The sequence below is a fragment of the Pseudorca crassidens genome, unplaced genomic scaffold, assembly GCF_039906515.1.
Source record: "Pseudorca crassidens isolate mPseCra1 unplaced genomic scaffold, mPseCra1.hap1 Scaffold_46, whole genome shotgun sequence".
NCBI lineage: Eukaryota > Metazoa > Chordata > Mammalia > Artiodactyla > Delphinidae > Pseudorca > Pseudorca crassidens.
This window is the reverse complement of record NW_027136299.1, coordinates 600392-744570: the sequence shown is the minus strand read 5'-3', so window position 1 is coordinate 744570 and position 144179 is coordinate 600392.

The window sequence follows — 144179 nt, the reverse complement described above, 5'->3', positions numbered from 1 at the left end:
GGTTTCCTGCAATTCTGCCCCGCTTTCAAGTCCTCTTGGCAGCCTTACTTCAGTATATTTTTGGACGATAGCTGTCATTTATAACTCTGCAGGATTGTGAATTACAGTGCCCCTGAGCTCCTTTCTTCAACTCGCTTTCTTTTGAGCTGGCCGCAACACCGCAGGATGGCTTCAGGCCCTAATCTGGTTCCAGCACGGCACGCTGAGCCTTTGGTTATTTCCTCCTCCTGGTGGGAAATGAGAGTTAAATTTGCCCGTCCAGACACCTCCAGCTAGTCTCTCATTGGTTCTCCCTATTCCTGTTCATCTTCCGCAGAAATTGCAAACTGGGCCAAACAGGAGGTTAAAGGCGCTGACTCTCCAAGTGGGGAGAGTGTTAGTAAAGCGTCTGGAATGTTGCACCCGAGTACCAGGGTACGAAAACTGATACATATTTGAACACGTTTCCCGATCACATGTTTGATCATACTCTAGTTTCCACATGCATGTTTTAGCTGAAGGTAGAATACCTTAAACCTGGGTAGTTGAAACCCGTGGAATGGGTACCATGCAATATGACTTCAAAGGGTCTTCATTTGCTCACCGAACCTCTCCAATCCTATCACTGCTGCGTTTATGCCCCTGTACACATGCTTGATTCTCTGTCGGAGACATAGCAATCCATAGGTTTTAAGATACTTACTAGTCAGGTACATTCTTAGGCGTTTAATATGCGGTGTTGAGTCCATTTCGTTGAGCAAGGAGTAGCTCTTGTCTATTCCATATTTGGCTTAAGGAACTTTATCTGTGCTCATTTCAATCTCTGGTTTTATGCAGCACCCCAACTCACTTTACCCTTAAGCAAGCATAAGTAGGTTTTCTAAATTTGAGACCCTGTTCTGTTCTGTAATTCAGTTCCTGTGTAGCCAAGTTTACATTCCGTGTTTTACTGATATCTTATGATGTTTCTTTTTCTGTGTGACTTATTTCAGTTAGAATCATCGTACCTGAATCCACTCATTGTGCTGCTACGGGCCTGATGACATAGATTTCATTGTTGAGTGATACTGCATTGTACAAAAGTACCACAACTTCTTTATCCATTTTTCACTTTCTGTGATATTGAACTTGTACGGTAAACGAGGTTCTTGTAAACAGAGGCGTCCCAAACTTTGGGGTGGCTGTGTCTTTTTGATTTTAATTTCCCTAAGCTATAGGACCATAAGTGGAAGTGCCCTAGGCTCTGTTGCTTTGTTTTTTAGATGTTTCAGGAAACACCATACACTTCTCCCGAGTGTCTGTTGGCAATTTACATCCCGCCCATCAGCATAACAAGGCTCCCAGGTCTCCATGGCCTGTCCTGCCTTTCTGGATTTTACACTTTTTTCAGATGGCCCTTTTGACCGGGGGGAAGTGAGACTTCATTGTAGTGCAGATTTCCTTTGCAAGCTTGCTTCGTTGGCCAAAAAGGGCGTATGCGTTTTTTCCTGAATATATTCAGTAAAAAACGCATACACCCTTTTTGGCCAAGTGCATCATTGTGGACGTTCTGCCTCTTTTCCTATGCTTTCAATGCAATTCCAGTCTACCTCCTGAAATCGGTTTCCTGCAATTCTGCCCCGCTTTCAAGTCCTCTTGGCAGCCTTACTTCAGTATATTTTTGGACGATAGCTGTCATTTATAACTCTGCAGGTTTGTGAATTACAGTGCCCCTGAGCTCCTTTCTTCAACTCGCTTTCTTGTGAGCTGGCTGCAACACCGCAGGATGGCTTCAGGCCCTAATCTGGTTCCGGCACGGCAAGCTGAACCTTTGGTTAATTCCTCTTCCTGGTGGGAAATGAGAGTTAAATTTGCCCGTCCAGACACCTCCAGCTAGTCTCTCATTGGTTCTCGCTATTCCTGTTCATCTTCCACAGAAATTTCAAACTGGGCCAAACAGGAGGTTAAAGGGACTGACTCTCCAAGTCGGGAGGGTGTTAGTAAAGCGTCTGGAATGTTGCACCCGAGTACCAGGGTACGAAAACTGAGACATATTTGAACACGTTTCCCGATCACATGGTTGATCATACTCTGGGTTCCACATGTATGTTTTAGCTGAAGGAAGAATACCTTAAACCTGGGTAGTTGAAACCCGTGGAATGGGTACTATGCAATATGACTTCAAAGGGTCTTCATTTGCTCACCGAACCTCTCCAATCCTATCACTGCTGCGTTTATGCCCCTGTACACATGCTTGATTCTCTGTCGGAGACATAGCAATCCATAGGTTTTAAGATACTTACTAGTCAGGTACATTCTTAGGCGTTTAATATGCGGTGTTGAGTCCATTTCGTTGAGCAAGGAGTAGCTCTTGTCTATTCCATATTTGGCTTAAGGAACTTTATCTGTGCTCATTTCAATCTCTGGTTTTATGCAGCACCCCAACTCACCTTTCCCCTTAAGCAAGCATAAGTTGGTTTTCTAAATTTGAGACCCTGTTCTGTTCTGTAATTCAGTTCCTGTGTAGCCAAGTTTACATTCCGTGTATTAGTGATATCTTATGATGTTTCTTTTTCTGTGTGACTTATTTCAGTTAGAATCATCATACCTGAATCCACTCATTGTGCTGCTAAGGGCCTGATGACATAGATTTCATTGCTGAGTGATATTGCTTTGTAAGTAAATACCACAACTTCTTTATCCATTTTTCACTTTCTGCGATGTTGAACTTGTACTGTAAACGAGGTTCTTGTAAACAGAGGCGTCCCAAACTTTGGGGTGGCTGTGTCTTTTAGATTTAAATTTCCCTAAGCTATAGGACCATAAGTGGAAGTGCCCTAGGCTCTGTTGCTTTGTTTTTTAGATGTTTCAGGAAACACCATACACTTCTCCCGAGTGTCTGTTGGCAATTTACATCCCGCCCATCAGCATAACAAGGCTCCCAGTTCTCCATGGCCTGTCCTGCCTTTCTGGATTTTACACTTTTTTCAGATGGCCCTTTTGACCGGGGTGAAGTGAGACTTCATTGTAGTGCACATTTCCTTTGCAAGCTTGCTTGGTTGGCCAAAATGGGCGTATGCGTTTCTTCCTGAATATATTCAGGAAAAAACGCATACGCGCTGTATGGCCAAGTGTATCATTGTGGACGTTCTGCCTCTTTTCCTATGCTTTCAATGCAATTCCAATCTACCTCCTGAAATCGGTTTCCTGCAATTCTGCCCCGCTTTCAAGTCCTCTTGGCAGCCTTACTTCAGTATATTTTTGGACGATAGCTGTCATTGATAACTCTGCAGGTTTGTGAATTACAGTGCCCCTGAACTCCTTTCTTCAACTCGCTTTCTTGTGACCTGGCCGCAATACCGCAGGATGGCTTCAGGCCCTAATCTGGTTCCGGCACGGCACACTGAGCCTTTGGTTAATTCCTCTTCCTGGTGGGAAATGAGAGTTAAATTTGCCCGTCCAGACACCTCCAGCTAGTCTCTCATTGCTTCTCCCTATTCCTGTTCATCTTCCGCAGAAATTGCAAACTGGGCCAAACAGGAGGTTAAAGTGACTGACTCTCCAAGTGGGGAGAGTGTTAGTAAAGAGTCTGGAATGTTGCACCCGAGTACCAGGGGAGGAAAACTGAGACATATTTGAACATGTCTCCCGTTCACACGGTTGATCATACTCTGGGTTCCACATGCATGTTTTACCTGCAGGAAGAATACCTTAAACCTGGGTAGTTGAAACCCGTGGAATGGGTACCATGCAATATGACTTCAAAGGGTCTTCATTTGTTCACCGAACCTCTCCAATCCTATCACTGCTGCGTTTATGCCCCTGTACACATGCTTGATTCTCTGTCGGAGACATAGCAATCCATAGGTTTTAAGATACTTACTAGTCAGGTACATTCTTAGGCGTTTAATATGGGGTGTTGAGTCCATTTCGTTGAGCAAGGAGTAGCTCTTGTCTATTCCATATTTGGCTTAAGGAACTTTATCTGTGCTCATTTCAATCTCTGGTTTTGTGCAGCACCCCAACTCACCTTTACCCTTAAGCAAGCATAAGTTGGTTTTCTAAATTTGAGACCCTGTTCTGTTCTGTAATTCAGTTCCTGTGTAGCCAAGTTTACATTCCGTGTATTACTGATATCTTATGATGTTTCTTTTTCTGTGTGACTTATTTCAGTTAGAATCATCATACCTGAATCCACTCATTGTGCTGCTAAGGGCCTGATGACATAGATTTCATTGCTGAGTGATATTGCTTTGTAAGTAAATACCACAACTCCTTTATCCATTTTTCACTTTCTGTGATATTGAACTTGTACGGAAAACGAGGTTCTTGTAAACAGAGGCGTCCCAAACTTTGGGGTGGCTGTGTCTTTTTGATTTTAATTTCCCTAAGCTATAGGAGCATAAGTGGAAGTGCCCTAGGCTCTGTTGCTTTGTTTTTTAGATGTTTCAGGAAACACCATACACTTCTCCCGAGTGTCTATTGGCTATTTACATCCCACCCATCAGCATAACAAGGCTCCCAGTTCTCCATGGCCTGTCCTGCCTTTCTGGATTTTACACTTTTTTCAGATGGCCCTTTTGACCGGGGGGAAGTGAGACTTCATTGTAGTGCAGATTTCCTTTGCAAACTTGCTTGGTTGGCCAAAAAGTGCGTATGCGTTTTTTCCTGAATATATTCAGGAAAAAACGCATACGCCCTTTTTGGCCAAGTGCATCATTGTGGACGTTCTGCCTCTTTTCCTATGCTTTCAATGCAATTCCAGTCTACCTCCTGAAATCGGTTTCCTGCAATTCTGCCCCGCTTTCAAGTCCTCTTGGCAGCCTTACTTCAGTATATTTTTGGACGATAGCTGTCATTTATAACTCTGCAGGTTTGTGAATTACAGTGACCCTGAGATCCATTCTTTAACTCGCTTTCTTGTGAGCTGGCCGCAACACCGCAGGATGGCTTCAGGCCCTAATCTGGTTCCGGCACGGCATGCTGAGCCTTTGGTTAATTCCTCTTCCTGGTGGGAAATGAGAGTTAAATTTGCCCGTCCAGACACCTCCAGCTAGTCTCTCATTGGTTCTCCCTATTCCTGTTCATCTTCCGCAGAAATTGAAAACTGGGCAAAACAGGAGGTTAAAGGCGCTGACTCTCCAAGTCGGGAGAGTGTTAGTAAAGCATCTGGAATGTTGCACCCGAGTACCAGGGGAGGAAAACTGAGACATATTTGAACACATCTCCCGTTCACACGGTTGATCATACTCTGGGTTCCACATGAATGTTTTAGCTGAAGGAAGAATACCTTAAACCTGGAGAGTTGAGACCCGTGGAATGGGTACCATGCAATATGACTTCACAGGGTCTTCATTTGCTCACCGAACCTCTCCAATCCTATCACTGCTGCGTTTATGCCCCTGTACACATGCTTGATTCTCTTTCAGAGACATAGCAATCCATAGGTTTTAAGATACTTACTAGTCAGGTACATTCTTAGGCTTTTAATATGGGGAGTTGAGTCCATTTCGTTGAGCAAGGAGTAGCTCTTGTCTATTCCATATTTGGCTTAAGGAACTTTATCTGTGCTCATTTCAATCTCTGGTTTTATGCAGCACCCCAACTCACCTTTACCCTTAAGCAAGCATAAGTTGGTTTTCTAAATTTGAGACCCTGTTCTGTTTTGGAATTCAGTTCCTGTGTAGCCAAGTTTACATTCCGTGTATTACTGATATCTTATGATGTTTCTTTTTCTGTGTGACTTATTTCAGTTAGAATCATCGTACCTGAATCCACTCATTATGCTTCTACGGGCCTGATGACATAGATTTCATTGCTGAGTGATACTGCATTGTACGTAAGTACCACAAGTTCTTTATCCATTTTTCACTTTCTGTGATATTGAACTTGTACGGTAAACGAGGTTCTTGTAAACAGAGGCGTCCCAAACTTTGGGGTGGCTGTGTCTTTTTGATTTTAATTTCCCTAAACTATAGGACCATAAGTGGAAGTGCCCTAGGCTCTGTTGCTTTGTTTTTTAGATGTTTCAGGAAATACCATATACTTCTCCCCAGTGTCTGTTGGCAATTTACATCCCGCCTATCAGCATAACAAGGCTCCCAGTTCTCCATGGCCTGTCCTGCCTTTCTGGGTTTTACACTTTTTTCAGATGGCCCTTTTGACCGGGGGGAAGTGAGACTTCATTGTAGTGCAGATTTCTTTGCAAGCTTGCTTGGTTGGCCAAAAAGTGCGTATGCGTATTTTCCTGAATATATTCAGGAAAAAACGCATACGCCCTTTTTGGCCAAGTGCATCAATTTGGATGTTCTGCCTCTTTTCCTATGCTTTCAATGCAATTCCAGTCTACCTCCTGAAATCGGTTTCCTGCAATTCTGCCCCGCTTTCAAGTCCTCTTGGCAGCCTTACTTCAGTATATTTTTGGACGATAGCTGTCATTTATAACTCTGCAGGTTTGTGAATTACAGTGTCCCTGAGCTCCTTTCTTCAACTCGCTTTCTTTTGAGCTGGCTGCAACACCGCAGGATGGCTTCAGGCCCTAATCTGGTTCCGGCACGGCACGCTGAGCCTTTGGTTAATTCCTCTTCCTGGTGGGAAATGAGAGTTAAATTTGCCCGTCCAGACACCTCCAGCTAGTCTCTCATTGGTTCTCGCTATTCCTGTTCATCTTCCGCAGAAATTGCAAACTGGGCCAAACAGGGGGTTAAAGGGACTGACTCTCCAAGTCGGGAGAGTGTTGGTAAAGCGTCTGGAATGTTGCACCCGAGTACCAGGGTACGAAAAGTGAGACATATTTGAACACGTTTCCCGATCACATGGTTGATCATACTCTAGGTTCCACATGCATGTTTTAGCTGAAGGAAGAATACCTTAAACCTGGGTAGTTGAAACCCGTGGAATGGGTACCATGCAATATGATTTCAAAGGGTCTTCATTTGCTCACCGAACCTCTCCAATCCTATCACTGCTGCGTTTATGCCCCTGTACACATGCTTGATTCTCTTTCGGAGACATAGCAATCCATAGGTTTTAAGATACTTACTAGTCAGGTACATTCTTAGGCGTTAAATATGCGGTGTTGAGTCCATTTCGTTGAGCAAGGAGTAGCTCTTGTCTATTCCATATTTGGCTTAAGGAACTTTATCTGTGCTCATTTCAATCTCTGGTTTTATGCAGCACCCCAACTCACCTTTACCCTTAAGCAAGCATAAGTTGGTTTTCTAAATTTGAGACCCTGTTCTGTTCTGTAATTCAGTTCCTGTGTAGCCAAGTTTACATTCCGTGTATTACTGATATCTTATGATGTTTCTTTTTCTGTGTGACTTATTTCAGTTAGAATCATCATACCTGTATCAACTCATTGTGCTGCTAAGGGCCTGATGACATAGATTTCATTGCTGAGTGATATTGCTTTGTAGGTAAATACCACAACTTCTTTATCCATTTTTCACTTTCTGCGATGTTGAACTTGTACTGTAAACGAGGTTCTTGTAAACAGAGGCGTCCCAAACTTTGGGGTGGCTGTGTCTTTTTGATTTTAATTTCCCTAAGCTATAGGACCATAAGTGGAAGTGCCCTAGGCTCTGTTGCTTTGTTTTTTAGATGTTTCAGGAAACACCATACACTTCTCCCGAGTGTCTGTTGGCAATTTACATCCCGCCCATCAGCATAACAAGGCTCCCAGTTCTCCATGGCCTGTCCTGCCTTTCTGGATTTTACACTTTTTTCAGATGGCCCTTTTGACCGGGGGGAAGTGAGACTTCATTGTAGTGCAGATTTCTTTGCAAGCTTGCTTGGTTGGCCAAAAAGGGCGTATGCGTTTTTTCCTGAATATATTCAGGAAAAAACGCATACGCCCTTTTTGGCCAAGTGCATCATTGTGGATGTTCTGCCTCTTTTCCTATGCTTTCAATGCAATTCCAGTCTACCTCCTGAAATCGGTTTCCTGCAATTCTGCCCCGCTTTCAAGTCCTCTTGGCAGCCTTACTTCAGTATATTTTTGGACGATAGCTGTCATTTATAACTCTGCAGGTTTGTGAATTACAGTGCCCCTGAGCTCCTTTCTTCAACTCGCTTTCTTTTGAGCTGGCCGCAACACCGCAGGATGGCTTCAGGCCCTAATCTGGTTCCGGCACAGCACGCTGAGCCTTTGGTTATTTCCTCCTCCTGGTGGGAAATGAGAGTTAAATTTGCCCGTCCAGACACCTCCAGCTAGTCTCTCATTGGTTCTCCCTATTCCTGTTCATCTTCCGCAGAAATTGCAAACTGGGCCAAACAGGAGGTTAAAGGCGCTGACTCTCCAAGTGGGGAGAGTGTTAGTAAAGCGTCTGGAATGTTGCACCCGAGTACCAGGGTACGAAAACTGATACATATTTGAACACGTTTCCCGATCACATGTTTGATCATACTCTAGTTTCCACATGCATGTTTTAGCTGAAGGTAGAATACCTTAAACCTGGGTAGTTGAAACCCGTGGAATGGGTACCATGCAATATGACTTCAAAGGGTCTTCATTTGCTCACCGAACCTCTCCAATCCTATCACTGCTGCGTTTATGCCCCTGTACACATGCTTGATTCTCTTTCGGAGACATAGCAATCCATAGGTTTTAAGATACTTACTAGTCAGGTACATTCTTAGGCTTTTAATATGCGGTGTTGAGTCCATTTCGTTGAGCAAGGAGTAGCTCTTGTCTATTCCATATTTGGCTTAAGGAAGTTTATCTGTGCTCATTTCAATCTCTGGTTTTATGCAGCACCCCAACTCACCTTTACCCTTAAGCAAGCATAAGTTGGTTTTCTAAATTTGAGACCCTGTTCTGTTCTGTAATTCAGTTCCTGTGTAGCCAAGTTTACATTCCGTGTATTACTGATATCTTATGATGTTTCTTTTTCTGTGTGACTTATTTCAGTTAGAATCATCATACCTGAATCCACTCATTGTGCTGCTAAGGGCCTGATGACATAGATTTCATTGCTGAGTGATATTGCTTTGTAAGTAAATACCAGAACTCCTTTATCCATTTTTCACTTTCTGCGATATTGAACTTGTACCATAAACGAGGTTCTTGTAAACAGAGGCGTCCCAAACTTTGGGGTGGCTGTGTCTTTTTGATTTTAATTTCCCTAATCTATAGGACCATAAGTGGAAGTGCCCTAGGCTCTGTTGCTTTGTTTTTTAGATGTTTCAGGAAACACCATACACTTCTCCCGAGTGTCTGTTGGCAATTTACATCCCGCCCATCAGCATAACAAGGTTCCCAGTTCTCCATGGCCTGTCCTGCCTTTCTGGATTTTACACTTTTTTCAGATGGCCCTTTTGACCGGGGGGAAGTGAGACTTCATTGTAGTGCAGATTTCCTTTGCAAGCTTGCTTGGTTGGCCAAAAAGGGCGTATGCGTTTTTTCCTGAATATATTCAGGAAAAAACGCATACGCCCTTTTTGGCCAAGTGCATCATTGTGGACGTTCTGCCTCTTTTCCTATGCTTTCAATGCAATTCCAGTCTACCTCCTGAAATCGGTTTCCTGCAATTCTGCCCCGCTTTCAAGTCCTCTTGGCAGCCTTACTTCAGTATATTTTTGGACGATAGCTGTCATTTATAACTCTGCAGGTTTGTGAATTACAGTGCCCCTGAGCTCCTTTCTTCAACTCGCTTTCTTTTGAGCTGGCCGCAACACCGCAGGATGGCTTCAGGCCCTAATCTGGTTCCGGCACGGCACGCTGAGCCTTTGGTTATTTCCTCCTCCTGGTGGGAAATGAGAGTTAAATTTGCCCGTCCAGACACCTCCAGCTAGTCTCTCATTGGTTCTCCCTATTCCTGTTCATCTTCCGCAGAAATTGCAAACTGGGCCAAACAGGAGTTTTAAGGCGCTGACTCTCCAAGTGGGTAGAGTGTTAGTAAAGCGTCTGGAATGTTGCACCCGAGTACCAGGCTACGAAAACTGAGACATATTTGAACATGTTTCCCGATCACATGGTTGATCATACTCTAGTTTCCACATGCATGTTTTAGCTGAAGGTAGAATACCTTAAACCTGGGTAGTTGAAACCCGTGGAATGGGTACCATGCAATATGACTTCAAAGGGTCTTCATTTGCTCACCGAACCTCTCCAATCCTATCACTGCTGCGTTTATGCCCCTGTACACATGCTTGATTCTCTTTCGGAGACATAGCAATCCATAGGTTTTAAGATACTTACTAGTCAGGTACATTCTTAGGCGTTTAATATGCGGTGTTGAGTCCATTTCGTTGAGCAAGGAGTAGCTCTTGTCTATTCCATATTTGGCTTAAGGAACTTTATCTGTGCTCATTTCAATCTCTGGTTTTATGCAGCACCCCAACTCACCTTTCCCCTTAAGCAAGCATAAGTTGGTTTTCTAAATTTGAGACCCTGTTCTGTTCTGTAATTCAGTTCCTGTGTAGCCAAGTTTACATTCTGTGTTTTACTGATATCTTATGATGTTCCTTTTTCTGTGTGACTTATTTCAGTTAGAATCATCATACCTGAATCCACTCATTGTGCTGCTAAGGGCCTGATGACATAGATTTCATTGCTGAGTGATATTGCTTTGTAAGTAAATACCACAACTTCTTTATCCATTTTTCACTTTCTGCGATGTTGAACTTGTACTGTAAACGAGGTTCTTGTAAACAGAGGCGTCCCAAACTTTGGGGTGGCTGTGTCTTTTTGATTTTAATTTCCCTAATCTATAGGACCATAAGTGGAAGTGCCCTAGGCTCTGTTGCTTTGTTTTTTAGATGTTTCAGGAAACACCATACACTTCTCCCGAGTGTCTGTTGGCAATTTACATCCCTCCCATCAGCATAAAAAGGCTCCCAGTTCTCCATGGCCTGTCCTGCCTTTCTGGATTTTACACTTTTTTCAGATGGCCCTTTTGACCGGGGGGAAGTGAGACTTCATTGTAGTGCAGATTTCCTTTGCAAGCTTGCTTGGTTGGCCAAAAAGTGCGTATGCGTTTTTTCCTGAATATATTCAGGAAAAAACGCATACGCCCTTTTTGGCCAAGTTCATCATTGTGGACGTTCTGCCTCTTTTCCTATGCTTTCAATGCAATTCCAGTCTACCTCCTGAAATCGGTTTCCTGCAATTCTGCCCCGCTTTCAAGTCCTCTTGGCAGCCTTACTTCAGTATATTTTTGGACGATAGCTGTCATTTATAACTCTGCAGGTTTGTGAATTACAGTGCCCCTGAGCTCCTTTCTTCAACTCGCTTTCTTGTGACCTGGCCGCAACACCGCAGGATGGCTTCAGGCCCTAATCTGGTTCCGGCACGGCACGCTGAGCCTTTGGTTAATTCCTCTTCCTGGTGGGAAATGAGAGTTAAATTTGCCCGTCCAGACACCTCCAGCTAGTCTCTCATTGGTTCTCGCTATTCCTGTTCATCTTCCACAGAAATTGCAAACTGGGCCAAACAGGAGGTTAAAGGGACTGACTCTCCAAGTCGGGAGGGTGTTAGTAAAGCGTCTGGAATGTTGCACCCGAGTACCAGGGTACGAAAACTGAGACATATTTGAACACGTTTCCCGATCACATGGTTGATCGTACTCTAGGTTCCACATGCATGTTTTAGCTGAAGGAAGAATACCTTAAACCTGGGTAGTTGAAACCCGTGGAATGGGTACTATGCAATATGACTTCAAAGGGTCTTCATTTGCTCACCGAACCTCTCCAATCCTATCACTGCTGCGTTTATGCCCCTGTACACATGCTTGATTCTCTTTCGGAGACATAGCAATCCATAGGTTTTAAGATACTTACTAGTCAGGTACATTCTTAGGCGTTTAATATGCGGTGTTGAGTCCATTTCGTTGAGCAAGGAGTAGCTCTTGTCTATTCCATATTTGGCTTAAGGAACTTTATCTGTGCTCATTTCAATCTCTGGTTTTATGCAGCACCCCAACTCACCTTTACCCTTAAGCAAGCATAAGTTGGTTTTCTAAATTTGAGACCCTGTTCTGTTCTGTAATTCAGTTCCTGTGTAGCCAAGTTTACATTCCGTGTATTACTGATATCTTATGATGTTTCTTTTTCTGTGTGACTTATTTCAGTTAGAATCATCATACCTGAATCCACTCATTGTGCTGCTAAGGGCCTGATGACATAGATTTCATTGCTGAGTGATATTGCTTTGTAAGTAAATACCACAACTTCTTTATCCATTTTTCACTTTCTGCGATGTTGAACTTGTACTGTAAACGAGGTTCTTGTAAACAGAGGCGTCCCAAACTTTGGGGTGGCTGTGTCTTTTTGATTTTAATTTCCCTAAGCTATAGGACCATAAGTGGAAGTGCCCTAGGCTCTGTTGCTTTGTTTTTTAGATGTTTCAGGAAACACCATACACTTCTCCCGAGTGTCTGTTGGCAATTTACATCCCGCCCATCAGCATAACAAGGCTCCCAGTTCTCCATGGCCTGTCCTGCCTTTCTGGATTTTACACTTTTTTCAGATGGCCCTTTTGACCGGGGGGAAGTGAGACTTCATTGTAGTGCAGATTTCCTTTGCAAGCTTGCTTGGTTGGCCAAAAAGTGCGTATGCGTTTTTTCCTGAATATATTCAGGAAAAAACGCATACGCCCTTTTTGGCCAAGTGCATCATTGTGGACGTTCTGCCTCTTTTCCTATGCTTTCAATGCAATTCCAGTCTACCTCCTGAAATCGGTTTCCTGCAATTCTGCCCTGCTTTCAAGTCCTCTTGGCAGCCTTACTTCAGTATATTTTTGGACGATAGCTGTCATTTATAACTCTGCAGGTTTGTGAATTACAGTGCCCCTGAGCTCCTTTCTTCAACTCGCTTTCTTGTGACCTGGCCACAACACCGCAGGATGGCTTCAGGCCCTAATCTGGTTCCGGCACGGCAAGCTGAGCCTTTGGTTAATTCCTCTTCCTGGTGGGAAATGAGAGTTAAATTTGCCCGTCCAGACACCTCCAGCTAGTCTCTCATTGGTTCTCGCTATTCCTGTTCATCTTCCACAGAAATTGCAAACTGGGCCAAACAGGAGGTTAAAGGGACTGACTCTCCAAGTCGGGAGGATGTTAGTAAAGCGTCTGGAATGTTGCACCCGAGTGCCAAGGTACGAAAACTGAGACATATTTGAACACGTTTCCCGATCACATGGTTGATCATACTGTAGTTTCCACATGCATGTTTTAGCTGAAGGAAGAATACCTTAAACCTGGAGAGTTGAGACCCGTGTAATGGGTACCATGCAATATGACTTCAAAGGGTCTTCATTTGCTCACCGAACCTCTCCAATCCTATCACTGCTGCGTTTATCCCCCTGTACAGACGCTTGATTCTCTTTTGGAGACATAGCAATCCATAGGTTTTAAGATACTTACTAGTCAGGTACATTCTTAGGCATTTAATATGGGGTGTTGAGTCCATTTCGTTGAGCAACGAGTAGCTCTTGTCTATTCCATATTTGGCTTAAGGAACTTTATCTGTGCTCATTTCAATCTCTGGTTTTATGCAGCACCCCAACTCACCTTTCCGCTTAAGCAAGCATAAGTTGGTTTTCTAAATTTGAGACCCTGTTCTGTTTTGGAATTCAGTTCCTGTGTAGCCAAGTTTACATTCTGTGTATTAGTGATATCTTATGATGTTTCTTTTTCTGTGTGACTTATTTCAGTTAGAATCATCGTACCTGAATCCACTCATTATGCTGCTACGGGCCTGATGACATAGATTTCATTGTTGAGTGATACTGCATTGTACGTAAGTACCACAACTTCTTTATCCATTTTTCACTTTCTGTGATATTGAACTTGTACGGTAAATGAGGTTCTTGTAAACAGAGGCGTCCCAAACTTTGGGGTGGCTGTGTCTTTTTGATTTTAATTTCCCTAAGCTATAGGACCATAAGTGGAAGTGCCCTAGGCTCTGTTGCTTTGTTTTTTAGATGTTTCAGGAAACACCATACACTTCTCCCGAGTGTCTGTTGGCAATTTACATCCCGCCCATCAGCATAACAAGGTTCCCAGTTCTCCATGGCCTGTCCTGCCTTTCTGGATTTTACACTTTTTTCAGATGGCCCTTTTGACCGGGGGGAAGTGAGACTTCATTGTAGTGCAGATTTCCTTTGCAAGCTTGCTTGGTTGGCCAAAAAGGGCGTATGCGTTTTTTCCTGAATATATTCAGGAAAAAACGCATACGCCCTTTTTGGCCAAGTGCATCATTGTGGACGTTCTGCCTCTTTTCCTATGCTTTCAATGCAATTCCAGTCTACCTCCTGAAATCGGTTTCCTGCAATTCTGCCCCGCTTTCAAGTCCTCTTGGCAGCCTTACTTCAGTATATTTTTGGACGATAGCTGTCATTTATAACTCTGCAGGTCTGTGAATTACAGTGTCCCTGAGCTCCTTTCTTCAACTCGCTTTCTTTTGAGCTGGCCGCAACACCGCAGGATGGCTTCAGGCCCTAATCTGGTTCCGGCACGGCAAGCTGAGCCTTTGGTTAATTCCTCTTCCTGGTGGGAAATGAGAGTTAAATTTGCCCGTCCAGACACCTCCAGCTAGTCTCTCATTGGTTCTCGCTATTCCTGTTCATCTTCCACAGAAATTGCAAACTGGGCCAAACAGGAGGTTAAAGGGACTGACTCTCCAAGTCGGGAGGATGTTAGTAAAGCGTCTGGAATGTTGCACCCGAGTACCAGGGTACGAAAACTGAGAATTATTTGAACACGTTTCCCGATCACATGGTTGATCATACTCTAGTTTCCACATGCATGTTTTAGCTGAAGGAAGAATACCTTAAACCTGGAGAGTTGAGACCCGTGTAATGGGTACCATGCAATATGACTTCAAAGGGTATTCATTTGCTCACCGAACCTCTCCAATCCTATCACTGCTGCATTTATCCCCCTGTACAGACGCTTGATTCTCTTTTGGAGACATAGCAATCCATAGGTTTTAAGATACTTACTAGTCAGGTACATTCTTAGGCATTTAATATAGGGTGTTGAGTCCATTTCTTTGAGCAAGGAGTAGCTCTTGTCTATTCCATATTTGGCTTAAGGAACTTTATCTGTGCTCATTTCAATCTCTGGTTTTATGCAGCACCCCAACTCACCTTTCCGCTTAAGCAAGCATAAGTTGGTTTTCTAAATTTGAGACCCTGTTCTGTTTTGGAATTCAGTTCCTGTGTAGCCAAGTGTACATTCTGTGTATTAGTGATATCTTATGATGTTTCTTTTTCTGTGTGACTTATTTCAGTTAGAATCATCGTACCTGAATCCACTCATTATGCTGCTACGGGCCTGATGACATAGATTTCATTGTTGAGTGATACTGCATTGTACGTAAGTACCACAACTTCTTTATCCATTTTTCACTTTCTGTGATATTGAACTTGTACGGTAAATGAGGTTCTTGTAAACAGAGGCGTCCCAAACTTTGGGGTGGCTGTGTCTTTTTGATTTTAATTTCCCTAAGCTATAGGACCATAAGTGGAAGTGCCCTAGGCTCTGTTGCTTTGTTTTTTAGATGTTTCAGGAAACACCATACACTTCTCCCGAGTGGCTGTTGGCAATTTACATCCCGCCCATCAGCATAACAAGGCTCCCAGTTCTCCATGGCCTGTCCTGCCTTTCTGGATTTTACACTTTTTTCAGATGGCCCTTTTGACCGGGGGGAAGTGAGACTTCATTGTAGTGCAGATTTCCTTTGCAAGCTTGCTTGGTTGGCCAAAAAGGGCGTATGCGTTTTTTCCTGAATATATTCAGGAAAAAACGCATACGCCCTTTTTGGCCAAGTGCATCATTGTGGACGTTCTGCCTCTTTTCCTATGCTTTCAATGCAATTCCAGTCTACCTCCTGAAATCGGTTTCCTGCAATTCTGCCCCGCTTTCAAGTCCTCTTGGCAGCCTTACTTCAGTATATTTTTGGACGATAGCTGTCATTTATAACTCTGCAGGTCTGTGAATTACAGTGTCCCTGAGCTCCTTTCTTCAACTCGCTTTCTTTTGAGCTGGCCGCAACACCGCAGGATGGCTTCAGGCCCTAATCTGGTTCCGGCACGGCAAGCTGAGCCTTTGGTTAATTCCTCTTCCTGGTGGGAAATGAGAGTTAAATTTGCCCGTCCAGACACCTCCAGCTAGTCTCTCATTGGTTCTCGCTATTCCTGTTCATCTTCCACAGAAATTGCAAACTGGGCCAAACAGGAGGTTAAAGGGACTGACTCTCCAAGTCGGGAGGATGTTAGTAAAGCGTCTGGAATGTTGCACCCGAGTACCAGGGTACGAAAACTGAGACATATTTGAACACGTTTCCCGATCACATGGTTGATCATACTCTAGTTTCCACATGCATGTTTTAGCTGAAGGAAGAATACCTTAAACCTGGAGAGTTGAGACCCGTGTAATGGGTACCATGCAATATGACTTCAAAGGGTATTCATTTGCTCACCGAACCTCTCCAATCCTATCACTGCTGCATTTATCCCCCTGTACAGACGCTTGATTCTCTTTTGGAGACATAGCAATCCATAGGTTTTAAGATACTTACTAGTCAGGTACATTCTTAGGCATTTAATATAGGGTGTTGAGTCCATTTCTTTGAGCAAGGAGTAGCTCTTGTCTATTCCATATTTGGCTTAAGGAACTTTATCTGTGCTCATTTCAATCTCTGGTTTTATGCAGCACCCCAACTCACCTTTCCGCTTAAGCAAGCATAAGTTGGTTTTCTAAATTTGAGACCCTGTTCTGTTTTGGAATTCAGTTCCTGTGTAGCCAAGTTTACATTCTGTGTATTAGTGATATCTTATGATGTTTCTTTTTCTGTGTGACTTATTTCAGTTAGAATCATCGTACCTGAATCCACTCATTATGCTGCTACGGGCCTGATGACATAGATTTCATTGTTGAGTGATACTGCATTGTACGTAAGTACCACAACTTCTTTATCCATTTTTCACTTTCTGTGATATTGAACTTGTACGGTAAATGAGGTTCTTGTAAACAGAGGCGTCCCAAACTTTGGGGTGGCTGTGTCTTTTTGATTTTAATTTCCCTAAGCTATAGGACCATAAGTGGAAGTGCCCTAGGCTCTGTTGCTTTGTTTTTTAGATGTTTCAGGAAACACCATACACTTCTCCCGAGTGGCTGTTGGCAATTTACATCCCGCCCATCAGCATAACAAGGCTCCCAGTTCTCCATGGCCTGTCCTGCCTTTCTGGATTTTACACTTTTTTCAGATGGCCCTTTTGACCGGGGGGAAGTGAGACTTCATTGTAGTGCAGATTTCCTTTGCAAGCTTGCTTGGTTGGCCAAAAAGGGCGTATGTGTTTTTTCCTGAATATATTCAGGAAAAAACGCATACGCCCTTTTTGGCCAAGTGCATCATTGTGGACGTTCTGCCTCTTTTCCTATGCTTTCAATGCAATTCCAGTCTACCTCCTGAAATCGGTTTCCTGCAATTCTGCCCCGCTTTCAAGTCCTCTTGGCAGCCTTACTTCAGTATATTTTTGGACGATAGCTGTCATTTATAACTCTGCAGGTCTGTGAATTACAGTGTCCCTGAGCTCCTTTCTTCAACTCGCTTTCTTTTGAGCTGGCCGCAACACCGCAGGATGGCTTCAGGCCCTAATCTGGTTCCGGCACGGCAAGCTGAGCCTTTGGTTAATTCCTCTTCCTGGTGGGAAATGAGAGTTAAATTTGCCCGTCCAGACACCTCCAGCTAGTCTCTCATTGGTTCTCGCTATTCCTGTTCATCTTCCACAGAAATTGCAAACTGGGCCAAACAGGAGGTTAAAGGGACTGACTCTCCAAGTCGGGAGGATGTTAGTAAAGCGTCTGGAATGTTGCACCCGAGTACCAGGGTACGAAAACTGAGACATATTTGAACACGTTTCCCGATCACATGGTTGATCATACTCTAGTTTCCACATGCATGTTTTAGCTGAAGGAAGAATACCTTAAACCTGGAGAGTTGAGACCCGTGTAATGGGTACCATGCAATATGACTTCAAAGGGTATTCATTTGCTCACCGAACCTCTCCAATCCTATCACTGCCGCATTTATCCCCCTGTACAGACGCTTGATTCTCTTTTGGAGACATAGCAATCCATAGGTTTTAAGATACTTACTAGTCAGGTACATTCTTAGGCATTTAATATAGGGTGTTGAGTCCATTTCTTTGAGCAAGGAGTAGCTCTTGTCTATTCCATATTTGGCTTAAGGAACTTTATCTGTGCTCATTTCAATCTCTGGTTTTATGCAGCACCCCAACTCACCTTTCCGCTTAAGCAAGCATAAGTTGGTTTTCTAAATTTGAGACCCTGTTCTGTTTTGGAATTCAGTTCCTGTGTAGCCAAGTTTACATTCTGTGTATTAGTGATATCTTATGATGTTTCTTTTTCTGTGTGACTTATTTCAGTTAGAATCATCGTACCTGAATCCACTCATTATGCTGCTACGGGCCTGATGACATAGATTTCATTGTTGAGTGATACTGCATTGTACGTAAGTACCACAACTTCTTTATCCATTTTTCACTTTCTGTGATATTGAACTTGTACGGTAAATGAGGTTCTTGTAAACAGAGGCGTCCCAAACTTTGGGGTGGCTGTGTCTTTTTGATTTTAATTTCCCTAAGCTATAGGACCATAAGTGGAAGTGCCCTAGGCTCTGTTGCTTTGTTTTTTAGATGTTTCAGGAAACACCATACACTTCTCCCGAGTGGCTGTTGGCAATTTACATCCCGAACATCAGCATAACAAGGCTCCCAGTTCTCCATGGCCTGTCCTGCCTTTCTGGATTTTACACTTTTTTCAGATGGCCCTTTTGACCGGGGGGAAGTGAGACTTCATTGTAGTGCAGATTTCCTTTGCAAGCTTGCTTGGTTGGCCAAAAAGGGCGTATGTGTTTTTTCCTGAATATATTCAGGAAAAAACGCATACGCCCTTTTTGGCCAAGTGCATCATTGTGGACGTTCTGCCTCTTTTCCTATGCTTTCAATGCAATTCCAGTCTACCTCCTGAAATCGGTTTCCTGCAATTCTGCCCCGCTTTCAAGTCCTCTTGGCAGCCTTACTTCAGTATATTTTTGGACGATAGCTGTCATTTATAACTCTGCAGGTCTGTGAATTACAGTGTCCCTGAGCTCCTTTCTTCAACTCGCTTTCTTTTGAGCTGGCCGCAACACCGCAGGATGGCTTCAGGCCCTAATCTGGTTCCGGCACGGCAAGCTGAGCCTTTGGTTAATTCCTCTTCCTGGTGGGAAATGAGAGTTAAATTTGCCCGTCCAGACACCTCCAGCTAGTCTCTCATTGGTTCTCGCTATTCCTGTTCATCTTCCACAGAAATTGCAAACTGGGCCAAACAGGAGGTTAAAGGGACTGACTCTCCAAGTCGGGAGGATGTTAGTAAAGCGTCTGGAATGTTGCACCCGAGTACCAGGGTACGAAAACTGAGACATATTTGAACACGTTTCCCGATCACATGGTTGATCATACTCTAGTTTCCACATGCATGTTTTAGCTGAAGGAAGAATACCTTAAACCTGGAGAGTTGAGACCCGTGTAATGGGTACCATGCAATATGACTTCAAAGGGTATTCATTTGCTCACCGAACCTCTCCAATCCTATCACTGCTGCATTTATCCCCCTGTACAGACGCTTGATTCTCTTTTGGAGACATAGCAATCCATAGGTTTTAAGATACTTACTAGTCAGGTACATTCTTAGGCATTTAATATAGGGTGTTGAGTCCATTTCTTTGAGCAAGGAGTAGCTCTTGTCTATTCCATATTTGGCTTAAGGAACTTTATCTGTGCTCATTTCAATCTCTGGTTTTATGCAGCACCCCAACTCACCTTTCCGCTTAAGCAAGCATAAGTTGGTTTTCTAAATTTGAGACCCTGTTCTGTTTTGGAATTCAGTTCCTGTGTAGCCAAGTTTACATTCTGTGTATTAGTGATATCTTATGATGTTTCTTTTTCTGTGTGACTTATTTCAGTTAGAATCATCGTACCTGAATCCACTCATTATGCTGCTACGGGCCTGATGACATAGATTTCATTGTTGAGTGATACTGCATTGTACGTAAGTACCACAACTTCTTTATCCATTTTTCACTTTCTGTGATATTGAACTTGTACGGTAAATGAGGTTCTTGTAAACAGAGGCGTCCCAAACTTTGGGGTGGCTGTGTCTTTTTGATTTTAATTTCCCTAAGCTATAGGACCATAAGTGGAAGTGCCCTAGGCTCTGTTGCTTTGTTTTTTAGATGTTTCAGGAAACACCATACACTTCTCCCGAGTGGCTGTTGGCAATTTACATCCCGAACATCAGCATAACAAGGCTCCCAGTTCTCCATGGCCTGTCCTGCCTTTCTGGATTTTACACTTTTTTCAGATGGCCCTTTTGACCGGGGGGAAGTGAGACTTCATTGTAGTGCAGATTTCCTTTGCAAGCTTGCTTGGTTGGCCAAAAAGGGCGTATGTGTTTTTTCCTGAATATATTCAGGAAAAAACGCATACGCCCTTTTTGGCCAAGTGCATCATTGTGGACGTTCTGCCTCTTTTCCTATGCTTTCAATGCAATTCCAGTCTACCTCCTGAAATCGGTTTCCTGCAATTCTGCCCCGCTTTCAAGTCCTCTTGGCAGCCTTACTTCAGTATATTTTTGGACGATAGCTGTCATTTATAACTCTGCAGGTTTGTGAATTACAGTGCCCCTGAGCTCCTTTCTTCAACTCGCTTTCTTTTGAGCTGGCCGCAACACCGCAGGATGGCTTCAGGCCCTAATCTGGTTCCGGCACGGCAAGCTGAGCCTTTGGTTAATTCCTCTTCCTGGTGGGAAATGAGAGTTAAATTTGCCCGTCCAGACACCTCCAGCTAGTCTCTCATTGGTTCTCGCTATTCCTGTTCATCTTCCACAGAAATTGCAAACTGGGCCAAACAGGAGGTTAAAGGGACTGACTCTCCAAGTCGGGAGGATGTTAGTAAAGCGTCTAGAATGTTATACCCGAGTACCAGGGTTCGAAAACTGAGACATATTTGAACACGTTTCCCGATCACATGGTTGATCATACTCTAGTTTCCACATGCATGTTTTAGCTGAAGGTAGAATACCTTAAACCTGGGTAGTTGAAACCCGTGGAATGGGTACCATGCAATATGACTTCAAAGGGTCTTCATTTGCTCACCGAACCTCTCCAATCCTATCACTGCTGCGTTTATGCCCCTGTACACATGCTTGATTCTCTTTCGGAGACATAGCAATCCATAGGTTTTAAGATACTTACTAGTCAGGTACATTCTTAGGCGTTTAATATGCGGTGTTGAGTCCATTTCGTTGAGCAAGGAGTAGCTCTTGTCTATTCCATATTTGGCTTAAGGAACTTTATCTGTGCTCATTTCAATCTCTGGTTTTATGCAGCACCCCAACTCACCTTTACCCTTAAGCAAGCATAAGTTGGTTTTCTAAATTTGAGACCCTGTTCTGTTCTGTAATTCAGTTCCTGTGTAGCCAAGTTTACATTCCGTGTATTACTGATATCTTATGATGTTTCTTTTTCTGTGTGACTTATTTCAGTTAGAATCATCATACCTGAATCCACTCATTGTGCTGCTAAGGGCCTGATGACATAGATTTCATTGCTGAGTGATATTGCTTTGTAAGTAAATACCACAACTTCTTTATCCATTTTTCACTTTCTGCGATGTTGAACTTGTACTGTAAACGAGGTTCTTGTAAACAGAGGCGTCCCAAACTTTGGGGTGGCTGTGTCTTTTTGATTTTAATTTCCCTAAGCTATAGGACCATAAGTGGAAGTGCCCTAGGCTCTGTTGCTTTGTTTTTTAGATGTTTCAGGAAACACCATACACTTCTCCCGAGTGTCTGTTGGCAATTTACATCCCGCCCATCAGCATAACAAGGTTCCCAGTTCTCCATGGCCTGTCCTGCCTTTCTGGATTTTACACTTTTTTCAGATGGCCCTTTTGACCGGGGGGAAGTGAGACTTCATTGTAGTGCAGATTTCCTTTGCAAGCTTGCTTGGTTGGCCAAAAAGGGCGTATGCGTTTTTTCCTGAATATATTCAGGAAAAAACGCATACGCCCTTTTTGGCCAAGTGCATCATTGTGGACGTTCTGCCTCTTTTCCTATGCTTTCAATGCAATTCCAGTCTACCTCCTGAAATCGGTTTCCTGCAATTCTGCCCCGCTTTCAAGTCCTCTTGGCAGCCTTACTTCAGTATATTTTTGGACGATAGCTGTCATTTATAACTCTGCAGGTTTGTGAATTACAGTGCCCCTGAGCTCCTTTCTTCAACTCGCTTTCTTTTGAGCTGGCTGCAACACCGCAGGATGGCTTCAGGCCCTAATCTGGTTCCGGCACGGCAAGCTGAGCCTTTGGTTAATTCCTCTTCCTGGTGGGAAATGAGAGTTAAATTTGCCCGTCCAGACACCTCCAGCTAGTCTCTCATTGGTTCTCGCTATTCCTGTTCATCTTCCGCAGAAATTGCAAACTGGGCCAAACAGGAGGTTAAAGGGACTGACTCTCCAAGTCGGGAGGGTGTTAGTAAAGCGTCTGGAATGTTGCACCCGAGTACCAGGGTATGAAAACTGAGACATATTTGAACACGTTTCCCGATCACATGGTTGATCGTACTCTAGGTTCCACATGCATGTTTTAGCTGAAGGAAGAATACCTTAAACCTGGGTAGTTGAAACCCGTGGAATGGGTACCATGCAATATGACTTCAAAGGGTCTTCATTTGCTCACCGAACCTCTCCAATCCTATCACTGCTGCGTTTATGCCCCTGTACACATGCTTGATTCTCTTTCGGAGACATAGCAATCCATAGGTTTTAAGATACTTACTAGTCAGGTACATTCTTAGGCGTTTAATATGCGGTGTTGAGTCCATTTCGTTGAGCAAGGAGTAGCTCTTGTCTATTCCATATTTGGCTTAAGGAACTTTATCTGTGCTCATTTCAATCTCTGGTTTTATGCAGCACCCCAACTCACCTTTACCCTTAAGCAAGCATAAGTTGGTTTTCTAAATTTGAGACCCTGTTCTGTTCTGTAATTCAGTTCCTGTGTAGCCAAGTTTACATTCCGTGTATTACTGATATCTTATGATGTTTCTTTTTCTGTGTGACTTATTTCAGTTAGAATCATCATACCTGAATCCACTCATTGTGCTGCTAAGGGCCTGATGACATAGATTTCATTGCTGAGTGATATTGCTTTGTAAGTAAATACCACAACTTCTTTATCCATTTTTCACTTTCTGCGATGTTGAACTTGTACTGTAAACGAGGTTCTTGTAAACAGAGGCGTCCCAAACTTTGGGGTGGCTGTGTCTTTTTGATTTTAATTTCCCTAAGCTATAGGACCATAAGTGGAAGTGCCCTAGGCTCTGTTGCTTTGTTTTTTAGATGTTTCAGGAAACACCATACACTTCTCCCGAGTGTCTGTTGGCAATTTACATCCCGCCCATCAGCATAACAAGGTTCCCAGTTCTCCATGGCCTGTCCTGCCTTTCTGGATTTTACACTTTTTTCAGATGGCCCTTTTGACCGGGGGGAAGTGAGACTTCATTGTAGTGCAGATTTCCTTTGCAAGCTTGCTTGGTTGGCCAAAAAGGGCGTATGCGTTTTTTCCTGAATATATTCAGGAAAAAACGCATACGCCCTTTTTGGCCAAGTGCATCATTGTGGACGTTCTGCCTCTTTTCCTATGCTTTCAATGCAATTCCAGTCTACCTCCTGAAATCGGTTTCCTGCAATTCTGCCCCGCTTTCAAGTCCTCTTGGCAGCCTTACTTCAGTATATTTTTGGACGATAGCTGTCATTTATAACTCTGCAGGTTTGTGAATTACAGTGCCCCTGAGCTCCTTTCTTCAACTCGCTTTCTTTTGAGCTGGCCGCAACACCGCAGGATGGCTTCAGGCCCTAATCTGGTTCCGGCACGGCACGCTGAGCCTTTGGTTAATTCCTCTTCCTGGTGGGAAATGAGAGTTAAATTTGCCCGTCCAGACACCTCCAGCTAGTCTCTCATTGGTTCTCGCTATTCCTGTTCATCTTCCGCAGAAATTGCAAACTGGGCCAAACAGGAGGTTAAAGGGACTGACTCTCCAAGTCGGGAGGGTGTTAGTAAAGCATCTGGAATGTTGCACCCGAGTACCAGGGGAGGAAAACTGAGACATATTTGAACACGTCTCCCGTTCACACGGTTGATCATACTCTGGGTTCCACATGCATGTTTTAGCTGAAGGAAGAATACCTTAAACCTGGAGAGTTGAGACCCGTGTAATGGGTACCATGCAATATGACTTCAAAGGGTCTTCATTTGCTCACCGAACTTCTCCAATCCTATCACTGCTGCGTTTATCACCCTGTACAGACGCTTGATTCTCTTTTGGAGACATAGCAATCCATAGGTTTTAAGATACTTACTAGTCAGGTACATTCTTAGGCATTTAATATGGGGTGTTGAGTCCATTTCGTTGAGCAAGGAGTAGCTCTTGTCTATTCCATATTTGGCTTAAGGAACTTTATCTGTGCTCATTTCAATCTCTGGTTTTATGCAGCACCCCAACTCACCTTTCCGCTTAAGCAAGCATAAGTTGATTTTCTAAATTTGAGACCCTGTTCTGTTTTGGAATTCAGTTCCTGTGTAGCCAAGTTTACATTCTGTGTATTAGTGATATCTTATGATGTTTCTTTTTCTGTGTGACTTATTTCAGTTAGAATCATCGTACCTGAATCCACTCATTATGCTGCTACGGGCCTGATGACATAGATTTCATTGTTGAGTGATACTGCATTGTACGTAAGTACCACAACTTCTTTATCCATTTTTCACCTTCTGTGATATTGAACTTGTACGGTAAATGAGGTTCTTGTAAACAGAGGCGTCCCAAACTTTGGGGTGGCTGTGTCTTTTTGATTTTAATTTCCCTAAGCTATAGGACCATAAGTGGAAGTGCCCTAGGCTCTGTTGCTTTGTTTTTTAGATGTTTCAGGAAACACCATACACTTCTCCCGAGTGGCTGTTGGCAATTTACATCCCGCCCATCAGCATAACAAGGCTCCCAGTTCTCCATGGCCTGTCCTGCCTTTCTGGATTTTACACTTTTTTCAGATGGCCCTTTTGACCGGGGGGAAGTGAGACTTCATTGTAGTGCAGATTTCCTTTGCAAGCTTGCTTGGTTGGCCAAAAAGGGCGTATGCGTTTTTTCCTGAATATATTCAGGAAAAAACGCATACGCCCTTTTTGGCCAAGTGCATCATTGTGGACGTTCTGCCTCTTTTCCTATGCTTTCAATGCAATTCCAGTCTACCTCCTGAAATCGGTTTCCTGCAATTCTGCCCCGCTTTCAAGTCCTCTTGGCAGCCTTACTTCAGTATATTTTTGGACGATAGCTGTCATTTATAACTCTGCAGGTTTGTGAATTACAGTGCCCCTGAGCTCCTTTCTTCAACTCGCTTTCTTTTGAGCTGGCCGCAACACCGCAGGATGGCTTCAGGCCCTAATCTGGTTCCGGCACGGCAAGCTGAGCCTTTGGTTAATTCCTCTTCCTCGTGGGAAATGAGAGTTAAATTTGCCCGTCCAGACACCTCCAGCTAGTCTCTCATTGGTTCTCGCTATTCCTGTTCATCTTCCGCAGAAATTGCAAACTGGGCCAAACAGGAGGTTAAAGGCGCTGACTCTCCAAGTGGGGAGAGTGTTAGTAAAGTGTCAGGAATGTTGCACCCGAGTACCAGGGGACCAAAACTGAGACATATTTGAACACGTGTCCGTTCACACGGTTGATCATACTCTGGGTTCCACATGCATGTTTTAGCTGAAGGAAGAATACCTTAAACCTGGAGAGTTGAGACCCGTGGAATGGGTACCATGCAATATGACTTCAAAGGGTCTTCATTTGCTCACCGAACCTCTCCAATCCTATCACTGCTGCGTTTATGCCCCTGTACACATGCTTGATTCTCTTTCGGAGACATAGCAATCCATAGGTTTTAAGATACTTACTAGTCAGGTACATTCTTAGGCGTTTAATATGCGGTGTTGAGTCCATTTCGTTGAGCAAGGAGTAGCTCTTGTCTATTCCATATTTGGCTTAAGGAACTTTATCTGTGCTCATTTCAATCTCTGGTTTTATGCAGCACCCCAACTCACCTTTACCCTTAAGCAAGCATAAGTTGGTTTTCTAAATTTGAGACCCTGTTCTGTTCTGTAATTCAGTTCCTGTGTAGCCAAGTTTACATTCCGTGTATTACTGATATCTTATGATGTTTCTTTTTCTGTGTGACTTATTTCAGTTAGAATCATCATACCTGAATCCACTCATTGTGCTGCTAAGGGCCTGATGACATAGATTTCATTGCTGAGTGATATTGCTTTGTAAGTAAATACCACAACTTCTTTATCCATTTTTCACTTTCTGCGATGTTGAACTTGTACTGTAAACGAGGTTCTTGTAAACAGAGGCGTCCCAAACTTTGGGGTGGCTGTGTCTTTTTGATTTTAATTTCCCTAAGCTATAGGACCATAAGTGGAAGTGCCCTAGGCTCTGTTGCTTTGTTTTTTAGATGTATCAGGAAACACCATACACTTCTCCCGAGTGGCTGTTGGCAATTTACATCCCGCCCATCAGCATAACAAGGCTCCCAGTTCTCCATGGCCTGTCCTGCCTTTCTGGATTTTACACTTTTTTCAGATGGCCCTTTTGACCGGGGGGAAGTGAGACTTCATTGTAGTGCAGATTTCCTTTGCAAGCTTGCTTGGTTGGCCAAAAAGGGCGTATGCGTTTTTTCCTGAATATATTCAGGAAAAAACGCATACGCCCTTTTTGGCCAAGTGCATCATTGTGGACGTTCTGCCTCTTTTCCTATGCTTTCAATGCAATTCCAGTCTACCTCCTGAAATCGGTTTCCTGCAATTCTGCCCCGCTTTCAAGTCCTCTTGGCAGCCTTACTTCAGTATATTTTTGGACGATAGCTGTCATTTATAACTCTGCAGGTTTGTGAATTACAGTGCCCCTGAGCTCCTTTCTTCAACTCTCTTTCTTTTGAGCTGGCAGCAACACCGCAGGATGGCTTCAGGCCCTAAACTTGTTCCGGCACGGCTCGCTGAGCCTTTGGTTATTTCCTCTTCCTGGTGGGAAATGAGAGTTAAATTTGCCCGTCGAGACACCTCCAGCTAGTCTCTCATTGGTTCTCCCTATTCCTGTTCATCTTCCGCAGAAATTGCAAACTGGGCCAAACAGGAGGTTAAAGGCCCTGACTCTCCAAGTGGGGAGAGTTAGTAAAGCGTCAGGAATGTTGCACCCGAGTACCAGGGGACCAAAACTGAGACATATTTGAACACGTCTCCCGTTCACACGGTTGATCATACTCTGGGTTCCACATGCATGTTTTAGCTGAAGGAAGAATACCTTAAACCTGGAGAGTTGAGACCCGTGGAATGGGTACCATGCAATACGACTTCAAAGGGTCTTCATTTGCTCACCGAACCTCTCCAATCCTATCACTGCTGTGTTTATGCCCCTGTACACATGCTTGATTCTCTTTCGGAGACATAGCAATCCATAGGTTTTAAGATACTTACTAGTCAGGTACATTCTTAGGCGTTTAATATGCGGTGTTGAGTCCATTTCGTTGAGCAAGGAGTAGCTCTTGTCTATTCCATATTTGGCTTAAGGAACTTTATCTGTGCTCATTTCAATCTCTGGTTTTATGCAGCACCCCAACTCACCTTTACCCTTAAGCAAGCATAAGTTGGTTTTCTAAATTTGAGACCCTGTTCTGTTCTGTAATTCAGTTCCTGTGTAGCCAAGTTTACATTCCGTGTATTACTGATATCTTATGATGTTTCTTTTTCTGTGTGACTTATATCAGTTAGAATCATCATACCTGAATCCACTCATTGTGCTGCTAAGGGCCTGATGACATAGATTTCATTGCTGAGTGATATTGCTTTGTAAGTAAATACCACAACTTCTTTATCCATTTTTCACTTTCTGCGATGTTGAACTTGTACTGTAAACGAGGTTCTTGTAAACAGAGGCGTCCCAAACTTTGGGGTGGCTGTGTCTTTTTGATTTTAATTTCCCTAAGCTATAGGACCATAAGTGGAAGTGCCCTAGGCTCTGTTGCTTTGTTTTTTAGATGTTTCAGGAAACACCATACACTTCTCCCGAGTGGCTGTTGGCAATTTACATCCCGCCCATCAGCATAACAAGGCTCCCAGTTCTCCATGGCCTGTCCTGCCTTTCTGGATTTTACACTTTTTTCAGATGGCCCTTTTGACCGGGGGGAAGTGAGACTTCATTGTAGTGCAGATTTCCTTTGCAAGCTTGCTTGGTTGGCCAAAAAGGGCGTATGCGTTTTTTCCTGAATATATTCAGGAAAAAACGCATACGCCCTTTTTGGCCAAGTGCATCATTGTGGACGTTCTGCCTCTTTTCCTATGCTTTCAATGCAATTCCAGTCTACCTCCTGAAATCGGTTTCCTGCAATTCTGCCCCGCTTTCAAGTCCTCTTGGCAGCCTTACTTCAGTATATTTTTGGACGATAGCTGTCATTTATAACTCTGCAGGTTTGTGAATTACAGTGCCCCTGAGCTCCTTTCTTCAACTCGCTTTCTTTTGAGCTGGCCGCAACACCGCAGGATGGCTTCAGGCCTTAATCTGGTTCCGGCACTGCACGCTGAGCCTTTGGTTAATTCCTCTTCCTGGTGGGAAATGAGAGTTAAATTTGCCCGTCCAGACACCTCCAGCTAGTCTCTCATTGGTTCTCGCTATTCCTGTTCATCTTCCGCAGAAATTGCAAACTGGGCCAAACAGGAGGTTAAAGGGACTGACTCTCCAAGTCGGGAGGGTGTTAGTAAAGCGTCTGGAATGTTGCACCCGAGTACCAGGGGAGGAAAACTGAGACATATTTGAACACGTCTCCCGTTCACACGGTTGATCATACTCTGGGTTCCACATGCATGTTTTAGCTGAAGGAAGAATACCTTAAACCTGGAGAGTTGAGACCCGTGTAATGGGTACCATGCAATATGACTTCAAAGGGTCTTCATTTGCTCACCGAACTTCTCCAATCCTATCACTGCTGCGTTTATCCCCCTGTACAGACGCTTGATTCTCTTTTGGAGACATAGCAATCCATAGGTTTTAAGATACTTACTAGTCAGGTACATTCTTAGGCATTTAATATGGGGTGTTGAGTCCATTTCGTTGAGCAAGGAGTAGCTCTTGTCTATTCCATATTTGGCTTAAGGAACTTTATCTGTGCTCATTTCAATCTCTGGTTTTATGCAGCACCCCAACTCACCTTTCCCCTTAAGCAAGCATAAGTTGGTTTTCTAAATTTGAGACCCTGTTCTGTTTTGGAATTCAGTTCCTGTGTAGCCAAGTTTACATTCTGTGTATTAGTGATATCTTATGATGTTTCTTTTTCTGTGTGACTTATTTCAGTTAGAATCATCGTACCTGAATCCACTCATTATGCTGCTACGGGCCTGATGACATAGATTTCATTGTTGAGTGATACTGCATTGTACGTAAGTACCACAACTTCTTTATCCATTTTTCACATTCTGTGATATTGAACTTGTACGGTAAATGAGGTTCTTGTAAACAGAGGCGTCCCAAACTTTGGGGTGGCTGTGTCTTTTTGATTTTAATTTCCCTAAGCTATAGGACCATAAGTGGAAGTGCCCTAGGCTCTGTTGCTTTGTTTTTTAGATGTTTCAGGAAACACCATACACTTCTCCCGAGTGTCTGTTGGCAATTTACATCCCGCCCATCAGCATAACAAGGCTCCCAGTTCTCCATGGCCTGTCCTGCCTTTCTGGATTTTACACTTTTTTCAGATGGCCCTTTTGACCGGGGGGAAGTGAGACTTCATTGTAGTGCAGATTTCCTTTGCAAGCTTGCTTGGTTGGCCAAAAAGGGCGTATGCGTTTTTTCCTGAATATATTCAGGAAAAAACGCATACGCCCTTTTTGGCCAAGTGCATCATTGTGGACGTTCTGCCTCTTTTCCTATGCTTTCAATGCAATTCCAGTCTACCTCCTGAAATCGGTTTCCTGCAATTCTGCCCCGCTTTCAAGTCCTCTTGGCAGCCTTACTTCAGTATATTTTTGGACGATAGCTGTCATTTATAACTCTTCAGGTTTGTGAATTACAGTGCCCCTGAGCTCCTTTCTTCAACTCGCTTTCTTTTGAGCTGGCCGCAACACCGCAGGATGGCTTCAGGCCCTAATCTGGTTCCGGCACGGCAAGCTGAGCCTTTGGTTAATTCCTCTTCCTGGTGGGAAATGAGAGTTAAATTTGCCCGTCCAGACACCTCCAGCTAGTCTCTCATTGGTTCTCGCTATTCCTGTTCATCTTCCACAGAAATTGCAAACTGGGCCAAACAGGAGGTTAAAGGGACTGACTCTTCAAGTCGGGAGGGTGTTAGTAAACCGACTGGAATGTTGCACCCGAGTACCAGGGTACGAAAACTGAGACATATTTGAACACGTTTCCCGATCACATGGTTGATCATACTCTAGTTTCCACATGCATGTTTTAGCTGAAGGTAGAATACCTTAAACCTGGGTAGTTGAAACCCGTGGAATGGGTACCATGCAATATGACTTCAAAGGGTCTTCATTTGCTCACCGAACCTCTCCAATCCTATCACTGCTGCGTTTATGCCCCTGTACACATGCTTGATTCTCTTTCGGAGACATAGCAATCCATAGGTTTTAAGATACTTACTAGTCAGGTACATTCTTAGGCGTTTAATATGTGGTGTTGAGTCCATTTCATTGAGCAAGGAGTAGCTCTTGTCTATTCCATATTTGGCTTAAGGAACTTTATCTGTGCTCATTTCAATCTCTGGTTTTATGCAGCACCCCAACTCACCTTTACCCTTAAGCAAGCATAAGTTGGTTTTCTAAATTTGAGACCCTGTTCTGTTCTGTAATTCAGTTCCTGTGTAGCCAAGTTTACATTCCGTGTATTACTGATATCTTATGATGTTTCTTTTTCTGTGTGACTTATATCAGTTAGAATCATCATACCTGAATCCACTCATTGTGCTGCTAAGGGCCTGATGACATAGATTTCATTGCTGAGTGATATTGCTTTGTAAGTAAATACCACAACTTCTTTATCCATTTTTCACTTTCTGCGATGTTGAACTTGTACTGTAAACGAGGTTCTTGTAAACAGAGGCGTCCCAAACTTTGGGGTGGCTGTGTCTTTTTGATTTTAATTTCCCTAAGCTATAGGACCATAAGTGGAAGTGCCCTAGGCTCTGTTGCTTTGTTTTTTAGATGTTTCAGGAAACACCATACACTTCTCCCGAGTGGCTGTTGGCAATTTACATCCCGTCCATCAGCATAACAAGGCTCCCAGTTCTCCATGGCCTGTCCTGCCTTTCTGGATTTTACACTTTTTTCAGATGGCCCTTTTGACCGGGGGGAAGTGAGACTTCATTGTAGTGCAGATTTCCTTTGCAAGCTTGCTTGGTTGGCCAAAAAGGGCGTATGCGTTTTTTCCTGAATATATTCAGGAAAAAACGCATACGCCCTTTTTGGCCAAGTGCATCATTGTGGACGTTCTGCCTCTTTTCCTATGCTTTCAATGCAATTCCAGTCTACCTCCTGAAATCGGTTTCCTGCAATTCTGCACCGCTTTCAAGTCCTCTTGGCAGCCTTACTTCAGTATATTTTTGGACGATAGCTGTCATTTATAACTCTTCAGGTTTGTGAATTACAGTGCCCCTGAGCTCCTTTCTTCAACTCGCTTTCTTTTGAGCTGGCCGCAACACCGCAGGATGGCTTCAGGCCCTAATCTGGTTCCGGCACGGCACGCTGAGCCTTTGGTTAATTCCTCTTCCTGGTGGGAAATGAGAGTTAAATTTGCCCGTCCAGACACCTCCAGCTAGTCTCTCATTGGTTCTCGCTATTCCTGTTCATCTTCCGCAGAAATTGCAAACTGGGCCAAACAGGAGGTTAAAGGGACTGACTCTCCAAGTCGGGAGGATGTTAGTAAAGCGTCTGGAATGTTGCACCCGAGTACCAGGGTACGAAAACTGAGACATATTTGAACACGTTTCCCGATCACATGGTTGATCATACTCTAGTTTCCACATGCATGTTTTAGCTGAAGGTAGAATACCTTAAACCTGGGTAGTTGAAACCCGTGGAATGGGTACCATGCAATATGACTTCAAAGGGTCTTCATTTGCTCACCGAACCTCTCCAATCCTATCACTGCTGCGTTTATGCCCCTGTACACATGCTTGATTCTCTTTCGGAGACATAGCAATCCATAGGTTTTAAGATACTTACTAGTCAGGTACATTCTTAGGCGTTTAATATGCGGTGTTGAGTCCATTTCGTTGAGCAAGGAGTAGCTCTTGTCTATTCCATATTTGGCTTAAGGAACTTTATCTGTGCTCATTTCAATCTCTGGTTTTATGCAGCACCCCAACTCACCTTTACCCTTAAGCAAGCATAAGTTGGTTTTCTAAATTTGAGACCCTGTTCTGTTCTGTAATTCAGTTCCTGTGTAGCCAAGTTTACATTCCGTGTATTACTGATATCTTATGATGTTTCTTTTTCTGTGTGACTTATATCAGTTAGAATCATCATACCTGAATCCACTCATTGTGCTGCTAAGGGCCTGATGACATAGATTTCATTGCTGAGTGATATTGCTTTGTAAGTAAATACCACAACTTCTTTATCCATTTTCCACTTTCTGCGATGTTGAACTTGTACTGTAAACGAGGTTCTTGTAAACAGAGGCGTCCCAAACTTTGGGGTGGCTGTGTCTTTTTGATTTTAATTTCCCTAAGCTATAGGACCATAAGTGGAAGTGCCCTAGGCTCTGTTGCTTTGTTTTTTAGATGTTTCAGGAAACACCATACACTTCTCCCGAGTGGCTGTTGGCAATTTACATCCCGTCCATCAGCATAACAAGGCTCCCAGTTCTCCATGGCCTGTCCTGCCTTTCTGGATTTTACACTTTTTTCAGATGGCCCTTTTGACCGGGGGGAAGTGAGACTTCATTGTAGTGCAGATTTCCTTTGCAAGCTTGCTTGGTTGGCCAAAAAGGGCGTATGCGTTTTTTCCTGAATATATTCAGGAAAAAACGCATACGCCCTTTTTGGCCAAGTGCATCATTGTGGACGTTCTGCCTCTTTTCCTATGCTTTCAATGCAATTCCAGTCTACCTCCTGAAATCGGTTTCCTGCAATTCTGCACCACTTTCAAGTCCTCTTGGCAGCCTTACTTCAGTATATTTTTGGACGATAGCTGTCATTTATAACTCTTCAGGTTTGTGAATTACAGTGCCCCTTAGCTCCTTTCTTCAACTCGCTTTCTTTTGAGCTGGCCGCAACACCGCAGGATGGCTTCAGGCCCTAATCTGGTTCCGGCACGGCACGCTGAGCCTTTGGTTAATTCCTCTTCCTGGTGGGAAATGAGAGTTAAATTTGCCCGTCCAGACACCTCCAGCTAGTCTCTCATTGGTTCTCGCTATTCCTGTTCATCTTCCGCAGAAATTGCAAACTGGGCCAAACAGGAGGTTAAAGGGACTGACTCTCCAAGTCGGGAGGGTGTTAGTAAAGCGTCTGGAATGTTGCACCCGAGTACCAGGGTACGAAAACTGAGACATATTTGAACACGTTTCCCGATCACATGGTTCATCATACTCTAGTTTCCACATGCATGTTTTAGCTGAAGGTAGAATACCTTAAACCTGGGTAGTTGAAACCCGTGGAATGGGTACCATGCAATATGACTTCAAAGGGTCTTCATTTGCTCACCGAACCTCTCCAATCCTATCACTGCTGCGTTTATGCCCCTGTACACATGCTTGATTCTCTTTCGGAGACATAGCAATCCATAGGTTTTAAGATACTTACTAGTCAGGTACATTCTTAGGCGTTTAATATGCGGTGTTGAGTCCATTTCGTTGAGCAAGGAGTAGCTCTTGTCTATTCCATATTTGGCTTAAGGAACTTTATCTGTGCTCATTTCAATCTCTGGTTTTATGCAGCACCCCAACTCACCTTTACCCTTAAGCAAGCATAAGTTGGTTTTCTAAATTTGAGACCCTGTTCTGTTCTGTAATTCAGTTCCTGTGTAGCCAAGTTTACATTCCGTGTATTACTGATATCTTATGATGTTTCTTTTTCTGTGTGACTTATTTCAGTTAGAATCATCATACCTGAATCCACTCATTGTGCTGCTAAGGGCCTGATGACATAGATTTCATTGCTGAGTGATATTGCTTTGTAAGTAAATACCACAACTTCTTTATCCATTTTTCACTTTCTGCGATGTTGAACTTGTACTGTAAACGAGGTTCTTGTAAACAGAGGCGTCCCAAACTTTGGGGTGGCTGTGTCTTTTTGATTTTAATTTCCCTAAGCTATAGGACCATAAGTGGAAGTGCCCTAGGCTCTGTTGCTTTGTTTTTTAGATGTTTCAGGAAACACCATACACTTCTCCCGAGTGTCTGTTGGCAATTTACATCCCGCCCATCAGCATAACAAGGCTCCCATTTCTCCATGTCTTGTCCTGCCTTTCTGGATTTTACACTTTTTTCAGATGGCCCTTTTGACCGGGGGGAAGTGAGACTTCATTGTAGTGCAGATTTCCTTTGCAAGCTTGCTTGGTTGGCCAAAAAGGGCGTATGCGTTTTTTCCTGAATATATTCAGGAAAAAACGCATACGCCCTTTTTGGCCAAGTGCATCATTGTGGACGTTCTGCCTCTTTTCCTATGCTTTCAATGCAATTCCAGTCTACCTCCTGAAATCGGTTTCCTGCAATTCTGCCCCGCTTTCAAGTCCTCTTGGCAGCCTTACTTCAGTATATTTTTGGACGATAGCTGTCATTTATAACTCTGCAGGTTTGTGAATTACAGTGCCCCTGAGCTCCTTTCTTCAACTCGCTTTCTTTTGAGCTGGCCGCAACACCGCAGGATGGCTTCAGGCCCTAATCTGGTTCCGGCACGGCAAGCTGAGCCTTTGGTTAATTCCTCTTCCTGGTGGGAAATGAGAGTTAAATTTGCCCGTCCAGACACCTCCAGCTAGTCTCTCATTGGTTCTCGCTATTCCTGTTCATCTTCCACAGAAATTGCAAACTGGGCCAAACAGGAGGTTAAAGGGACTGACTCTCCAAGTCGGGAGGGTGTTAGTAAAGCGTCTGGAATGTTGCACCCGAGTACCAGGGTACGAAAACTGAGACATATTTGAACACGTTTCCCGATCACATGGTTCATCATACTCTAGTTTCCACATGCATGTTTTAGCTGAAGGTAGAATACCTTAAACCTGGGTAGTTGAAACCCGTGGAATGGGTACCATGCAATATGACTTCAAAGGGTCTTCATTTGCTCACCGAACCTCTCCAATCCTATCACTGCTGCGTTTATGCCCCTGTACACATGCTTGATTCTCTTTCGGAGACATAGCAATCCATAGGTTTTAAGATACTTACTAGTCAGGTACATTCTTAGGCGTTTAATATGCGGTGTTGAGTCCATTTCGTTGAGCAAGGAGTAGCTCTTGTCTATTTCATATTTGGCTTAAGGAACTTTATCTGTGCTCATTTCAATCTCTGGTTTTATGCAGCACCCCAACTCACCTTTACCCTTAAGCAAGCATAAGTTGGTTTTCTAAATTTGAGACCCTGTTCTGTTCTGTAATTCAGTTCCTGTGTAGCCAAGTTTACATTCCGTGTATTACTGATATCTTATGATGTTTCTTTTTCTGTGTGACTTATTTCAGTTAGAATCATCATACCTGAATCCACTCATTGTGCTGCTAAGGGCCTGATGACATAGATTTCATTGCTGAGTGATATTGCTTTGTAAGTAAATACCACAACTTCTTTATCCATTTTTCACTTTCTGCGATGTTGAACTTGTACTGTAAACGAGGTTCTTGTAAACAGAGGCGTCCCAAACTTTGGGGTGGCTGTGTCTTTTTGATTTTAATTTCCCTAATCTATAGGACCATAAGTGGAAGTGCCCTAGGCTCTGTTGCTTTGTTTTTTAGATGTTTCAGGAAACACCATACACTTCTCCCGAGTGTCTGTTGGCAATTTACATCCCTCCCATCAGCATAACAAGGCTCCCAGTTCTCCATGGCCTGTCCTGCCTTTCTGGATTTTACACTTTTTTCAGATGGCCCTTTTGACCGGGGGGAAGTGAGACTTCATTGTAGTGCAGATTTCCTTTGCAAGCTTGCTTGGTTGGCCAAAAAGGGCGTATGCGTTTTTTCCTGAATATATTCAGGAAAAAACGCATACGCCCTTTTTGGCCAAGTGCATCATTGTGGACGTTCTGCCTCTTTTCCTATGCTTTCAATGCAATTCCAGTCTACCTCCTGAAATCGGTTTCCTGCAATTCTGCCCCGCTTTCAAGTCCTCTTGGCAGCCTTACTTCAGTATATTTTTGGACGATAGCTGTCATTTATAACTCTGCAGGTTTGTGAATTACAGTGCCCCTGAGCTCCTTTCTTCAACTCGCTTTCTTTTGAGCTGGCCGCAACACCGCAGGATGGCTTCAGGCCCTAATCTGGTTCCGGCACGGCAAGCTGAGCCTTTGGTTAATTCCTCTTCCTGGTGGGAAATGAGAGTTAAATTTGCCCGTCCAGACACCTCCAGCTAGTCTCTCATTGGTTCTCGCTATTCCTGTTCATCTTCCACAGAAATTGCAAACTGGGCCAAACAGGAGGTTAAAGGGACTGACTCTCGAAGTCCGGAGGGTGTTAGTAAAGCGTCTGGAATGTTGCACCCGAGTACCAGGGTACGAAAACTGAGACATATTTGAACACGTTTCCCGATCACATGGTTGATCATACTCTAGTTTCCACATGCATGTTTTAGCTGAAGGTAGAATACCTTAAACCTGGGTAGTTGAAACCCGTGGAATGGGTACCATGCAATATGACTTCAAAGGGTCTTCATTTGCTCACCGAACCTCTCCAATCCTATCACTGCTGCGTTTATGCCCCTGTACACATGCTTGATTCTCTTTCAGAGACATAGCAATCCATAGGTTTTAAGATACTTACTAGTCAGGTACATTCTTAGGCGTTTAATATGCGGTGTTGAGTCCATTTCGTTGAGCAAGGAGTAGCTCTTGTCTATTCCATATTTGGCTTAAGGAACTTTATCTGTGCTCATTTCAATCTCTGGTTTTATGCAGCACCCCAACTCACCTTTCCCCTTAAGCAAGCATAAGTTGGTTTTCTAAATTTGAGACCCTGTTCTGTTTTGGAATTCAGTTCCTGTGTAGCCAAGTTTACATTCTGTGTATTAGTGATATCTTATGATGTTTCTTTTTCTGTGTGACTTATTTCAGTTAGAATCATCGTACCTGAATCCACTCATTATGCTGCTACGGGCCTGATGACATAGATTTCATTGTTGAGTGATACTGCATTGTACGTAAGTACCACAACATCTTTATCCATTTTTCACTTTCTGTGATATTGAACTTGTACGGTAAATGAGGTTCCTGTAAACAGAGGCGTCCCAAACTTTGGGGTGGCTGTGTCTTTTTGATTTTAATTTCCCTAAGCTATAGGACCATAAGTGGAAGTGCCCTAGGCTCTGTTGCTTTGTTTTTTAGATGTTTCAGGAAACACCATACACTTCTCCCGAGTGGCTGTTGGCAATTTACATCCCTCCCATCAGCATAAAAAGACTCCCAGTTCTCCATGGCCTGTCCTGCGTTTCTGGATTTTACACTTTTTTCAGATGGCCCTTTTGACCGGGGGGAAGTGAGACTTCATTGTAGTGCAGATTTCCTTTGCAAGCTTGCTTGGTTGGCCAAAAAGGGCGTATGCGTTTTTTCCTGAATATATTCAGGAAAAAACGCATACGCCCTTTTTGGCCAAGTGCATCATTGTGGACGTTCTGCGTCTTTTCCTATGCTTTCAATGCAATTCCAGTCTACCTCCTGAAATCGGTTTCCTGCAATTCTGCCCCGCTTTCAAGTCCTCTTGGCAGCCTTACTTCAGTATATTTTTGGACGATAGCTGTCATTTATAACTCTGCAGTTTTGTGAATTACAGTGCCCCTGAGCTCCTTTCTTCAACTCGCTTTCTTTTGAGCTGGCCGCAACACCGCAGGATGGCTTCAGGCCCTAATCTGGTTCCGGCACGGCACGCTTAGCCTTTGGTTATTTCCTCTTCCTGGTGGGAAATGAGAGTTAAATTTGCCCGTCCAGACACCTCCAGCTAGTCTCTCATTGGTTCTCCCTATTCCTGTTCATCTTCCGCAGAAATTGCAAACTGGGCCAAACAGGAGGTTAAAGGCGCTGACTCTCCAAGTGGGGAGAGTGTTAGTAAAGCGTCTGGAATGTTGCTCCCGGGTACCAGGGGATCAAAACTGAGACATATTTGAACACGTCTCCCGTTCACACGGTTGATCATACTCTGGGTTCCACATGCATGTTTTAGCTGAAGGAAGAATACCTTAAACCTGGAGAGTTGAGACCCGTGGAATGGGTACCATGCAATATGACTTCAAAGTGTCTTCATTTGCTCACCGAACCTCTCCAATCCTATCACTGCTGTGTTTATGCCCCTGTACACATGCTTGATTCTCTTTCGGAGACATAGCAATCCATAGGTTTTAAGATACTTACTAGTCAGGTACATTCTTAGGCGTTTAATATGCGGTGTTGAGTCCATTTCGTTGAGCAAGGAGTAGCTCTTGTCTATTCCATATTTGGCTTAAGGAACTTTATCTGTGCTCATTTCAATCTCTGGTTTTATGCAGCACCCGAACTCACCTTTCCCCTTAAGCAAGCATAAGTTGGTTTTCTAAATTTGAGACCCTGTTCTGTTCTGTAATTCAGTTCCTGTGTAGCCAAGTTTACATTCCGTGTATTACTGATATCTTATGATGTTTCTTTTTCTGTGTGACTTATATCAGTTAGAATCATCATACCTGAATCCACTCATTGTGCTGCTAAGGGCCTGATGACATAGATTTCATTGCTGAGTGATATTGCTTTGTAAGTAAATACCACAACTTCTTTATCCATTTTTCACTTTCTGCGATGTTGAACTTGTACTGTAAACGAGGTTCTTGTAAACAGAGGCGTCCCAAACTTTGGGGTGGCTGTGTCTTTTTGATTTTAATTTCCCTAAGCTATAGGACCATAAGTGGAAGTGCCCTAGGTTCTGTTGCTTTGTTTTTTAGATGTTTCAGGAAACACCATACACTTCTCCCGAGTGGCTGTTGGCAATTTACATCCCACCCATCAGCATAACAAGGCTCCCAGTTCTCCATGGCCTGTCCTGCCTTTCTGGATTTTACACTTTTTTCAGATGGCCCTTTTGACCAGGGGGAAGTGAGACTTCATTGTAGTGCAGATTTCCTTTGCAAGCTTGCTTGGTTGGCCAAAAAGGGCGTATGCGTTTTTTCCTGAATATATTCAGGAAAAAACGCATACGCCCTTTTTGGCCAAGTGCATCATTGTGGACGTTCTGCCTCTTTTCCTATGCTTTCAATGCAATTCCAGTCTACCTCCTGAAATCGGTTTCCTGCAATTCTGCCCCGCTTTCAAGTCCTCTTGGCAGCCTTACTTCAGTATATTTTTGGACGATAGCTGTCATTTATAACTCTGCAGGTTTGTGAATTACAGTGCCCCTGAGCTCCTTTCTTCAACTCGCTTTCTTTTGAGCTGGCCGCAACACCGCAGGATGGCTTCAGGCCCTAATCTGGTTCCGGCACGGCACGCTGAGCCTTTGGTTAATTCCTCTTCCTGGTGGGAAATGAGAGTTAAATTTGCCCGTCCAGACACCTCCAGCTAGTCTCTCATTGGTTCTCGCTATTCCTGTTCATCTTCCGCAGAAATTGCAAACTGGGCCAAACAGGAGGTTAAAGGGACTGACTCTCCAAGTCGGGAGGGTGTTAGTAAAGCGTCTGGAATGTTGCACCCGAGTACCAGGGGAGGAAAACTGAGACATAATTGAACACGTCTCCCGTTCACACGGTTGATCATACTCTGGGTTCCACATGCATGTTTTAGCTGAAGGAAGAATACCTTAAACCTGGAGAGTTGAGACCCGTGGAATGGGTACCATGCAATATGACTTCAAAGGGTCTTCATTTGCTCACCGAACTTCTCCAATCCTATCACTGCTGCGTTTATCCCCCTGTACAGACGCTTGATTCTCTTTTGGAGACATAGCAATCCATAGGTTTTAAGATACTTACTAGTCAGGTACATTCTTAGGCATTTAATATGGGGTGTTGAGTCCATTTCGTTGAGCAAGGAGTAGCTCTTGTCTATTCCATATTTGGCTTAAGGAACTTTATCTGTGCTCATTTCAATCTCTGGTTTTATGCAGCACCCCAACTCACCTTTACCCTTAAGCAAGCATAAGTTGGTTTTCTAAATTTGAGACCCTGTTCTGTTCTGTAATTCAGTTCCTGTGTAGCCAAGTTTACATTCCGTGTATTACTGATATCTTATGATGTTTCTTTTTCTGTGTGACTTATATCAGTTAGAATCATCATACCTGAATCCACTCATTGTGCTGCTAAGGGCCTGATGACATAGATTTCATTGCTGAGTGATATTGCTTTGTAAGTAAATACCACAACTTCTTTATCCATTTTTCACTTTCTGCGATGTTGAACTTGTACTGTAAACGAGGTTCTTGTAAACAGAGGCGTCCCAAACTTTGGGGTGGCTGTGTCTTTTTGATTTTAATTTCCCTAATCTATAGGACCATAAGTGGAAGTGCCCTAGGCTCTGTTGCTTTGTTTTTTAGATGTTTCAGGAAACACCATACACTTCTCCCGAGTGGCTGTTGGCAATTTACATCCCGCCCATCAGCATAACAAGGCTCCCAGTTCTCCATGGCCTGTCCTGCCTTTCTGGATTTTACACTTTTTTCAGATGGCCCTTTTGACCGGGGGGAAGTGAGACTTCATTGTAGTGCAGATTTCCTTTGCAAGCTTGCTTGGTTGGCCAAAAAGGGCGTATGCGTTTTTTCCTGAATATATTCAGGAAAAAACGCATACGCCCTTTTTGGCCAAGTGCATCATTGTGGACGTTCTGCCTCTTTTCCTCTGCTTTCAATGCAATTCCAGTCTACCTCCTGAAATCGGTTTCCTGCAATTCTGCACCGCTTTCAAGTCCTCTTGGCAGCCTTACTTCAGTATATTTTTGGACGATAGCTGTCATTTATAACTCTGCAGGTTTGTGAATTACAGTGCCCCTGAGCTCCTTTCTTCAACTCGCTTTCTTTTGAGCTGGCCGCAACACCGCAGGATGGCTTCAGGCCCTAATCTGGTTCTGGCACGGCACGCTGAGCCTTTGGTTAATTCCTCTTCCTGGTGGGAAATGAGAGTTAAATTTGCCCGTCCAGACACCTCCAGCTAGTCTCTCATTGGTTCTCGCTATTCCTGTTCATCTTCTGCAGAAATTGCAAACTGGGCCAAACAGGAGGTTAAAGGGACTGACTCTCCAAGTCGGGAGGGTGTTAGTAAAGCATCTGGAATGTTGCACCCGAGTACCAGGGGAGGAAAACTGAGACATATTTGAACACGTCTCCCGTTCACACGGTTGATCATACTCTGGGTTCCACATGCATGTTTTAGCTGAAGGAAGAATACCTTAAACCTGGAGAGTTGAGACCCGTGGAATGGGTACCATGCAATATGACTTCAAAGTGTCTTCATTTGCTCACCGAACCTCTCCAATCCTATCACTGCTGTGTTTATGCCCCTGTACACATGCTTGATTCTCTTTCGGAGACATAGCAATCCATAGGTTTTAAGATACTTACTAGTCAGGTACATTCTTAGGCGTTTAATATGCGGTGTTGAGTCCATTTCGTTGAGCAAGGAGTAGCTCTTGTCTATTCCATATTTGGCTTAAGGAACTTTATCTGTGCTCATTTCAATCTCTGGTTTTATGCAGCACCCGAACTCACCTTTCCCCTTAAGCAAGCATAAGTTGGTTTTCTAAATTTGAGACCCTGTTCTGTTCTGTAATTCAGTTCCTGTGTAGCCAAGTTTACATTCCGTGTATTACTGATATCTTATGATGTTTCTTTTTCTGTGTGACTTATATCAGTTAGAATCATCATACCTGAATCCACTCATTGTGCTGCTAAGGGCCTGATGACATAGATTTCATTGCTGAGTGATATTGCTTTGTAAGTAAATACCACAACTTCTTTATCCATTTTTCACTTTCTGCGATGTTGAACTTGTACTGTAAACGAGGTTCTTGTAAACAGAGGCGTCCCAAACTTTGGGGTGGCTGTGTCTTTTTGATTTTAATTTCCCTAAGCTATAGGACCATAAGTGGAAGTGCCCTAGGTTCTGTTGCTTTGTTTTTTAGATGTTTCAGGAAACACCATACACTTCTCCCGAGTGGCTGTTGGCAATTTACATCCCACCCATCAGCATAACAAGGCTCCCAGTTCTCCATGGCCTGTCCTGCCTTTCTGGATTTTACACTTTTTTCAGATGGCCCTTTTGACCAGGGGGAAGTGAGACTTCATTGTAGTGCAGATTTCCTTTGCAAGCTTGCTTGGTTGGCCAAAAAGGGCGTATGCGTTTTTTCCTGAATATATTCAGGAAAAAACGCATACGCCCTTTTTGGCCAAGTGCATCATTGTGGACGTTCTGCCTCTTTTCCTATGCTTTCAATGCAATTCCAGTCTACCTCCTGAAATCGGTTTCCTGCAATTCTGCCCCGCTTTCAAGTCCTCTTGGCAGCCTTACTTCAGTATATTTTTGGACGATAGCTGTCATTTATAACTCTGCAGGTTTGTGAATTACAGTGCCCCTGAGCTCCTTTCTTCAACTCGCTTTCTTTTGAGCTGGCCGCAACACCGCAGGATGGCTTCAGGCCCTAATCTGGTTCCGGCACGGCACGCTGAGCCTTTGGTTAATTCCTCTTCCTGGTGGGAAATGAGAGTTAAATTTGCCCGTCCAGACACCTCCAGCTAGTCTCTCATTGGTTCTCGCTATTCCTGTTCATCTTCCGCAGAAATTGCAAACTGGGCCAAACAGGAGGTTAAAGGGACTGACTCTCCAAGTCGGGAGGGTGTTAGTAAAGCGTCTGGAATGTTGCACCCGAGTACCAGGGGAGGAAAACTGAGACATAATTGAACACGTCTCCCGTTCACACGGTTGATCATACTCTGGGTTCCACATGCATGTTTTAGCTGAAGGAAGAATACCTTAAACCTGGAGAGTTGAGACCCGTGGAATGGGTACCATGCAATATGACTTCAAAGGGTCTTCATTTGCTCACCGAACTTCTCCAATCCTATCACTGCTGCGTTTATCCCCCTGTACAGACGCTTGATTCTCTTTTGGAGACATAGCAATCCATAGGTTTTAAGATACTTACTAGTCAGGTACATTCTTAGGCATTTAATATGGGGTGTTGAGTCCATTTCGTTGAGCAAGGAGTAGCTCTTGTCTATTCCATATTTGGCTTAAGGAACTTTATCTGTGCTCATTTCAATCTCTGGTTTTATGCAGCACCCCAACTCACCTTTACCCTTAAGCAAGCATAAGTTGGTTTTCTAAATTTGAGACCCTGTTCTGTTCTGTAATTCAGTTCCTGTGTAGCCAAGTTTACATTCCGTGTATTACTGATATCTTATGATGTTTCTTTTTCTGTGTGACTTATATCAGTTAGAATCATCATACCTGAATCCACTCATTGTGCTGCTAAGGGCCTGATGACATAGATTTCATTGCTGAGTGATATTGCTTTGTAAGTAAATACCACAACTTCTTTATCCATTTTTCACTTTCTGCGATGTTGAACTTGTACTGTAAACGAGGTTCTTGTAAACAGAGGCGTCCCAAACTTTGGGGTGGCTGTGTCTTTTTGATTTTAATTTCCCTAATCTATAGGACCATAAGTGGAAGTGCCCTAGGCTCTGTTGCTTTGTTTTTTAGATGTTTCAGGAAACACCATACACTTCTCCCGAGTGGCTGTTGGCAATTTACATCCCGCCCATCAGCATAACAAGGCTCCCAGTTCTCCATGGCCTGTCCTGCCTTTCTGGATTTTACACTTTTTTCAGATGGCCCTTTTGACCGGGGGGAAGTGAGACTTCATTGTAGTGCAGATTTCCTTTGCAAGCTTGCTTGGTTGGCCAAAAAGGGCGTATGCGTTTTTTCCTGAATATATTCAGGAAAAAACGCATACGCCCTTTTTGGCCAAGTGCATCATTGTGGACGTTCTGCCTCTTTTCCTCTGCTTTCAATGCAATTCCAGTCTACCTCCTGAAATCGGTTTCCTGCAATTCTGCACCGCTTTCAAGTCCTCTTGGCAGCCTTACTTCAGTATATTTTTGGACGATAGCTGTCATTTATAACTCTGCAGGTTTGTGAATTACAGTGCCCCTGAGCTCCTTTCTTCAACTCGCTTTCTTTTGAGCTGGCCGCAACACCGCAGGATGGCTTCAGGCCCTAATCTGGTTCTGGCACGGCACGCTGAGCCTTTGGTTAATTCCTCTTCCTGGTGGGAAATGAGAGTTAAATTTGCCCGTCCAGACACCTCCAGCTAGTCTCTCATTGGTTCTCGCTATTCCTGTTCATCTTCTGCAGAAATTGCAAACTGGGCCAAACAGGAGGTTAAAGGGACTGACTCTCCAAGTCGGGAGGGTGTTAGTAAAGCATCTGGAATGTTGCACCCGAGTACCAGGGGAGGAAAACTGAGACATATTTGAACACGTCTCCCGTTCACACGGTTGATCATACTCTGGGTTCCACATGCATGTTTTAGCTGAAGGAAGAATACCTTAAACCTGGAGAGTTGAGACCCGTGGAATGGGTACCATGCAATATGACTTCAAAGTGTCTTCATTTGCTCACCGAACCTCTCCAATCCTATCACTGCTGTGTTTATGCCCCTGTACACATGCTTGATTCTCTTTCGGAGACATAGCAATCCATAGGTTTTAAGATACTTACTAGTCAGGTACATTCTTAGGCGTTTAATATGCGGTGTTGAGTCCATTTCGTTGAGCAAGGAGTAGCTCTTGTCTATTCCATATTTGGCTTAAGGAACTTTATCTGTGCTCATTTCAATCTCTGGTTTTATGCAGCACCCGAACTCACCTTTCCCCTTAAGCAAGCATAAGTTGGTTTTCTAAATTTGAGACCCTGTTCTGTTCTGTAATTCAGTTCCTGTGTAGCCAAGTTTACATTCCGTGTATTACTGATATCTTATGATGTTTCTTTTTCTGTGTGACTTATATCAGTTAGAATCATCATACCTGAATCCACTCATTGTGCTGCTAAGGGCCTGATGACATAGATTTCATTGCTGAGTGATATTGCTTTGTAAGTAAATACCACAACTTCTTTATCCATTTTTCACTTTCTGCGATGTTGAACTTGTACTGTAAACGAGGTTCTTGTAAACAGAGGCGTCCCAAACTTTGGGGTGGCTGTGTCTTTTTGATTTTAATTTCCCTAAGCTATAGGACCATAAGTGGAAGTGCCCTAGGCTCTGTTGCTTTGTTTTTTAGATGTTTCAGGAAACACCATACACTTCTCCCGAGTGGCTGTTGGCAATTTACATCCCACCCATCAGCATAACAAGGCTCCCAGTTCTCCATGGCCTGTCCTGCCTTTCTGGATTTTACACTTTTTTCAGATGGCCCTTTTGACCAGGGGGAAGTGAGACTTCATTGTAGTGCAGATTTCCTTTGCAAGCTTGCTTGGTTGGCCAAAAAGGGCGTATGCGTTTTTTCCTGAATATATTCAGGAAAAAACGCATACGCCCTTTTTGGCCAAGTGCATCATTGTGGACGTTCTGCCTCTTTTCCTATGCTTTCAATGCAATTCCAGTCTACCTCCTGAAATCGGTTTCCTGCAATTCTGCCCCGCTTTCAAGTCCTCTTGGCAGCCTTACTTCAGTATATTTTTGGACGATAGCTGTCATTTATAACTCTGCAGGTTTGTGAATTACAGTGCCCCTGAGCTCCTTTCTTCAACTCGCTTTCTTTTGAGCTGGCCGCAACACCGCAGGATGGCTTCAGGCCCTAATCTGGTTCCGGCACGGCACGCTGAGCCTTTGGTTAATTCCTCTTCCTGGTGGGAAATGAGAGTTAAATTTGCCCGTCCAGACACCTCCAGCTAGTCTCTCATTGGTTCTCGCTATTCCTGTTCATCTTCCGCAGAAATTGCAAACTGGGCCAAACAGGAGGTTAAAGGGACTGACTCTCCAAGTCGGGAGGGTGTTAGTAAAGCGTCTGGAATGTTGCACCCGAGTACCAGGGGAGGAAAACTGAGACATAATTGAACACGTCTCCCGTTCACACGGTTGATCATACTCTGGGTTCCACATGCATGTTTTAGCTGAAGGAAGAATACCTTAAACCTGGAGAGTTGAGACCCGTGGAATGGGTACCATGCAATATGACTTCAAAGGGTCTTCATTTGCTCACCGAACTTCTCCAATCCTATCACTGCTGCGTTTATCCCCCTGTACAGACGCTTGATTCTCTTTTGGAGACATAGCAATCCATAGGTTTTAAGATACTTACTAGTCAGGTACATTCTTAGGCATTTAATATGGGGTGTTGAGTCCATTTCGTTGAGCAAGGAGTAGCTCTTGTCTATTCCATATTTGGCTTAAGGAACTTTATCTGTGCTCATTTCAATCTCTGGTTTTATGCAGCACCCCAACTCACCTTTACCCTTAAGCAAGCATAAGTTGGTTTTCTAAATTTGAGACCCTGTTCTGTTCTGTAATTCAGTTCCTGTGTAGCCAAGTTTACATTCCGTGTATTACTGATATCTTATGATGTTTCTTTTTCTGTGTGACTTATATCAGTTAGAATCATCATACCTGAATCCACTCATTGTGCTGCTAAGGGCCTGATGACATAGATTTCATTGCTGAGTGATATTGCTTTGTAAGTAAATACCACAACTTCTTTATCCATTTTTCACTTTCTGCGATGTTGAACTTGTACTGTAAACGAGGTTCTTGTAAACAGAGGCGTCCCAAACTTTGGGGTGGCTGTGTCTTTTTGATTTTAATTTCCCTAATCTATAGGACCATAAGTGGAAGTGCCCTAGGCTCTGTTGCTTTGTTTTTTAGATGTTTCAGGAAACACCATACACTTCTCCCGAGTGGCTGTTGGCAATTTACATCCCGCCCATCAGCATAACAAGGCTCCCAGTTCTCCATGGCCTGTCCTGCCTTTCTGGATTTTACACTTTTTTCAGATGGCCCTTTTGACCGGGGGGAAGTGAGACTTCATTGTAGTGCAGATTTCCTTTGCAAGCTTGCTTGGTTGGCCAAAAAGGGCGTATGCGTTTTTTCCTGAATATATTCAGGAAAAAACGCATACGCCCTTTTTGGCCAAGTGCATCATTGTGGACGTTCTGCCTCTTTTCCTCTGCTTTCAATGCAATTCCAGTCTACCTCCTGAAATCGGTTTCCTGCAATTCTGCACCGCTTTCAAGTCCTCTTGGCAGCCTTACTTCAGTATATTTTTGGACGATAGCTGTCATTTATAACTCTGCAGGTTTGTGAATTACAGTGCCCCTGAGCTCCTTTCTTCAACTCGCTTTCTTTTGAGCTGGCCGCAACACCGCAGGATGGCTTCAGGCCCTAATCTGGTTCTGGCACGGCACGCTGAGCCTTTGGTTAATTCCTCTTCCTGGTGGGAAATGAGAGTTAAATTTGCCCGTCCAGACACCTCCAGCTAGTCTCTCATTGGTTCTCGCTATTCCTGTTCATCTTCTGCAGAAATTGCAAACTGGGCCAAACAGGAGGTTAAAGGGACTGACTCTCCAAGTCGGGAGGGTGTTAGTAAAGCATCTGGAATGTTGCACCCGAGTACCAGGGGAGGAAAACTGAGACATATTTGAACACGTCTCCCGTTCAAACGGTTGATCATACTCTGGGTTCCACATGCATGTTTTAGCTGAAGGAAGAATACCTTAAACCTGGAGAGTTGAGACCCGTGTAATGGGTACCATGCAATATGACTTCAAAGGGTCTTCATTTGCTCACCGAACCTCTCCAATCCTATCACTGCTGCGTTTATGCCCCTGTACACATGCTTGATTCTCTTTCGGAGACATAGCAATCCATAGGTTTTAAGATACTTACTAGTCAGGTACATTCTTAGGCGTTTAATATGCGGTGTTGAGTCCATTTCGTTGAGCAAGGAGTAGCTCTTGTCTATTCCATATTTGGCTTAAGGAACTTTATCTGTGCTCATTTCAATCTCTGGTTTTATGCAGCACCCCAACTCACCTTTCCCCTTAAGCAAGCATAAGTTGGTTTTCTAAATTTGAGACCCTGTTCTGTTTTGGAATTCAGTTCCTGTGTAGCCAAGTTTACATTCTGTGTATTAGTGATATCTTATGATGTTTCTTTTTCTGTGTGACTTATTTCAGTTAGAATCATCGTACCTGAATCGACTCATTATGCTGCTACGGGCCTGATGACATAGATTTCATTGTTGAGTGATACTGCATTGTACGTAAGTACCACAACTTCTTTATCCATTTTTCACTTTCTGTGATATTGAACTTGTACGGTAAATGAGGTTCTTGTAAACAGAGGCGTCCCAAACTTTGGGGTGGCTGTGTCTTTTTGATTTTAATTTCCCTAAGCTATAGGACCATAAGTGGAAGTGCCCTAGGCTCTGTTGCTTTGTTTTTTAGATGTTTCAGGAAACACCATACACTTCTCCCGAGTGTCTGTTGGCAATTTACATCCCGCCCATCAGCATAACAAGGCTCCCAGTTCTCCATGGCCTGCCCTGCCTTTCTGGATTTTACACTTTTTTCAGATGGCCCTTTTGACCGGGGGGAAGTGAGACTTCATTGTAGTGCAGATTTCCTTTGCAAGCTTGCTTGGTTGGCCAAAAAGGGCGTATGCGTTTTTTCCTGAATATATTCAGGAAAAAACGCATACGCCCTTTTTGGCCAAGTGCATCATTGTGGACGTTCTGCCTCTTTTCCTATGCTTTCAATGCAATTCCAGTCTACCTCCTGAAATCGGTTTCCTGCAATTCTGCCCCGCTTTCAAGTCCTCTTGGCAGCCTTACTTCAGTATATTTTTGGACGATAGCTGTCATTTATAACTCTGCAGGTTTGTGAATTACAGTGCCCCTGAGCTCCTTTCTTCAACTCGCTTTCTTGTGACCTGGCCGCAACACCGCAGGATGGCTTCAGGCCCTAATCTGGTTCCGGCACGGCACGCTGAGCCTTTGGTTAATTCCTCTTCCTGGTGGGAAATGAGAGTTAAATTTGCCCGTCCAGACACCTCCAGCTAGTCTCTCATTGGTTCTCGCTATTCCTGTTCATCTTCCGCAGAAATTGCAAACTGGGCCAAACAGGAGGTTAAAGGGACTGACTCTCCAAGTCGGGAGGGTGTTAGTAAAGCGTCTGGAATGTTGCACCCGAGTACCAGGGTACGAAAACTGAGACATATTTGAACACGTTTCCCGATCACATGGTTGATCGTACTCTAGGTTCCACATGCATGTTTTAGCTGAAGGAAGAATACCTTAAACCTGGGTAGTTGAAACCCGTGGAATGGGTACTATGCAATATGACTTCAAAGGGTCTTCATTTGCTCACCGAACCTCTCCAATCCTATCACTGCTGCGTTTATGCCCCTGTACACATGCTTGATTCTCTTTCGGAGACATAGCAATCCATAGGTTTTAAGATACTTACTAGTCAGGTACATTCTTAGGCGTTTAATATGCGGTGTTGAGTCCATTTCGTTGAGCAAGGAGTAGCTCTTGTCTATTCCATATTTGGCTTAAGGAACTTTATCTGTGCTCATTTCAATCTCTGGTTTTATGCAGCACCCCAACTCACCTTTACCCTTAAGCAAGCATAAGTTGGTTTTCTAAATTTGAGACCCTGTTCTGTTCTGTAATTCAGTTCCTGTGTAGCCAAGTTTACATTCCGTGTATTACTGATATCTTATGATGTTTCTTTTTCTGTGTGACTTATTTCAGTTAGAATCATCATACCTGAATCCACTCATCGTGCTGCTAAGGGCCTGATGACATAGATTTCATTGCTGAGTGATATTGCTTTGTAAGTAAATACCACAACTTCTTTATCCATTTTTCACTTTCTGCGATGTTGAACTTGTACTGTAAACGAGGTTCTTGTAAACAGAGGCGTCCCAAACTTTGGGGTGGCTGTGTCTTTTAGATTTAAATTTCCCTAAGCTATAGGACCATAAGTGGAAGTGCTCTAGGCTCTGTTGCTTTGTTTTTTAGATGTTTCAGGAAACACCATACACTTCTCCCGAGTGTCTGTTGGCAATTTACATCCCGCCCATCAGCATAACAAGGCTCCCAGTTCTCCATGGCCTGTCCTGCCTTTTTGGATTTTACACTTTTTTCAAATGGCCCTTTTGACCGGGGGGAAGTGAGACTTCATTGTAGTGCAGATTTCCTTTGCAAGCTTGCTTGGTTGGCCAAAAAGGGCGTATGCGTTTTTTCCTGAATATATTCAGGAAAAAACGCATATGCCCTTTTTGGGCAAGTGCATCATTGTGGACGTTCTGCCTCTTTTCCTATGCTTTCAATGCAATTCCAGTCTACCTCCTGAAATCGGTTTCCTGCAATTCTGCCCCGCTTTCAAGTCCTCTTGGCAGCCTTACTTCAGTATATTTTTGGACGATAGCTGTCATTTATAACTCTGCAGGTTTGTGAATTACAGTGCCCCTGAGCTCCTTTCTTCAACTCGCTTTCTTGTGACCTGGCCGCAACACCGCAGGATGGCTTCAGGCCCTAATCTGGTTCCGGCACGGCAAGCTGAGCCTTTGGTTAATTCCTCTTCCTGGTGGGAAATGAGAGTTAAATTTGCCCGTCCAGACACCTCCAGCTAGTCTCTCATTGGTTCTCGCTATTCCTGTTCATCTTCCACAGAAATTGCAAACTGGGCCAAACAGGAGGTTAAAGGGGCTGACTCTCCAAGTCGGGAGGGTGTTAGTAAAGCGTCTGGAATGTTGCACCCGAGTACCAGGGTACGAAAACTGAGACATATTTGAACACGTTTCCCGATCACATGGTTGATCATACTCTAGTTTCCACATGCATGTTTTAGCTGAAGGTAGAATACCTTAAACCTGGGTAGTTGAAACCCGTGGAATGGGTACCATGCAATATGACTTCAAAGGGTCTTCATTTGCTCACCGAACCTCTCCAATCCTATCACTGCTGCGTTTATGCCCCTGTACACATGCTTGATTCTCTTTCGGAGACATAGCAATCCATAGGTTTTAAGATACTTACTAGTCAGGTACATTCTTAGGCGTTTAATATGGGGTGTTGAGTCCATTTCATTGAACAAGGAGTAGCTCTTGTCTATTCCATATTTGGCTTAAGGAACTTTATCTGTGCTCATTTCAATCTCTGGTTTTATGCAGCACCCCAACTCACCTTTACCCTTAAGCAAGCATAAGTTGGTTTTCTAAATTTGAGACCCTGTTCTGTTCTGTAATTCAGTTCCTGTGTAGCCAAGTTTACATTCCGTGTATTACTGATATCTTATGATGTTTCTTTTTCTGTGTGACTTATATCAGTTAGAATCATCATACCTGAATCCACTCATTGTGCTGCTAAGGGCCTGATGACATAGATTTCATTGCTGAGTGATATTGCTTTGTAAGTAAATACCACAACTTCTTTATCCATTTTTCACTTTCTGCGATGTTGAACTTGTACTGTAAACGAGGTTCTTGTAAACAGAGGCGTCCCAAACTTTGGGGTGGCTGTGTCTTTTAGATTTAAATTTCCCTAAGCTATAGGACCATAAGTGGAAGTGCCCTAGGCTCTGTTGCTTTGTTTTTTAGATGTTTCAGGAAACACCATACACTTCTCCCGAGTGGCTGTTGGCAATTTACATCCCGCCCATCAGCATAACAAGGCTCCCAGTTCTCCATGGCCTGTCCTGCCTTTCTGGATTTTACACTTTTTTCAGATGGCCCTTTTGACCGGGGGGAAGTGAGACTTCATTGTAGTGCAGATTTCATTTGCAAGCTTGCTTGGTTGGCCAAAAAGGGCGTATGCGTTTTTTCCTGAATATATTCAGGAAAAAACGCATACGCCCTTTTTGGCCAAGTGCATCATTGTGGACGTTCTGCCTCTTTTCCTATGCTTTCAATGCAATTCCAGTCTACCTCCTGAAATCGGTTTCCTGCAATTCTGCCCCGCTTTCAAGTCCTCTTGGCAGCCTTACTTCAGTATATTTTTGGACGATAGCTGTCATTTATAACTCTGCAGGTTTGTGAATTACAGTGCCCCTGAGCTCCTTTCTTCAACTCGCTTTCTTTTGAGCTGGCCGCAACACCGCAGGATGGCTTCAGGCCCTAATCTGGTTCCGGCACGGCACGCTGAGCCTTTGGTTAATTCCTCTTCCTGGTGGGAAATGAGAGTTAAATTTGCCCGTCCAGACACCTCCAGCTAGTCTCTCATTGGTTCTCGCTATTCCTGTTCATCTTCCGCAGAAATTGCAAACTGGGCCAAACAGGAGGTTAAAGGGACTGACTCTCCAAGTCGGGAGGGTGTTAGTAAAGCGTCTGGAATGTTGCACCCGAGTACCAGGGTACGAAAACTGAGACATATTTGAACACGTTTCCCGATCACATGGTTGATCATACTCTAGTTTCTACATGCATGTTTTAGCTGAAGGTAGAATACCTTAAACCTGGGTAGTTGAAACCCGTGGAATGGGTACCATGCAATATGACTTCAAAGGGTCTTCATTTGCTCACCGAACCTCTCCAATCCTATCACTGCTGCGTTTATGCCCCTGTACACATGCTTGATTCTCTTTCGGAGACATAGCAATCCATAGGTTTTAAGATACTTACTAGTCAGGTACATTCTTAGGCGTTTAATATGCGGTGTTGAGTCCATTTCATTGAACAAGGAGTAGCTCTTGTCTATTCCATATTTGGCTTAAGGAACTTTATCTGTGCTCATTTCAATCTCTGGTTTTATGCAGCACCCCAACTCACCTTTCCCCTTAAGCAAGCATAAGTTGGTTTTCTAAATTTGAGACCCTGTTCTGTTTTGGAATTCAGTTCCTGTGTAGCCAAGTTTACATTCTGTGTATTAGTGATATCTTATGATGTTTCTTTTTCTGTGTGACTTATTTCAGTTAGAATCATCGTACCTGAATCCACTCATTATGCTGCTACGGGCCTGATGACATAGATTTCATTGTTGAGTGATACTGCATTGTACGTAAGTACCACAACTTCTTTATCCATTTTTCACTTTCTGTGATATTGAACTTGTACGGTAAATGAGGTTCTTGTAAACAGAGGCGTCCCAAACTTTGGGGTGGCTGTGTCTTTTTGATTTTAATTTCCCTAAGCTATAGGACCATAAGTGGAAGTGCCCTAGGCTCTGTTGCTTTGTTTTTTAGATGTTTCAGGAAACACCATACACTTCTCCCGAGTGGCTGTTGGCAATTTACATCCCGCCCATCAGCATAACAAGGCTCCCAGTTCTCCATGGCCTGCCCTGCCTTTCTGGATTTTACACTTTTTTCAGATGGCCCTTTTGACCGGGGGGAAGTGAGACTTCATTGTAGTGCAGATTTCCTTTGCAAGCTTGCTTGGTTGGCCAAAAAGGGCGTATGCGTTTTTTCCTGAATATATTCAGGAAAAAACGCATACGCCCTTTTTGGCCAAGTGCATCATTGTGGACGTTCTGCCTCTTTTCCTATGCTTTCAATGCAATTCCAGTCTACCTCCTGAAATCGGTTTCCTGCAATTCTGCCCCGCTTTCAAGTCCTCTTGGCAGCCTTACTTCAGTATATTTTTGGACGATAGCTGTCATTTATAACTCTGCAGGTTTGTGAATTACAGTGCCCCTGAGCTCCTTTCTTCAACTCGCTTTCTTGTGACCTGGCCGCAACACCGCAGGATGGCTTCAGGCCCTAATCTGGTTCCGGCACGGCACGCTGAGCCTTTGGTTAATTCCTCTTCCTGGTGGGAAATGAGAGTTAAATTTGCCCGTCCAGACACCTCCAGCTAGTCTCTCATTGGTTCTCGCTATTCCTGTTCATCTTCCGCAGAAATTGCAAACTGGGCCAAACAGGAGGTTAAAGGGACTGACTCTCCAAGTCGGGAGGGTGTTAGTAAAGCGTCTGGAATGTTGCACCCGAGTACCAGGGTACGAAAACTGAGACATATTTGAACACGTTTCCCGATCACATGGTTGATCGTACTCTAGGTTCCACATGCATGTTTTAGCTGAAGGAAGAATACCTTAAACCTGGGTAGTTGAAACCCGTGGAATGGGTACTATGCAATATGACTTCAAAGGGTCTTCATTTGCTCACCGAACCTCTCCAATCCTATCACTGCTGCGTTTATGCCCCTGTACACATGCTTGATTCTCTTTCGGAGACATAGCAATCCATAGGTTTTAAGATACTTACTAGTCAGGTACATTCTTAGGCGTTTAATATGCGGTGTTGAGTCCATTTCGTTGAGCAAGGAGTAGCTCTTGTCTATTCCATATTTGGCTTAAGGAACTTTATCTGTGCTCATTTCAATCTCTGGTTTTATGCAGCACCCCAACTCACCTTTACCCTTAAGCAAGCATAAGTTGGTTTTCTAAATTTGAGACCCTGTTCTGTTCTGTAATTCAGTTCCTGTGTAGCCAAGTTTACATTCCGTGTATTACTGATATCTTATGATGTTTCTTTTTCTGTGTGACTTATTTCAGTTAGAATCATCATACCTGAATCCACTCATCGTGCTGCTAAGGGCCTGATGACATAGATTTCATTGCTGAGTGATATTGCTTTGTAAGTAAATACCACAACTTCTTTATCCATTTTTCACTTTCTGCGATGTTGAACTTGTACTGTAAACGAGGTTCTTGTAAACAGAGGCGTCCCAAACTTTGGGGTGGCTGTGTCTTTTAGATTTAAATTTCCCTAAGCTATAGGACCATAAGTGGAAGTGCTCTAGGCTCTGTTGCTTTGTTTTTTAGATGTTTCAGGAAACACCATACACTTCTCCCGAGTGTCTGTTGGCAATTTACATCCCGCCCATCAGCATAACAAGGCTCCCAGTTCTCCATGGCCTGTCCTGCCTTTCTGGATTTTACACTTTTTTCAAATGGCCCTTTTGACCGGGGGGAAGTGAGACTTCATTGTAGTGCAGATTTCCTTTGCAAGCTTGCTTGGTTGGCCAAAAAGGGCGTATGCGTTTTTTCCTGAATATATTCAGGAAAAAACGCATATGCCCTTTTTGGGCAAGTGCATCATTGTGGACGTTCTGCCTCTTTTCCTATGCTTTCAATGCAATTCCAGTCTACCTCCTGAAATCGGTTTCCTGCAATTCTGCCCCGCTTTCAAGTCCTCTTGGCAGCCTTACTTCAGTATATTTTTGGACGATAGCTGTCATTTATAACTCTGCAGGTTTGTGAATTACAGTGCCCCTGAGCTCCTTTCTTCAACTCGCTTTCTTGTGACCTGGCCGCAACACCGCAGGATGGCTTCAGGCCCTAATCTGGTTCCGGCACGGCAAGCTGAGCCTTTGGTTAATTCCTCTTCCTGGTGGGAAATGAGAGTTAAATTTGCCCGTCCAGACACCTCCAGCTAGTCTCTCATTGGTTCTCGCTATTCCTGTTCATCTTCCACAGAAATTGCAAACTGGGCCAAACAGGAGGTTAAAGGGGCTGACTCTCCAAGTCGGGAGGGTGTTAGTAAAGCGTCTGGAATGTTGCACCCGAGTACCAGGGTACGAAAACTGAGACATATTTGAACACGTTTCCCGATCACATGGTTGATCATACTCTAGTTTCCACATGCATGTTTTAGCTGAAGGTAGAATACCTTAAACCTGGGTAGTTGAAACCCGTGGAATGGGTACCATGCAATATGACTTCAAAGGGTCTTCATTTGCTCACCGAACCTCTCCAATCCTATCACTGCTGTGTTTATGCCCCTGTACACATGCTTGATTCTCTTTCGGAGACATAGCAATCCATAGGTTTTAAGATACTTACTAGTCAGGTACATTCTTAGGCGTTTAATATGCGGTGTTGAGTCCATTTCATTGAACAAGCAGTAGCTCTTGTCTATTCCATATTTGGCTTAAGGAACTTTATCTGTGCTCATTTCAATCTCTGGTTTTATGCAGCACCCCAACTCACCTTTACCCTTAAGCAAGCATAAGTTTGTTTTCTAAATTTGAGACCCTGTTCTGTTCTGTAATTCAGTTCCTGTGTAGCCAAGTTTACATTCCGTGTATTACTGATATCTTATGATGTTTCTTTTTCTGTGTGACTTATATCAGTTAGAATCATCATACCTGAATCCACTCATTGTGCTGCTAAGGGCCTGATGACATAGATTTCATTGCTGAGTGATATTGCTTTGTAAGTAAATACCACAACTTCTTTATCCATTTTTCACTTTCTGCGATGTTGAACTTGTACTATAAACGAGGTTCTTGTAAACAGAGGCGTCCCAAACTTTGGGGTGGCTGTGTCTTTTTGATTTTAATTTCCCTAAGCTATAGGACCATAAGTGGAAGTGCCCTAGGCTCTGTTGCTTTGTTTTTTAGATGTTTCAGGAAACACCATACACTTCTCCCGAGTGGCTGTTGGCAATTTACATCCCGCCCATCAGCATAACAAGGCTCCCAGTTCTCCATGGCCTGTCCTGCCTTTCTGGATTTTACACTTTTTTCAGATGGCCCTTTTGACCGGGGGGAAGTGAGACTTCATTGTAGTGCAGATTTCATTTGCAAGCTTGCTTGGTTGGCCAAAAAGGGCGTATGCGTTTTTTCCTGAATATATTCAGGAAAAAACGCATACGCCCTTTTTGGCCAAGTGCATCATTGTGGACGTTCTGCCTCTTTTCCTATGCTTTCAATGCAATTCCAGTCTACCTCCTGAAATCGGTTTCCTGCAATTCTGCCCCGCTTTCAAGTCCTCTTGGCAGCCTTACTTCAGTATATTTTTGGACGATAGCTGTCATTTATAACTCTGCAGGTTTGTGAATTAAAGTGCCCCTGAGCTCCTTTCTTCAACTCGCTTTCTTTTGAGCTGGCCGCAACACCGCAGGATGGCTTCAGGCCCTAATCTGGTTCCGGCACGGCACGCTGAGCCTTTGGTTAATTCCTCTTCCTGGTGGGAAATGAGAGTTAAATTTGCCCGTCCAGACACCTCCAGCTAGTCTCTCATTGGTTCTCGCTATTCCTGTTCATCTTCCGCAGAAATTGCAAACTGGGCCAAACAGGAGGTTAAAGGGACTGACTCTCCAAGTCGGGAGGGTGTTAGTAAAGCGTCTGGAATGTTGCACCCGAGTACCAGGGGAGGAAAACTGAGACATATTTGAACACGTCTCCCTTTCACACGGTTGATCATACTCTGGGTTCCACATGCATGTTTTAGCTGAAGGAAGAATACCTTAAACCTGGAGAGTTGAGACCCGTGTAATGGGTACCATGCAATATGACTTCAAAGGGTCTTCATTTGCTCACCGAACTTCTCCAATCCTATCACTGCTGCGTTTATCCCCCTGTACAGACGCTTGATTCTCTTTTGGAGACATAGCAATCCATAGGTTTTAAGATACTTACTAGTCAGGTACATTCTTAGGCATTTAATATGGGGTGTTGAGTCCATTTCGTTGAGCAAGGAGTAGCTCTTGTCTATTCCATATTTGGCTTAAGGAACTTTATCTGTGCTCATTTCAATCTCTGGTTTTATGCAGCACCCCAACTCACCTTTCCCCTTAAGCAAGCATAAGTTGGTTTTCTAAATTTGAGACCCTGTTCTGTTTTGGAATTCAGTTCCTGTGTAGCCAAGTTTACATTCTGTGTATTAGTGATATCTTATGATGTTTCTTTTTCTGTGTGACTTATTTCAGTTAGAATCATCGTACCTGAATCCACTCATTATGCTGCTACGGGCCTGATGACATAGATTTCATTGTTGAGTGATACTGCATTGTACGTAAGTATCACAACTTCTTTATCCATTTTTCACTTTCTGTGATATTGAACTTGTACGGTAAATTTGGTTCTTGTAAACAGAGGCGTCCCAAACTTTGGGGTGGCTGTGTCTTTTTGATTTTAATTTCCCTAAGCTATAGGACCATAAGTGGAAGTGCCCTAGGCTCTGTTGCTTTGTTTTTTAGATGTTTCAGGAAACACCATACACTTCTCCCGAGTGTCTGTTGGCAATTTACATCCCGCCCATCAGCATAACAAGGCTCCCAGTTCTCCATGGCCTGTCCTGCCTTTCTGGATTTTACACTTTTTTCAGATGGCCCTTTTGACCGGGGGGAAGTGAGACTTCATTGTAGTGCAGATTTCCTTTGCAAGCTTGCTTGGTTGGCCAAAAAGGGCGTATGCGTTTTTTCCTGAATATATTCAGGAAAAAACGCATACGCCCTTTTTGGCCAAGTGCATCATTGTGGACGTTCTGCCTCTTTTCCTATGCTTTCAATGCAATTCCAGTCTACCTCCTGAAATCGGTTTCCTGCAATTCTGCCCCGCTTTCAAGTCCTCTTGGCAGCCTTACTTCAGTATATTTTTGGACGATAGCTGTCATTTATAACTCTGCAGGTTTGTGAATTACAGTGCCCCTGAGCTCCTTTCTTCAACTCGCTTTCTTTTGAGCTGGCCGCAACACCGCAGGATGGCTTCAGGCCCTAATCTGGTTCCGGCACGGCAAGCTGAGCCTTTGGTTAATTCCTCTTCCTGGTGGGAAATGAGAGTTAAATTTGCCCGTCCAGACACCTCCAGCTAGTCTCTCATTGGTTCTCGCTATTCCTGTTCATCTTCCACAGAAATTGCAAACTGGGCCAAACAGGAGGTTAAAGGGACTGACTCTCCAAGTCGGGAGGGTGTTAGTAAAGCGTCTGGAATGTTGCACCCGAGTACCAGGGTACGAAAACTGAGACATATTTGAACACGTTTCCCAATCACATGGTTCATCATACTCTAGTTTCCACATGCATGTTTTAGCTGAAGGTAGAATACCTTAAACCTGGGTAGTTGAAACCCATGGAATGGGTACCATGCAATATGACTTCAAAGGGTCTTCATTTGCTCACCGAACCTCTCCAATCCTATCACTGCTGCGTTTATGCCCCTGTACACATGCTTGATTCTCTTTCGGAGACATAGCAATCCATAGGTTTTAAGATACTTACTAGTCAGGTACATTCTTAGGCGTTTAATATGCGGTGTTGAGTCCATTTCGTTGAGCAAGGAGTAGCTCTTGTCTATTCCATATTTGGCTTAAGGAACTTTATCTGTGCTCATTTCAATCTCTGGTTTTATGCAGCACCCCAACTCACCTTTACCCTTAAGCAAGCATAAGTTGGTTTTCTAAATTTGAGACCCTGTTCTGTTTTGGAATTCAGTTCCTGTGTAGCCAAGTTTACATTCTGTGTATTAGTGATATCTTATGATGTTTCTTTTTCTGTGTGACTTATTTCAGTTAGAATCATCGTACCTGAATCCACTCATTATGCTGCTACGGGCCTGGTGACATAGATTTCATTGTTGAGTGATACTGCATTGTACGTAAGTACCACAACTTCTTTATCCATTTTTCACTTTCTGTGATATTGAACTTGTACGGTAAATGAGGTTCTTGTAAACAGAGGCGTCCCAAACTTTGGGGTGGCTGTGTCTTTTTGATTTTAATTTCCCTAAGCTATAGGACCATAAGTGGAAGTGCCCTAGGCTCTGTTGCTTTGTTTTTTAGATGTTTCAGGAAACACCATACACTTCTCCCGAGTGGCTGTTGGCAATTTACATCCCGAACATCAGCATAACAAGGCTCCCAGTTCTCCATGGCCTGTCCTGCCTTTCTGGATTTTACACTTTTTTCAGATGGCCCTTTTGACCGGGGGGAAGTGAGACTTCATTGTAGTGCAGATTTCCTTTGCAAGCTTGCTTGGTTGGCCAAAAAGGGCGTATGCGTTTTTTCCTGAATATATTCAGGAAAAAACGCATACGCCCTTTTTGGCCAAGTGCATCATTGTGGACGTTCTGCCTCTTTTCCTATGCTTTCAATGCAATTCCAGTCTACCTCCTGAAATCGGTTTCCTGCAATTCTGCCCCGCTTTCAAGTCCTCTTGGCAGCCTTACTTCAGTATATTTTTGGACGATAGCTGTCATTTATAACTCTGCAGGTTTGTGAATTACAGTGCCCCTGAGCTCCTTTCTTCAACTCGCTTTCTTTTGAGCTGGCCGCAACACCGCAGGATGGCTTCAGGCCCTAATCTGGTTCCGGCACGGCAAGCTGAGCCTTTGGTTAATTCCTCTTCCTGGTGGGAAATGAGAGTTAAATTTGCCCGTCCAGACACCTCCAGCTAGTCTCTCATTGGTTCTCGCTATTCCTGTTCATCTTCCGCAGAAATTGCAAACTGGGCCAAACAGGAGGTTAAAGGGACTGACTCTCCAAGTCGGGAGGGTGTTAGTAAAGCGTCTGGAATGTTGCACCCGAGTACCAGGGTATGAAAACTGAGACATATTTGAACACGTTTCCCGATCACATGGTTGATCGTACTCTAGGTTCCACATGCATGTTTTAGCTGAAGGAAGAATACCTTAAACCTGGGTAGTTGAAACCCGTGGAATGGGTACCATGCAATATGACTTCAAAGGGTCTTCATTTGCTCACCGAACCTCTCCAATCCTATCACTGCTGCGTTTATGCCCCTGTACACATGCTTGATTCTCTTTCGGAGACATAGCAATCCATAGGTTTTAAGATACTTACTAGTCAGGTACATTCTTAGGCGTTTAATATGCGGTGTTGAGTCCATTTCGTTGAGCAAGGAGTAGCTCTTGTCTATTCCATATTTGGCTTAAGGAACTTTATCTGTGCTCATTTCAATCTCTGGTTTTATGCAGCACCCCAACTCACCTTTACCCTTAAGCAAGCATAAGTTGGTTTTCTAAATTTGAGACCCTGTTCTGTTCTGTAATTCAGTTCCTGTGTAGCCAAGTTTACATTCCGTGTATTACTGATATCTTATGATGTTTCTTTTTCTGTGTGACTTATTTCAGTTAGAATCATCATACCTGAATCCACTCATTGTGCTGCTAAGGGCCTGATGACATAGATTTCATTGCTGAGTGATATTGCTTTGTAAGTAAATACCACAACTTCTTTATCCATTTTTCACTTTCTGCGATGTTGAACTTGTACTGTAAACGAGGTTCTTGTAAACAGAGGCGTCCCAAACTTTGGGGTGGCTGTGTCTTTTTGATTTTAATTTCCCTAAGCTATAGGACCATAAGTGGAAGTGCCCTAGGCTCTGTTGCTTTGTTTTTTAGATGTTTCAGGAAACACCATACACTTCTCCCGAGTGTCTGTTGGCAATTTACATCCCGCCCATCAGCATAACAAGGTTCCCAGTTCTCCATGGCCTGTCCTGCCTTTCTGGATTTTACACTTTTTTCAGATGGCCCTTTTGACCGGGGGGAAGTGAGACTTCATTGTAGTGCAGATTTCCTTTGCAAGCTTGCTTGGTTGGCCAAAAAGGGCGTATGCGTTTTTTCCTGAATATATTCAGGAAAAAACGCATACGCCCTTTTTGGCCAAGTGCATCATTGTGGACGTTCTGCCTCTTTTCCTATGCTTTCAATGCAATTCCAGTCTACCTCCTGAAATCGGTTTCCTGCAATTCTGCCCCGCTTTCAAGTCCTCTTGGCAGCCTTACTTCAGTATATTTTTGGACGATAGCTGTCATTTATAACTCTGCAGGTTTGTGAATTACAGTGCCCCTGAGCTCCTTTCTTCAACTCGCTTTCTTTTGAGCTGGCCGCAACACCGCAGGATGGCTTCAGGCCCTAATCTGGTTCCGGCACGGCACGCTGAGCCTTTGGTTAATTCCTCTTCCTGGTGGGAAATGAGAGTTAAATTTGCCCGTCCAGACACCTCCAGCTAGTCTCTCATTGGTTCTCGCTATTCCTGTTCATCTTCCGCAGAAATTGCAAACTGGGTCAAACAGGAGGTTAAAGGGACTGACTCTCCAAGTCGGGAGGGTGTTAGTAAAGCATCTGGAATGTTGCACCCGAGTACCAGGGGAGGAAAACTGAGACATATTTGAACACGTCTCCCGTTCACACGGTTGATCATACTCTGGGTTCCACATGCATGTTTTAGCTGAAGGAAGAATACCTTAAACCTGGAGAGTTGAGACCCGTGTAATGGGTACCATGCAATATGACTTCAAAGGGTCTTCATTTGCTCACCGAACTTCTCCAATCCTATCACTGCTGCGTTTATCACCCTGTACAGACGCTTGATTCTCTTTTGGAGACATAGCAATCCATAGGTTTTAAGATACTTACTAGTCAGGTACATTCTTAGGCATTTAATATGGGGTGTTGAGTCCATTTCGTTGAGCAAGGAGTAGCTCTTGTCTATTCCATATTTGGCTTAAGGAACTTTATCTGTGCTCATTTCAATCTCTGGTTTTATGCAGCACCCCAACTCACCTTTCCGCTTAAGCAAGCATAAGTTGGTTTTCTAAATTTGAGACCCTGTTCTGTTTTGGAATTCAGTTCCTGTGTAGCCAAGTTTACATTCTGTGTATTAGTGATATCTTATGATGTTTCTTTTTCTGTGTGACTTATTTCAGTTAGAATCATCGTACCTGAATCCACTCATTATGCTGCTACGGGCCTGATGACATAGATTTCATTGTTGAGTGATACTGCATTGTACGTAAGTACCACAACTTCTTTATCCATTTTTCACTTTCTGTGATATTGAACTTGTACGGTAAATGAGGTTCTTGTAAACAGAGGCGTCCCAAACTTTGGGGTGGCTGTGTCTTTTTGATTTTAATTTCCCTAAGCTATAGGACCATAAGTGGAAGTGCCCTAGGCTCTGTTGCTTTGTTTTTTAGATGTTTCAGGAAACACCATACACTTCTCCCGAGTGGCTGTTGGCAATTTACATCCCGCCCATCAGCATAACAAGGCTCCCAGTTCTCCATGGCCTGTCCTGCCTTTCTGGATTTTACACTTTTTTCAGATGGCCCTTTTGACCGGGGGGAAGTGAGACTTCATTGTAGTGCAGATTTCCTTTGCAAGCTTGCTTGGTTGGCCAAAAAGGGCGTATGCGTTTTTTCCTGAATATATTCAGGAAAAAACGCATACGCCCTTTTTGGCCAAGTGCATCATTGTGGACGTTCTGCCTCTTTTCCTATGCTTTCAATGCAATTCCAGTCTACCTCCTGAAATCGGTTTCCTGCAATTCTGCCCCGCTTTCAAGTCCTCTTGGCAGCCTTACTTCAGTATATTTTTGGACGATAGCTGTCATTTATAACTCTGCAGGTTTGTGAATTACAGTGCCCCTGAGCTCCTTTCTTCAACTCGCTTTCTTTTGAGCTGGCCGCAACACCGCAGGATGGCTTCAGGCCCTAATCTGGTTCCGGCACGGCAAGCTGAGCCTTTGGTTAATTCCTCTTCCTGGTGGGAAATGAGAGTTAAATTTGCCCGTCCAGACACCTCCAGCTAGTCTCTCATTGGTTCTCGCTATTCCTGTTCATCTTCCGCAGAAATTGCAAACTGGGCCAAAGAGGAGGTTAAAGGGACTGACTCTCCAAGTCGGGAGGGTGTAAGTAAAGCGTCTGGAATGTTGCACCCGAGTACCAGGGTACGAAAACTGAGACATATTTGAACACGTTTCCCGATCACATGGTTGATCGTACTCTAGGTTCCACATGCATGTTTTAGCTGAAGGAAGAATACCTTAAACCTGGGTAGTTGAAACCCGTGGAATGGGTACTATGCAATATGACTTCAAAGGGTCTTCATTTGCTCACCGAACCTCTCCAATCCTATCACTGCTGCGTTTATGCCCCTGTACACATGCTTGATTCTCTTTCGGAGACATAGCAATCCATAGGTTTTAAGATACTTACTAGTCAGGTACATTCTTAGGCGTTTAATATGCGGTGTTGAGTCCATTTCGTTGAGCAAGGAGTAGCTCTTGTCTATTCCATATTTGGCTTAAGGAACTTTATCTGTGCTCATTTCAGTCTCTGGTTTTATGCAGCACCCCAACTCACCTTTCCCCTTAAGCAAGCATAAGTTGGTTTTCTAAATTTGAGACCCTGTTCTGTTCTGTAATTCAGTTCCTGTGTAGCCAAGTTTACATTCCGTGTATTACTGATATCTTATGATGTTTCTTTTTCTGTGTGACTTATTTCAGTTAGAATCATCATACCTGAATCCACTCATTGTGCTGCTAAGGGCCTGATGACATAGATTTCATTGCTGAGTGATATTGCTTTGTAAGTAAATACCACAACTTCTTTATCCATTTTTCACTTTCTGCGATGTTGAACTTGTACTGTAAACGAGGTTCTTGTAAACAGAGGCGTCCCAAACTTTGGGGTGGCTGTGTCTTTTTGATTTTAATTTCCCTAAGCTATAGGACCATAAGTGGAAGTGCCCTAGGCTCTGTTGCTTTGTTTTTTAGATGTTTCAGGAAACACCATACACTTCTCCGGAGTGTCTGTTGGCAATTTACATCCCGCCCATCAGCATAACAAGGCTCCCAGTTCTCCATGGCCTGTCCTGCCTTTCTGGATTTTACACTTTTTTCAGATGGCCCTTTTGACCGGGGGGAAGTGAGACTTCATTGTAGTGCAGATTTCCTTTGCAAGCTTGCTTGGTTGGCCAAAAAGGGCGTATGCGTTTTTTCCTGAATATATTCAGGAAAAAACGCATACGCCCTTTTTGGCCAAGTGCATCATTGTGGACGTTCTGCCTCTTTTCCTATGCTTTCAATGCAATTCCAGTCTACCTCCTGAAATCGGTTTCCTGCAATTCTGCCCCGCTTTCAAGTCCTCTTGGCAGCCTTACTTCAGTATATTTTTGGACGATAGCTGTCATTTATAACTCTGCAGGTTTGTGAATTACAGTGCCCCTGAGCTCCTTTCTTCAACTCACTTTCTTTTGAGCTGGCCGCAACACCGCAGGATGGCTTCAGGCCCTAATCTGGTTCCGGCACGGCAAGCTGAGCCTTTGGTTAATTCCTCTTCCTGGTGGGAAATGAGAGTTAAATTTGCCCGTCCAGACACCTCCAGCTAGTCTCTCATTGGTTCTCGCTATTCCTGTTCATCTTCCACAGAAATTGCAAACTGGGCCAAACAGGAGGTTAAAGGGACTGACTCTCCAAGTCGGGAGGGTGTTAGTAATGCGTCTGGAAAGTTGCACCCGAGTACCAGGGTACGAAAACTGAGACATATTTGAGCACGTTTCCCGATCACATGGTTGATCATACTCTAGTTTCCACATGCATGTTTTCGCTGAAGGTAGAATACCTTAAACCTGGGTAGTTGAAACCCGTGGAATGGGTACTATGCAATATGACTTCAAAGGGTCTTCATTTGCTCACCGAACTTCTCCAATCCTATCACTGCTGCGTTTATCCCCCTGTACAGACGCTTGATTTTCTTTTGGAGACATAGCAATCCATAGGTTTTAAGATACTTACTAGTCAGGTACATTCTTAGGCGTTTAATATGGGGTGTTGAGTCCATTTCGTTGAGGAAGGAGTAGCTCTTGTCTATTCCATATTTGGCTTAAGGAACTTTATCTGTGCTCATTTCAATCTCTGGTTTTATGCAGCACCCCAACTCACCTTTCCCCTTAAGCAAGCATAAGTTGGTTTTCTAAATTTGAGACCCTGTTCTGTTTTGGAATTCAGTTCCTGTGTAGCCAAGTTTACATTCTGTGTATTAGTGATATCTTATGATGTTTCTTTTTCTGTGTGACTTATTTCAGTTAGAATCATCGTACCTGAATCCACTCATTATGCTGCTACGGGCCTGATGACATAGATTTCATTGTTGAGTGATACTGCATTGTACGTAAGTACCACAACTTCTTTATCCATTTTTCACTTTCTGTGATATTGAACTTGTACGGTAAATGAGGTTCTTGTAAACAGAGGCGTCCCAAACTTTGGGGTGGCTGTGTCTTTTTGATTTTAATTTCCCTAAGCTATAGGACCATAAGTGGAAGTGCCCTAGGCTCTGTTGCTTTGTTTTTTAGATGTTTCAGGAAACACCATACACTTCTCCCGAGTGGCTGTTGGCAATTTACATCCCTCCCATCAGCATAAAAAGGCTCCCAGTTCTCCATAGCCTGTCCTGCCTTTCTGGATTTTACACTTTTTTCAGATGGCCCTTTTGACCGGGGGGAAGTGAGACTTCATTGTAGTGCAGATTTCCTTTGCAAGCTTGCTTGGTTGGCCAAAAAGGGCGTATGCGTTTTTTCCTGAATATATTCAGGAAAAAACGCATACGCCCTTTTTGGCCAAGTGCATCATTGTGGACGTTCTGCCTCTTTTCCTATGCTTTCAATGCAATTCCAGTCTACCTCCTGAAATCGGTTTCCTGCAATTCTGCCCCGCTTTCAAGTCCTCTTGGCAGCCTTACTTCAGTATATTTTTGGACGATAGCTGTCATTTATAACTCTGCAGGTTTGTGAATTACAGTGCCCCTGAGCTCCTTTCTTCAACTCGCTTTCTTTTGAGCTGGCCGCAACACCGCAGGATGGCTTCAGGCCCTAATCTGGTTCCGGCACGGCAAGCTGAGCCTTTGGTTAATTCCTCTTCCTGGTGGGAAATGAGAGTTAAATTTGCCCGTCCAGACACCTCCAGCTAGTCTCTCATTGGTTCTCGCTATTCCTGTTCATCTTCCGCAGAAATTGCAAACTGGGCCAAAGAGGAGGTTAAAGGGACTGACTCTCCAAGTCGGGAGGGTGTAAGTAAAGCGTCTGGAATGTTGCACCCGAGTACCAGGGTACGAAAACTGAGACATATTTGAACACGTTTCCCGATCACATGGTTGATCGTACTCTAGGTTCCACATGCATGTTTTAGCTGAAGGAAGAATACCTTAAACCTGGGTAGTTGAAACCCGTGGAATGGGTACTATGCAATATGACTTCAAAGGGTCTTCATTTGCTCACCGAACCTCTCCAATCCTATCACTGCTGCGTTTATGCCCCTGTACACATGCTTGATTCTCTTTCGGAGACATAGCAATCCATAGGTTTTAAGATACTTACTAGTCAGGTACATTCTTAGGCGTTTAATATGCGGTGTTGAGTCCATTTCGTTGAGCAAGGAGTAGCTCTTGTCTATTCCATATTTGGCTTAAGGAACTTTATCTGTGCTCATTTCAGTCTCTGGTTTTATGCAGCACCCCAACTCACCTTTCCCCTTAAGCAAGCATAAGTTGGTTTTCTAAATTTGAGACCCTGTTCTGTTCTGTAATTCAGTTCCTGTGTAGCCAAGTTTACATTCCGTGTATTACTGATATCTTATGATGTTTCTTTTTCTGTGTGACTTATTTCAGTTAGAATCATCATACCTGAATCCACTCATTGTGCTGCTAAGGGCCTGATGACATAGATTTCATTGCTGAGTGATATTGCTTTGTAAGTAAATACCACAACTTCTTTATCCATTTTTCACTTTCTGCGATGTTGAACTTGTACTGTAAACGAGGTTCTTGTAAACAGAGGCGTCCCAAACTTTGGGGTGGCTGTGTCTTTTTGATTTTAATTTCCCTAAGCTATAGGACCATAAGTGGAAGTGCCCTAGGCTCTGTTGCTTTGTTTTTTAGATGTTTCAGGAAACACCATACACTTCTCCGGAGTGTCTGTTGGCAATTTACATCCCACCCATCAGCATAACAAGGCTCCCAGTTCTCCATGGCCTGTCCTGCCTTTCTGGATTTTACACTTTTTTCAGATGGCCCTTTTGACCGGGGGGAAGTGAGACTTCATTGTAGTGCAGATTTCCTTTGCAAGCTTGCTTGGTTGGCCAAAAAGGGCGTATGCGTTTTTTCCTGAATATATTCAGGAAAAAACGCATACGCCCTTTTTGGCCAAGTGCATCATTGTGGACGTTCTGCCTCTTTTCCTATGCTTTCAATGCAATTCCAGTCTACCTCCTGAAATCGGTTTCCTGCAATTCTGCCCCGCTTTCAAGTCCTCTTGGCAGCCTTACTTCAGTATATTTTTGGACGATAGCTGTCATTTATAACTCTGCAGGTTTGTGAATTACAGTGCCCCTGAGCTCCTTTCTTCAACTCACTTTCTTTTGAGCTGGCCGCAACACCGCAGGATGGCTTCAGGCCCTAATCTGGTTCCGGCACGGCAAGCTGAGCCTTTGGTTAATTCCTCTTCCTGGTGGGAAATGAGAGTTAAATTTGCCCGTCCAGACACCTCCAGCTAGTCTCTCATTGGTTCTCGCTATTCCTGTTCATCTTCCACAGAAATTGCAAACTGGGCCAAACAGGAGGTTAAAGGGACTGACTCTCCAAGTCGGGAGGGTGTTAGTAAAGCGTCTGGAAAGTTGCACCCGAGTACCAGGGTACGAAAACTGAGACATATTTGAGCACGTTTCCCGATCACATGGTTAATCATACTCTAGTTTCCACATGCATGTTTTCGCTGAAGGTAGAATACCTTAAACCTGGGTAGTTGAAACCCGTGGAATGGGTACTATGCAATATGACTTCAAAGGGTCTTCATTTGCTCACCGAACTTCTCCAATCCTATCACTGCTGCGTTTATCCCCCTGTACAGACGCTTGATTTTCTTTTGGAGACATAGCAATCCATAGGTTTTAAGATACTTACTAGTCAGGTACATTCTTAGGCGTTTAATATGGGGTGTTGAGTCCATTTCGTTGAGGAAGGAGTAGCTCTTGTCTATTCCATATTTGGCTTAAGGAACTTTATCTGTGCTCATTTCAATCTCTGGTTTTATGCAGCACCCCAACTCACCTTTCCCCTTAAGCAAGCATAAGTTGGTTTTCTAAATTTGAGACCCTGTTCTGTTTTGGAATTCAGTTCCTGTGTATCCAAGTTTACATTCTGTGTATTAGTGATATCTTATGATGTTTCTTTTTCTGTGTGACTTATTTCAGTTAGAATCATCGTACCTGAATCCACTCATTATGCTGCTACGGGCCTGATGACATAGATTTCATTGTTGAGTGATACTGCATTGTACGTAAGTACCACAACTTCTTTATCCATTTTTCACTTTCTGTGATATTGAACTTGTACGGTAAATGAGGTTCTTGTAAACAGAGGCGTCCCAAACTTTGGGGTGGCTGTGTCTTTTTGATTTTAATTTCCCTAAGCTATAGGACCATAAGTGGAAGTGCCCTAGGCTCTGTTGCTTTGTTTTTTAGATGTTTCAGGAAACACCATACACTTCTCCCGAGTGGCTGTTGGCAATTTACATCCCTCCCATCAGCATAAAAAGGCTCCCAGTTCTCCATGGCCTGTCCTGCCTTTCTGGATTTTACACTTTTTTCAGATGGCCCTTTTGACCGGGGGGAAGTGAGACTTCATTGTAGTGCAGATTTCCTTTGCAAGCTTGCTTGGTTGGCCAAAAAGGGCGTATGCGTTTTTTCCTGAATATATTCAGGAAAAAACGCATACGCCCTTTTTGGCCAAGTGCATCATTGTGGACGTTCTGCCTCTTTTCCTATGCTTTCAATGCAATTCCAGTCTACCTCCTGAAATCGGTTTCCTGCAATTCTGCCCCGCTTTCAAGTCCTCTTGGCAGCCTTACTTCAGTATATTTTTGGATGATAGCTGTCATGTATAACTCTGCAGGTTTGTGAATTACAGTGCCCCTGAGCTCCTTTCTTCAACTCGCTTTCTTTTGAGCTGGCCGCAACACCGCAGGATGGCTTCAGGCCTTAATCTGGTTCCGGCACGGCACGCTGAGCCTTTGGTTAATTCCTCTTCCTGGTGGGAAATGAGAGTTAAATTTGCCCGTCCAGACACCTCCAGCTAGTCTCTCATTGGTTCTCGCTATTCCTGTTCATCTTCCGCAGAAATTGCAAACTGGGCCAAACAGGAGGTTAAAGGGACTGACTCTCCAAGTCGGGAGGGTGTTAGTAAAGCGTCTGGAATGTTGCACCCGAGTACCAGGGGAGGAAAACTGAGACATATTTGAACACGTCTCCCGTTCACACGGTTGATCATACTCTGGGTTCCACATGCATGTTTTAGCTGAAGGAAGAATACCTTAAACCTGGAGAGTTGAGACCCGTGTAATGGGTACCATGCAATATGACTTCAAAGGGTCTTCATTTGCTCACCGAACTTCTCCAATCCTATCACTGCTGCGTTTATCCCCCTGTACAGACGCTTGATTCTCTTTTGGAGACATAGCAATCCATAGGTTTTAAGATACTTACTAGTCAGGTACATTCTTAGGCATTTAATATGGGGTGTTGAGTCCATTTCGTTGAGCAAGGAGTAGCTCTTGTCTATTCCATATTTGGCTTAAGGAACTTTATCTGTGCTCATTTCAATCTCTGGTTTTATGCAGCACCCCAACTCACCTTTCCCCTTAAGCAAGCATAAGTTGGTTTTCTAAATTTGAGACCCTGTTCTGTTTTGGAATTCAGTTCCTGTGTAGCCAAGTTTACATTCTGTGTATTAGTGATATCTTATGATGTTTCTTTTTCTGTGTGACTTATTTCAGTTAGAATCATCGTACCTGAATCCACTCATTATGCTGCTACGGGCCTGATGACATAGATTTCATTGCTGAGTGATACTGCATTGTACGTAAGTACCACAACTTCTTTATCCATTTTTCACTTTCTGTGATATTGAACTTGTACGGTAAATGAGGTTCTTGTAAACAGAGGCGTCCCAAACTTTGGGGTGGCTGTGTCTTTTTGATTTTAATTTCCCTAAGCTATAGGACCATAAGTGGAAGTGCCCTAGGCTCTGTTGCTTTGTTTTTTAGATGTTTCAGGAAACACCATACACTTCTCCCGAGTGTCTGTTGGCAATTTACATCCCTCCCATCAGCATAACAAGGCTCCCAGTTCTCCATAGCCTGTCCTGCCTTTCTGGATTTTACACTTTTTTCAGATGGCCCTTTTGACCGGGGGGAAGTGAGACTTCATTGTAGTGCAGATTTCCTTTGCAAGCTTGCTTGGTTGGCCAAAAAGGGCGTATGCGTTTTTTCCTGAATATATTCAGGAAAAAACGCATACGCCCTTTTTGGCCAAGTGCATCATTGTGGACGTTCTGCCTCTTTTCCTATGCTTTCAATGCAATTCCAGTCTACCTCCTGAAATCGGTTTCCTGCAATTCTGCCCCGCTTTCAAGTCCTCTTGGCAGCCTTACTTCAGTATATTTTTGGACGATAGCTGTCATTTATAACTCTGCAGGTTTGTGAATTACAGTGCCCCTGAGCTCCTTTCTTCAACTCGCTTTCTTTTGAGCTGGCCGCAACACCGTAGGATGGCTTCAGGCCCTAATCTGGTTCCGGCACGGCAAGCTGATCCTTTGGTTAATTCCTCTTCCTGGTGGGAAATGAGAGTTAAATTTGCCCGTCCAGACACCTCCAGCTAGTCTCTCATTGGTTCTCGCTATTCCTGTTCATCTTCCACAGAAATTGCAAACTGGGCCAAACAGGAGGTTAAAGGGACTGACTCTCCAAGTCGGGAGGGTGTTAGTAAAGCGTCTGGAAAGTTGCACCCGAGTACCAGGGTACGAAAACTGAGACATATTTGAACACGTTTCCCGATCACATGGTTGATCATACTCTAGTTTCCACATGCATGTTTTAGCTGAAGGTAGAATACCTTAAACCTGGGTAGTTGAAACCCGTGGAATGGGTACCATGCAATATGACTTCAAAGGGTCTTCATTTGCTCACTGAACCTCTCCAATCCTATCACTGCTGCGTTTATGCCCCTGTACACATGCTTGATTCTCTTTCGGAGACATAGCAATCCATAGGTTTTAAGATACTTACTAGTCAGGTACATTCTTAGGCGTTTAATATGCGGTGTTGAGTCCATTTCGTTGAGCAAGGAGTAGCTCTTGTCTATTCCATATTTGGCTTAAGGAACTTTATCTGTGCTCATTTCAATCTCTGGTTTTATGCAGCACCCCAACTCACCTTTACCCTTAAGCAAGCATAAGTTGGTTTTCTAAATTTGAGACCCTGTTCTGTTCTGTAATTCAGTTCCTGTGTAGCCAAGTTTACATTCCGTGTATTACTGATATCTTATGATGTTTCTTTTTCTGTGTGACTTATTTCAGTTAGAATCATCATACCTGAATCCACTCATTGTGCTGCTAAGGGCCTGATGACATAGATTTCATTGCTGAGTGATATTGCTTTGTAAGTAAATACCACAACTTCTTTATCCATTTTTCACTTTCTGCGATGTTGAACTTGTACTGTAAACGAGGTTCTTGTAAACAGAGGCGTCCCAAACTTTGGGGTGGCTGTGTCTTTTTGATTTTAATTTCCCTAATCTATAGGACCATAAGTGGAAGTGCCCTAGGCTCTGTTGCTTTGTTTTTTAGATGTTTCAGGAAACACCATACACTTCTCCCGAGTGGCTGTTGGCAATTTACATCCCTCCCATCAACATAAAAAGGCTCCCAGTTCTCCATGGCCTGTCCTGCCTTTCTGGATTTTACATTTTTTTCAGATGGCCCTTTTGACCGGGGGGAAGTGAGACTTCATTGTAGTGCAGATTTCCTTTGCAAGCTTGCTTGGTTGGCCAAAAAGGGCGTATGCGTTTTTTCCTGAATATATTCAGGAAAAAACGCATACGCCCTTTTTGGCCAAGTGCATCATTGTGGACGTTCTGCCTCTTTTCCTATGCTTTCAATGCAATTCCAGTCTACCTCCTGAAATCGGTTTCCTGCAATTCTGCCCCGCTTTCAAGTCGTCTTGGCAGCCTTACTTCAGTATATCTTTGGACGATAGCTGTCATTTATAACTCTGCAGGTTTGTGAATTACAGTGCCCCTGAGCTCCTTTCTTCAACTCGCTTTCTTTTGAGCTGGCCGCAACACCGCAGGATGGCTTCAGGCCCTAATCTGGTTCCGGCACGGCACGCTGAGCCTTTGGTTAATTCCTCTTCCTGGTGGGAAATGAGAGTTAAATTTGCCCGTCCAGACACCTCCAGCTAGTCTCTCATTGGTTCTCGCTATTCCTGTTCATCTTCCGCAGAAATTGCAAACTGGGCCAAACAGGAGGTTAAAGGGACTGACTCTCCAAGTCGGGAGGGTGTTAGTAAAGCGTCTGGAATGTTGCACCCGAGTACCAGGGGAGGAATACTGAGACATATTTGAACACGTCTCCTGTTCACACGGTTGATCATACTCTGGGTTCCACATGCATGTTTTAGCTGAAGGAAGAATACCTTAAACCTGGAGAGTTGAGACCCGTGGAATGGGTACCATGCAATATGACTTCAAAGGGTCTTCATTTGCTCACCGAACTTCTCCAATCCTATCACTGCTGCGTTTATCCCCCTGTACAGACGCTTGATTCTCTTTTGGAGACATAGCAATCCATAGGTTTTAAGATACTTACTAGTCAGGTACATTCTTAGGCATTTAATATGGGGTGTTGAGTCCATTTCGTTGAGCAAGGAGTAGCTCTTGTCTATTCCATATTTGGCTTAAGGAACTTTATCTGTGCTCATTTCAATCTCTGGTTTTATGCAGCACCCCAACTCACCTTTCCCCTTAAGCAAGCATAAGTTGATTTTCTAAATTTGAGACCCTGTTCTGTTTTGGAATTCAGTTCCTGTGTAGCCAAGTTTACATTCTGTGTATTAGTGATATCTTATGATGTTTCTTTTTCTGTGTGACTTATTTCAGTTAGAATCATCGTACCTGAATCCACTCATTATGCTGCTACGGGCCTGATGACATAGATTTCATTGTTGAGTGATACTGCATTGTACGTAAGTACCACAACTTCTTTATCCATTTTTCACTTTCTGCGATGTTGAACTTGTACTGTAAACGAGGTTCTTGTAAACAGAGGCGTCCCAAACTTTGGGGTGGCTGTGTCTTTTTGATTTTAATTTCCCTAAGCTATAGGACCATAAGTGGAAGTGCCCTAGGCTCTGTTGCTTTGTTTTTTAGATGTTTCAGGAAACACCATACACTTCTCCCGAGTGTCTGTTGGCAATTTACATCCCTCCCATCAGCATAACAAGGCTCCCAGTTCTCCATGGCCTGTCCTGCCTTTCTGGATTTTACACTTTTTTCAAATGGCCCTTTTGACCGGGGGGAAGTGAGACTTCATTGTAGTGCAGATTTCCTTTGCAAGCTTGCTTGGTTGGCCAAAAAGGGCGTATGCATTTTTTCCTGAATATATTCAGGAAAAAACGCATACGCCCTTTTTGGCCAAGTGCATCATTGTGGACGTTCTGCCTCTTTTCCTATGCTTTCAATGCAATTCCAGTCTACCTCCTGAAATCGGTTTCCTGCAATTCTGCCCCGCTTTCAAGTCCTCTTGGCAGCCTTACTTCAGTATATTTTTGGACGATAGCTGTCATTTATAACTCTGCAGGTTTGTGAATTACAGTGCCCCTGAGCTCCTTTCTTCAACTCGCTTTCTTGTGACCTGGCCGCAACACCGCAGGATGGCTTCAGGCCCTAATCTGGTTCCGGCACGGCAAGCTGAGCCTTTGATTAATTCCTCTTCCTGGTGGGAAATGAGAGTTAAATTTGCCCGTCCAGACACCTCCAGCTAGTCTCTCATTGGTTCTCGCTATTCCTGTTCATCTTCCACAGAAATTGCAAACTGGGCCAAACAGGAGGTTAAAGGGACTGACTCTCCAAGTCGGGAGGGTGTTAGTAAAGCATCTGGAATGTTGCACCCGAGTACCAGGGTACGAAAACTGAGACATATTTGAACACGTTTCCCGATCACATGGTTGATCATACTCTAGTTTCCACATGCATGTTTTAGCTGAAGGTAGAATACCTTAAACCTTGGTAGTTGAAACCCGTGGAATGGGTACCATGCAATATGACTTCAAAGGGTCTTCATTTGCTCACTGAACCTCTCCAATCCTATCACTGCTGCGTTTATGCCCCTGTACACATGCTTGATTCTCTTTCGGAGACATAGCAATCCATAGGTTTTAAGATACTTACTAGTCAGGTACATTCTTAGGCGTTTAATATGCGGTGTTGAGTCCATTTCGTTGAGCAAGGAGTAGCTCTTGTCTATTCCATATTTGGCTTAAGGAACTTTATCTGTGCTCATTTCAATCTCTGGTTTTATGCAGCACCCCAACTCACCTTTACCCTTAAGCAAGCATAAGTTGGTTTTCTAAATTTGAGACCCTGTTCTGTTCTGTAATTCAGTTCCTGTGTAGCCAAGTTTACATTCCGTGTATTACTGATATCTTATGATGTTTCTTTTTCTGTGTGACTTATTTCAGTTAGAATCATCATACCTGAATCCACTCATTGTGCTGCTAAGGGCCTGATGACATAGATTTCATTGCTGAGTGATATTGCTTTGTAAGTAAATACCACAACTTCTTTAACCATTTTTCACTTTCTGCGATGTTGAACTTGTACTGTAAACGAGGTTCTTGTAAACAGAGGCGTCCCAAACTTTGGGGTGGCTGTGTCTTTTTGATTTTAATTTCCCTAAGCTATAGGACCATAAGTGGAAGTGCCCTAGGCTCTGTTGCTTTGTTTTTTAGATGTTTCAGGAAACACCATACACTTCTCCCGAGTATCTGTTGGCAATTTACATCCCGCCCATCAGCATAACAAGGCTCCCAGTTCTCCATGGCCTGTCCTGCCTTTCTGGATTTTACACTTTTTTCAGATGGCCCTTTTGACCGGGGGGAAGTGAGACTTCATTGTAGTGCAGATTTCCTTTGCAAGTTTGCTTGGTTGGCCAAAAAGGGCGTATGCGTTTTTTCCTGAATATATTCAGGAAAAAACGCATACGCCCTTTTTGGCCAAGTGCATCATTGTGGACGTTCTGCCTCTTTTCCTATGCTTTCAATGCAATTCCAGTCTACCTCCTGAAATCGGTTTCCTGCAATTCTGCCCCGCTTTCAAGTCCTCTTGGCAGCCTTACTTCAGTATATTTTTGGACGATAGCTGTCATTTATAACTCTGCAGGTTTGTGAATTACAGTGCCCCTGAGCTCCTTTCTTCAACTCTCTTTCTTTTGAGCTGGCCGCAACACCGCAGGATGGCTTCAGGCCCTAATCTTGTTCCGGCACGGCACGCTGAGCCTTTGGTTATTTCCTCTTCCTGGTGGGAAATGAGAGTTAAATTTGCCCGTCCAGACACCTCCAGCTAGTCTCTCATTGGTTCTCCCTATTCCTGTTCATCTTCCGCAGAAATTGCAAACTGGGCCAAACAGGAGGTTAAAGGCGCTGACTCTCCAAGTGGGGAGAGTGTTAGTAAAGCGTCTGGAATGTTGCACGCGGGTACCAGGGGACCAAAACTGAGACATATTTGAACACGTCTCCCGTTCACACGGTTGATCATATTCTGGGTTCCACATGCATGTTTTAGCTGAAGGAAGAATACCTTAAACCTGGAGAGTTGAGACCCGTGGAATGGGTACCATGCAATATTACTTCAAAGTGTCTTCATTTGCTCACCGAACCTCTCCAATCCTATCACTGCTGTGTTTATGCCCCTGTACACATGCTTGATTCTCTTTCGGAGACATAGCAATCCATAGGTTTTAAGATACTTACTAGTCAGGTACATTCTTAGGCGTTTAATATGCGGTGTTGAGTCCATTTCGTTGAGCAAGGAGTAGCTCTTGTCTATTCCATATTTGGCTTAAGGAACTTTATCTGTGCTCATTTCAATCTCTGGTTTTATGCAGCACCCCAACTCACCTTTACCCTTAAGCAAGCATAAGTTGGTTTTCTAAATTTGAGACCCTGTTCTGTTCTGTAATTCAGTTCCTGTGTAGCCAAGTTTACATTCCGTGTATTACTGATATCTTATGATGTTTCTTTTTCTGTGTGACTTATATCAGTTAGAATCATCATACCTGAATCCACTCATTGTGCTGCTAAGGGCCTGATGACATAGATTTCATTGCTGAGTGATATTGCTTTGTAAGTAAATACCACAACTTCTTTATCCATTTTTCACTTTCTGCGATGTTGAACTTGTACTGTAAACGAGGTTCTTGTAAACAGAGGCGTCCCAAACTTTGGGGTGGCTGTGTCTTTTTGATTTTAATTTCCCTAAGCTATAGGACCATAAGTGGAAGTGCCCTAGGCTCTGTTGCTTTGTTTTTTAGATGTTTCAGGAAACACCATACACTTCTCCCGAGTGTCTGTTGGCAATTTACATCCCGCCCATCAGCATAACAAGGCTCCCAGTTCTCCATGGCCTGTCCTGCCTTTCTGGATTTTACACTTTTTTCAGATGGCCCTTTTGACCGGGGGGAAGTGAGACTTCATTGTAGTGCAGATTTCCTTTGCAAGCTTGCTTGGTTGGCCAAAAAGGGCGTATGCGTTTTTTCCTGAATATATTCAGGAAAAAACGCATACGCCCTTTTTGGCCAAGTGCATCATTGTGGACGTTCTGCCTCTTTTCCTATGCTTTCAATGCAATTCCAGTCTACCTCCTGAAATCGGTTTCCTGCAATTCTGCCCCGCTTTCAAGTCCTCTTGGCAGCCTTACTTCAGTATATTTTTGGACGATAGCTGTCATTTATAACTCTGCAGGTTTGTGAATTACAGTGCCCCTGAGCTCCTTTCTTCAACTCGCTTTCTTTTGAGCTGGCCGCAACACCGCAGGATGGCTTCAGGCCCTAATCTTGTTCCAGCACGGCACGCTGAGCCTTTGGTTATTTCCTCTTCCTGGTGGGAAATGAGAGTTAAATTTGCCCGTCCAGACACCTCCAGCTAGTCTCTCATTGGTTCTCCCTATTCCTGTTCATCTTCCGCAGAAATTGCAAACTGGGCCAAACAGGAGGTTAAAGGCGCTGACTCTCCAAGTGGGGAGAGTGTTAGTAAAGTGTCAGGAATGTTGCACCCGAGTACCAGGGGACCAAAACTGAGACATATTTGAACACGTGTCCGTTCACACGGTTGATCATACTCTGGGTTCCACATGCATGTTTTAGCTGAAGGAAGAATACCTTAAACCTGGAGAGTTGAGACCCGTGGAATGGGTACCATGCAATATGACTTCAAAGGGTCTTCATTTGCTCACCAAACCTCTCCAATCCTATCACTGCTGCGTTTATGCCCCTGTACACATGCTTGATTCTCTTTCGGAGACATAGCAATCCATAGGTTTTAAGATACTTACTAGTCAGGTACATTCTTAGGCGTTTAATATGCGGTGTTGAGTCCATTTCGTTGAGCAAGGAGTAGCTCTTGTCTATTCCATATTTGGCTTAAGGAACTTTATCTGTGCTCATTTCAATCTCTGGTTTTATGCAGCACCCCAACTCACCTTTACCCTTAAGCAAGCATAAGTTGGTTTTCTAAATTTGAGACCCTGTTCTGTTCTGTAATTCAGTTCCTGTGTAGCCAAGTTTACATTCCGTGTATTACTGATATCTTATGATGTTTCTTTTTCTGTGTGACTTATTTCAGTTAGAATCATCATACCTGAATCCACTCATTGTGCTGCTAAGGGCCTGATGACATAGATTTCATTGCTGAGTGATATTGCTTTGTAAGTAAATACCACAACTTCTTTAACCATTTTTCACTTTCTGCGATGTTGAACTTGTACTGTAAACGAGGTTCTTGTAAACAGAGGCGTCCCAAACTTTGGGGTGGCTGTGTCTTTTTGATTTTAATTTCCCTAAGCTATAGGACCATAAGTGGAAGTGCCCTAGGCTCTGTTGCTTTGTTTTTTAGATGTTTCAGGAAACACCATACACTTCTCCCGAGTATCTGTTGGCAATTTACATCCCGCCCATCAGCATAACAAGGCTCCCAGTTCTCCATGGCCTGTCCTGCCTTTCTGGATTTTACACTTTTTTCAGATGGCCCTTTTGACCGGGGGGAAGTGAGACTTCATTGTAGTGCAGATTTCCTTTGCAAGTTTGCTTGGTTGGCCAAAAAGGGCGTATGCGTTTTTTCCTGAATATATTCAGGAAAAAACGCATACGCCCTTTTTGGCCAAGTGCATCATTGTGGACGTTCTGCCTCTTTTCCTATGCTTTCAATGCAATTCCAGTCTACCTCCTGAAATCGGTTTCCTGCAATTCTGCCCCGCTTTCAAGTCCTCTTGGCAGCCTTACTTCAGTATATTTTTGGACGATAGCTGTCATTTATAACTCTGCAGGTTTGTGAATTACAGTGCCCCTGAGCTCCTTTCTTCAACTCGCTTTCTTTTGAGCTGGCCGCAACACCGCAGGATGGCTTCAGGCCCTAATCTTGTTCCGGCACGGCACGCTGAGCCTTTGGTTATTTCCTCTTCCTGGTGGGAAATGAGAGTTAAATTTGCCCGTCCAGACACCTCCAGCTAGTCTCTCATTGGTTCTCCCTATTCCTGTTCATCTTCCGCAGAAATTGCAAACTGGGCCAAACAGGAGGTTAAAGGCGCTGACTCTCCAAGTGGGGAGAGTGTTAGTAAAGCGTCTGGAATGTTGCACCCGGGTACCAGGGGACCAAAACTGAGACATATTTGAACACGTCTCCCGTTCACACGGTTGATCATATTCTGGGTTCCACATGCATGTTTTAGCTGAAGGAAGAATACCTTAAACCTGGAGAGTTGAGACCCGTGGAATGGGTACCATGCAATATTACTTCAAAGTGTCTTCATTTGCTCACCGAACCTCTCCAATCCTATCACTGCTGTGTTTATGCCCCTGTACACATGCTTGATTCTCTTTCGGAGACATAGCAATCCATAGGTTTTAAGATACTTACTAGTCAGGTACATTCTTAGGCGTTTAATATGCGGTGTTGAGTCCATTTCGTTGAGCAAGGAGTAGCTCTTGTCTATTCCATATTTGGCTTAAGGAACTTTATCTGTGCTCATTTCAGTCTCTGGTTTTATGCAGCACCCCAACTCACCTTTACCCTTAAGCAAGCATAAGTTGGTTTTCTAAATTTGAGACCCTGTTCTGTTCTGTAATTCAGTTCCTGTGTAGCCAAGTTTACATTCCGTGTATTACTGATATCTTATGATGTTTCTTTTTCTGTGTGACTTATATCAGTTAGAATCATCATACCTGAATCCACTCATTGTGCTGCTAAGGGCCTGATGACATAGATTTCATTGCTGAGTGATATTGCTTTGTAAGTAAATACCACAACTTCTTTATCCATTTTTCACTTTCTGCGATGTTGAACTTGTACTGTAAACGAGGTTCTTGTAAACAGAGGCGTCCCAAACTTTGGGGTGGCTGTGTCTTTTTGATTTTAATTTCCCTAAGCTATAGGACCATAAGTGGAAGTGCCCTAGGCTCTGTTGCTTTGTTTTTTAGATGTTTCAGGAAACACCATACACTTCTCCCGAGTGGCTGTTGGCAATTTACATCCCGCCCATCAGCATAACAAGGCTCCCAGTTCTCCATGGCCTGTCCTGCCTTTCTGGATTTTACACTTTTTTCAGATGGCCCTTTTGACCGGGGGGAAGTGAGACTTCATTGTAGTGCAGATTTCCTTTGCAAGCTTGCTTGGTTGGCCAAAAAGGGCGTATGCGTTTTTTCCTGAATATATTCAGGAAAAAACGCATACGCCCTTTTTGGCCAAGTGCATCATTGTGGACGTTCTGCCTCTTTTCCTATGCTTTCAATGCAATTCCAGTCTACCTCCTGAAATCGGTTTCCTGCAATTCTGCCCCGCTTTCAAGTCCTCTTGGCAGCCTTACTTCAGTATATTTTTGGACGATAGCTGTCATTTATAACTCTGCAGGTTTGTGAATTACAGTGCCCCTGAGCTCCTTTCTTCAACTCGCTTTCTTTTGAGCTGGCCGCAACACCGCAGGATGGCTTCAGGCTTTAATCTGGTTCCGGCACTGCACGCTGAGCCTTTGGTTAATTCCTCTTCCTGGTGGGAAATGAGAGTTAAATTTGCCCGTCCAGATACCTCCAGCTAGTCTCTCATTGGTTCTCGCTATTCCTGTTCATCTTCCGCAGAAATTGCAAACTGGGCCAAACAGGAGGTTAAAGGGACTGACTCTCCAAGTCGGGAGGGTGTTAGTAAAGCGTCTGGAATGTTGCACCCGAGTACCAGGGGAGGAAAACTGAGACATATTTGAACACGTCTCCCGTTCACACGGTTGATCATACTCTGGGTTCCACATGCATGTTTTAGCTGAAGGAAGAATACCTTAAACCTGGAGAGTTGAGACCCGTGTAATGGGTACCATGCAATATGACTTCAAAGGGTCTTCATTTGCTCACCGAACTTCTCCAATCCTATCACTGCTGCGTTTATCCCCCTGTACAGACGCTTGATTCTCTTTCGGAGACATAGCAATCCATAGGTTTTAAGATACTTACTAGTCAGGTACATTCTTAGGCATTTAATATGGGGTGTTGAGTCCATTTCGTTGAGCAAGGAGTAGCTCTTGTCTATTCCATATTTGGCTTAAGGAACTTTATCTGTGCTCATTTCAATCTCTGGTTTTATGCAGCACCCCAACTCACCTTTCCCCTTAAGCAAGCATAAGTTGGTTTTCTAAATTTGAGACCCTGTTCTGTTCTGTAATTCAGTTCCTGTGTAGCCAAGTTTACATTCCGTGTATTACTGATATCTTATGATGTTTCTTTTTCTGTGTGACTTATATCAGTTAGAATCATCATACCTGAATCCACTCATTGTGCTGCTAAGGGCCTGATGACATAGATTTCATTGCTGAGTGATATTGCTTTGTAAGTAAATACCACAACTTCTTTATCCATTTTTCACTTTCTGCGATGTTGAACTTGTACTGTAAACGAGGTTCTTGTAAACAGAGGCGTCCCAAACTTTGGGGTGGCTGTGTCTTTTTGATTTTAATTTCCCTAAGCTATAGGACCATAAGTGGAAGTGCCCTAGGCTCTGTTGCTTTGTTTTTTAGATGTTTCAGGAAACACCATACACTTCTCCCGAGTGGCTGTTGGCAATTTACATCCCGTCCATCAGCATAACAAGGCTCCCAGTTCTCCATGGCCTGTCCTGCCTTTCTGGATTTTACACTTTTTTCAGATGGCCCTTTTGACCGGGGGGAAGTGAGACTTCATTGTAGTGCAGATTTCCTTTGCAAGCTTGCTTGGTTGGCCAAAAAGGGCGTATGCGTTTTTTCCTGAATATATTCAGGAAAAAACGCATACGCCCTTTTTGGCCAAGTGCATCATTCTGGACGTTCTGCCTCTTTTCCTATGCTTTCAATGCAATTCCAGTCTACCTCCTGAAATCGGTTTCCTGCAATTCTGCCCCGCTTTCAAGTCCTCTTGGCAGCCTTACTTCAGTATATTTTTGGACGATAGCTGTCATTTATAACTCTTCAGGTTTGTGAATTACAGTGCCCCTGAGCTCCTTTCTTCAACTCGCTTTCTTTTGAGCTGGCCGCAACACCGCAGGATGGCTTCAGGCCCTAATCTGGTTCCGGCACGGCACGCTGAGCCTTTGGTTAATTCCTCTTCCTGGTGGGAAATGAGAGTTAAATTTGCCCGTCCAGACACCTCCAGCTAGTCTCTCATTGGTTCTCGCTATTCCTGTTCATCTTCCGCAGAAATTGCAAACTGGGCCAAACAGGAGGTTAAAGGGACTGACTCTCCAAGTCGGGAGGGTGTTAGTAAAGCGTCTGGAATGTTGCACCCGAGTACCAGGGTACGAAAACTGAGACATATTTGAACACGTTTCCCGATCACATGGTTCATCATACTCTAGTTTCCACATGCATGTTTTAGCTGAAGGAAGAATACCTTAAACCTGGGTAGTTGAAACCCGTGGAATGGGTACCATGCAATATGACTTCAAAGGGTCTTCATTTGCTCACCGAACCTCTCCAATCCTATCACTGCTGCGTTTATGCCCCTGTACACATGCTTGATTCTCTTTCGGAGACATAGCAATCCATAGGTTTTAAGATACTTACTAGTCAGGTACATTCTTAGGCGTTTAATATGCGGTGTTGAGTCCATTTCGTTGAGCAAGGAGTAGCTCTTGTCTATTCCATATTTGGCTTAAGGAACTTTATCTGTGCTCATTTCAATCTCTGGTTTTATGCAGCACCCCAACTCACCTTTACCCTTAAGCAAGCATAAGTTGGTTTTCTAAATTTGAGACCCTGTTCTGTTCTGTAATTCAGTTCCTGTGTAGCCAAGTTTACATTCCGTGTATTACTGATATCTTATGATGTTTCTTTTTCTGTGTGACTTATATCAGTTAGAATCATCATACCTGAATCCACTCATTGTGCTGCTAAGGGCCTGATGACATAGATTTCATTGCTGAGTGATATTGCTTTGTAAGTAAATACCACAACTTCTTTATCCATTTTTCACTTTCTGCGATGTTGAACTTGTACTGTAAACGAGGTTCTTGTAAACAGAGGCGTCCCAAACTTTGGGGTGGCTGTGTCTTTTTGATTTTAATTTCCCTAAGCTATAGGACCATAAGTGGAAGTGCCCTAGGCTCTGTTGCTTTGTTTTTTAGATGTTTCAGGAAACACCATACACTTCTCCGGAGTGTCTGTTGGCAATTTACATCCCGCCCATCAGCATAACAAGGCTCCCATTTCTCCATGGCTTGTCCTGCCTTTCTGGATTTTACACTTTTTTCAGATGGCCCTTTTGACCGGGGGGAAGTGAGACTTCATTGTAGTGCAGATTTCCTTTGCAAGCTTGCTTGGTTGGCCAAAAAGGGCGTATGCGTTTTTTCCTGAATATATTCAGGAAAAAACGCATACGCCCTTTTTGGCCAAGTGCATCATTGTGGACGTTCTGCCTCTTTTCCTATGCTTTCAATGCAATTCCAGTCTACCTCCTGAAATCGGTTTCCTGCAATTCTGCACCGCTTTCAAGTCCTCTTGGCAGCCTTACTTCAGTATATTTTTGGACGATAGCTGTCATTTATAACTCTGCAGGTTTGTGAATTACAGTGCCCCTGAGCTCCTTTCTTCAACTCGCTTTCTTTTGAGCTGGCCGCAACACCGCAGGATGGCTTCAGGCCCTAATCTTGTTCCGGCACGGCACGCTGAGCCTTTGGTTAATTCCTCTTCCTGGTGGGAAATGAGAGTTAAATTTGCCCGTCCAGACACCTCCAGCTAGTCTCTCATTGGTTCTCGCTATTCCTGTTCATCTTCTGCAGAAATTGCAAACTGGGCCAAACAGGAGGTTAAAGGGACTGACTCTCCAAGTCGGGAGGGTGTTAGTAAAGCATCTGGAATGTTGCACCCGAGTACCAGGGGAGGAAAACTGAGACATATTTGAACACGTCTCCCGTTCAAACATTTGATCATACTCTGGGTTCCACATGCATGTTTTAGCTGAAGGAAGAATACCTTAAACCTGGAGAGTTGAGACCCGTGTAATGAGTACCATGCAATATGACTTCAAAGGGTCTTCATTTGCTCACCGAACCTCTCCAATCCTATCACTGCTGCGTTTATGCCCCTGTACACATGCTTGATTCTCTTTCGGAGACATAGCAATCCATAGGTTTTAAGATACTTACTAGTCAGGTACATTCTTAGGCGTTTAATATGCGGTGTTGAGTCCATTTCGTTGAGCAAGGAGTAGCTCTTGTCTATTCCATATTTGGCTTAAGGAACTTTATCTGTGCTCATTTCAATCTCTGGTTTTATGCAGCACCCCAACTCACCTTTCCCCTTAAGCAAGCATAAGTTGGTTTTCTAAATTTGAGACCCTGTTCTGTTTTGGAATTCAGTTCCTGTATAGCCAAGTTTACATTCTGTGTATTAGTGATATCTTATGATGTTTCTTTTTCTGTGTGACTTATTTCAGTTAGAATCATCGTACCTGAATCCACTCATTATGCTGCTACGGGCCTGATGACATAGATTTCATTGTTGAGTGATACTGCATTGTACGTAAGTACCACAACTTCTTTATCCATTTTTCACTTTCTGTGATATTGAACTTGTACGGTAAATGAGGTTCTTGTAAACAGAGGCGTCCCAAACTTTGGGGTGGCTGTGTCTTTTTGATTTTAATTTCCCTAAGCTATAGGACCATAAGTGGAAGTGTCCTAGGCTCTGTTGCTTTGTTTTTTAGATGTTTCAGGAAACACCATACACTTCTCCCGAGTGGCTGTTGGCAATTTACATCCCGCCCATCAGCATAACAAGGCTCACAGTTCTCCATGGCCTGCCCTGCCTTTCTGGATTTTACACTTTTTTCAGATGGCCCTTTTGACCGGGGGGAAGTGAGACTTCATTGTAGTGCAGATTTCCTTTGCAAGGTTGCTTGGTTGGCCAAAAAGGGCGTATGCGTTTTTTCCTGAATATATTCAGGAAAAAACGCATACGCCCTTTTTGGCCAAGTGCATCATTGTGGACGTTCTGCCTCTTTTCCTATGCTTTCAATGCAATTCCAGTCTACCTCCTGAAATCGGTTTCCTGCAATTCTGCCCCGCTTTCAAGTCCTCTTGGCAGCCTTACTTCAGTATATTTTTGGACGATAGCTGTCATTTATAACTCTTCAGGTTTGTGAATTACAGTGCCCCTGAGCTCCTTTCTTCAACTCGCTTTCTTTTGAGCTGGCCGCAACACCGCAGGATGGCTTCAGGCCCTAATCTGGTTCCGGCACGGCAAGCTGAGCCTTTGGTTAATTCCTCTTCCTGGTGGGAAATGAGAGTTAAATTTGCCCGTCCAGACACCTCCAGCTAGTCTCTCATTGGTTCTCGCTATTCCTGTTCATCTTCCACAGAAATTGCAAACTGGGTCAAACAGGAGGTTAAAGGGACTGACTCTCCAAGTCGGGAGGGTGTTAGTAAAGCGTCTGGCATGTTGCACCCAAGTACCAGGGTACGAAAACTGAGACATATTTGAACACGTTTCCCGATCACATGGTTGATCATACTCTAGTTTCCACATGCATGTTTTAGCTGAAGGTAGAATACCTTAAACCTGGGTAGTTGAAACCCGTGGAATGGGTACCATGCAATATGACTTCAAAGGGTCTTCATTTGCTCACCGAACCTCTCCAATCCTATCACTGCTGCGTTTATGCCCCTGTACACATGCTTGATTCTCTTTCGGAGACATAGCAATCCATAGGTTTTAAGATACTTACTAGTCAGGTACATTCTTAGGCGTTTAATATGCGGTGTTGAGTCCATTTCGTTGAGCAAGGAGTAGCTCTTGTCTATTCCATATTTGGCTTAAGGAACTTTATCTGTGCTCATTTCAATCTCTGGTTTTATGCAGCACCCCAACTCACCTTTACCCTTAAGCAAGCATAAGTTGGTTTTCTAAATTTGAGACCCTGTTCTGTTCTGTAATTCAGTTCCTGTGTAGCCAAGTTTACATTCCGTGTATTACTGATATCTTATGATGTTTCTTTTTCTGTGTGACTTATTTCAGTTAAAATCATCATACCTGAATCCACTCATTGTGCTGCTAAGGGCCTGATGACATAGATTTCATTGCTGAGTGAAATTGATTTGTAAGTAAATACCACAACTTCATTATCCATTTTTCACTTTCTGCGATGTTGAACTTGTACTGTAAACGAGGTTCTTGTAAACAGAGGCGTCCCAAACTTTGGGGTGGCTGTGTCTTTTTGATTTTAATTTCCCTAAGCTATAGGACCATAAGTGGAAGTGCCCTAGGCTCTGTTGCTTTGTTTTTTAGATGTTTCAGGAAACACCATACACTTCTCCCGAGTGTCTGTTGGCAATTTACATCCCTCCCATCAGCATAAAAAGGCTCCCAGTTCTCCATGGCCTGTCCTGCCTTTCTGGATTTTACACTTTTTTCAGATGGCCCTTTTGACCGGGGGGAAGTGAGACTTCATTGTAGTGCAGATTTCCTTTGCAAGCTTGCTTGGTTGGCCAAAAAGGGCGTATGCGTTTTTTCCTGAATATATTCAGGAAAAAACGCATACGCCCTTTTTGGCCAAGTGCATCATTGTGGACGTTCTGCCTCTTTTCCTATGCTTTCAATGCAATTCCAGTCTACCTCCTGAAATCGGTTTCCTGCAATTCTGCCCCGCTTTCAAGTCCTCTTGGCAGCCTTACTTCAGTATATTTTTGGACGATAGCTGTCATTTATAACTCTGCAGGTTTGTGAATTACAGTGCCCCTGAGCTCCTTTCTTCAACTCGCTTTCTTTTGAGCTGGCCGCAACACCGCAGGATGGCTTCAGGCCCTAATCTGGTTCCGGCACGGCAAGCTGAGCCTTTGGTTAATTCCTCTTCCTGGTGGGAAATGAGAGTTAAATTTGCCCGTCCAGACACCTCCAGCTAGTCTCTCATTGGTTCTCGCCATTCCTGTTCATCTTCCACAGAAATTGCAAACTGGGCCAAACAGGAGGTTAAAGGGACTGACTCTCCAAGTCGGGAGGGTGTTAGTAAAGCGTCTGGAATGTTGCACCCGAGTACCAGGGTACGAAAACTGAGACATATTTGAACACGTTTCCCGATCACATGGTTCATCATACTCTAGTTTCCACATGCATGTTTTAGCTGAAGGTAGAATACCTTAAACCTGGGTAGTTGAAACCCGTGGAATGGGTACCATGCAATATGACTTCAAAGGGTCTTCATTTGCTCACCGAACCTCTCCAATCCTATCACTGCTGCGTTTATGCCCCTGTACACATGCTTGATTCTCTTTCGGAGACATAGCAATCCATAGGTTTTAAGATACTTACTAGTCAGGTACATTCTTAGGCGTTTAATATGCGGTGTTGAGTCCATTTCGTTGAGCAAGGAGTAGCTCTTGTCTATTCCATATTTGGCTTAAGGAACTTTATCTGTGCTCATTTCAATCTCTGGTTTTATGCAGCACCCCAACTCACCTTTACCCTTAAGCAAGCATAAGTTGGTTTTCTAAATTTGAGACCCTGTTCTGTTCTGTAATTCAGTTCCTGTGTAGCCAAGTTTACATTCCGTGTATTACTGATATCTTATGATGTTTCTTTTTCTGTGTGACTTATTTCAGTTAGAATCATCATACCTGAATCCACTCATTGTGCTGCTAAGGGCCTGATGACATAGATTTCATTGCTGAGTGATATTGCTTTGTAAGTAAATACCACAACTTCTTTATCCATTTTTCACTTTCTGCGATGTTGAACTTGTACTGTAAACGAGGTTCTTGTAAACAGAGGCGTCCCAAACTTTGGGGTGGCTGTGTCTTTTTGATTTTAATTTCCCTAAGCTATAGGACCATAAGTGGAAGTGCCCTAGGCTCTGTTGCTTTGTTTTTTAGATGTTTCAGGAAACACCATACACTTCTCCCGAGTGTCTGTTGGCAATTTACATCCCGCCCATCAGCATAACAAGGCTCCCAGTTCTCCATGGCCTGTCCTGCCTTTCTGGATTTTACACTTTTTTCAGATGGCCCTTTTGACCGGGGGGAAGTGAGACTTCATTGTAGTGCAGATTTCCTTTGCAAGCTTGCTTGGTTGGCCAAAAAGGGCGTATGCGTTTTTTCCTGAATATATTCAGGAAAAAACGCATACGCCCTTTTTGGCCAAGTGCATCATTGTGGACGTTCTGCCTCTTTTCCTATGCTTTCAATGCAATTCCAGTCTACCTCCTGAAATCGGTTTTCTGCAATTCTGCCCCGCTTTCAAGTCCTCTTGGCAGCCTTACTTCAGTATATTTTTGGACGATAGCTGTCATTTATAACTCTGCAGGTTTGTGAATTACAGTGCCCCTGAGCTCCTTTCTTCAACTCGCTTTCTTTTGAGCTGGCCGCAACACCGCAGGATGGCTTCAGGCCCTAATCTGGTTCCGGCACGGCAAGCTGAGCCTTTGGTTAATTCCTCTTCCTGGTGGGAAATGAGAGTTAAATTTGCCCGTCCAGACACCTCCAGCTAGTCTCTCATTGGTTCTCGCTATTCCTGTTCATCTTCCACAGAAATTGCAAACTGGGCCAAACAGGAGGTTAAAGGGACTGACTCTCCAAGTCGGGAGGGTGTTAGTAAAGCGTCTGGAATGTTGCACCCGAGTACCAGGGTACGAAAACTGAGACATATTTGAACACGTTTCCCGATCACATGGTTGATCATACTCTAGTTTCCACATGCATGTTTTAGCTGAAGGTAGAATACCTTAAACCTGGGTAGTTGAAACCCGTGGAATGGGTACCATGCAATATGACTTCAAAGGGTCTTCATTTGCTCACCGAACTTCTCCAATCCTATCACTGCTGCGTTTATCCCCCTGTACAGACGCTTGATTCTCTTTTGGAGACATAGCAATCCATAGGTTTTAAGATACTTACTAGTCAGGTACATTCTTAGGCATTTAATATGGGGTGTTGAGTCCATTTCGTTGAGCAAGGAGTAGCTCTTGTCTATTCCATATTTGGCTTAAGGAACTTTATCTGTGCTCATTTCAATCTCTGGTTTTATGCAGCACCCCAACTCACCTTTCCCCTTAAGCAAGCATAAGTTGGTTTTCTAAATTTGAGACCCTGTTCTGTTTTGGAATTCAGTTCCTGTGTAGCCAAGTTTACATTCTGTGTATTAGTGATATCTTATGATGTTTCTTTTTCTGTGTGACTTATTTCAGTTAGAATCATCGTACCTGAATCCACTCATTATGCTGCTACGGGCCTGATGACATAGATTTCATTGTTGAGTGATACTGCATTGTACGTAAGTACCACAACATCTTTATCCATTTTTCACTTTCTGCGATATTGAACTTGTACGGTAAACGAGGTTCTTGTAAACAGAGGCGTCCCAAACTTTGGGGTGGCTGTGTCTTTTTTATTTTAATTTCCCTAAGCTATAGGACCATAAGTGGAAGTGCCCTAGGCCCTGTTGCTTTGTTTTTTAGATGTTTCAGGAAACACCATACACTTCTCCCGAGTGTCTGCTGGCAATTTACATCCCGCCCATCAGCATAACAAGGCTCCCAGTTCTCCATGGCCTGTCCTGCCTTTCTGGATTTTACACTTTTTTCAGATGGCCCTTTTGACCGGGGGGAAGTGAGACTTCATTGTAGTGCAGATTTCCTTTGCAAGTTTGCTTGGTTGGCCAAAAAGGGTGTATGCATTTTTTCCTGAATATATTCAGGAAAAAACGCATACGCCCTTTTTGGCCAAGTGCATCATTGTGGACGTTCTGCCTCTTTTCCTATGCTTTCAATGCAATTCCAGTCTACCTCCTGAAATCGGTTTCCTGCAATTCTGCCCCGCTTTCAAGTCCTCTTGGCAGCCTTACTTCAGTATATTTTTGGACGATAGCTGTCATTTATAACTCTGCAGGTTTGTGAATTACAGTGCCCCTGAGCTCCTTTCTTCAACTCGCTTTCTTTTGAGCTGGCCGCAACACCGCAGGATGGCTTCAGGCCCTAATCTTGTTCCGGCACGGCACGCTGAGCCTTTGGTTAATTCCTCTTCCTGGTGGGAAATGAGAGTTAAATTTGCCCGTCCAGACACCTCCAGCTAGTCTCTCATTGGTTCTCCCTATTCCTGTTCATCTTCCGCAGAAATTGCAAACTGGGCCAAACAGGAGGTTAAAGGCGCTGACTCTCCAAGTGGGGAGAGTGTTAGTAAAGTGTCAGGAATGTTGCACCCGAGTACCAGGGGACCAAAACTGAGACATATTTGAACACGTCTCCGTTCACACGGTTGATCATACTCTGGGTTCCACATGCATGTTTTAGCTGAAGGAAGAATACCTTAAACCTGGAGAGTTGAGACCCGTGGAATGGGTACCATGCAATATGACTTCAAAGGGTCTTCATTTGCTCACCAAACCTCTCCAATCCTATCACTGCTGCGTTTATGCCCCTGTACACATGCTTGATTCTCTTTTGGAGACATAGCAATCCATAGGTTTTAAGATACTTACTAGTCAGGTACATTCTTAGGCGTTTAATATGCGGTGTTGAGTCCATTTCGTTGAGCAAGGAGTAGCTCTTGTCTATTCCATATTTGGCTTAAGGAACTTTATCTGTGCTCATTTCAATCTCTGGTTTTATGCAGCACCCCAACTCACCTTTACCCTTAAGCAAGCATAAGTTGGTTTTCTAAATTTGAGACCCTGTTCTGTTCTGTAATTCAGTTCCTGTGTAGCCAAGTTTACATTCCGTGTATTACTGATATCTTATGATGTTTCTTTTTCTGTGTGACTTATTTCAGTTAGAATCATCATACCTGAATCCACTCATTGTGCTGCTAAGGGCCTGATGACATAGATTTCATTGCTGAGTGATATTGCTTTTTAAGTAAATACCACAACTTCTTTATCCATTTTTCACTTTCTGCGATGTTGAACTTGTACTGTAAACGAGGTTCTTGTAAACAGAGGCGTCCCAAACTTTGGGGTGGCTGTGTCTTTTTGATTTTAATTTCCCTAAGCTATAGGACCATAAGTGGAAGTGCCCTAGGCTCTGTTGCTTTGTTTTTTAGATGTTTCAGGAAACACCATACACTTCTCCCGAGTGGCTGTTGGCAATTTACATCCCGCCCATCAGCATAACAAGGCTCCCAGTTCTCCATGGCCTGTCCTGCCTTTCTGGATTTTACACTTTTTTCAGATGGCCCTTTTGACCGGGGGGAAGTGAGACTTCATTGTAGTGCAGATTTCCTTTGCAAGCTTGCTTGGTTGGCCAAAAAGGGCGTATGCGTTTTTTCCTGAATATATTCAGGAAAAAACGCATACGCCCTTTTTGGCCAAGTGCATCATTGTGGACGTTCTGCCTCTTTTCCTCTGCTTTCAATGCAATTCCAGTCTACCTCCTGAAATCGGTTTCCTGCAATTCTGCACCGCTTTCAAGTCCTCTTGGCAGCCTTACTTCAGTATATTTTTGGACGATAGCTGTCATTTATAACTCTGCAGGTTTGTGAATTACAGTGCCCCTGAGCTCCTTTCTTCAACTCGCTTTCTTTTGAGCTGGCCGCAACACCGCAGGATGGCTTCAGGCCCTAATCTGGTTCTGGCACGGCACGCTGAGCCTTTGGTTAATTCCTCTTCCTGGTGGGAAATGAGAGTTAAATTTGCCCGTCCAGACACCTCCAGCTAGTCTCTCATTGGTTCTCGCTATTCCTGTTCATCTTCTGCAGAAATTGCAAACTGGGCCAAACAGGAGGTTAAAGGGACTGACTCTCCAAGTCGGGAGGGTGTTAGTAAAGCATCTGGAATGTTGCACCCGAGTACCAGGGGAGGAAAACTGAGACATATTTGAACACGTCTCCCGTTCAAACGGTTGATCATACTCTGGGTTCCACATGCATGTTTTAGCTGAAGGAAGAATACCTTAAACCTGGAGAGTTGAGACCCGTGTAATGGGTACCATGCAATATGACTTCAAAGGGTCTTCATTTGCTCACCGAACCTCTCCAATCCTATCACTGCTGCGTTTATGCCCCTGTACACATGCTTGATTCTCTTTCGGAGACATAGCAATCCATAGGTTTTAAGATACTTACTAGTCAGGTACATTCTTAGGCGTTTAATATGCGGTGTTGAGTCCATTTCGTTGAGCAAGGAGTAGCTCTTGTCTATTCCATATTTGGCTTAAGGAACTTTATCTGTGCTCATTTCAATCTCTGGTTTTATGCAGCACCCCAACTCACCTTTCCCCTTAAGCAAGCATAAGTTGGTTTTCTAAATTTGAGACCCTGTTCTGTTTTGGAATTCAGTTCCTGTGTATCCAAGTTTACATTCTGTGTATTAGTGATATCTTATGATGTTTCTTTTTCTGTGTGACTTATTTCAGTTAGAATCATAGTACCTGAATCCACTCATTATGCTGCTACGGGCCTGATGACATAGATTTCATTGTTGAGTGATACTGCATTGTACGTAAGTACCACAACTTCTTTATCCATTTTTCACTTTCTGTGATATTGAACTTGTACGGTAAATGAGGTTCTTGTAAACAGAGGCGTCCCAAACTTTGGGGTGGCTGTGTCTTTTTGATTTTAATTTCCCTAAGCTATAGGACCATAAGTGGAAGTGCCCTAGGCTCTGTTGCTTTGTTTTTTAGATGTTTCAGGAAACACCATACACTTCTCCCGAGTGTCTGTTGGCAATTTACATCCCGCCCATCAGCATAACAAGGCTCCCAGTTCTCCATGGCCTGCCCTGCCTTTCTGGATTTTACACTTTTTTCAGATGGCCCTTTTGACCGGGGGGAAGTGAGACTTCATTGTAGTGCAGATTTCCTTTGCAAGCTTGCTTGGTTGGCCAAAAAGGGCGTATGCGTTTTTTCCTGAATATATTCAGGAAAAAACGCATACGCCCTTTTTGGCCAAGTGCATCATTGTGGACGTTCTGCCTCTTTTCCTATGCTTTCAATGCAATTCCAGTCTACCTCCTGAAATCGGTTTCCTGCAATTCTGCCCCGCTTTCAAGTCCTCTTGGCAGCCTTACTTCAGTATATTTTTGGACGATAGCTGTCATTTATAACTCTGCAGGTTTGTGAATTACAGTGCCCCTGAGCTCCTTTCTTCAACTCGCTTTCTTGTGACCTGGCCGCAACACCGCAGGATGGCTTCAGGCCCTAATCTGGTTCCGGCACGGCACGCTGAGCCTTTGGTTAATTCCTCTTCCTGGTGGGAAATGAGAGTTAAATTTGCCCGTCCAGACACCTCCAGCTAGTCTCTCATTGGTTCTCGCTATTCCTGTTCATCTTCCGCAGAAATTGCAAACTGGGCCAAACAGGAGGTTAAAGGGACTGACTCTCCAAGTCGGGAGGGTGTTAGTAAAGCGTCTGGAATGTTGCACCCGAGTACCAGGGTACGAAAACTGAGACATATTTGAACACGTTTCCCGATCACATGGTTGATCGTACTCTAGGTTCCACATGCATGTTTTAGCTGAAGGAAGAATACCTTAAACCTGGGTAGTTGAAACCCGTGGAATGGGTACTATGCAATATGACTTCAAAGGGTCTTCATTTGCTCACCGAACCTCTCCAATCCTATCACTGCTGCGTTTATGCCCCTGTACACATGCTTGATTCTCTTTCGGAGACATAGCAATCCATAGGTTTTAAGATACTTACTAGTCAGGTACATTCTTAGGCGTTTAATATGCGGTGTTGAGTCCATTTCGTTGAGCAAGGAGTAGCTCTTGTCTATTCCATATTTGGCTTAAGGAACTTTATCTGTGCTCATTTCAATCTCTGGTTTTATGCAGCACCCCAACTCACCTTTACCCTTAAGCAAGCATAAGTTGGTTTTCTAAATTTGAGACCCTGTTCTGTTCTGTAATTCAGTTCCTGTGTAGCCAAGTTTACATTCCGTGTATTACTGATATCTTATGATGTTTCTTTTTCTGTGTGACTTATTTCAGTTAGAATCATCATACCTGAATCCACTCATCGTGCTGCTAAGGGCCTGATGACATAGATTTCATTGCTGAGTGATATTGCTTTGTAAGTAAATACCACAACTTCTTTATCCATTTTTCACTTTCTGCGATGTTGAACTTGTACTGTAAACGAGGTTCTTGTAAACAGAGGCGTCCCAAACTTTGGGGTGGCTGTGTCTTTTAGATTTAAATTTCCCTAAGCTATAGGACCATAAGTGGAAGTGCTCTAGGCTCTGTTGCTTTGTTTTTTAGATGTTTCAGGAAACACCATACACTTCTCCCGAGTGTCTGTTGGCAATTTACATCCCGCCCATCAGCATAACAAGGCTCCCAGTTCTCCATGGCCTGTCCTGCCTTTCTGGATTTTACACTTTTTTCAAATGGCCCTTTTGACCGGGGGGAAGTGAGACTTCATTGTAGTGCAGATTTCCTTTGCAAGCTTGCTTGGTTGGCCAAAAAGGGCGTATGCGTTTTTTCCTGAATATATTCAGGAAAAAACGCATATGCCCTTTTTGGGCAAGTGCATCATTGTGGACGTTCTGCCTCTTTTCCTATGCTTTCAATGCAATTCCAGTCTACCTCCTGAAATCGGTTTCCTGCAATTCTGCCCCGCTTTCAAGTCCTCTTGGCAGCCTTACTTCAGTATATTTTTGGACGATAGCTGTCATTTATAACTCTGCAGGTTTGTGAATTACAGTGCCCCTGAGCTCCTTTCTTCAACTCGCTTTCTTGTGACCTGGCCGCAACACCGCAGGATGGCTTCAGGCCCTAATCTGGTTCCGGCACGGCACGCTGAGCCTTTGGTTAATTCCTCTTCCTGGTGGGAAATGAGAGTTAAATTTGCCCGTCCAGACACCTCCAGCTAGTCTCTCATTGGTTCTCGCTATTCCTGTTCATCTTCCACAGAAATTGCAAACTGGGCCAAACAGGAGGTTAAAGGGGCTGACTCTCCAAGTCGGGAGGGTGTTAGTAAAGCGTCTGGAATGTTGCACCCGAGTACCAGGGTACGAAAACTGAGACATATTTGAACACGTTTCCCGATCACATGGTTGATCATACTCTAGTTTCCACATGCATGTTTTAGCTGAAGGTAGAATACCTTAAACCTGGGTAGTTGAAACCCGTGGAATGGGTACCATGCAATATGACTTCAAAGGGTCTTCATTTGCTCACCGAACCTCTCCAATCCTATCACTGCTGCGTTTATGCCCCTGTACACATGCTTGATTCTCTTTCGGAGACATAGCAATCCATAGGTTTTAAGATACTTACTAGTCAGGTACATTCTTAGGCGTTTAATATGCGGTGTTGAGTCCATTTCATTGAACAAGGAGTAGCTCTTGTCTATTCCATATTTGGCTTAAGGAACTTTATCTGTGCTCATTTCAATCTCTGGTTTTATGCAGCACCCCAACTCACCTTTACCCTTAAGCAAGCATAAGTTGGTTTTCTAAATTTGAGACCCTGTTCTGTTCTGTAATTCAGTTCCTGTGTAGCCAAGTTTACATTCCGTGTATTACTGATATCTTATGATGTTTCTTTTTCTGTGTGACTTATATCAGTTAGAATCATCATACCTGAATCCACTCATTGTGCTGCTAAGGGCCTGATGACATAGATTTCATTGCTGAGTGATATTGCTTTGTAAGTAAATACCACAACTTCTTTATCCATTTTTCACTTTCTGCGATGTTGAACTTGTACTGTAAACGAGGTTCTTGTAAACAGAGGCGTCCCAAACTTTGGGGTGGCTGTGTCTTTTTGATTTTAATTTCCCTAAGCTATAGGACCATAAGTGGAAGTGCCCTAGGCTCTGTTGCTTTGTTTTTTAGATGTTTCAGGAAACACCATACACTTCTCCCGAGTGGCTGTTGGCAATTTACATCCCGCCCATCAGCATAACAAGGCTCCCAGTTCTCCATGGCCTGTCCTGCCTTTCTGGATTTTACACTTTTTTCAGATGGCCCTTTTGACCGGGGGGAAGTGAGACTTCATTGTAGTGCAGATTTCATTTGCAAGCTTGCTTGGTTGGCCAAAAAGGGCGTATGCGTTTTTTCCTGAATATATTCAGGAAAAAACGCATACGCCCTTTTTGGCCAAGTGCATCATTGTGGACGTTCTGCCTCTTTTCCTATGCTTTCAATGCAATTCCAGTCTACCTCCTGAAATCGGTTTCCTGCAATTCTGCCCCGCTTTCAAGTCCTCTTGGCAGCCTTACTTCAGTATATTTTTGGACGATAGCTGTCATTTATAACTCTGCAGGTTTGTGAATTACAGTGCCCCTGAGCTCCTTTCTTCAACTCGCTTTCTTTTGAGCTGGCCGCAACACCGCAGGATGGCTTCAGGCCCTAATCTGGTTCCGGCACGGCACGCTGAGCCTTTGGTTAATTCCTCTTCCTGGTGGGAAATGAGAGTTAAATTTGCCCGTCCAGACACCTCCAGCTAGTCTCTCATTGGTTCTCGCTATTCCTGTTCATCTTCCGCAGAAATTGCAAACTGGGCCAAACAGGAGGTTAAAGGGACTGACTCTCCAAGTCGGGAGGGTGTTAGTAAAGCGTCTGGAATGTTGCACCCGAGTACCAGGGTACGAAAACTGAGACATATTTGAACACGTTTCCCGATCACATGGTTGATCATACTCTAGTTTCTACATGCATGTTTTAGCTGAAGGTAGAATACCTTAAACCTGGGTAGTTGAAACCCGTGGAATGGGTACCATGCAATATGACTTCAAAGGGTCTTCATTTGCTCACCGAACCTCTCCAATCCTATCACTGCTGCGTTTATGCCCCTGTACACATGCTTGATTCTCTTTCGGAGACATAGCAATCCATAGGTTTTAAGATACTTACTAGTCAGGTACATTCTTAGGCGTTTAATATGCGGTGTTGAGTCCATTTCATTGAACAAGGAGTAGCTCTTGTCTATTCCATATTTGGCTTAAGGAACTTTATCTGTGCTCATTTCAATCTCTGGTTTTATGCAGCACCCCAACTCACCTTTCCCCTTAAGCAAGCATAAGTTGGTTTTCTAAATTTGAGACCCTGTTCTGTTTTGGAATTCAGTTCCTGTGTAGCCAAGTTTACATTCTGTGTATTAGTGATATCTTATGATGTTTCTTTTTCTGTGTGACTTATTTCAGTTAGAATCATCGTACCTGAATCCACTCATTATGCTGCTACGGGCCTGATGACATAGATTTCATTGTTGAGTGATACTGCATTGTACGTAAGTACCACAACTTCTTTATCCATTTTTCACTTTCTGTGATATTGAACTTGTACGGTAAATGAGGTTCTTGTAAACAGAGGCGTCCCAAACTTTGGGGTGGCTGTGTCTTTTTGATTTTAATTTCCCTAAGCTATAGGACCATAAGTGGAAGTGCCCTAGGCTCTGTTGCTTTGTTTTTTAGATGTTTCAGGAAACACCATACACTTCTCCCGAGTGGCTGTTGGCAATTTACATCCCGCCCATCAGCATAACAAGGCTCCCAGTTCTCCATGGCCTGCCCTGCCTTTCTGGATTTTACACTTTTTTCAGATGGCCCTTTTGACCGGGGGGAAGTGAGACTTCATTGTAGTGCAGATTTCCTTTGCAAGCTTGCTTGGTTGGCCAAAAAGGGCGTATGCGTTTTTTCCTGAATATATTCAGGAAAAAACGCATACGCCCTTTTTGGCCAAGTGCATCATTGTGGACGTTCTGCCTCTTTTCCTATGCTTTCAATGCAATTCCAGTCTACCTCCTGAAATCGGTTTCCTGCAATTCTGCCCCGCTTTCAAGTCCTCTTGGCAGCCTTACTTCAGTATATTTTTGGACGATAGCTGTCATTTATAACTCTGCAGGTTTGTGAATTACAGTGCCCCTGAGCTCCTTTCTTCAACTCGCTTTCTTGTGACCTGGCCGCAACACCGCAGGATGGCTTCAGGCCCTAATCTGGTTCCGGCACGGCACGCTGAGCCTTTGGTTAATTCCTCTTCCTGGTGGGAAATGAGAGTTAAATTTGCCCGTCCAGACACCTCCAGCTAGTCTCTCATTGGTTCTCGCTATTCCTGTTCATCTTCCGCAGAAATTGCAAACTGGGCCAAACAGGAGGTTAAAGGGACTGACTCTCCAAGTCGGGAGGGTGTTAGTAAAGAGTCTGGAATGTTGCACCCGAGTACCAGGGTACGAAAACTGAGACATATTTGAACACGTTTCCCGATCACATGGTTGATCGTACTCTAGGTTCCACATGCATGTTTTAGCTGAAGGAAGAATACCTTAAACCTGGGTAGTTGAAACCCGTGGAATGGGTACTATGCAATATGACTTCAAAGGGTCTTCATTTGCTCACCGAACCTCTCCAATCCTATCACTGCTGCGTTTATGCCCCTGTACACATGCTTGATTCTCTTTCGGAGACATAGCAATCCATAGGTTTTAAGATACTTACTAGTCAGGTACATTCTTAGGCGTTTAATATGCGGTGTTGAGTCCATTTCGTTGAGCAAGGAGTAGCTCTTGTCTATTCCATATTTGGCTTAAGGAACTTTATCTGTGCTCATTTCAATCTCTGGTTTTATGCAGCACCCCAACTCACCTTTACCCTTAAGCAAGCATAAGTTGGTTTTCTAAATTTGAGACCCTGTTCTGTTCTGTAATTCAGTTCCTGTGTAGCCAAGTTTACATTCCGTGTATTACTGATATCTTATGATGTTTCTTTTTCTGTGTGACTTATTTCAGTTAGAATCATCATACCTGAATCCACTCATCGTGCTGCTAAGGGCCTGATGACATAGATTTCATTGCTGAGTGATATTGCTTTGTAAGTAAATACCACAACTTCTTTATCCATTTTTCACTTTCTGCGATGTTGAACTTGTACTGTAAACGAGGTTCTTGTAAACAGAGGCGTCCCAAACTTTGGGGTGGCTGTGTCTTTTAGATTTAAATTTCCCTAAGCTATAGGACCATAAGTGGAAGTGCTCTAGGCTCTGTTGCTTTGTTTTTTAGATGTTTCAGGAAACACCATACACTTCTCCCGAGTGTCTGTTGGCAATTTACATCCCGCCCATCAGCATAACAAGGCTCCCAGTTCTCCATGGCCTGTCCTGCCTTTCTGGATTTTACACTTTTTTCAAATGGCCCTTTTGACCGGGGGGAAGTGAGACTTCATTGTAGTGCAGATTTCCTTTGCAAGCTTGCTTGGTTGGCCAAAAAGGGCGTATGCGTTTTTTCCTGAATATATTCAGGAAAAAACGCATATGCCCTTTTTGGGCAAGTGCATCATTGTGGACGTTCTGCCTCTTTTCCTATGCTTTCAATGCAATTCCAGTCTACCTCCTGAAATCGGTTTCCTGCAATTCTGCCCCGCTTTCAAGTCCTCTTGGCAGCCTTACTTCAGTATATTTTTGGACGATAGCTGTCATTTATAACTCTGCAGGTTTGTGAATTACAGTGCCCCTGAGCTCCTTTCTTCAACTCGCTTTCTTGTGACCTGGCCGCAACACCGCAGGATGGCTTCAGGCCCTAATCTGGTTCCGGCACGGCAAGCTGAGCCTTTGGTTAATTCCTCTTCCTGGTGGGAAATGAGAGTTAAATTTGCCCGTCCAGACACCTCCAGCTAGTCTCTCATTGGTTCTCGCTATTCCTGTTCATCTTCCACAGAAATTGCAAACTGGGCCAAACAGGAGGTTAAAGGGGCTGACTCTCCAAGTCGGGAGGGTGTTAGTAAAGCGTCTGGAATGTTGCACCCGAGTACCAGGGTACGAAAACTGAGACATATTTGAACACGTTTCCCGATCACATGGTTGATCATACTCTAGTTTCCACATGCATGTTTTAGCTGAAGGTAGAATACCTTAAACCTGGGTAGTTGAAACCCGTGGAATGGGTACCATGCAATATGACTTCAAAGGGTCTTCATTTGCTCACCGAACCTCTCCAATCCTATCACTGTTGTGTTTATGCCCCTGTACACATGCTTGATTCTCTTTCGGAGACATAGCAATCCATAGGTTTTAAGATACTTACTAGTCAGGTACATTCTTAGGCGTTTAATATGCGGTGTTGAGTCCATTTCATTGAACAAGCAGTAGCTCTTGTCTATTCCATATTTGGCTTAAGGAACTTTATCTGTGCTCATTTCAATCTCTGGTTTTATGCAGCACCCCAACTCACCTTTACCCTTAAGCAAGCATAAGTTTGTTTTCTAAATTTGAGACCCTGTTCTGTTCTGTAATTCAGTTCCTGTGTAGCCAAGTTTACATTCCGTGTATTACTGATATCTTATGATGTTTCTTTTTCTGTGTGACTTATATCAGTTAGAATCATCATACCTGAATCCACTCATTGTGCTGCTAAGGGCCTGATGACATAGATTTCATTGCTGAGTGATATTGCTTTGTAAGTAAATACCACAACTTCTTTATCCATTTTTCACTTTCTGCGATGTTGAACTTGTACTATAAACGAGGTTCTTGTAAACAGAGGCGTCCCAAACTTTGGGGTGGCTGTGTCTTTTTGATTTTAATTTCCCTAAGCTATAGGACCATAAGTGGAAGTGCCCTAGGCTCTGTTGCTTTGTTTTTTAGATGTTTCAGGAAACACCATACACTTCTCCCGAGTGGCTGTTGGCAATTTACATCCCGCCCATCAGCATAACAAGGCTCCCAGTTCTCCATGGCCTGTCCTGCCTTTCTGGATTTTACACTTTTTTCAGATGGCCCTTTTGACCGGGGGGAAGTGAGACTTCATTGTAGTGCAGATTTCATTTGCAAGCTTGCTTGGTTGGCCAAAAAGGGCGTATGCGTTTTTTCCTGAATATATTCAGGAAAAAACGCATACGCCCTTTTTGGCCAAGTGCATCATTGTGGACGTTCTGCCTCTTTTCCTATGCTTTCAATGCAATTCCAGTCTACCTCCTGAAATCGGTTTCCTGCAATTCTGCCCCGCTTTCAAGTCCTCTTGGCAGCCTTACTTCAGTATATTTTTGGACGATAGCTGTCATTTATAACTCTGCAGGTTTGTGAATTAAAGTGCCCCTGAGCTCCTTTCTTCAACTCGCTTTCTTTTGAGCTGGCCGCAACACCGCAGGATGGCTTCAGGCCCTAATCTGGTTCCGGCACGGCACGCTGAGCCTTTGGTTAATTCCTCTTCCTGGTGGGAAATGAGAGTTAAATTTGCCCGTCCAGACACCTCCAGCTAGTCTCTCATTTGTTCTCGCTATTCCTGTTCATCTTCCGCAGAAATTGCAAACTGGGCCAAACAGGAGGTTAAAGGGACTGACTCTCCAAGTCGGGAGGGTGTTAGTAAAGCGTCTGGAATGTTGCACCCGAGTACCAGGGGAGGAAAACTGAGACATAGTTGAACACGTCTCCCTTTCACACGGTTGATCATACTCTGGGTTCCACATGCATGTTTTAGCTGAAGGAAGAATACCTTAAACCTGGAGAGTTGAGACCCGTGTAATGGGTACCATGCAATATGACTTCAAAGGGTCTTCATTTGCTCACCGAACTTCTCCAATCCTATCACTGCTGCGTTTATCCCCCTGTACAGACGCTTGATTCTCTTTTGGAGACATAGCAATCCATAGGTTTTAAGATACTTACTAGTCAGGTACATTCTTAGGCATTTAATATGGGGTGTTGAGTCCATTTCGTTGAGCAAGGAGTAGCTCTTGTCTATTCCATATTTGGCTTAAGGAACTTTATCTGTGCTCATTTCAATCTCTGGTTTTATGCAGCACCCCAACTCACCTTTCCCCTTAAGCAAGCATAAGTTGGTTTTCTAAATTTGAGACCCTGTTCTGTTTTGGAATTCAGTTCCTGTGTAGCCAAGTTTACATTCTGTGTATTAGTGATATCTTATGATGTTTCTTTTTCTGTGTGACTTATTTCAGTTAGAATCATCGTACCTGAATCCACTCATTATGCTGCTACGGGCCTGATGACATAGATTTCATTGTTGAGTGATACTGCATTGTACGTAAGTATCACAACTTCTTTATCCATTTTTCACTTTCTGTGATATTGAACTTGTACGGTAAATTTGGTTCTTGTAAACAGAGGCGTCCCAAACTTTGGGGTGGCTGTGTCTTTTTGATTTTAATTTCCCTAAGCTATAGGACCATAAGTGGAAGTGCCCTAGGCTCTGTTGCTTTGTTTTTTAGATGTTTCAGGAAACACCATACACTTCTCCCGAGTGTCTGTTGGCAATTTACATCCCGCCCATCAGCATAACAAGGCTCCCAGTTCTCCATGGCCTGTCCTGCCTTTCTGGATTTTACACTTTTTTCAGATGGCCCTTTTGACCGGGGGGAAGTGAGACTTCATTGTAGTGCAGATTTCCTTTGCAAGCTTGCTTGGTTGGCCAAAAAGGGCGTATGCGTTTTTTCCTGAATATATTCAGGAAAAAACGCATACGCCCTTTTTGGCCAAGTGCATCATTGTGGACGTTCTGCCTCTTTTCCTATGCTTTCAATGCAATTCCAGTCTACCTCCTGAAATCGGTTTCCTGCAATTCTGCCCCGCTTTCAAGTCCTCTTGGCAGCCTTACTTCAGTATATTTTTGGACGATAGCTGTCATTTATAACTCTGCAGGTTTGTGAATTACAGTGCCCCTGAGCTCCTTTCTTCAACTCGCTTTCTTTTGAGCTGGCCGCAACACCGCAGGATGGCTTCAGGCCCTAATCTGGTTCCGGCACGGCACGCTGAGCCTTTGGTTAATTCCTCTTCCTGGTGGGAAATGAGAGTTAAATTTGCCCGTCCAGACACCTCCAGCTAGTCTCTCATTGGTTCTCGCTATTCCTGTTCATCTTCCGCAGAAATTGCAAACTGGGCCAAACAGGAGGTTAAAGGGACTGACTCTCCAAGTCGGGAGGGTGTTAGTAAAGCGTCTGGAATGTTGCACCCGAGTACCAGGGTACGAAAACTGAGACATATTTGAACACGTTTCCCGATCACATGGTTGATCATACTCTAGTTTCTACATGCATGTTTTAGCTGAAGGTAGAATACCTTAAACCTGGGTAGTTGAAACCCGTGGAATGGGTACCATGCAATATGACTTCAAAGGGTCTTCATTTGCTCACCGAACCTCTCCAATCCTATCACTGCTGCGTTTATGCCCCTGTACACATGCTTGATTCTCTTTCGGAGACATAGCAATCCATAGGTTTTAAGATACTTACTAGTCAGGTACATTCTTAGGCGTTTAATATGCGGTGTTGAGTCCATTTCATTGAACAAGGAGTAGCTCTTGTCTATTCCATATTTGGCTTAAGGAACTTTATCTGTGCTCATTTCAATCTCTGGTTTTATGCAGCACCCCAACTCACCTTTCCCCTTAAGCAAGCATAAGTTGGTTTTCTAAATTTGAGACCCTGTTCTGTTTTGGAATTCAGTTCCTGTGTAGCCAAGTTTACATTCTGTGTATTAGTGATATCTTATGATGTTTCTTTTTCTGTGTGACTTATTTCAGTTAGAATCATCGTACCTGAATCCACTCATTATGCTGCTACGGGCCTGATGACATAGATTTCATTGTTGAGTGATACTGCATTGTACGTAAGTACCACAACTTCTTTATCCATTTTTCACTTTCTGTGATATTGAACTTGTACGGTAAATGAGGTTCTTGTAAACAGAGGCGTCCCAAACTTTGGGGTGGCTGTGTCTTTTTGATTTTAATTTCCCTAAGCTATAGGACCATAAGTGGAAGTGCCCTAGGCTCTGTTGCTTTGTTTTTTAGATGTTTCAGGAAACACCATACACTTCTCCCGAGTGGCTGTTGGCAATTTACATCCCGCCCATCAGCATAACAAGGCTCCCAGTTCTCCATGGCCTGCCCTGCCTTTCTGGATTTTACACTTTTTTCAGATGGCCCTTTTGACCGGGGGGAAGTGAGACTTCATTGTAGTGCAGATTTCCTTTGCAAGCTTGCTTGGTTGGCCAAAAAGGGCGTATGCGTTTTTTCCTGAATATATTCAGGAAAAAACGCATACGCCCTTTTTGGCCAAGTGCATCATTGTGGACGTTCTGCCTCTTTTCCTATGCTTTCAATGCAATTCCAGTCTACCTCCTGAAATCGGTTTCCTGCAATTCTGCCCCGCTTTCAAGTCCTCTTGGCAGCCTTACTTCAGTATATTTTTGGACGATAGCTGTCATTTATAACTCTGCAGGTTTGTGAATTACAGTGCCCCTGAGCTCCTTTCTTCAACTCGCTTTCTTGTGACCTGGCCGCAACACCGCAGGATGGCTTCAGGCCCTAATCTGGTTCCGGCACGGCACGCTGAGCCTTTGGTTAATTCCTCTTCCTGGTGGGAAATGAGAGTTAAATTTGCCCGTCCAGACACCTCCAGCTAGTCTCTCATTGGTTCTCGCTATTCCTGTTCATCTTCCGCAGAAATTGCAAACTGGGCCAAACAGGAGGTTAAAGGGACTGACTCTCCAAGTCGGGAGGGTGTTAGTAAAGAGTCTGGAATGTTGCACCCGAGTACCAGGGTACGAAAACTGAGACATATTTGAACACGTTTCCCGATCACATGGTTGATCGTACTCTAGGTTCCACATGCATGTTTTAGCTGAAGGAAGAATACCTTAAACCTGGGTAGTTGAAACCCGTGGAATGGGTACTATGCAATATGACTTCAAAGGGTCTTCATTTGCTCACCGAACCTCTCCAATCCTATCACTGCTGCGTTTATGCCCCTGTACACATGCTTGATTCTCTTTCGGAGACATAGCAATCCATAGGTTTTAAGATACTTACTAGTCAGGTACATTCTTAGGCGTTTAATATGCGGTGTTGAGTCCATTTCGTTGAGCAAGGAGTAGCTCTTGTCTATTCCATATTTGGCTTAAGGAACTTTATCTGTGCTCATTTCAATCTCTGGTTTTATGCAGCACCCCAACTCACCTTTACCCTTAAGCAAGCATAAGTTGGTTTTCTAAATTTGAGACCCTGTTCTGTTCTGTAATTCAGTTCCTGTGTAGCCAAGTTTACATTCCGTGTATTACTGATATCTTATGATGTTTCTTTTTCTGTGTGACTTATTTCAGTTAGAATCATCATACCTGAATCCACTCATCGTGCTGCTAAGGGCCTGATGACATAGATTTCATTGCTGAGTGATATTGCTTTGTAAGTAAATACCACAACTTCTTTATCCATTTTTCACTTTCTGCGATGTTGAACTTGTACTGTAAACGAGGTTCTTGTAAACAGAGGCGTCCCAAACTTTGGGGTGGCTGTGTCTTTTAGATTTAAATTTCCCTAAGCTATAGGACCATAAGTGGAAGTGCTCTAGGCTCTGTTGCTTTGTTTTTTAGATGTTTCAGGAAACACCATACACTTCTCCCGAGTGTCTGTTGGCAATTTACATCCCGCCCATCAGCATAACAAGGCTCCCAGTTCTCCATGGCCTGTCCTGCCTTTCTGGATTTTACACTTTTTTCAAATGGCCCTTTTGACCGGGGGGAAGTGAGACTTCATTGTAGTGCAGATTTCCTTTGCAAGCTTGCTTGGTTGGCCAAAAAGGGCGTATGCGTTTTTTCCTGAATATATTCAGGAAAAAACGCATATGCCCTTTTTGGGCAAGTGCATCATTGTGGACGTTCTGCCTCTTTTCCTATGCTTTCAATGCAATTCCAGTCTACCTCCTGAAATCGGTTTCCTGCAATTCTGCCCCGCTTTCAAGTCCTCTTGGCAGCCTTACTTCAGTATATTTTTGGACGATAGCTGTCATTTATAACTCTGCAGGTTTGTGAATTACAGTGCCCCTGAGCTCCTTTCTTCAACTCGCTTTCTTGTGACCTGGCCGCAACACCGCAGGATGGCTTCAGGCCCTAATCTGGTTCCGGCACGGCAAGCTGAGCCTTTGGTTAATTCCTCTTCCTGGTGGGAAATGAGAGTTAAATTTGCCCGTCCAGACACCTCCAGCTAGTCTCTCATTGGTTCTCGCTATTCCTGTTCATCTTCCACAGAAATTGCAAACTGGGCCAAACAGGAGGTTAAAGGGGCTGACTCTCCAAGTCGGGAGGGTGTTAGTAAAGCGTCTGGAATGTTGCACCCGAGTACCAGGGTACGAAAACTGAGACATATTTGAACACGTTTCCCGATCACATGGTTGATCATACTCTAGTTTCCACATGCATGTTTTAGCTGAAGGTAGAATACCTTAAACCTGGGTAGTTGAAACCCGTGGAATGGGTACCATGCAATATGACTTCAAAGGGTCTTCATTTGCTCACCGAACCTCTCCAATCCTATCACTGTTGTGTTTATGCCCCTGTACACATGCTTGATTCTCTTTCGGAGACATAGCAATCCATAGGTTTTAAGATACTTACTAGTCAGGTACATTCTTAGGCGTTTAATATGCGGTGTTGAGTCCATTTCATTGAACAAGCAGTAGCTCTTGTCTATTCCATATTTGGCTTAAGGAACTTTATCTGTGCTCATTTCAATCTCTGGTTTTATGCAGCACCCCAACTCACCTTTACCCTTAAGCAAGCATAAGTTTGTTTTCTAAATTTGAGACCCTGTTCTGTTCTGTAATTCAGTTCCTGTGTAGCCAAGTTTACATTCCGTGTATTACTGATATCTTATGATGTTTCTTTTTCTGTGTGACTTATATCAGTTAGAATCATCATACCTGAATCCACTCATTGTGCTGCTAAGGGCCTGATGACATAGATTTCATTGCTGAGTGATATTGCTTTGTAAGTAAATACCACAACTTCTTTATCCATTTTTCACTTTCTGCGATGTTGAACTTGTACTATAAACGAGGTTCTTGTAAACAGAGGCGTCCCAAACTTTGGGGTGGCTGTGTCTTTTTGATTTTAATTTCCCTAAGCTATAGGACCATAAGTGGAAGTGCCCTAGGCTCTGTTGCTTTGTTTTTTAGATGTTTCAGGAAACACCATACACTTCTCCCGAGTGGCTGTTGGCAATTTACATCCCGCCCATCAGCATAACAAGGCTCCCAGTTCTCCATGGCCTGTCCTGCCTTTCTGGATTTTACACTTTTTTCAGATGGCCCTTTTGACCGGGGGGAAGTGAGACTTCATTGTAGTGCAGATTTCATTTGCAAGCTTGCTTGGTTGGCCAAAAAGGGCGTATGCGTTTTTTCCTGAATATATTCAGGAAAAAACGCATACGCCCTTTTTGGCCAAGTGCATCATTGTGGACGTTCTGCCTCTTTTCCTATGCTTTCAATGCAATTCCAGTCTACCTCCTGAAATCGGTTTCCTGCAATTCTGCCCCGCTTTCAAGTCCTCTTGGCAGCCTTACTTCAGTATATTTTTGGACGATAGCTGTCATTTATAACTCTGCAGGTTTGTGAATTAAAGTGCCCCTGAGCTCCTTTCTTCAACTCGCTTTCTTTTGAGCTGGCCGCAACACCGCAGGATGGCTTCAGGCCCTAATCTGGTTCCGGCACGGCACGCTGAGCCTTTGGTTAATTCCTCTTCCTGGTGGGAAATGAGAGTTAAATTTGCCCGTCCAGACACCTCCAGCTAGTCTCTCATTTTTTCTCGCTATTCCTGTTCATCTTCCGCAGAAATTGCAAACTGGGCCAAACAGGAGGTTAAAGGGACTGACTCTCCAAGTCGGGAGGGTGTTAGTAAAGCGTCTGGAATGTTGCACCCGAGTACCAGGGGAGGAAAACTGAGACATAGTTGAACACGTCTCCCTTTCACACGGTTGATCATACTCTGGGTTCCACATGCATGTTTTAGCTGAAGGAAGAATACCTTAAACCTGGAGAGTTGAGACCCGTGTAATGGGTACCATGCAATATGACTTCAAAGGGTCTTCATTTGCTCACCGAACTTCTCCAATCCTATCACTGCTGCGTTTATCCCCCTGTACAGACGCTTGATTCTCTTTTGGAGACATAGCAATCCATAGGTTTTAAGATACTTACTAGTCAGGTACATTCTTAGGCATTTAATATGGGGTGTTGAGTCCATTTCGTTGAGCAAGGAGTAGCTCTTGTCTATTCCATATTTGGCTTAAGGAACTTTATCTGTGCTCATTTCAATCTCTGGTTTTATGCAGCACCCCAACTCACCTTTCCCCTTAAGCAAGCATAAGTTGGTTTTCTAAATTTGAGACCCTGTTCTGTTTTGGAATTCAGTTCCTGTGTAGCCAAGTTTACATTCTGTGTATTAGTGATATCTTATGATGTTTCTTTTTCTGTGTGACTTATTTCAGTTAGAATCATCGTACCTGAATCCACTCATTATGCTGCTACGGGCCTGATGACATAGATTTCATTGTTGAGTGATACTGCATTGTACGTAAGTATCACAACTTCTTTATCCATTTTTCACTTTCTGTGATATTGAACTTGTACGGTAAATTTGGTTCTTGTAAACAGAGGCGTCCCAAACTTTGGGGTGGCTGTGTCTTTTTGATTTTAATTTCCCTAAGCTATAGGACCATAAGTGGAAGTGCCCTAGGCTCTGTTGCTTTGTTTTTTAGATGTTTCAGGAAACACCATACACTTCTCCCGAGTGTCTGTTGGCAATTTACATCCCGCCCATCAGCATAACAAGGCTCCCAGTTCTCCATGGCCTGTCCTGCCTTTCTGGATTTTACACTTTTTTCAGATGGCCCTTTTGACCGGGGGGAAGTGAGACTTCATTGTAGTGCAGATTTCCTTTGCAAGCTTGCTTGGTTGGCCAAAAAGGGCGTATGCGTTTTTTCCTGAATATATTCAGGAAAAAACGCATACGCCCTTTTTGGCCAAGTGCATCATTGTGGACGTTCTGCCTCTTTTCCTATGCTTTCAATGCAATTCCAGTCTACCTCCTGAAATCGGTTTCCTGCAATTCTGCCCCGCTTTCAAGTCCTCTTGGCAGCCTTACTTCAGTATATTTTTGGACGATAGCTGTCATTTATAACTCTGCAGGTTTGTGAATTACAGTGCCCCTGAGCTCCTTTCTTCAACTCGCTTTCTTTTGAGCTGGCCGCAACACCGCAGGATGGCTTCAGGCCCTAATCTGGTTCCGGCACGGCAAGCTGAGCCTTTGGTTAATTCCTCTTCCTGGTGGGAAATGAGAGTTAAATTTGCCCGTCCAGACACCTCCAGCTAGTCTCTCATTGGTTCTCGCTATTCCTGTTCATCTTCCACAGAAATTGCAAACTGGGCCAAACAGGAGGTTAAAGGGACTGACTCTCCAAGTCGGGAGGGTGTTAGTAAAGCGTCTGGAATGTTGCACCCGAGTACCAGGGTACGAAAACTGAGACATATTTGAACACGTTTCCCAATCACATGGTTCATCATACTCTAGTTTCCACATGCATGTTTTAGCTGAAGGTAGAATACCTTAAACCTGGGTAGTTGAAACCCATGGAATGGGTACCATGCAATATGACTTCAAAGGGTCTTCATTTGCTCACCGAACCTCTCCAATCCTATCACTGCTGCGTTTATGCCCCTGTACACATGCTTGATTCTCTTTCGGAGACATAGCAATCCATAGGTTTTAAGATACTTACTAGTCAGGTACATTCTTAGGCGTTTAATATGCGGTGTTGAGTCCATTTCGTTGAGCAAGGAGTAGCTCTTGTCTATTCCATATTTGGCTTAAGGAACTTTATCTGTGCTCATTTCAATCTCTGGTTTTATGCAGCACCCCAACTCACCTTTACCCTTAAGCAAGCATAAGTTGGTTTTCTAAATTTGAGACCCTGTTCTGTTCTGTAATTCAGTTCCTGTGTAGCCAAGTTTACATTCCGTGTATTACTGATATCTTATGATGTTTCTTTTTCTGTGTGACTTATATCAGTTAGAATCATCATACCTGAATCCACTCATTGTGCTGCTAAGGGCCTGATGACATAGATTTCATTGCTGAGTGATATTGCTTTGTAAGTAAATACCACAACTTCTTTATCCATTTTTCACTTTCTGCGATGTTGAACTTGTACTGTAAACGAGGTTCTTGTAAACAGAGGCGTCCCAAACTTTGGGGTGGCTGTGTCTTTTTGATTTTAATTTCCCTAAGCTATAGGACCATAAGTGGAAGTGCCCTAGGCTCTGTTGCTTTGTTTTTTAGATGTTTCAGGAAACACCATACACTTCTCCCGAGTGGCTGTTGGCAATTTACATCCCGCCCATCAGCATAACAAGGCTCCCAGTTCTCCATGGCCTGTCCTGCCTTTCTGGATTTTACACTTTTTTCAGATGGCCCTTTTGACCGGGGGGAAGTGAGACTTCATTGTAGTGCAGATTTCCTTTGCAAGCTTGCTTGGTTGGCCAAAAAGGGCGTATGCGTTTTTTCCTGAATATATTCAGGAAAAAACGCATACGCCCTTTTTGGCCAAGTGCATCATTGTGGACGTTCTGCCTCTTTTCCTCTGCTTTCAATGCAATTCCAGTCTACCTCCTGAAATCGGTTTCCTGCAATTCTGCACCGCTTTCAAGTCCTCTTGGCAGCCTTACTTCAGTATATTTTTGGACGATAGCTGTCATTTATAACTCTGCAGGTTTGTGAATTACAGTGCCCCTGAGCTCCTTTCTTCAACTCGCTTTCTTTTGAGCTGGCCGCAACACCGCAGGATGGCTTCAGGCCCTAATCTGGTTCTGGCACGGCACGCTGAGCCTTTGGTTAATTCCTCTTCCTGGTGGGAAATGAGAGTTAAATTTGCCCGTCCAGACACCTCCAGCTAGTCTCTCATTGGTTCTCGCTATTCCTGTTCATCTTCTGCAGAAATTGCAAACTGGGCCAAACAGGAGGTTAAAGGGACTGACTCTCCAAGTCGGGAGGGTGTTAGTAAAGCATCTGGAATGTTGCACCCGAGTACCAGGGGAGGAAAACTGAGACATATTTGAACACGTCTCCCGTTCAAACGGTTGATCATACTCTGGGTTCCACATGCATGTTTTAGCTGAAGGAAGAATACCTTAAACCTGGAGAGTTGAGACCCGTGTAATGGGTACCATGCAATATGACTTCAAAGGGTCTTCATTTGCTCACCGAACCTCTCCAATCCTATCACTGCTGCGTTTATGCCCCTGTACACATGCTTGATTCTCTTTCGGAGACATAGCAATCCATAGGTTTTAAGATACTTACTAGTCAGGTACATTCTTAGGCGTTTAATATGCGGTGTTGAGTCCATTTCGTTGAGCAAGGAGTAGCTCTTGTCTATTCCATATTTGGCTTAAGGAACTTTATCTGTGCTCATTTCAATCTCTGGTTTTATGCAGCACCCCAACTCACCTTTCCCCTTAAGCAAGCATAAGTTGGTTTTCTAAATTTGAGACCCTGTTCTGTTTTGGAATTCAGTTCCTGTGTAGCCAAGTTTACATTCTGTGTATTAGTGATATCTTATGATGTTTCTTTTTCTGTGTGACTTATTTCAGTTAGAATCATCGTACCTGAATCCACTCATTATGCTGCTACGGGCCTGATGACATAGATTTCATTGTTGAGTGATACTGCATTGTACGTAAGTACCACAACTTCTTTATCCATTTTTCACTTTCTGTGATATTGAACTTGTACGGTAAATGAGGTTCTTGTAAACAGAGGCGTCCCAAACTTTGGGGTGGCTGTGTCTTTTTGATTTTAATTTCCCTAAGCTATAGGACCATAAGTGGAAGTGCCCTAGGCTCTGTTGCTTTGTTTTTTAGATGTTTCAGGAAACACCATACACTTCTCCCGAGTGTCTGTTGGCAATTTACATCCCGCCCATCAGCATAACAAGGCTCCCAGTTCTCCATGGCCTGCCCTGCCTTTCTGGATTTTACACTTTTTTCAGATGGCCCTTTTGACCGGGGGGAAGTGAGACTTCATTGTAGTGCAGATTTCCTTTGCAAGCTTGCTTGGTTGGCCAAAAAGGGCGTATGCGTTTTTTCCTGAATATATTCAGGAAAAAACGCATACGCCCTTTTTGGCCAAGTGCATCATTGTGGACGTTCTGCCTCTTTTCCTATGCTTTCAATGCAATTCCAGTCTACCTCCTGAAATCGGTTTCCTGCAATTCTGCCCCGCTTTCAAGTCCTCTTGGCAGCCTTACTTCAGTATATTTTTGGACGATAGCTGTCATTTATAACTCTGCAGGTTTGTGAATTACAGTGCCCCTGAGCTCCTTTCTTCAACTCGCTTTCTTGTGACCTGGCCGCAACACCGCAGGATGGCTTCAGGCCCTAATCTGGTTCCGGCACGGCACGCTGAGCCTTTGGTTAATTCCTCTTCCTGGTGGGAAATGAGAGTTAAATTTGCCCGTCCAGACACCTCCAGCTAGTCTCTCATTGGTTCTCGCTATTCCTGTTCATCTTCCGCAGAAATTGCAAACTGGGCCAAACAGGAGGTTAAAGGGACTGACTCTCCAAGTCGGGAGGGTGTTAGTAAAGCGTCTGGAATGTTGCACCCGAGTACCAGGGTACGAAAACTGAGACATATTTGAACACGTTTCCCGATCACATGGTTGATCATACTCTAGTTTCCACATGCATGTTTTAGCTGAAGGTAGAATACCTTAAACCTGGGTAGTTGAAACCCGTGGAATGGGTACCATGCAATATGACTTCAAAGGGTCTTCATTTGCTCACCGAACCTCTCCAATCCTATCACTGCTGCGTTTATGCCCCTGTACACATGCTTGATTCTCTTTCGGAGACATAGCAATCCATAGGTTTTAAGATACTTACTAGTCAGGTACATTCTTAGGCGTTTAATATGCGGTGTTGAGTCCATTTCATTGAACAAGGAGTAGCTGTTGTCTATTCCATATTTGGCTTAAGGAACTTTATCTGTGCTCATTTCAATCTCTGGTTTTATGCAGCACCCCAACTCACCTTTACCCTTAAGCAAGCATAAGTTGGTTTTCTAAATTTGAGACCCTGTTCTGTTCTGTAATTCAGTTCCTGTGTAGCCAAGTTTACATTCCGTGTATTACTGATATCTTATGATGTTTCTTTTTCTGTGTGACTTATATCAGTTAGAATCATCATACCTGAATCCACTCATCGTGCTGCTAGGGGCCTGATGACATAGATTTCATTGCTGAGTGATATTGCTTTGTAAGTAAATACCACAACTTCTTTATCCATTTTTCACTTTCTGCGATGTTGAACTTGTACTGTAAACGAGGTTCTTGTAAACAGAGGCGTCCCAAACTTTGGGGTGGCTGTGTCTTTTTGATTTTAATTTCCCTAAGCTATAGGACCATAAGTGGAAGTGCCCTAGGCTCTGTTGCTTTGTTTTTTAGATGTTTCAGGAAACACCATACACTTCTCCCGAGTGGCTGTTGGCAATTTACATCCCGCCCATCAGCATAACAAGGCTCCCAGTTCTCCATGGCCTGTCCTGCCTTTCTGGATTTTACACTTTTTTCAGATGGCCCTTTTGACCGGGGGGAAGTGAGACTTCATTGTAGTGCAGATTTCATTTGCAAGCTTGCTTGGTTGGCCAAAAAGGGCGTATGCGTTTTTTCCTGAATATATTCAGGAAAAAACGCATACGCCCTTTTTGGCCAAGTGCATCATTGTGGACGTTCTGCCTCTTTTCCTATGCTTTCAATGCAATTCCAGTCTACCTCCTGAAATCGGTTTCCTGCAATTCTGCCCCGCTTTCAAGTCCTCTTGGCAGCCTTACTTCAGTATATTTTTGGACGATAGCTGTCATTTATAACTCTGCAGGTTTGTGAATTACAGTGCCCCTGAGCTCCTTTCTTCAACTCGCTTTCTTTTGAGCTGGCCGCAACACCGCAGGATGGCTTCAGGCCCTAATCTGGTTCCGGCACGGCACGCTGAGCCTTTGGTTAATTCCTCTTCCTGGTGGGAAATGAGAGTTAAATTTGCCCGTCCAGACACCTCCAGCTAGTCTCTCATTGGTTCTCGCTATTCCTGTTCATCTTCCGCAGAAATTGCAAACTGGGCCAAACAGGAGGTTAAAGGGACTGACTCTCCAAGTCGGGAGGGTGTTAGTAAAGCGTCTGGAATGTTGCACCCGAGTACCAGGGTACGAAAACTGAGACATATTTGAACACGTTTCCCGATCACATGGTTGATCATACTCTAGTTTCTACATGCATGTTTTAGCTGAAGGTAGAATACCTTAAACCTGGGTAGTTGAAACCCGTGGAATGGGTACCATGCAATATGACTTCAAAGGGTCTTCATTTGCTCACCGAACCTCTCCAATCCTATCACTGCTGCGTTTATGCCCCTGTACACATGCTTGATTCTCTTTCGGAGACATAGCAATCCATAGGTTTTAAGATACTTACTAGTCAGGTACATTCTTAGGCGTTAAATATGCGGTGTTGAGTCCATTTCGTTGAACAAGGAGTAGCTCTTGTCTATTCCATATTTGGCTTAAGGAACTTTATCTGTGCTCATTTCAATCTCTGGTTTTATGCAGCACCCCAACTCACCTTTCCCCTTAAGCAAGCATAAGTTGGTTTTCTAAATTTGAGACCCTGTTCTGTTTTGGAATTCAGTTCCTGTGTAGCCAAGTTTACATTCTGTGTATTAGTGATATCTTATGATGTTTCTTTTTCTGTGTGACTTATTTCAGTTAGAATCATCGTACCTGAATCCACTCATTATGCTGCTACGGGCCTGATGACATAGATTTCATTGTTGAGTGATACTGCATTGTACGTAAGTACCACAACTTCTTTATCCATTTTTCACTTTCTGTGATATTGAACTTGTACGGTAAATGAGGTTCTTGTAAACAGAGGCGTCCCAAACTTTGGGGTGGCTGTGTCTTTTTGATTTTAATTTCCCTAAGCTATAGGACCATAAGTGGAAGTGCCCTAGGCTCTGTTGCTTTGTTTTTTAGATGTTTCAGGAAACACCATACACTTCTCCCGAGTGGCTGTTGGCAATTTACATCCCGCCCATCAGCATAACAAGGCTCCCAGTTCTCCATGGCCTGCCCTGCCTTTCTGGATTTTACACTTTTTTCAGATGGCCCTTTTGACCGGGGGGAAGTGAGACTTCATTGTAGTGCAGATTTCCTTTGCAAGCTTGCTTGGTTGGCCAAAAAGGGCGTATGCGTTTTTTCCTGAATATATTCAGGAAAAAACGCATACGCCCTTTTTGGCCAAGTGCATCATTGTGGACGTTCTGCCTCTTTTCCTATGCTTTCAATGCAATTCCAGTCTACCTCCTGAAATCGGTTTCCTGCAATTCTGCCCCGCTTTCAAGTCCTCTTGGCAGCCTTACTTCAGTATATTTTTGGACGATAGCTGTCATTTATAACTCTGCAGGTTTGTGAATTACAGTGCCCCTGAGCTCCTTTCTTCAACTCGCTTTCTTGTGACCTGGCCGCAACACCGCAGGATGGCTTCAGGCCCTAATCTGGTTCCGGCATGGCACGCTGAGCCTTTGGTTAATTCCTCTTCCTGGTGGGAAATGAGAGTTAAATTTGCCCGTCCAGACACCTCCAGCTAGTCTCTCATTGGTTCTCGCTATTCCTGTTCATCTTCCGCAGAAATTGCAAACTGGGCCAAACAGGAGGTTAAAGGGACTGACTCTCCAAGTCGGGAGGGTGTTAGTAAAGCGTCTGGAATGTTGCACCCGAGTACCAGGGTACGAAAACTGAGACATATTTGAACACGTTTCCCGATCACATGGTTGATCATACTCTAGTTTCCACATGCATGTTTTAGCTGAAGGTAGAATACCTTAAACCTGGGTAGTTGAAACCCGTGGAATGGGTACCATGCAATATGACTTCAAAGGGTCTTCATTTGCTCACCGAACCTCTCCAATCCTATCACTGCTGCGTTTATGCCCCTGTACACATGCTTGATTCTCTTTCGGAGACATAGCAATCCATAGGTTTTAAGATACTTACTAGTCAGGTACATTCTTAGGCGTTTAATATGCGGTGTTGAGTCCATTTCATTGAACAAGGAGTAGCTGTTGTCTATTCCATATTTGGCTTAAGGAACTTTATCTGTGCTCATTTCAATCTCTGGTTTTATGCAGCACCCCAACTCACCTTTACCCTTAAGCAAGCATAAGTTGGTTTTCTAAATTTGAGACCCTGTTCTGTTCTGTAATTCAGTTCCTGTGTAGCCAAGTTTACATTCCGTGTATTACTGATATCTTATGATGTTTCTTTTTCTGTGTGACTTATATCAGTTAGAATCATCATACCTGAATCCACTCATCGTGCTGCTAGGGGCCTGATGACATAGATTTCATTGCTGAGTGATATTGCTTTGTAAGTAAATACCACAACTTCTTTATCCATTTTTCACTTTCTGCGATGTTGAACTTGTACTGTAAACGAGGTTCTTGTAAACAGAGGCGTCCCAAACTTTGGGGTGGCTGTGTCTTTTTGATTTTAATTTCCCTAAGCTATAGGACCATAAGTGGAAGTGCCCTAGGCTCTGTTGCTTTGTTTTTTAGATGTTTCAGGAAACACCATACACTTCTCCCGAGTGGCTGTTGGCAATTTACATCCCGCCCATCAGCATAACAAGGCTCCCAGTTCTCCATGGCCTGTCCTGCCTTTCTGGATTTTACACTTTTTTCAGATGGCCCTTTTGACCGGGGGGAAGTGAGACTTCATTGTAGTGCAGATTTCATTTGCAAGCTTGCTTGGTTGGCCAAAAAGGGCGTATGCGTTTTTTCCTGAATATATTCAGGAAAAAACGCATACGCCCTTTTTGGCCAAGTGCATCATTGTGGACGTTCTGCCTCTTTTCCTATGCTTTCAATGCAATTCCAGTCTACCTCCTGAAATCGGTTTCCTGCAATTCTGCCCCGCTTTCAAGTCCTCTTGGCAGCCTTACTTCAGTATATTTTTGGACGATAGCTGTCATTTATAACTCTGCAGGTTTGTGAATTACAGTGCCCCTGAGCTCCTTTCTTCAACTCGCTTTCTTTTGAGCTGGCCGCAACACCGCAGGATGGCTTCAGGCCCTAATCTGGTTCCGGCACGGCACGCTGAGCCTTTGGTTAATTCCTCTTCCTGGTGGGAAATGAGAGTTAAATTTGCCCGTCCAGACACCTCCAGCTAGTCTCTCATTGGTTCTCGCTATTCCTGTTCATCTTCCGCAGAAATTGCAAACTGGGCCAAACAGGAGGTTAAAGGGACTGACTCTCCAAGTCGGGAGGGTGTTAGTAAAGCGTCTGGAATGTTGCACCCGAGTACCAGGGTACGAAAACTGAGACATATTTGAACACGTTTCCCGATCACATGGTTGATCATACTCTAGTTTCTACATGCATGTTTTAGCTGAAGGTAGAATACCTTAAACCTGGGTAGTTGAAACCCGTGGAATGGGTACCATGCAATATGACTTCAAAGGGTCTTCATTTGCTCACCGAACCTCTCCAATCCTATCACTGCTGCGTTTATGCCCCTGTACACATGCTTGATTCTCTTTCGGAGACATAGCAATCCATAGGTTTTAAGATACTTACTAGTCAGGTACATTCTTAGGCGTTAAATATGCGGTGTTGAGTCCATTTCGTTGAACAAGGAGTAGCTCTTGTCTATTCCATATTTGGCTTAAGGAACTTTATCTGTGCTCATTTCAATCTCTGGTTTTATGCAGCACCCCAACTCACCTTTCCCCTTAAGCAAGCATAAGTTGGTTTTCTAAATTTGAGACCCTGTTCTGTTTTGGAATTCAGTTCCTGTGTAGCCAAGTTTACATTCTGTGTATTAGTGATATCTTATGATGTTTCTTTTTCTGTGTGACTTATTTCAGTTAGAATCATCGTACCTGAATCCACTCATTATGCTGCTACGGGCCTGATGACATAGATTTCATTGTTGAGTGATACTGCATTGTACGTAAGTACCACAACTTCTTTATCCGTTTTTCACTTTCTGTGATATTGAACTTGTACGGTAAATGAGGTTCTTGTAAACAGAGGCGTCCCAAACTTTGGGGTGGCTGTGTCTTTTTGATTTTAATTTCCCTAAGCTATAGGACCATAAGTGGAAGTGCCCTAGGCTCTGTTGCTTTGTTTTTTAGATGTTTCAGGAAACACCATACACTTCTCCCGAGTGGCTGTTGGCAATTTACATCCCGCCCATCAGCATAACAAGGCTCCCAGTTCTCCATGGCCTGCCCTGCCTTTCTGGATTTTACACTTTTTTCAGATGGCCCTTTTGACCGGGGGGAAGTGAGACTTCATTGTAGTGCAGATTTCCTTTGCAAGCTTGCTTGGTTGGCCAAAAAGGGCGTATGCGTTTTTTCCTGAATATATTCAGGAAAATACGCATACGCCCTTTTTGGCCAAGTGCATCATTGTGGACGTTCTGCCTCTTTTCCTATGCTTTCAATGCAATTCCAGTCTACCTCCTGAAATCGGTTTCCTGCAATTCTGCCCCGCTTTCAAGTCCTCTTGGCAGCCTTACTTCAGTATATTTTTGGACGATAGCTGTCATTTATAACTCTGCAGGTTTGTGAATTACAGTGCCCCTGAGCTCCTTTCTTCAACTCGCTTTCTTGTGACCTGGCCGCAACACCGCAGGATGGCTTCAGGCCCTAATCTGGTTCCGGCATGGCACGCTGAGCCTTTGGTTAATTCCTCTTCCTGGTGGGAAATGAGAGTTAAATTTGCCCGTCCAGACACCTCCAGCTAGTCTCTCATTGGTTCTCGCTATTCCTGTTCATCTTCCGCAGAAATTGCAAACTGGGCCAAACAGGAGGTTAAAGGGACTGACTCTCCAAGTCGGGAGGGTGTTAGTAAAGCGTCTGGAATGTTGCACCCGAGTACCAGGGTACGAAAACTGAGACATATTTGAACACGTTTCCCGATCACATGGTTGATCATACTCTAGTTTCCACATGCATGTTTTAGCTGAAGGTAGAATACCTTAAACCTGGGTAGTTGAAACCCGTGGAATGGGTACCATGCAATATGACTTCAAAGGGTCTTCATTTGCTCACCGAACCTCTCCAATCCTATCACTGCTGTGTTTATGCCCCTGTACACATGCTTGATTCTCTTTCGGAGACATAGCAATCCATAGGTTTTAAGATACTTACTAGTCAGGTACATTCTTAGGCGTTTAATATGCGGTGTTGAGTCCATTTCATTGAACAAGCAGTAGCTCTTGTCTATTCCATATTTGGCTTAAGGAACTTTATCTGTGCTCATTTCAATCTCTGGTTTTATGCAGCACCCCAACTCACCTTTACCCTTAAGCAAGCATAAGTTGGTTTTCTAAATTTGAGACCCTGTTCTGTTCTGTAATTCAGTTCCTGTGTAGCCAAGTTTACATTCCGTGTATTACTGATATCTTATGATGTTTCTTTTTCTGTGTGACTTATATCAGTTAGAATCATCATACCTGAATCCACTCATTGTGCTGCTAAGGGCCTGATGACATAGATTTCATTGCTGAGTGATATTGCTTTGTAAGTAAATACCACAACTTCTTTATCCATTTTTCACTTTCTGCGATGTTGAACTTGTACTATAAACGAGGTTCTTGTAAACAGAGGCGTCCCAAACTTTGGGGTGGCTGTGTCTTTTTGATTTTAATTTCCCTAAGCTATAGGACCATAAGTGGAAGTGCCCTAGGCTCTGTTGCTTTGTTTTTTAGATGTTTCAGGAAACACCATACACTTCTCCCGAGTGGCTGTTGGCAATTTACATCCCGCCCATCAGCATAACAAGGCTCCCAGTTCTCCATGGCCTGTCCTGCCTTTCTGGATTTTACACTTTTTTCAGATGGCCCTTTTGACCGGGGGGAAGTGAGACTTCATTGTAGTGCAGATTTCCTTTGCAAGCTTGCTTGGTTGGCCAAAAAGGGCGTATGCGTTTTTTCCTGAATATATTCAGGAAAAAACGCATACGCCCTTTTTGGCCAAGTGCATCATTGTGGACGTTCTGCCTCTTTTCCTATGCTTTCAATGCAATTCCAGTCTACCTCCTGAAATCGGTTTCCTGCAATTCTGCCCCGCTTTCAAGTCCTCTTGGCAGCCTTACTTCAGTATATTTTTGGACGATAGCTGTCATTTATAACTCTGCAGGTTTGTGAATTAAAGTGCCCCTGAGCTCCTTTCTTCAACTCGCTTTCTTTTGAGCTGGCCGCAACACCGCAGGATGGCTTCAGGCCCTAATCTGGTTCCGGCACGGCACGCTGAGCCTTTGGTTAATTCCTCTTCCTGGTGGGAAATGAGAGTTAAATTTGCCCGTCCAGACACCTCCAGCTAGTCTCTCATTGGTTCTCGCTATTCCTGTTCATCTTCCGCAGAAATTGCAAACTGGGCCAAACAGGAGGTTAAAGGGACTGACTCTCCAAGTCGGGAGGGTGTTAGTAAAGCGTCTGGAATGTTGCACCCGAGTACCAGGGGAGGAAAACTGAGACATATTTGAACACGTCTCCCTTTCACACGGTTGATCATACTCTGGGTTCCACATGCATGTTTTAGCTGAAGGAAGAATACCTTAAACCTGGAGAGTTGAGACCCGTGTAATGGGTACCATGCAATATGACTTCAAAGGGTCTTCATTTGCTCACCGAACTTCTCCAATCCTATCACTGCTGCGTTTATCCCCCTGTACAGACGCTTGATTCTCTTTCGGAGACATAGCAATCCATAGGTTTTAAGATACTTACTAGTCAGGTACATTCTTAGGCATTTAATATGGGGTGTTGAGTCCATTTCGTTGAGCAAGGAGTAGCTCTTATCTATTCCATATTTGGCTTGAGGAACTTTATCTGTGCTCATTTCAATCTCTGCTGTTATGCAGCACCCCAACTCACCTTTCCGCTTAAGCAAGCATAAGTTGGTTTTCTAAATTTGAGACCCTGTTCTGTTTTGGAATTCAGTTCCTGTGTAGCCAAGTTTACATTCTGTGTATTAGTTATATCTTATGATGTTTCTTTTTCTGTGTGACTTATTTCAGTTAGAATCATCGTACCTGAATCCACTCATTATGCTGCTACGGGCCTGATGACATAGATTTCATTGTTGAATGATACTGCATTGTACGTAAGTACCACAACTTCTTTATCCATTTTTCACTTTCTGTGATATTGAACTTGTACGGTAAATGAGGTTCTTGTAAACAGAGGCGTCCCAAAGTTTGGGGTGGCTGTGTCTTTTTGATTTTAATTTCCCTAAGCTATAGGACCATAAGTGGAAGTGCCCTAGGCTCTGTTGCTTTGTTTTTTAGATGTTTCAGGAAACACCATACACTTCTCCCAAGTGGCTGTTGGCAATTTACATCCCGCCCATCAGCATAACAAGGCTCCCAGTTCTCCATGGCCTGTCCTGCCTTTCTGGATTTTACACTTTTTTCAGATGGCCCTTTTGACCGGGGGGAAGTGAGACTTCATTGTAGTGCAGATTTCCTTTGCAAGCTTGCTTGGTTGGCCAAAAAGGGCGTATGCGTTTTTTCCTGAATATATTCAGGAAAAAACGCATACGCCCTTTTTGGCCAAGTGCATCATTGTGGACGTTCTGCCTCTTTTCCTATGCTTTCAAAGCAATTCCAGTCTACCTCCTGAAATCGGTTTCCTGCAATTCTGCCCCGCTTTCAAGTCCTCTTGGCAGCCTTACTTCAGTATATTTTTGGACGATAGCTGTCATTTATAACTCTGCAGGTTTGTGAATTACAGTGCCCCTGAGCTCCTTTCTTCAACTCGCTTTCTTGTGACCTGGCCGCAACACCGCAGGATGGCTTCAGGCCCTAATCTGGTTCCGGCACGGCACGCTGAGCCTTTGGTTAATTCCTCTTCCTGGTGGGAAATGAGAGTTAAATTTGCCCGTCCAGACACCTCCAGCTAGTCTCTCATTGGTTCTCGCTATTCCTGTTCATCTTCCGCAGAAATTGCAAACTGGGCCAAACAGGAGGTTTAAAAGGGACTGACTCTCCAAGTCGGGAGGGTGTTAGTAAAGCGTCTGGAATGTTGCACCCGAGTACCAGGGTACGAAAACTGAGACATATTTGAACACGTTTCCCGATCACATGGTTGATCGTACTCTAGGTTCCACATGCATGTTTTAGCTGAAGGAAGAATACCTTAAACCTGGGTAGTTGAAACCCGTGGAATGGGTACCATGCAATATGACTTCAAAGGGTCTTCATTTGCTCACCGAACCTCTCCAATCCTATCACTGCTGCGTTTATGCCCCTGTACACATGCTTGATTCTCTTTCGGAGACATAGCAATCCATAGGTTTTAAGATACTTACTAGTCAGGTACATTCTTAGGCGTTTAATATGCGGTGTTGAGTCCATTTCGTTGAGCAAGGAGTAGCTCTTGTCTATTCCATATTTGGCTTAAGGAACTTTATCTGTGCTCATTTCAATCTCTGGTTTTATGCAGCACCCCAACTCACCTTTCCCCTTAAGCAAGCATAAGTTGGTTTGCTAAATTTGAGACCCTGTTCTGTTCTGTAATTCAGTTCCTGTGTAGCCAAGTTTACATTCCGTGTATTACTGATATCTTATGATGTTTCTTTTTCTGTGTGACTTATTTCAGTTAGAATCATCATACCTGAATCCACTCATCGTGCTGCTAGGGGCCTGATGACATAGATTTCATTGCTGAGTGATATTGCTTTGTAAGTAAATACCACAACTTCTTTATCCATTTTTCACTTTCTGCGATGTTGAACTTGTACTGTAAATGAGGTTCTTGTAAACAGAGGCGTCCCAAACTTTGGGGTGGCTGTGTCTTTTTGATTTTAATTTCCCTAAGCTATAGGACCATAAGTGGAAGTGCCCTAGGCTCTGTTGCTTTGTTTTTTAGATGTTTCAGGAAACACCATACACTTCTCCCGAGTGTCTGTTGGCAATTTACATCCCGCTCATCAGCATAACAAGGCTCCCAGTTCTCCATGGCTTGTCCTGCCTTTCTGGATTTTACACTTTTTTCAGATGGCCCTTTTGACCGGGGGGAAGTGAGACTTCATTGTAGTGCAGATTTCCTTTGCAAGCTTGCTTGGTTGGCCAAAAAGGGCGTATGCGTTTTTTCCTGAATATATTCAGGAAAAAACGCATACGCTCTTTTTGGCCAAGTGCATCATTGTGGACGTTCTGCCTCTTTTCCTATGCTTTCAATGCAATTCCAGTCTACCTCCTGAAATCGGTTTCCTGCAATTCTGCACCGCTTTCAAGTCCTCTTGGCAGCCTTACTTCAGTATATTTTTGGACGATAGCTGTCATTTATAACTCTGCAGGTTTGTGAATTACAGTGCCCCTGAGCTCCTTTCTTCAACTCGCTTTCTTTTGAGCTGGCCGCAACACCGCAGGATGGCTTCAGGCCCTAATCTGGTTCCGGCACGGCACGCTGAGCCTTTGGTTAATTCCTCTTCCTGGTGGGAAATGAGAGTTAAATTTGCCCGTCCAGACACCTCCAGCTAGTCTCTCATTGGTTCTCGCTATTCCTGTTCATCTTCTGCAGAAATTGCAAACTGGGCCAAACAGGAGGTTAAAGGGACTGACTCTCCAAGTCGGGAGGGTGTTAGTAAAGCATCTGGAATGTTGCACCCGAGTACCAGGGGAGGAAAACTGAGACATATTTGAACACGTCTCCCGTTCAAACGTTTGATCATACTCTGGGTTCCACATGCATGTTTTAGCTGAAGGAAGAATACCTTAAACCTGGAGAGTTGAGACCCGTGTAATGAGTACCATGCAATATGACTTCAAAGGGTCTTCATTTGCTCACCGAACCTCTCCAATCCTATCACTGCTGCGTTTATGCCCCTGTACACATGCTTGATTCTCTTTCGGAGACATAGCAATCCATAGGTTTTAAGATACTTACTAGTCAGGTACATTCTTAGGCGTTTAATATGCGGTGTTGAGTCCATTTCGTTGAGCAAGGAGTAGCTCTTGTCTATTCCATATTTGGCTTAAGGAACTTTATCTGTGCTCATTTCAATCTCTGGTTTTATGCAGCACCCCAACTCACCTTTCCCCTTAAGCAAGCATAAGTTGGTTTTCTAAATTTGAGACCCTGTTCTGTTTTGGAATTCAGTTCCTGTGTAGCCAAGTTTACATTCTGTGTATTAGTGATATCTTATGATGTTTCTTTTTCTGTGTGACTTATTTCAGTTAGAATCATCGTACCTGAATCCACTCATTATGCTGCTACGGGCCTGATGACATAGATTTCATTGTTGAGTGATACTGCATTGTACGTAAGTACCACAACTTCTTTATCCATTTTTCACTTACTGTGATATTGAACTTGTACGGAAAATGAGGTTCTTGTAAACAGAGGCGTCCCAAACTTTGGGGTGGCTGTGTCTTTTTGATTTTAATTTCCCTAAGCTATAGGACCATAAGTGGAAGTGTCCTAGGCTCTGTTGCTTTGTTTTTTAGATGTTTCAGGAAACACCATACACTTCTCCCGAGTGGCTGTTGGCAATTTACATCCCGCCCATCAGCATAACAAGGCTCACAGTTCTCCATGGCCTGCCCTGCCTTTCTGGATTTTACACTTTTTTCAGATGGCCCTTTTGACCGGGGGGAAGTGAGACTTCATTGTAGTGCAGATTTCCTTTGCAAGCTTGCTTGGTTGGCCAAAAAGGGCGTATGCGTTTTTTCCTGAATATATTCAGGAAAAAACGCATACGCCCTTTTTGGCCAAGTGCATCATTGTGGACGTTCTGCCTCTTTTCCTATGCTTTCAATGCAATTCCAGTCTACCTCCTGAAATCGGTTTCCTGCAATTCTGCCCCGCTTTCAAGTCCTCTTGGCAGCCTTACTTCAGTATATTTTTGGACGATAGCTGTCATTTATAACTCTGCAGGTTTGTGAATTACAGTGCCCCTGAGCTCCTTTCTTCAACTCGCTTTCTTGTGACCTGGCCGCAACACCGCAGGATGGCTTCAGGCCCTAATCTGGTTCCGGCACGGCACGCTGAGCCTTTGGTTAATTCCTCTTCCTGGTGGGAAATGAGAGTTAAATTTGCCCGTCCAGACACCTCCAGCTAGTCTCTCATTGGTTCTCGCTATTCCTGTTCATCTTCCGCAGAAATTGCAAACTGGGCCAAACAGGAGGTTAAAGGGACTGACTCTCCATGTCGGGAGGGTGTTAGTAAAGCGTCTGGAATGTTGCACCCGAGTACCAGGGTACGAAAACTGAGACATATTTGAACACGTTTCCCGATCACATGGTTGATCGTACTCTAGGTTCCACATGCATGTTTTAGCTGAAGGAAGAATACCTTAAACCTGGGTAGTTGAAACCCGTGGAATGGGTACCATGCAATATGACTTCAAAGGGTCTTCATTTGCTCACCGAACCTCTCCAATCCTATCACTGCTGCGTTTATGCCCCTGTACACATGCTTGATTCTCTTTCGGAGACATAGCAATCCATAGGTTTTAAGATACTTACTAGTCAGGTACATTCTTAGGCGTTTAATATGCGGTGTTGAGTCCATTTCGTTGAGCAAGGAGTAGCTCTTGTCTATTCCATATTTGGCTTAAGGAACTTTATCTGTGCTCATTTCAATCTCTGGTTTTATGCAGCACCCCAACTCACCTTTACCCTTAAGCAAGCATAAGTTGGTTTTCTAAATTTGAGACCCTGTTCTGTTCTGTAATTCAGTTCCTGTGTAGCCAAGTTTACATTCCGTGTATTACTGATATCTTATGATGTTTCTTTTTCTGTGTGACTTATTTCAGTTAGAATCATCATACCTGAATCCACTCATTGTGCTGCTAAGGGCCTGATGACATAGATTTCATTGCTGAGTGATATTGCTTTGTAAGTAAATACCACAACTTCTTTATCCATTTTTCACTTTCTGCGATGTTGAACTTGTACTGTAAACGAGGTTCTTGTAAACAGAGGCGTCCCAAACTTTGGGGTGGCTGTGTCTTTTTGATTTTAATTTCCCTAATCTATAGGACCATAAGTGGAAGTGTCCTAGGCTCTGTTGCTTTGTTTTTTAGATGTTTCAGGAAACACCATACACTTCTCCCGAGTGTCTGTTGGCAATTTACATCCCTCCCATCAGCATAAAAAGGCTCCCAGTTCTCCATGGCCTGTCCTGCGTTTCTGGATTTTACACTTTTTTCAGATGGCCCTTTTGACCGGGGGGAAGTGAGACTTCATTGTAGTGCAGATTTCCTTTGCAAGCTTGCTTGGTTGGCCAAAAAGGGCGTATGCGTTTTTTCCTGAATATATTCAGGAAAAAACGCATACGCCCTTTTTGGCCAAGTGCATCATTGTGGACGTTCTGCCTCTTTTCCTATGCTTTCAATGCAATTCCAGTCTACCTCCTGAAATCGGTTTCCTGCAATTCTGCACCGCTTTCAAGTCCTCTTGGCAGCCTTACTTCAGTATATTTTTGGACGATAGCTGTCATTTATAACTCTGCAGGTTTGTGAATTACAGTGCCCCTGAGCTCCTTTCTTCAACTCGCTTTCTTTTGAGCTGGCCGCAACACCGCAGGATGGCTTCAGGCCCTAATCTGGTTCCGGCACGGCACGCTGAGCCTTTGGTTAATTCCTCTTCCTGGTGGGAAATGAGAGTTAAATTTGCCCGTCCAGACACCTCCAGCTAGTCTCTCATTGGTTCTCGCTATTCCTGTTCATCTTCTGCAGAAATTGCAAACTGGGCCAAACAGGAGGTTAAAGGGACTGACTCTCCAAGTCGGGAGGGTGTTAGTAAAGCATCTGGAATGTTGCACCCGAGTACCAGGGGAGGAAAACTGAGACATATTTGAACACGTCTCCCGTTCAAACGTTTGATCATACTCTGGGTTCCACATGCATGTTTTAGCTGAAGGAAGAATACCTTAAACCTGGAGAGTTGAGACCCGTGTAATGAGTACCATGCAATATGACTTCAAAGGGTCTTCATTTGCTCACCGAACCTCTCCAATCCTATCACTGCTGCGTTTATGCCCCTGTACACATGCTTGATTCTCTTTCGGAGACATAGCAATCCATAGGTTTTAAGATACTTACTAGTCAGGTACATTCTTAGGCGTTTAATATGCGGTGTTGAGTCCATTTCGTTGAGCAAGGAGTAGCTCTTGTCTATTCCATATTTGGCTTAAGGAACTTTATCTGTGCTCATTTCAATCTCTGGTTTTATGCAGCACCCCAACTCACCTTTCCCCTTAAGCAAGCATAAGTTGGTTTTCTAAATTTGAGACCCTGTTCTGTTTTGGAATTCAGTTCCTGTGTAGCCAAGTTTACATTCTGTGTATTAGTGATATCTTATGATGTTTCTTTTTCTGTGTGACTTATTTCAGTTAGAATCATCGTACCTGAATCCACTCATTATGCTGCTACGGGCCTGATGACATAGATTTCATTGTTGAGTGATACTGCATTGTACGTAAGTACCACAACTTCTTTATCCATTTTTCACTTTCTGTGATATTGAACTTGTACGGAAAATGAGGTTCTTGTAAACAGAGGCGTCCCAAACTTTGGGGTGGCTGTGTCTTTTTGATTTTAATTTCCCTAAGCTATAGGACCATAAGTGGAAGTGTCCTAGGCTCTGTTGCTTTGTTTTTTAGATGTTTCAGGAAACACCATACACTTCTCCCGAGTGGCTGTTGGCAATTTACATCCCGCCCATCAGCATAACAAGGCTCACAGTTCTCCATGGCCTGCCCTGCCTTTCTGGATTTTACACTTTTTTCAGATGGCCCTTTTGACCGGGGGGAAGTGAGACTTCATTGTAGTGCAGATTTCCTTTGCAAGCTTGCTTGGTTGGCCAAAAAGTGCGTATGCGTTTTTTCCTGAATATATTCAGGATAAAACGCATACGCCCTTTTTGGCCAAGTGCATCATTGTGGACGTTCTGCCTCTTTTCCTATGCTTTCAATGCAATTCCAGTCTACCTCCTGAAATCGGTTTCCTGCAATTCTGCCCCGCTTTCAAGTCCTCTTGGCAGCCTTACTTCAGTATATTTTTGGACGATAGCTGTCATTTATAACTCTGCAGGTTTGTGAATTACAGTGCCCCTGAGCTCCTTTCTTCAACTCGCTTTCTTGTGACCTGGCCGCAACACTGCAGGATGGCTTCAGGCCCTAATCTGGTTCCGGCACGGCACGCTGAGCCTTTGGTTAATTCCTCTTCCTGGTGGGAAATGAGAGTTAAATTTGCCCGTCCAGACACCTCCAGCTAGTCTCTCATTGGTTCTCGCTATTCCTGTTCATCTTCCGCAGAAATTGCAAACTGGGCCAAACAGGAGGTTAAAGGGACTGACTCTCCATGTCAGGAGGGTGTTAGTAAAGCGTCTGGAATGTTGCACCCGAGTACCAGGGTACGAAACCTGAGACATATTTGAACACGTTTCCCGATCACATGGTTGATCGTACTCTAGGTTCCACATGCATGTTTTAGCTGAAGGAAGAATACCTTAAACCTGGGTAGTTGAAACCCGTGGAATGGGTACCATGCAATATGACTTCAAAGGGTCTTCATTTGCTCACCGAACCTCTCCAATCCTATCACTGCTGCGTTTATGCCCCTGTACACATGCTTGATTCTCTTTCGGAGACATAGCAATCCATAGGTTTTAAGATACTTACTAGTCAGGTACATTCTTAGGCGTTTAATATGCGGTGTTGAGTCCATTTCGTTGAGCAAGGAGTAGCTCTTGTCTATTCCATATTTGGCTTAAGGAACTTTATCTGTGCTCATTTCAATCTCTGGTTTTATGCAGCACCCCAACTCACCTTTACCCTTAAGCAAGCATAAGTTGGTTTTCTAAATTTGAGACCCTGTTCTGTTCTGTAATTCAGTTCCTGTGTAGCCAAGTTTACATTCCGTGTATTACTGATATCTTATGATGTTTCTTTTTCTGTGTGACTTATTTCAGTTAGAATCATCATACCTGAATCCACTCATTGTGCTGCTAAGGGCCTGATGACATAGATTTCATTGCTGAGTGATATTGCTTTGTAAGTAAATACCACAACTTCTTTATCCATTTTTCACTTTCTGCGATGTTGAACTTGTACTGTAAACGAGGTTCTTGTAAACAGAGGCGTCCCAAACTTTGGGGTGGCTGTGTCTTTTTGATTTTAATTTCCCTAATCTATAGGACCATAAGTGGAAGTGTCCTAGGCTCTGTTGCTTTGTTTTTTAGATGTTTCAGGAAACACCATACACTTCTCCCGAGTGTCTGTTGGCAATTTACATCCCTCCCATCAGCATAAAAAGGCTCCCAGTTCTCCATGGCCTGTCCTGCGTTTCTGGATTTTACACTTTTTTCAGATGGCCCTTTTGACCGGGGGGAAGTGAGACTTCATTGTAGTGCAGATTTCCTTTGCAAGCTTGCTTGGTTGGCCAAAAAGGGCGTATGCGTTTTTTCCTGAATATATTCAGGAAAAAACGCATACGCCCTTTTTGGCCAAGTGCATCATTGTGGACGTTCTGCCTCTTTTCCTATGCTTTCAATGCAATTCCAGTCTACCTCCTGAAATCGGTTTCCTGCAATTCTGCCCCGCTTTCAAGTCCTCTTGGCAGCCTTACTTCAGTATATTTTTGGACGATAGCTGTCATTTATAACTCTGCAGGTTTGTGAATTACAGTGCCCCTGAGCTCCTTTCTTCAACTCGCTTTCTTTTGAGCTGGCCGCAACACCGCAGGATGGCTTCAGGCCCTAATCTGGTTCCGGCACGGCAAGCTGAGCCTTTGGTTAATTCCTCTTCCTGGTGGGAAATGAGAGTTAAATTTGCCCGTCCAGACACCTCCAGCTAGTCTCTCATTGGTTCTCGCTATTCCTGTTCATCTTCCACAGAAATTGCAAACTGGGCCAAACAGGAGGTTAAAGGGACTGACTCTCCAAGTCGGGAGGGTGTTAGTAAAGCGTCTGGCATGTTGCACCCGAGTACCAGGGTACGAAAACTGAGACATATTTGAACACGTTTCCCGATCACATGGTTGATCATACTCTAGTTTCCACATGCATGTTTTAGCTGAAGGTAGAATACCTTAAACCTGGGTAGTTGAAACCCGTGGAATGGGTACCATGCAATATGACTTCAAAGGGTCTTCATTTGCTCACCGAACCTCTCCAATCCTATCACTGCTGCGTTTATGCCCCTGTACACATGCTTGATTCTCTTTCGGAGACATAGCAATCCATAGGTTTTAAGATACTTACTAGTCAGGTACATTCTTAGGCGTTTAATATGCGGTGTTGAGTCCATTTCGTTGAGCAAGGAGTAGCTCTTGTCTATTCCATATTTGGCTTAAGGAACTTTATCTGTGCTCATTTCAATCTCTGGTTTTATGCAGCACCCCAACTCACCTTTACCCTTAAGCAAGCATAAGTTGGTTTTCTAAATTTGAGACCCTGTTCTGTTCTGTAATTCAGTTCCTGTGTAGCCAAGTTTACATTCCGTGTATTACTGATATCTTATGATGTTTCTTTTTCTGTGTGACTTATTTCAGTTAAAATCATCATACCTGAATCCACTCATTGTGCTGCTAAGGGCCTGATGACATAGATTTCATTGCTGAGTGAAATTGATTTGTAAGTAAATACCACAACTTCATTATCCATTTTTCACTTTCTGCGATGTTGAACTTGTACTGTAAACGAGGTTCTTGTAAACAGAGGCGTCCCAAACTTTGGGGTGGCTGTGTCTTTTTGATTTTAATTTCCCTAAGCTATAGGACCATAAGTGGAAGTGCCCTAGGCTCTGTTGCTTTGTTTTTTAGATGTTTCAGGAAACACCATACACTTCTCCCGAGTGTCTGTTGGCAATTTACATCCCTCCCATCAGCATAAAAAGGCTCCCAGTTCTCCATGGCCTGTCCTGCCTTTCTGGATTTTACACTTTTTTCAGATGGCCCTTTTGACCGGGGGGAAGTGAGACTTCATTGTAGTGCAGATTTCCTTTGCAAGCTTGCTTGGTTGGCCAAAAAGGGCGTATGCGTTTTTTCCTGAATATATTCAGGAAAAAACGCATACGCCCTTTTTGGCCAAGTGCATCATTGTGGACGTTCTGCCTCTTTTCCTATGCTTTCAATGCAATTCCAGTCTACCTCCTGAAATCGGTTTCCTGCAATTCTGCCCCGCTTTCAAGTCCTCTTGGCAGCCTTACTTCAGTATATTTTTGGACGATAGCTGTCATTTATAACTCTGCAGGTTTGTGAATTACAGTGCCCCTGAGCTCCTTTCTTCAACTCGCTTTCTTTTGAGCTGGCCGCAACACCGCAGGATGGCTTCAGGCCCTAATCTGGTTCCGGCACGGCAAGCTGAGCCTTTGGTTAATTCCTCTTCCTGGTGGGAAATGAGAGTTAAATTTGCCCGTCCAGACACCTCCAGCTAGTCTCTCATTGGTTCTCGCTATTCCTGTTCATCTTCCACAGAAATTGCAAACTGGGCCAAACAGGAGGTTAAAGGGACTGACTCTCCAAGTCGGGAGGGTGTTAGTAAAGCGTCTGGAATGTTGCACCCGAGTACCAGGGTACGAAAACTGAGACATATTTGAACACGTTTCCCGATCACATGGTTGATCATACTCTAGTTTCCACATGCATGTTTTAGCTGAAGGTAGAATACCTTAAACCTGGGTAGTTGAAACCCGTGGAATGGGTACCATGCAATATGACTTCAAAGGGTCTTCATTTGCTCACCGAACCTCTCCAATCCTATCACTGCTGCGTTTATGCCCCTGTACACATGCTTGATTCTCTTTCGGAGACATAGCAATCCATAGGTTTTAAGATACTTACTAGTCAGGTACATTCTTAGGCGTTTAATATGCGGTGTTGAGTCCATTTCGTTGAGCAAGGAGTAGCTCTTGTCTATTCCATATTTGGCTTAAGGAACTTTATCTGTGCTCATTTCAATCTCTGGTTTTATGCAGCACCCCAACTCACCTTTACCCTTAAGCAAGCATAAGTTGGTTTTCTAAATTTGAGACCCTGTTCTGTTCTGTAATTCAGTTCCTGTGTAGCCAAGTTTACATTCCGTGTATTACTGATATCTTATGATGTTTCTTTTTCTGTGTGACTTATTTCAGTTAGAATCATCATACCTGAATCCACTCATTGTGCTGCTAAGGGCCTGATGACATAGATTTCATTGCTGAGTGAAATTGATTTGTAAGTAAATACCACAACTTCATTATCCATTTTTCACTTTCTGCGATGTTGAACTTGTACTGTAAACGAGGTTCTTGTAAACAGAGGCGTCCCAAACTTTGGGGTGGCTGTGTCTTTTTGATTTTAATTTCCCTAAGCTATAGGACCATAAGTGGAAGTGCCCTAGGCTCTGTTGCTTTGTTTTTTAGATGTTTCAGGAAACACCATACACTTCTCCCGAGTGTCTGTTGGCAATTTACATCCCTCCCATCAGCATAAAAAGGCTCCCAGTTCTCCATGGCCTGTCCTGCCTTTCTGGATTTTACACTTTTTTCAGATGGCCCTTTTGACCGGGGGGAAGTGAGACTTCATTGTAGTGCAGATTTCCTTTGCAAGCTTGCTTGGTTGGCCAAAAAGGGCGTATGCGTTTTTTCCTGAATATATTCAGGAAAAAACGCATACGCCCTTTTTGGCCAAGTGCATCATTGTGGACGTTCTGCCTCTTTTCCTATGCTTTCAATGCAATTCCAGTCTACCTCCTGAAATCGGTTTCCTGCAATTCTGCCCCGCTTTCAAGTCCTCTTGGCAGCCTTACTTCAGTATATTTTTGGACGATAGCTGTCATTTATAACTCTGCAGGTTTGTGAATTACAGTGCCCCTGAGCTCCTTTCTTCAACTCGCTTTCTTTTGAGCTGGCCGCAACACCGCAGGATGGCTTCAGGCCCTAATCTGGTTCCGGCACGGCAAGCTGAGCCTTTGGTTAATTCCTCTTCCTGGTGGGAAATGAGAGTTAAATTTGCCCGTCCAGACACCTCCAGCTAGTCTCTCATTGGTTCTCGCTATTCCTGTTCATCTTCCACAGAAATTGCAAACTGGGCCAAACAGGAGGTTAAAGGGACTGACTCTCCAAGTCGGGAGGGTGTTAGTAAAGCGTCTGGAATGTTGCACCCGAGTACCAGGGTACGAAAACTGAGACATATTTGAACACGTTTCCCGATCACATGGTTGATCATACTCTAGTTTCCACATGCATGTTTTAGCTGAAGGTAGAATACCTTAAACCTGGGTAGTTGAAACCCGTGGAATGGGTACCATGCAATATGACTTCAAAGGGTCTTCATTTGCTCACCGAACCTCTCCAATCCTATCACTGCTGCGTTTATGCCCCTGTACACATGCTTGATTCTCTTTCGGAGACATAGCAATCCATAGGTTTTAAGATACTTACTAGTCAGGTACATTCTTAGGCGTTTAATATGCGGTGTTGAGTCCATTTCGTTGAGCAAGGAGTAGCTCTTGTCTATTCCATATTTGGCTTAAGGAACTTTATCTGTGCTCATTTCAATCTCTGGTTTTATGCAGCACCCCAACTCACCTTTACCCTTAAGCAAGCATAAGTTGGTTTTCTAAATTTGAGACCCTGTTCTGTTCTGTAATTCAGTTCCTGTGTAGCCAAGTTTACATTCCGTGTATTACTGATATCTTATGATGTTTCTTTTTCTGTGTGACTTATTTCAGTTAGAATCATCATACCTGAATCCACTCATTGTGCTGCTAAGGGCCTGATGACATAGATTTCATTGCTGAGTGATATTGCTTTGTAAGTAAATACCACAACTTCTTTATCCATTTTTCACTTTCTGCGATGTTGAACTTGTACTGTAAACGAGGTTCTTGTAAACAGAGGCATCCCAAACTTTGGGGTGGCTGTGTCTTTTTGATTTTAATTTCCCTAATCTATAGGACCATAAGTGGAAGTGTCCTAGGCTCTGTTGCTTTGTTTTTTAGATGTTTCAGGAAACACCATACACTTCTCCCGAGTGTCTGTTGGCAATTTACATCCCTCCCATCAGCATAAAAAGGCTCCCAGTTCTCCATGGCCTGTCCTGCCTTTCTGGATTTTACACTTTTTTCAGATGGCCCTTTTGACCGGGGGGAAGTGAGACTTCATTGTAGTGCAGATTTCCTTTGCAAGCTTGCTTGGTTGGCCAAAAAGGGCGTATGCGTTTTTTCCTGAATATATTCAGGAAAAAACGCATACGCCCTTTTTGGCCAAGTGCATCATTGTGGACGTTCTGCCTCTTTTCCTATGCTTTCAATGCAATTCCAGTCTACCTCCTGAAATCGGTTTCCTGCAATTCTGCCCCGCTTTCAAGTCCTCTTGGCAGCCTTACTTCAGTATATTTTTGGACGATAGCTGTCATTTATAACTCTGCAGGTTTGTGAATTACAGTGCCCCTGAGCTCCTTTCTTCAACTCGCTTTCTTTTGAGCTGGCCGCAACACCGCAGGATGGCTTCAGGCCCTAATCTGGTTCCGGCACGGCAAGCTGAGCCTTTGGTTAATTCCTCTTCCTGGTGGGAAATGAGAGTTAAATTTGCCCGTCCAGACACCTCCAGCTAGTCTCTCATTGGTTCTCGCTATTCCTGTTCATCTTCCACAGAAATTGCAAACTGGGCCAAACAGGAGGTTAAAGGGACTGACTCTCCAAGTCGGGAGGGTGTTAGTAAAGCGTCTGGAATGTTGCACCCGAGTACCAGGGTACGAAAACTGAGACATATTTGAACACGTTTCCCGATCACATGGTTGATCATACTCTAGTTTCCACATGCATGTTTTAGCTGAAGGTAGAATACCTTAAACCTGGGTAGTTGAAACCCGTGGAATGGGTACCATGCAATATGACTTCAAAGGGTCTTCATTTGCTCACCGAACCTCTCCAATCCTATCACTGCTGCGTTTATGCCCCTGTACACATGCTTGATTCTCTTTCGGAGACATAGCAATCCATAGGTTTTAAGATACTTACTAGTCAGGTACATTCTTAGGCGTTTAATATGCGGTGTTGAGTCCATTTCGTTGAGCAAGGAGTAGCTCTTGTCTATTCCATATTTGGCTTAAGGAACTTTATCTGTGCTCATTTCAATCTCTGGTTTTATGCAGCACCCCAACTCACCTTTACCCTTAAGCAAGCATAAGTTGGTTTTCTAAATTTGAGACCCTGTTCTGTTCTGTAATTCAGTTCCTGTGTAGCCAAGTTTACATTCCGTGTATTACTGATATCTTATGATGTTTCTTTTTCTGTGTGACTTATTTCAGTTAGAATCATCATACCTGAATCCACTCATTGTGCTGCTAAGGGCCTGATGACATAGATTTCATTGCTGAGTGATATTGCTTTGTAAGTAAATACCACAACTTCTTTATCCATTTTTCACTTTCTGCGATGTTGAACTTGTACTGTAAACGAGGTTCTTGTAAACAGAGGCATCCCAAACTTTGGGGTGGCTGTGTCTTTTTGATTTTAATTTCCCTAATCTATAGGACCATAAGTGGAAGTGTCCTAGGCTCTGTTGCTTTGTTTTTTAGATGTTTCAGGAAACACCATACACTTCTCCCGAGTGTCTGTTGGCAATTTACATCCCTCCCATCAGCATAAAAAGGCTCCCAGTTCTCCATGGCCTGTCCTGCCTTTCTGGATTTTACACTTTTTTCAGATGGCCCTTTTGACCGGGGGGAAGTGAGACTTCATTGTAGTGCAGATTTCCTTTGCAAGCTTGCTTGGTTGGCCAAAAAGGGCGTATGCGTTTTTTCCTGAATATATTCAGGAAAAAACGCATACGCCCTTTTTGGCCAAGTGCATCATTGTGGACGTTCTGCCTCTTTTCCTATGCTTTCAATGCAATTCCAGTCTACCTCCTGAAATCGGTTTCCTGCAATTCTGCCCCGCTTTCAAGTCCTCTTGGCAGCCTTACTTCAGTATATTTTTGGACGATAGCTGTCATTTATAACTCTGCAGGTTTGTGAATTACAGTGCCCCTGAGCTCCTTTCTTCAACTCGCTTTCTTTTGAGCTGGCCGCAACACCGCAGGATGGCTTCAGGCCCTAATCTGGTTCCGGCACGGCAAGCTGAGCCTTTGGTTAATTCCTCTTCCTGGTGGGAAATGAGAGTTAAATTTGCCCGTCCAGACACCTCCAGCTAGTCTCTCATTGGTTCTCGCTATTCCTGTTCATCTTCCACAGAAATTGCAAACTGGGCCAAACAGGAGGTTAAAGGGACTGACTCTCCAAGTCGGGAGGGTGTTAGTAAAGCGTCTGGAATGTTGCACCCGAGTACCAGGGTACGAAAACTGAGACATATTTGAACACGTTTCCCGATCACATGGTTGATCATACTCTAGTTTCCACATGCATGTTTTAGCTGAAGGTAGAATACCTTAAACCTGGGTAGTTGAAACCCGTGGAATGGGTACCATGCAATATGACTTCAAAGGGTCTTCATTTGCTCACCGAACCTCTCCAATCCTATCACTGCTGCGTTTATGCCCCTGTACACATGCTTGATTCTCTTTCGGAGACATAGCAATCCATAGGTTTTAAGATACTTACTAGTCAGGTACATTCTTAGGCGTTTAATATGCGGTGTTGAGTCCATTTCGTTGAGCAAGGAGTAGCTCTTGTCTATTTCATATTTGGCTTAAGGAACTTTATCTGTGCTCATTTCAATCTCTGGTTTTATGCAGCACCCCAACTCACCTTTACCCTTAAGCAAGCATAAGTTGGTTTTCTAAATTTGAGACCCTGTTCTGTTCTGTAATTCAGTTCCTGTGTAGCCAAGTTTACATTCCGTGTATTACTGATATCTTATGATGTTTCTTTTTCTGTGTGACTTATTTCAGTTAGAATCATCATACCTGAATCCACTCATTGTGCTGCTAAGGGCCTGATGACATAGATTTCATTGCTGAGTGATATTGCTTTGTAAGTAAATACCACAACTTCTTTATCCATTTTTCACTTTCTGCGATGTTGAACTTGTACTGTAAACGAGGTTCTTGTAAACAGAGGCGTCCCAAACTTTGGGGTGGCTGTGTCTTTTTGATTTTAATTTCCCTAATCTATAGGACCATAAGTGGAAGTGCCCTAGGCTCTGTTGCTTTGTTTTTTAGATGTTTCAGGAAACACCATACACTTCTCCCGAGTGTCTGTTGGCAATTTACATCCCTCCCATCAGCATAAAAAGGCTCCCAGTTCTCCATGGCCTGTCCTGCCTTTCTGGATTTTACACTTTTTTCAGATGGCCCTTTTGACCGGGGGGAAGTGAGACTTCATTGTAGTGCAGATTTCCTTTGCAAGCTTGCTTGGTTGGCCAAAAAAGGCGTATGCGTTTTTTCCTGAATATATTCAGGAAAAAACGCATACGCCCTTTTTGGCCAAGTGCATCATTGTGGACGTTCTGCCTCTTTTCCTATGCTTTCAATGCAATTCCAGTCTACCTCCTGAAATCGGTTTCCTGCAATTCTGCCCCGCTTTCAAGTCCTCTTGGCAGCCTTACTTCAGTATATTTTTGGACGATAGCTGTCATTTATAACTCTGCAGGTTTGTGAATTACAGTGCCCCTGAGCTCCTTTCTTCAACTCGCTTTCTTTTGAGCTGGCCGCAACACCGCAGGATGGCTTCAGGCCCTAATCTGGTTCCGGCACGGCAAGCTGAGCCTTTGGTTAATTCCTCTTCCTGGTGGGAAATGAGAGTTAAATTTGCCCGTCCAGACACCTCCAGCTAGTCTCTCATTGGTTCTCGCTATTCCTGTTCATCTTCCACAGAAATTGCAAACTGGGCCAAACAGGAGGTTAAAGGGACTGACTCTCCAAGTCGGGAGGGTGTTAGTAAAGCGTCTGGCATGTTGCACCCGAGTACCAGGGTACGAAAACTGAGACATATTTGAACACGTTTCCCGATGACATGGTTGATCATACTCTAGTTTCCACATGCATGTTTTAGCTGAAGGTAGAATACCTTAAACCTGGGTAGTTGAAACCCGTGGAATGGGTACCATGCAATATGACTTCAAAGGGTCTTCATTTGCTCACCGAACCTCTCCAATCCTATCACTGCTGCGTTTATGCCCCTGTACACATGCTTGATTCTCTTTCAGAGACATAGCAATCCATAGGTTTTAAGATACTTACTAGTCAGGTACATTCTTAGGCGTTTAATATGCGGTGTTGAGTCCATTTCGTTGAGCAAGGAGTAGCTCTTGTCTATTCCATATTTGGCTTAAGGAACTTTATCTGTGCTCATTTCAATCTCTGGTTTTATGCAGCACCCCAACTCACCTTTACCCTTAAGCAAGCATAAGTTGGTTTTCTAAATTTGAGACCCTGTTCTGTTCTGTAATTCAGTTCCTGTGTAGCCAAGTTTACATTCCGTGTATTACTGATATCTTATGATGTTTCTTTTTCTGTGTGACTTATATCAGTTAGAATCATCATACCTGAATCCACTCATTGTGCTGCTAAGGGCCTGACGACATAGATTCCATTGCTGAGTGATATTGCTTTGTAAGTAAATACCACAACTTCTTTATCCATTTTTAACTTTCTGCGATGTTGAACTTGTACTGTAAACGAGGTTCTTGTAAACAGAGGCGTCCCAAACTTTGGGGTGGCTGTGTCTTTTGGATTTTAATTTCCCTAAGCTATAGGACCATAAGTGGAAGTGCCCTAGGCTCTGTTGCTTTGTTTTTTAGATGTTTCAGGAAACACCATACACTTCTCCCGAGTGTCTGTTGGCAATTTACATCCCGCCCATCAGCATAACAAGGCTCCCAGTTCTCCATGGCCTGTCCTGCCTTTCTGGATTTTACACTTTTTTCAGATGGCCCTTTTGACCGGGGGGAAGTGAGACTTCATTGTAGTGCAGATTTCCTTTGCAAGTTTGCTTGGTTGGCCAAAAAGGGCGTATGCGTTTTTTCCTGAATATATTCAGGAAAAAACGCATACGCCCTTTTTGGCCAAGTGCATCATTGTGGACGTTCTGCCTCTTTTCCTATGCTTTCAATGCAATTCCAGTCTACCTCCTGAAATCGGTTTCCTGCAATTCTGCCCCGCTTTCAAGTCCTCTTGGCAGCCTTACTTCAGTATATTTTTGGACGATAGCTGTCATTTATAACTCTGCAGGTTTGTGAATTACAGTGCCCCTGAGCTCCTTTCTTCAACTCGCTTTCTTTTGAGCTGGCCGCAACACCGCAGGATGGCTTCAGGCCCTAATCTGGTTCCGGCACGGCAAGCTGAGCCTTTGGTTAATTCCTCTTCCTGGTGGGAAATGAGAGTTAAATTTGCCCGTCCAGACACCTCCAGCTAGTCTCTCATTGGTTCTCGCTATTCCTGTTCATCTTCCACAGAAATTGCAAACTGGGCCAAACAGGAGGTTAAAGGGACTGACTCTCCAAGTCGGGAGGGTGTTAGTAAAGCGTCTGGAATGTTGCACCCGAGTACCAGGGGAGGAAAACTGAGACATATTTGAACACGTCTCCCGTTCACACGGTTGATCATACTCTGGTTTCCACATGCATGTTTTAGCTGAAGGAAGAATACCTTAAACCTGGAGAGTTGAGACCCGTGTAATGGGTACCATGCAATATGACTTCAAAGGGTCTTCATTTGCTCACCGAACTTCTCCAATCCTATCACTGCTGCGTTTATCCCCCTGTACAGACGCTTGATTCTCTTTTGGAGACATAGCAATCCATAGGTTTTAAGATACTTACTAGTCAGGTACATTCTTAGGCATTTAATATGGGGTGTTGAGTCCATTTCGTTGAGCAAGGAGTAGCTCTTGTCTATTCCATATTTGGCTTAAGGAACTTTATCTGTGCTCATTTCAATCTCTGGTTTTATGCAGCACCCCAACTCACCTTTCCCCTTAAGCAAGCATAAGTTGGTTTTCTAAATTTGAGACCCTGTTCTGTTTTGGAATTCAGTTCCTGTGTAGCCAAGTTTACATTCTGTGTATTAGTGATATCTTATGATGTTTCTTTTTCTGTGTGACTTATTTCAGTTAGAATCATCGTACCTGAATCCACTCATTATGCTGCTACGGGCCTGATGACATAGATTTCATTGTTGAGTGATACTGCATTGTACGTAAGTACCAAAACATCTTTATCCATTTTTCACTTTCTGTGATATTGAACTTGTACGGTAAATGAGGTTCTTGTAAACAGAGGCGTCCCAAACTTTGGGGTGGCTGTGTCTTTTTGATTTTAATTTCCCTAAGCTATAGGACCATAAGTGGAAGTGCCCTAGGCTCTGTTGCTTTGTTTTTTAGATGTTTCAGGAAACACCATACACTTCTCCCGAGTGTCTGTTGGCAATTTACATCCCTCCCATCAGCATAAAAAGGCTCCCAGTTCTCCATGGCCTGTCCTGCCTTTCTGGATTTTACACTTTTTTCAGATGGCCCTTTTGACCGGGGGGAAGTGAGACTTCATTGTAGTGCAGATTTCCTTTGCAAGCTTGCTTGGTTGGCCAAAAAGGGCGTATGCGTTTTTTCCTGAATATATTCAGGAAAAAACGCATACGCCCTTTTTGGCCAAGTGCATCATTGTGGACGTTCTGCCTCTTTTCCTATGCTTTCAATGCAATTCCAGTCTACCTCCTGAAATCGGTTTCCTGCAATTCTGCCCCGCTTTCAAGTCCTCTTGGCAGCCTTACTTCAGTATATTTTTGGACGATAGCTGTCATTTATAACTCTGCAGGTTTGTGAATTACAGTGCCCCTGAGCTCCTTTCTTCAACTCGCTTTCTTTTGAGCTGGCCGCAACACCGCAGGATGGCTTCAGGCCCTAATCTGGTTCCGGCACGGCAAGCTGAGCCTTTGGTTAATTCCTCTTCCTGGTGGGAAATGAGAGTTAAATTTGCCCGTCCAGACACCTCCAGCTAGTCTCTCATTGGTTCTCGCTATTCCTGTTCATCTTCCACAGAAATTGCAAACTGGGCCAAACAGGAGGTTAAAGGGACTGACTCTCCAAGTCGGGAGGGTGTTAGTAAAGCGTCTGGCATGTTGCACCCGAGTACCAGGGTACGAAAACTGAGACATATTTGAACACGTTTCCCGATGACATGGTTGATCATACTCTAGTTTCCACATGCATGTTTTAGCTGAAGGTAGAATACCTTAAACCTGGGTAGTTGAAACCCGTGGAATGGGTACCATGCAATATGACTTCAAAGGGTCTTCATTTGCTCACCGAACCTCTCCAATCCTATCACTGCTGCGTTTATGCCCCTGTACACATGCTTGATTCTCTTTCAGAGACATAGCAATCCATAGGTTTTAAGATACTTACTAGTCAGGTACATTCTTAGGCGTTTAATATGCGGTGTTGAGTCCATTTCGTTGAGCAAGGAGTAGCTCTTGTCTATTCCATATTTGGCTTAAGGAACTTTATCTGTGCTCATTTCAATCTCTGGTTTTATGCAGCACCCCAACTCACCTTTACCCTTAAGCAAGCATAAGTTGGTTTTCTAAATTTGAGACCCTGTTCTGTTCTGTAATTCAGTTCCTGTGTAGCCAAGTTTACATTCCGTGTATTACTGATATCTTATGATGTTTCTTTTTCTGTGTGACTTATATCAGTTAGAATCATCATACCTGAATCCACTCATTGTGCTGCTAAGGGCCTGACGACATAGATTCCATTGCTGAGTGATATTGCTTTGTAAGTAAATACCACAACTTCTTTATCCATTTTTAACTTTCTGCGATGTTGAACTTGTACTGTAAACGAGGTTCTTGTAAACAGAGGCGTCCCAAACTTTGGGGTGGCTGTGTCTTTTGGATTTTAATTTCCCTAAGCTATAGGACCATAAGTGGAAGTGCCCTAGGCTCTGTTGCTTTGTTTTTTAGATGTTTCAGGAAACACCATACACTTCTCCCGAGTGTCTGTTGGCAATTTACATCCCGCCCATCAGCATAACAAGGCTCCCAGTTCTCCATGGCCTGTCCTGCCTTTCTGGATTTTACACTTTTTTCAGATGGCCCTTTTGACCGGGGGGAAGTGAGACTTCATTGTAGTGCAGATTTCCTTTGCAAGTTTGCTTGGTTGGCCAAAAAGGGCGTATGCGTTTTTTCCTGAATATATTCAGGAAAAAACGCATACGCCCTTTTTGGCCAAGTGCATCATTGTGGACGTTCTGCCTCTTTTCCTATGCTTTCAATGCAATTCCAGTCTACCTCCTGAAATCGGTTTCCTGCAATTCTGCCCCGCTTTCAAGTCCTCTTGGCAGCCTTACTTCAGTATATTTTTGGACGATAGCTGTCATTTATAACTCTGCAGGTTTGTGAATTACAGTGCCCCTGAGCTCCTTTCTTCAACTCGCTTTCTTTTGAGCTGGCCGCAACACCGCAGGATGGCTTCAGGCCCTAATCTGGTTCCGGCACGGCAAGCTGAGCCTTTGGTTAATTCCTCTTCCTGGTGGGAAATGAGAGTTAAATTTGCCCGTCCAGACACCTCCAGCTAGTCTCTCATTGGTTCTCGCTATTCCTGTTCATCTTCCACAGAAATTGCAAACTGGGCCAAACAGGAGGTTAAAGGGACTGACTCTCCAAGTCGGGAGGGTGTTAGTAAAGCGTCTGGAATGTTGCACCCGAGTACCAGGGGAGGAAAACTGAGACATATTTGAACACGTCTCCCGTTCACACGGTTGATCATACTCTGGTTTCCACATGCATGTTTTAGCTGAAGGAAGAATACCTTAAACCTGGAGAGTTGAGACCCGTGTAATGGGTACCATGCAATATGACTTCAAAGGGTCTTCATTTGCTCACCGAACTTCTCCAATCCTATCACTGCTGCGTTTATCCCCCTGTACAGACGCTTGATTCTCTTTTGGAGACATAGCAATCCATAGGTTTTAAGATACTTACTAGTCAGGTACATTCTTAGGCATTTAATATGGGGTGTTGAGTCCATTTCGTTGAGCAAGGAGTAGCTCTTGTCTATTCCATATTTGGCTTAAGGAACTTTATCTGTGCTCATTTCAATCTCTGGTTTTATGCAGCACCCCAACTCACCTTTCCCCTTAAGCAAGCATAAGTTGGTTTTCTAAATTTGAGACCCTGTTCTGTTTTGGAATTCAGTTCCTGTGTAGCCAAGTTTACATTCTGTGTATTAGTGATATCTTATGATGTTTCTTTTTCTGTGTGACTTATTTCAGTTAGAATCATCGTACCTGAATCCACTCATTATGCTGCTACGGGCCTGATGACATAGATTTCATTGTTGAGTGATACTGCATTGTACGTAAGTACCAAAACATCTTTATCCATTTTTCACTTTCTGTGATATTGAACTTGTACGGTAAATGAGGTTCTTGTAAACAGAGGCGTCCCAAACTTTGGGGTGGCTGTGTCTTTTTGATTTTAATTTCCCTAAGCTATAGGACCATAAGTGGAAGTGCCCTAGGCTCTGTTGCTTTGTTTTTTAGATGTTTCAGGAAACACCATACACTTCTCCCGAGTGGCTGTTGGCAATTTACATCCCTCCCATCAGCATAAAAAGACTCCCAGTTCTCCATGGCCTGTCCTGCGTTTCTGGATTTTACACTTTTTTCAGATGGCCCTTTTGACCGGGGGGAAGTGAGACTTCATTGTAGTGCAGATTTCCTTTGCAAGCTTGCTTGGTTGGCCAAAAAGGGCGTATGCGTTTTTTCCTGAATATATTCAGGAAAAAACGCATACGCCCTTTTTGGCCAAGTGCATCATTGTGGACGTTCTGCCTCTTTTCCTATGCTTTCAATGCAATTCCAGTCTACCTCCTGAAATCGGTTTCCTGCAATTCTGCCCCGCTTTCAAGTCCTCTTGGCAGCCTTACTTCAGTATATTTTTGGACGATAGCTGTCATTTATAACTCTGCAGGTTTGTGAATTACAGTGCCCCTGAGCTCCTTTCTTCAACTCTCTTTCTTTTGAGCTGGCAGCAACACCGCAGGATGGCTTCAGGCCCTAATCTTGTTCCGGCACGGCAAGCTGAGCCTTTGGTTAATTCCTCTTCCTGGTGGGAAATGAGAGTTAAATTTGCCCGTCCAGACACCTCCAGCTAGTCTCTCATTGGTTCTCGCTATTCCTGTTCATCTTCCGCAGAAATTGCAAACTGGGCCAAACAGGAGGTTAAAGGCGCTGACTCTCCAAGTGGGGAGAGTGTTAGTAAAGTGTCAGGAATGTTGCACCCG